Here is a 144,179-nt window from a genome sequence, read left to right as displayed (position 1 = left end):
AGCTCCTCCTTCGATGCCATCTTTATCTCGTCAATTGTAGCCTAACGTCGTCCTTTCATGAGCCTCTTCAGTTTCGGGAACAAGAAAAAGTCAAAGGGGCCAGATCTGGGGAATACGGTGGCTGTGGCATCATTAATGTGTTGTTTTTGGCCAAAAAGTCGCGCACAAGCAAAGATATGTGAGCAGGGGAGTTATCGTGATGCAAGAGCCAATTTTTGTTCTTCCACAAATCCGGCCATTTCTGGCGGATCGTTTCGCGTAAATTGCACATAACTTGCAGGTAATATTCCTTATTGACCGGTTTACCTTGTGGCAAGAACTTATGATGCACAAAGTCCCTGCAATCGAAGAAAACGGTAAGCAAAACGTTTACATTCGACCGAACTTGGTGCGCTTTTTTCAGTATTGGTTTGTGCGGCAGCTTCCATTGAGATGATTGAGTTTTGGTTTCCACGTCATAACCAAAAACCCACGATTCCTCACCAGTTATGACCCTCTGAAGCAAATTTGGGGGGTCGCGGACAGAGTCCAATATCTCATTAGCCATGTTCATGCGATGCTGCTTTTGGTCGAAATTGAGTAGTTTTGGCACGAGTTTTACGGCGACCCCTCTCATGCCCAAATCATTGAAAAAAACGAATGGCACGATTCAATCGATATGATCCTCAGCAACTTCTTTAGTAGTGATTCGACGATTGGCCAATACCATTTTCTTCACTTCATCAATTGTTTCGTCTGTTGTTGAAGTGCTCGGGCGTCCGGCACGCTTTTCGTAATTCACATCTTCTCGGCCTTCTGAGAACATTTTGTGCCACCGATAAACGTTGCTTTGGTCCAAAGTAGCTTCTCCTTATGACACAGTCTACATTCGAAATGCATCCGCTCACTTAATTTCGTTTTTCACCCAAAATTATATACAGGTTATTTGATTCATCTTTTTGAATAGGTAAAAATCGAAGAGGAGCCGAAACTCGTGCAAGCAAAGCAGCTGCCAACAAGTAATTGAACATTCAAAATTGCTGAACTCGTCGTTTTGAATTTAGGCATATGTCTCTACAACATGAACTGCGATCATAATTATTAAGTTATATTTAACCCCTTTATAAACAATTGACGGTTATAAACAAGTTTCAGAATTTTCACATCAACACTTTTAATTTTGTTTTTGTATCATCGGAATCTGTTCCGGTTTTTTTTTCAGTCATCATTCTCTTTACCAATAATTATAATTTTTTATTTACCGTTTCACATACTTTAAACTGGTGATATCATGACAACGATTTTTTTATAGGGGCAATTTCAGGCAGCCAAAACAGCCAAAATTACGATTTAAATAAAAATTAATGAAATTTGTAATAGCTCCTGAGGTCAATATTCTTGTGTAAAAACTTAATTCAGTAAAATAAACTTTAATGTGAAAAAAATGCTTACGAAAAAATAAACACTTTGCTATTACAAGGGATAGCATAGCAGCATACGCCAGGTATTCACTAAATGAAATTAAAAAAAATAGAAATTGAAAACTAAAATTGAAAAATCCGAATCAATTTCGACTGTATATAACTCTTAAGGAAATAACTATTTTGATGCACTTAGTTTGTACTCCACTAATTATTTCAAAGTTCGTTAAAAAAATTTCGATTAACGATTAAACAACTTCAGCGCGATACTAGGCAATGACATTTCCCTTTACTGCAAAGCGTTGAAAAAAAAATTTCTTCACGACGGAAGTAGCTTTATTTAATTACACAGGCCTGCGAAATGTAACTTTTTTCAGTTTCTAGAATGGCTGTACTTGTTTCTTGTAGTTTTTTATGCGCTGAAAACGAATCTGACCTTCAAAATGCTTCATCACGTCAGGATTTTTGGCAAATGAAGCCTAAAAGGTCAAAAAATGGCCATTTTAGCCATTTTTGATAATTTTTTTTGGGATAGCCATTTTTGATAATTTTTTTTCAATTTTCGACGAAAAGGTCGCATAGTACAACTCTTTAGCTTTAAAACCCATTTTTTTAAATTATTGTACGATTTTTTAAAAAAAAGTTATGACATTTTGAAATTAACAGTTTCAGTTACGCCAATAGACGTTATACCCAACGTATACGTAACTGAAACTGTTAATTTCAAAATGTCATAACTTTTTTTTAAAAAATCGTACAATAATTTAAAAAAATGGGTTTTAAAGCTAAAGAGTGGTTTTCTATCCCAAAAAAAATTATCAAAAATGGCTAAAATGGCCATTTTTTGACCTTTTAGGCTTCATTTACCAAAAATCCTGACGTGATGGAGCATTTTGAAGGTCAGATTCGTTTTCAGCGCATAAAAAACTACAAGAAACAAGTACAGCCATTCTAGAAACTCACCCTCGCAGGACTGTGTTATCAATAAGACATTTTAAAAGAAAAATAATGAAAACATTTTATATTTTATTTTTTTCATTACGGAACCATATACGAAAACTAGTTCTAAAGTAAAGCGGAAGAATTATTATCCGTCGAGAAAAATGAGGATATCAACTCCATGAAAAAATATATAATTTGTTTGTAAAAAAATTCTTACAATATACTCTGTTAATGTTTTTTGAAAATGAAGCACTCTGGCACAAGGCTGCGTTTTCCCCATTAGCACAAAAGTGAGGTTATTTCGAAATGTCATAAAGTCGAAGACAATTTTTTTCCGTTTTATTCTTGTTAAATATATATTTGATGAAGAATTATTATCCGTCGAGAAAAATGAGGATATCAACTCCATGAAAAAATATATAATTTGTTTGTAAAAAAGTTCTTACATTTTACTCTGTTAATGTTTTTTGAAAATGAATCACTCAGAACTCAAGGCCCACTGGCACAAAAGTGAAGTTATTTCGAAATTTTATAAAATCGACAAGAATTGTTTTGCGTTTTATTCTTGTTAAATATATCGTCCCCTTAGTATAACAATAGCCTATGTGCTCATAGGCTATTATTTTTTTATTGAATTTTTGGATTCTCCATCGTCGATTTTATATGTGGTCAAAATTTTATCAAATTCTAGTTCCACAAAGTGGGTCAAAACGTCAGTCAAAAAATAGTAAATATTTACAGACATAACGAGATTTGAGTGAGAGTTACTTTCGACAAAAAGTTTGAAATTCATTTTCTCAAAACATCAAAAAATGTATAGGCTATTTTAATACTAAGGGGACGATATATTTGATGGATTAAAATAGTTGATTAAAGTTAAATCAAAACTACAATACCATCTATGGGTCTCTATGCGGTAAAGGGTTAAGAAATTTAAATGTAAAAAGATAATTTTACACAAATAAGCCTAGAAAACTCACAAAACTGTTTGAGCGAAAAATTCTCTGAAGAATAAATTGCGAATTTCATTAATAAAATGCACAAACTAAGATTCCACATTAACAGTTCACATTAACAGTTCACATTCTGTGAGCTCTGTAGTTCATTCTGTAGTTACCACCCAACCTAGTTGTTTTTGCAGCTACTTATCACAGTCAAATGTTATATCGGCGAAATTTCCCGCAACATACCTAAAATTCTTGTTAGTAAAGGGGAAACAACATAAATTCACCGCTCAGCCCACAAACTACCCCGCTTTAGAAAAACTCACCACAACTTAGCAGCTAACAACCACAACAGGGGTAATGCAAAATAAACAAACAGAATGGAGCGTGAGCACCAGACACCCATACCTATACATCTTAATATATACATATATACATATGTATGAATGTATGCATGTGCATGCGTAAATCGCTCGTGTAAAAATAGAGCCAAACGAAAAGCAAACAAAATAAAGAGCAAAGTAGACAAAAACAAAAAAAAATTCAACTCAACTACAACCGACGACTACCAACAGCGCAAAGAAAAAGAAACCAAGTACAAAAACAAAATCACAGTTGTCTGATTCGTCCTGATTCGTCTGCATTGTCGGCGGTTAAGCTGACAGTAACGGCAAAGGCGAAGGCGACCGTTATGCACGTTGTCTTTGTATATACTATGCGAATGTAAATATGTAAATATGTATGTACGTATGTAAGTTTATTTGTTTGGCAATTGTATTTTTGTTTTTGGCGCCCATTCGCGAGCATTCGTTTGCTGCTCGTGTCACTCATACGACATGTTGCGGACACACTTCGCCAATGCTTCCGGCTGACGAAACCGACCTATTGCGAATCAGTTGTTTTTCGACATCGTTTGCGAGCGGTTGTAACGAGCGGATTGTAAGTGGACTCCATTGTGGCGCGCAAACGGAAACGTGTGTTTAACAAATTGTGGGAAATACTTATTTACTTATCTTACTTGCTTGGCGAAATGCGGCCGGTGCAACGTTTGTTGGAAATGTGCGATGATGCCGTGGGTGCGATCGTAATGAGTTCAGTGAAATTTTGATTGTGAAAAATTTAATAAAAATAAATTATTAAAAATTGAAAACAAACTAAAATTTTATGCAAAGTAATTCGTAATAAAAGAATGTAAACTAAAATTCAAACGATAAATAAAAGCTTTGAGGGTTCTTAAAGAAACGTAGTAATTAGGTAACAGAACATAAAGAAAACTATAAAAAAAATCCAGATAAAAGAAATCAGTATTAATTAGTCAATACTATAATGAAAGTCATTCTTATTCAATATCCAGTAAGCAGTTTGTTTTCTATAGGTAATAAAAACCAAAAAAGTGAAAACAAAACACAAAAAAGTACTAAAAATTTACAAATTATAATTGTTTTGTGGAAAAATGTATTTAGTTCATAGAGAACCTGAGCGTTGGGTATCTTATAACGAATAGCTCTCAAAGTAATGCTTTTCCTTTTATGTCTTCTTATTTCCCTATCAACTGTGACTTACTTTAGAATATAAACTAATTCAGCTTGCATTTAGAATTGAATTAATTCCGCGTAAATATTATATTATAATTTTTTTTTTTTTTTTGAAACAGCGCAGCTTGCCATTACCCTCCGTTGGGCAGCCGGGTCTGGCCAGACTTTTCGGCTTTAGACATGAATTTGGTATATTTATCTTATAGCTAACGACTTGAGCTGCCAGGTAGCTTCCTAAAATTTAATTTTCTGTCGATTTATGGTTATAACCTTTTAAAAAGGATCCTCGAACAGGGCGATAAAATGCCAGACCTGGGTGTCCAACCGAAGGTTTTAGAAACAGTGTGCAATGGAGGGCTCAATAGGGATTTCAATTTGGTTGAATTGACTTTCATGGCTGGTTTTGTAATAGTCCTTTCTGTCAACTATAAATTTCAAGACATATCTTCATCTTTCAACTCTTAAATCAACTCTGAACCCGCTTGCCTCAATGATGTTTCCTTTATCTCTGTTTTTGTTGTTGTTGTATTGATACCATATTTTATTCTTGGGTCTCCGCTTCAAGCCGCTATCTTCGCGCAGTGTACAGTTGTCTTAAAAATAATTCGCGTGGTTATCTATAAAAGTACAGTGAGGCCACGCGGGAGTTGACACGAGTCCTTATGGAAGCTTGTGTTCAGAGCCAGAATCAGACACTAATCAGGAGTTGTCTCAACCGAAGCTGTACCATCAACTTAGTGGTGACGTACGAACATACTTGAGCACCTGTCAGAGTTTAAACGAGGCGAAGGCGATTGTAGCATTAGGCTATCAGCCATTTCGGTGAGGTGTCAACTTACTATACTGAGAAGGAAGAATACTACTTTCACCAGCTCTTAGACTGTTTGATCTGAATCATTTTTCCAGTTTACCACAATCACCATCTTACTGGTCTCGATCCTGATGAGCTTTACAGCCCTGCCATAAGAAGTACTCAAGGTAAATGAGGCTTTTTGAGCGAGCTTCTTCTTCTGCAGCCGGATTTTAGTCGCCTTTTAGAACAGGCATGCCTTCTTCGTCTTCTAGATTAGCGCGATAACCGCTTACGCGATTTTGATTCCGGAGGATGGTTCCGTATGTAGAATTCCACGTGGGGGTAAAGTAGCTGATTGCCATTCACTTAGCAGTGACCTGAACGATTCTTATGCATGCGGTCCAAGTAGCTCACAACTTCGCCGAAGTATCGTCTGGATAATTTCTGAACATTCGCTTAAGACCTAGCTAATGTGAGATGGCGAATCTACCCAGGATATCTTCTTTTGCGCTAGGTTGGGCATCCGCCACGTAAAAATCCTTTCTCAGTGAAAAACAGGCATGCCTTACCGCGATTGTATTCTTTTCCCCGACCCGCTGGAGTGATTATCTATGGATGAATGGCAGACAATTTTTCTTTAATGGCACCTCAGAAAAAATAATTGAATGGAGTTATGCCGCAGCTTCCACTCGGCCAATTGACGTCAGAAGTTCGGCTTGGTTTTCAATTTTCATGTTTCTCAACATTTTTCAAGCGAAAAGCGGAACTTTTTTTTACGTTTTCTACCATGAAATGAATTATTGATGGACCTTAGTTCAGCTGTAAGAATAAAAAGAGCGACAATTCAAAGTCAAGCCTTAGATGGGCCACCCTGTAAAGCAAATTGAGCTTACTTTTGTTTCGAATCAGCAACTGCTAGTGCACTAATGTCGTAAAAGGTGTTTCATTTAAATGTTAATGAAGTTTCACATCCAATGCATTAAAAGGCGCTGCTGGGAGCAAAAAAAAATATTGAGATTGATTCTAGAAAGCACTCGCAACTATTCTAAAATCATTAGCAATTTGAATAATTCAGGCGGTTTGAGGTACAGGCGGGTATTTCTTATTCTTCTTCTGCCTGGTCTTGGTTTTCTACTCGAAATTCTTCTTCTTTTCTCCTCATTATATTTATTCTTCTTCTTCATGTTCTTCCTTTTCTTCTTTACCTTCTTGTCCTATTTTCTTCCCTTTTGTTTTCTTCTTCGTTTTCTCTTTCGTTTCTCCTTTGTTTTCTCCTTCATCTTCTCCTTTACCACCTCCACTTGATCTCACCAATTCAAAAGAAAATTTTCCTCCTCCCTTCCCTCTGCATGTATTGCATCGATTTCTTTCAGTATTGAAGATCAGAAATTATTCATACGGCGGTACTTAGCTGGTGAAGCCATTAGATTTCCCTCTTCTTTAAACACAAAAATTTCAGGTGGACATTACAAACTTGGAGGAATGAGTAGAAATAGCAGTGAAATGAAAGGTGTATACTTTTTTTTTAATTTTTGGTGTATTCTATTTTCATCTACTACTCAATTTTTCTTTTCCCTCTTCTTTCTTTGCATGTTCGTTTTGGAGCGTAAATGATCATACAATTCAATTTTCATTAAAGTACAATTACAATTTACAATTTAATATTTCTAAAAAATATTCTTTGTGATTTCGTTAAAACCTTCTCTGTCTTTTGCCACATTTCACAACTCTCTGATGTTTCCTCTGCCTGTTCAGTGTCCAAAATAATGCAACAGTTGTATTTGTTTTCTTCCAATACTTCATCTTTCGTCTATTTCATATTTACAAGGTGAAGTCCAAAATAAACAAGACTGAGCTAAAAAAGAAACGACAGGAGCTTTGTTCTGATAACTTCGAGTTTTTCTATTGAAAATAGTCCCAACTGGCCTCGATGCACTGTTTTGCGCGATCTAAAAGCTTTTCGAAAGAGCGTTTCAGGTCATAACCGAAATGTCCTTCAGGATGTCGGTACCAGCCTTTTGGATGACCTCTACGGACGCAAAATGTTTTACTTTCATAGCAAAATGCAATTTTTCGAATAGGTAGAAGGCATAGGAAGTTATATCAGGTAAAGTGAAGTGAGTGTTTGATGGTTAAAATGCGATTCCAAGTCAAAAAATCAGTCATAAAATCGATGGATGGATCGATGAGATGGTGCACCGTCATGCAATAAGCGCCAGGTTCCTCCTTCGCGATATTCAGGGCGAATTCGACGAATGCGACCAAACAAACGCTTCAAAACTCTAAGATAGAAAATTACATTGAAGGTTTGCCCCATTGTCACGAACTCCTTATGAACAACTCCCTTGGAATCGTAAAAACAAATGAGCATCGACTTGATTTTTGACCTCCCCATTGTTACGAACTCCTTATGAATAACTCCCTTGGAATCGTAAAAACAAATGAGCATCGACTTGATTTTTGACTTCTCCAAACGCGACTTTTTAGATGGTGGCTCGTCTGGAGTTTCGCTTAGTTTCAAGTTCATGGTGGAAACTCCACGTTTCATCACCAGTTACAATGTTGTAAAGGAAGTTCTCGTCTTTTCTCGCCTCTTTAATGAGGTCTTTCGAATATTGAATTCTGAGCTATTTTCGGTCCTCAGTGAACTTGTGCGGAATGAAACGTGCACAGATCTTTCGCTAGCCCAAATGGTCAGTTAAAATGCAATAAATCCATGTTTTGGAGATATTCAATATTCAATTCAATATTTCGATGGAGTTTTCGGTGATTACTGATTTTGGATGGCCCATATGTTCATTGCCACTTATGTCCTCACAACCATCTCTGAAACGTATAAACCAGTCAAAAACTCTGGCACGAGATCGACAATCAGCGCCATACACTTTTTTCATCAATTCACATGTTTTGGTAAACATTTTACCGATGACACAAACATACTAACACTTTCTACGAATGAATTCTGATTAAAAAGTAAAATTTTGATGAAAATTTTTCGAATTTTCTTTTTAATTTTTTATGTATTTGGTACCGGAAAGCTCGATAGAAAATATCTAATACTTCCAACAAATTTTAAATGCATTTTGTACACCAAAAATCAATGGGATATTACTCTGCGTACTCAACATTTTTTAAGGTTCTAATTATCAAGTGTAAAAAAAATTTTTTTTTTTAATTAAAAAAAGTAAATCTTTGATGAAAATTTTGATAAAAATTTTTCGAATTTTTTTTATATATTTGGTGTCGAAAAACTAATAAAAAAATACCCAACACCCTCAGCAAAAAAGCGAAATGCATTTTATACTGTAAAATTCAATGAAATATAAAACTGCATTCTCGAAATTTTGTAAAAATCTAATAAAAAAGTAAAAATTTAATAACAAGTTCCTAACTTTTTTTTTAAATTTTTATAGTGTATACTTTGTGTCGAATAGCACGACAGGCAAGACCAATACCAATACAAAATTAAAAAAAAGAGAATCTGATTAAAAAGTAAAATATTATATTAATGAAAATTTTTCGACCTTTTTTTTACTTTTTTATATTTTATATATTTAGTTAGGAAAGCTGGCTAATTTCTGTTTTTTTGTACGAGGAAAAAACAACCAATAAATATCAAATGCAATTTTTTAGACCAGAATTCATTGGAATAATTGGCATATTCTCGAAATTTGTAAAAAATTTGTTGAAAAAGTAAAATATTCATGAAGACTTTTTGAACTTTTTTTTACTTTTTTATATTTTTAGTGTTGCTCGATTTTAGAAAGCTCGATAATTTCTGTTGTTTTTTTTTTGTATGGAAAAAAAACACCTAATAAAAGTCAAATGCACTTCTTAAGCAAAATTCATTGGAATATGGGATATTCTCGAAATTTTAAAAAAATCTGATTGAAAAGTTAAATGAAAATTTTTCGACCTTTTTTTTAATTTCTTATATATTTGGTATTGAAAGCACGACCATTTGGTTTTTTTGTTGTTATTTTTTTTTTTTTTTTTTATTTTGAAGAAAACATCCAACATTAAACTGTGAAATTTCGATGAAAATTTTTGGAAGTTTTCAATATTGGAAACTTGGAAATACATATGTTTTTTTTGGTTTCATGATTTTTTTGGAAATTTTTTATTTTTAGTTTTTTATATATTTGGTGGGGAAAAGCTCCATAATTTTTGTTTATTCATGTGGAACAAAACACGCAATAACAAAATGTGAAATTTCTGGAATTTTTTCTTAATTTTCACAAACTTTCCAACCTGGATTTCTTTGTTTTATAAAAAGTGGTTAAATTTCAAGGGCCGATGTTGAATGTGAACCACACCTAAACGTTAACGACACCGTTGGACTCATTTCTTTGGGGTTATTTGAAAGAAAAGCTAAAGGATGAGGCAATTCGGCACATTAACGGCATAGAACCTCAATTATGCCTCACCGTCATCGAAAATTTGGACCATCGGATGGAGGTGTGCCGCCGAGGCCGAGGCGGCCATTTGGCCAATATTTTATTCTATACGTAATTGAGCTACGCTAATATTATCATAATGAAGAGAAACGATAATAATTTCGTAAAAAAATTGTATTTTATTCCAAATCAACACCGGCCTTTGAAACTTAGCCACCCTTTAGTTGGTTAATGAACCTTAATTTCATAAACAAAAAATTGTTTAAGCTGTATTAGAAATAAGTAAAATGTACAGTACTTTAATTATGACACGCACTGTATATGCAAACAAATTAAGTTTAGATTTTAAAAAAATATTTTATAGTATTTGTAACCATTCAATTTATTTATAATTTTTCCTGTATTCTGCTCATATTTGCTATAATCAGCTGATTTTTATTTCATAATTAAAATTATCGGCTTGACGGAAACGCCTAAGCCTGTGTGAATTAGCACACACAATAAGTGAAAAGAAATAATAATGAGAAAAATTATGATAAACAAAAAAATGCAGAGAAAATCTAAATAATAAGTAAAGCTGCCAACTTCATGTTAGAAAATCGCGTGTTCCCGGCAAATATGCGCCCAGTAACACAACCAACCATTTCAGCTGTTTCTTGTTTTTTTGTTGCTTGCCGCTAATGTTATTATTACGCCCGTGTGGCTGTTGGTCGCTGCTGCTGTTGTTGTTTGATTGTTTATTCAAAACGACAGTTGTTGGCAAATTATGTTGGGAACTTTAACCCCCAGCACACAGACCTACAAACAGAAAAATACTCATTGGGCGGATAATTGAGCGAGCAGACGGGAGGCTGGCTGCCTGGCTGGCTGTCTGAATGCGACGAGTGGCTAATGGAGAATTCGTGATTTTTGTAATTATGACAAAAATGTGCATTGCAGCCCGAATCCATTCAACTCGTCGAAAAATATGCACACACACACACGCATCCGCACACATGCAAGTGTACGTTGGCGGTGTTTGGCGCCATTACAACCTGGCTAAACCGCTTTAGCTTCATGGCCACATGCCTAAATGGCCTCATAGTCTCGTGACCGGCTCCACTTCAGCTGCACTTCAACTGCCGCGGACAGTAACTGCCAATTTTGCGCCTAACTAATTTCATGTATTCTAATAAGCACATTGTTCGTTCGCTTTTTAAGTATGTATGAACTCGTAACTAACTGTGCATGCATGTGTGTGTGTGTGTGTATGTGTGCGTATGCGTATGTTTGGGCTTTGCGTGTATTTTAACATTTTATTTATGTAAAAATTATGTGAAATGATCCTATAGGCCGATGTTTTCGGTTTTTGTGTTCACTTGTTAATGTTGCATACTTTTAGGTGCTCAAAATATCTGCACATACAGGGATATCCGTGCGTTTATCTCCCCGGTTACATAACTAATAAAGCAAGTAGACTGAGTGCTGGATATTAAATGGGCGGTTAAAATATTTAAAAGAGAAAATAAGAGAGCGGGGAAAATGAGAAAAATTTATGAAATTTTGCAGTGTTAAAAATTTGGAATTATATTAGTATTTGCTGTATCAAACGTTACGCAATTAGAGTTTAAAAGTAGTAAAAGTAACGATATGAAAATTACTTTTTTAGCTATTTTTGAGGTTATGTAACATTACGCAGTACAGTTGTGGTCAACGTATTAAGCCAGCAATATTTGGGCCAGTTTTGGCTATTTTTGTAGGTTTTGCATTTATTATATAGTTTGTATTAAATTTTTTATATTTCACACTTAGTAAAAAAATAACAGGCATTCAAGACATTTTCTCAGAACTATCCGGTCAGTCCATAAGTTCATGCGTTTTTTAAAGATGGTTTTAAAATTAATAAAAAAGATGTTTAATGTATTTATTAATCAATAATATATTTTCCTTCATTATTTACAATGTCTTCCCAACGTTTAGGCAAATTTTTAATTCCCTGCTCAAAAAATTGTTTGACCTTGGATCCAAAATACGCTTCGATATCCCTTTTTTAGCTTCTTTTGAGGAGTAGTTCTTGTTACTCATATGAGATTGCAGTCCACGGAAAAGGTGATAATCACAAGGTGCAATATCCGGAGAGTATGGTGGATGCGGCATTAACTCCGGCATCTCCGTGAACAGTGTTTATTTCTGCAGCAGCAGTTGTGGTATTTTTACCACTTTTATAAAAAAAATACAATATACGCGTTCGAAGATTGCTTGTCATTTTTTAACAGCACGTGCTTCTATCCGCGATTAAAATCACTTGTTGAATCCACAATATATCAAAGAAAATATAAATATGATACTTCCGTTATATTCCGCGAATAATTTTTTGTATGCAAAAATCGTACAGAAGTGAAATTATTGGTAAAATACGCACGAACTTATGGACTGACCTGATATTTAAAAAATATAGTAAGGTTTGAAGCAGCCCAAAATTCTCGTTGAATTATAATAATTTTTCTCCTGGTGCCATTTTTTCCCCTTAAAAAATTATCTGCATTCCATATTTACAGTGGCGCAATAAAGAACTCGGACACCCAAGTGATATGGTTTTAAATCAAAAAATGTAAATATAAAAATGCAAACATAATGCATTTATGTGTCACATTTATTTTCCTTCTTCAAGCGTATTTTTCAAAACTACAAAAAACATAAACAAAGTTCAACTCATTCGCGCATAGAAAATGCAAACATAAAAACTTAGCAAAGTGCATGACAAAAAAGAACTCGGAAATTTATATAAAATAGAGTTAGGCAAATAATATTTAAGAAAAAACGATAGAACTAATATTTAGTTGGGAAGCTTTTACTTTTTCTCACAGCATTCAGTCTTCTTGGCATGGATTCGCCCAGCTTCTTGTATGTTAAGAATATATTTTCCCCCACTCTTCTTTAATGGCATCTTCAAAGTCTTTCTTGTTCCTAATAACATACTTTTTCAGTTGGTTTTCCAAATGAGCCCACAGATGTTCAATTATATTGATGTCTGGAGATTGTGGAGGGGTTTCAAGTACCTTAGGGCAGTTGTAGGGTAGAAGGGGGCACATACGACATTTTTTTTTAACTGCTGTGGAAACTAAAAAATATTTCTCTTTGGTACTGTGGTTATACCAGTTTCATCAAGATTATATATGTCACCAGTATCGAACGATATTTACTATACACAAAATTTGTACATTGTCAAAAAATGCCATTACAGCTGCTTTTGTAAATGACGTAAAACGCGCAAAGCTCGTGATTTCAGGTTTTCTCAAACTTAAGTCTTTGTTTCGCTTCATGAAGCCTTGCATCCAATCAATTTCTGCTGTTTTGGTACTTATCCAAGTTACAGGAACTTTTATGTCATTCACATCGGCATAGTCGTAAATGAACTTCCGCGCAGCGCTGTACGTGAATCCATGTTGAACGTTAGAACACACCTTGAAGTATTCTGCTATTTCATTTTCCTGTTTCTTTGTAAATACTTGGTTGGAGCTGTACTTTGAAGAGAATGGAAATGTTTCGTCGTCTAAAGAATTTCCAGAGTCATCAAGTGCTTGGGTTTTTTCTTTGTTCATTTTTGCCATTCTGCCTCTTAATGTATTGCGACTTAAGCCATATGTTCGCGCGGATTCGCTTACGTTACATTTTTTTGCAAGAACATCCTTAATAGCAAGTTTAATTTTTTCCTCATCCAAATTGCTACGGTTAGTTTTTCTCTTATAGTTCCGAACCATGTTGCTACTAACAACCTAAGCGTAAAATTTTGTATACGTTTATCTGAGTCTAACTCATGGGTAGGTTGCATTTTCCAGTGGCGCATTTACCCCATAGGGCACAGTCGACGGCGAAACTGCCCCACCTGTAGCCTGGCGAATGTGCCCCAGGTGCAGCCACTCTTACAAAAGTTATTTTTTTTGCACTCCACAGCACTTTTGCAAAACTAGTTTTAAACTTTATTTAAGGAAATATAGCCGGTATCACACTTATGAAAAGTTTTTGCCATTTATCAAAATTAACAAAGTTACTGCAAAATATACTTACATCCAAAAGTTTCTACAGCAAATCAAGAAAGTGAATAGACACGACTGTGTACGATCACTTGCAAACTTTAAATGTCAAGGTACGTTAAACGAGAGGTGGTCCACTGAAGTACAATATATCGACCATGAATGTTCGATATCCCTGATAAATTTAGAGAAAACGGGGGGTGGCGAATGTACCCCAGCGGCGAATGTGCCCTCTTCTACCCTACATAGGCCATAGACGGATTTCAATTGTCTTATGCTTGGGATCATTGCCTTGATAGTACTGGAAGCTGTCCTTAATTCACAACTTTTCAGCAGTTGGAACCAAATTTTCGTTCATAATAGTTGGGTATTGTTTGTGGTTCATATTGCACAAATTTCCAGTACCGACAGCGGACACTCAACCCCATACCATTACCGGCCCACCCCCATGTTTAACTGTCGAACATAAGTTTTTTTCCAGCAACTCTTCATTAGGTCTTTCCCACTCATATGATTGCCCATCTGATCTAAATATGTTAAACTTGCTTTCTTCTTCTTCTTCTTAATTGGCGCAATAACCGCTTACGCGATTTTGGCAGAGTTTAACAAAGCGCGCCAGTGGTTTATTTCTCATGCTAACCGGCGCCAATTGGAAACACCAAGTGAAGTCAGGTCCTTTTCCACCTGATCTTTCGAACGCAGAGGTAGCCTTTCTCTTCCTCCGCTACTACCAGCTGGTACCGCATCGAATACTTCCAATCAGTTGGTTGACGGTGGGCTTCAGCCTTTCACACAATACGCTCGCTAGAACCTTATAGGCGATATTTAGAAGACTAATCCCGCGGGTAATTTTTAAGTGGCGGGTCTCAAACCCAGCGCACAGCCAGCTATCCTGGAATGCTTCGCTTTCTCACGTTACTCCCGAACGTTGTGAGCTGCTTGAACCATATGCAGAAGAATCGTCCTGGCCACTCCCAAGTGAATGGCGGTCAGTAACTTTCCCCACTTGCGTGGACTTCTACACATGGAACCATCCTTCGAACTTGCTTTCGTCTGCAAATAAATTTTAGTCCAGTACTTCGTATTTCCGGTTCCGATTACTGGCTTTGGCCCTTGTGGGGAATCGCTGATCCACGGTTGGTCGCTGATCATCGGAAATTTTGCTTCCTTGAACACCATATAAGTAATATACAAGCCTGTTTTATCTTGCGACAGAATTAAGCTTCTTCTTACATTCTTGAACAATCTTTGAGGTTTGCTTCGCGTTCTCCAGGCCTTTCAGTACAGCCTGACTGTCACTGAAAACTCCAATTTGTTTCCCGCTCCATCTCCTCTCGATTATCCATTCGGCTACTTTCAGAATGGCAAAAACTTCCATTTGGAAAACAGTTGCAATTTCCCTCATAGCATAGTGATACATAGTACTATCATTTAAGTACCATCCGGCTCCAGATCTTACTTCATTCTTGGATCCATCGGTAAAGAAAATACTCGTCAAACTACCCTGAATGCATTCTGGATTGCTCCATTGTTCAGGCAATGGAAATCTGACATCGAATTTCCCACCAAATGAAACTGTGGGTATCTGGTCGTCTTTAGGTGCCACACACCAGTGGATACTGCTCAGATAGTAACTTAAGGTACAGGGTTGTCCATATTCGACAGACCCATCTGGGAACTCTGCATCTTTTCACAGAGACGCCATACATTTGATGTCGAAAAATGGCGATTTTGACTGGCACAGCGTTCGCCCGATTTAACGCCACCTGACTTCTTTTTGTGGGGATATTTAAAATCAAAGGTTTATATTAATAAGCTTAAGACCAAAGAAGAGCTCAAGAACAACATCCGTGAGAAAATAGTCGCCATGCCAGCCGAAATGTTAGCTAAAACTATGGAAAATGCTGCGAAACGGGCACAATACGCCGTACAGGCTCAGGGCGGCCATTTGAGAGATGTCATATTCAAAAAGTGATGTCAACAAATCTATTGTACTTGAACTAAATAAAATGATTATTTCCGTCAACATCAAAAAACTTGTGTTTTTCTTTGATTTAAAAAAAAACATGGGTCCGTCGAATATGGGCAACCCAGTAATAGTTTGGTCAAATACTCATTTTTTATTATTCAGGAATTTTTTTCTTAAGAAAATAAAATGCGATCGTTTTGATTTTACAGTATGTTATTATTGACATCAAATACATAGTATACAAAAACAATTTTTTTTTTTTACATTTATTTTGTAGTAGTGTAGCACCAAAGCAAGCGTCTTAAAAAAAAAGATAGGTGGCTTGCCAAACGAAAAAGTTAAATTGATTATTATTCTGTAGGCTTGTCATTCTGGCAGGTGCCACTTTCGTTTCTTTTCAGCCCTAACTTTCCATACTACAGTCTGATTTCCACCCGAAAAACATATCTTTTTTTTCAAAAGTCCGCCATTTTGTTATTTTTCAACAAAAATTTCCCATTGTGGCACCTGCCAGAATGACAAGCCTGCAAAATATAATCAGTTTAACCTTTCAGTTTCAGATGTCCAGCATAAACATACACTTCTCTGCAGCCTGTATAGGTCCCGGAGTGTGGACTTAACCGTGCTGCGTCGCCACCAGACCACAGAGGCGTAAGTGATGATTGGTCTGATAAGTGCCGTGTATATCCATAGGACTACAGCAAGTTTCAGACCCCAGGTTTTACCAAAGGCTCTGCGGCATTGCTGAGAAATCCTCAAATCCCCAAATCTCACGTAACTTAACCTTTTTTCAACTTTTTTTTTTCTCAATATACTCAATCCATCAAATGCACAAACTTTTAGAAAAATTTACGACAGTCTGTAAAATACTTGGATTGCTCGCGAAGCAATAGCTAAGTTCACAAATATTTTTGTTCCGATATGTCAGGAACTTATTACCTCAGCATTCGCTAAACTCAGCTTCTTTGTATTGGTGGTAATAAAATTCGCATGGTAAGCCAGGTCCATTGTTGGGCTACTCGTCCCTGCGTTTTCATTCTCGATTATTGGTTTTAAGTTAATATATACAGGGCCCGCCATCTATCGTTACGGATTTGAACTAGGTAGTATTTGAAGAGTGGTAACACTTAGCTGTCATCTGATTTGACAGAAAATTAGTTTTATTCTTCCGCTGAACGAAAATGGTTGTGTATATGCTTAAAGAACGCTGGGAAATATTGCGACATTACTTTGAAAATCATGGTAATGTTGCAGATTGTGTACGAAAATTACGTACGGCAATGGGAAGAAGAAAAGCACCGAATGAAGCGTATGAAGCGGGTATGTTAACAAGCAAAATTGCCGCATTTGGGGCTCAGAAAACCCGCACGCAATCGAAGAAAAGCCGATGCATGCACAACGAGTAACTGTTCGGTGCGGATTTTGGTGGAGAGGCATCATTGGTCCATTTTTCTTCGAAAATGAGCGAGGAGTGGCCGTAACCGTCAATGGAGAGCGTTACCGGGCCATGTTGAACGAATTTTTGTTCCGAGAAATTGAAGAGGAGGATATTGGTGGCATTTGGTTCCAACAAGGTGGCGCTACTTGCCACACAGCGAATGCTACGATCAATATTTTGCGCACTGTCTTCGAAGATCGCATTATCAGCCGAAATTCTGATATCATTTGGCCGCCTCGGAGCTGCGATTTGACGCCGTTGAATTATTATCTTTAGGGTGCCGTTAAAGACCAGTGTTAAGCCAACAAACCAGCAACATTTGATGCACTGAAGACCAACATACGCGATGTCATAGCTGAAATACAGCCGCATACAATCGAACATGTGTTGAAAAATTGGACCGATCGTATGGCATGGTGCATGGCTAGCCGAGGCAGCCATATGAATGAAGTTGTATTCCATCATTAACCGGAAGGATTGTACTTCAAAATAAAAAAACAGTTTGGAAAAATATTGAGTAGTTTCTTTTTTACAGCATTTTTAATTCCGTAAAGTTATTTGGCAGACCCTATATTGTTTTTAAATAAACTCGGTCAGTTCTGCTTCTTCCCTTGACAATCAATTATGTGCCGGAAGTGGCATATATTTCACTACTTTTCAATAATTGTTAATATTTCGAAAATAATTCATGGACAATGTATCACTTTGACATACGGAATTATTAAGTGCCGGCCACTTAATCATTTACATATGGCTCACAACTGTTCCTTGTGGGAAATATATGTATGTGAGTGCTTTATATATGCATTTATATAATCACCGGCAAACGGTATCCATAACGGCATGCCTTCAGCGGCTAAAAGATAATTATAAAATTGTCTGCGCAATCGGTTTCACCGTGATTACAATCGTTTAATTTTTAATGCCATTTAAAAATAATCGATAGCACTACAATTGCATAAACACACACACACGCACACAGACTATACATGCGCGCTATCATGGACACGGAATTATTTTAAAATTAACTGAACTCATTGAATGCGGTCATACAAGTCCCATATCCAACTGTAAACACGCACTTTATATGTGAGGATATACATACAAGTGTGTTTGTGCGTGTGTGTGCATGTATGAGTAGACGGATGTACTGATGTATGAAATACTGAGAAAATATGAAAATGTCAATCCTGCCAGTCATTGCATATGTCGCACGTACAATGAATGCAATCGTAGCTGGGAAGCATCACAAAACTGTGCAACTGACTAGCCGACAGACAGTTTAACCAATAGGCAAGCTGGTCACTACATACACACCTGCATGTGGACGGTTGGTTGGACGTTTGGTCAATCTAAAAGCCGCTGGTCTGTCTATAGTCGGCTAGCCTGTCGTTTGTTTATTTGTCCGACAGCTTGGCAAATCTGTCAAGCGGTCAGCTAGTCGTTTCACAACTCAACGGTCAGGAAATGCATACATATATGCATACGCAAGTAACAACAAAACCGAAAGCAGCCAGCAGCGTTGACAGGTTAAGTTCTCGTCGCATGCCATCGAAATTCGCATGAAATGTTTATATTTTTGCTGTGGCTGCCTTTATTTCAGGCTCTTCACTGCTGTTGCTTTTGTTTCTGTTGTTGCCACCGTTGTTAATTACAAGCGATAATAATCAACTTCCGATTTTAAGTCGCATTCAACATGCCAGCAGGCGTCGTGCACAGCAACCAGCTGCTAAATACTGGCATCGAGCATGTAGCATACTTCAAGGCGTTCAAACAGCCTACGCTGTTTGGTTTTCGTGCACCCTCAGGTATAAATGCATGTAGTTGTGTGTGGGGTGTGTGCGTATGTATGCGCGAATATTATGTAGCATGGTGTGTATTTACTTTTTGATTTATGCGAATTTCATGAAGTGCAAAAATAGGCAGCGCAGTGAAACGTGAAAAAAATTTGTAGTAAAATAAAAATCAGGACCTTTGTTAAGCCTCAATAAAAGTAAGCGTTTAGTAGTGAGCAAATTGAATGTACTGATATGTTGTAAATGTTGTATCTTGTAACTCATATCTCATATTTCATATCTCATATCTTATACCTTATATCTCAAACTAGGTGGTTCAATAGGTTTTGCTGTTCGTTAACAAAAACACAATTTTATGGTTTTAAATGCTCTTTATTATTCAGTATGGTCTCCCTGAGCATCAATACACTTCTTCCAACGAGATTCCAATTTACGAATTCCATCCTTGAAGTGAGAATCTGGAAGGGCTGCAAAATACGCTTCTACAGCTGTTATGACCTCATCATTTGATGAAAAACGCTTTCCATGCATGCATTTTTTTGGGTCTGGAAATAAACCTGAAAGTCACTGGGGACCAAATTAGGGAATACGGTGCATACTCTAACAATTTAAACTTTAATTCAAGCATTTTAGCCATCGTCAAAATGCTCCTGTGACACGGTGCATTGTCCTGAAATATTATTTTTCTTTCGTAAGCTGGGTCTTTTTTCACAAATTGTTTCCTTTAGCTGGTCTAAAAGGTTACAATAATATTCAGAATTTATTAATTTTATTTTACTAGTTTGCGAGTAATCCGCAAACAAACTTCCTTTCGCATCTCACAAAAATGGTGCTAGCACCTTCTGGGCCGATATCTGGATACGAACTCGTTATTTTTCGAAAATTTATTTTCGAATTTTTTATTTTTTAAAATTTTTTTTTTCGACGATGTATTTTGTCTCAAATAGGAATTGCATTCATTGAGCTGAAGTCCCCAATTCTAATACTTACTTACCCGACTTCGGTACCTACCATCCTTTGGGATAAAAAAATATCTTCTAGAAGCAAAAACATTGATGTTTCTGGCTTTAAGATCCGAGTATAAATTACGAAGATATAACGAAAAATGTGAAAAATCGAGCTCTTAGTTTCATTATTTCGGAGTTTAAAGTATTTTTGCAACGTAACCAATTTTCGAACTTTTGTACGAAATGGTTTTTCGAAACTTTTTTGGATTTTTTTTTCGAAATTGGTGTTCCAAAACTTGTTTTCCAATTTTTGTTTTGCAAGTTTTTCTTCGAATTTTTTTTTCGGAACTTTTTTTCGAAACTGTTTTTTCGAATTTCTCTGCAATTTTTTATTTTTTAATAACTTGGTAACCTAGCAAAAATACTTCAAACGCTGTGTGCGGTGAAGTTATTTTTTCAGTACGTTCTGTTGCACCAATACACTTTGCGACAAAAAAATGTGTTATTTATTATTTAATATTTTATTTTCTTGCACTGTTCTCTTATTTTCCCAACTTATTTCGAAATTTTTGATTTTTAAGTAATTTGTTAACCATGCAAAAATTCTTCAGACTGCAATGTGTACGGTTTTTCCCATTTTTTTAAATTTTTTTTGTCTAATTTTTTTACCAATTTTTTTTTAATTTTTATTTTCGAAAATTTTTTCCGAAATAAATTTTTCCCAAATTTTTTTTCGTATTTCTATAATAAAAATGCAGAAATTCCTGAGTCTCCGCTGTGTACGGTGAATTTATTTTATTTTATTTTTTCAGTACATAGCACGTAAGTGCAGTTCAATATATTTTTTATAACAAAAAATTATTAAATTTTTTATTTTCATGAGCTGTTTCGCATATTCCTTACCCCTTTAAAATACCTACTTTTGTGAATGTTCAATTTTTAACTTTACTTAATTTTACATATCCGTACGTTGACCTTCAAATGGTAACACACACTGACTATCAAAGGACTTATCCTTTAAGCATTTGTAGGCGTCCAACAAGAACCATCTGTTAAGTGCCGAGTGGCAGTTTTATGAAATAAATTCACTTCGTTGCGGGCGCAATGGCACAAATTCCTTCCATATATGGTATTTTTGTATTTACTAGCACGCACACATGCACATGCACATGCACATATGTATTCAAGGTGCTAGCGGCGATTTACAGGTCCACTTGTCTCTTTAGCGTTCCACAAGTTTGCATGTCAAAACGCATAAAAGTAGGCTATGAAAGAAATTATTTAACGAGTGCTTTGTTATTACCCTCATATTTAGTTTTGAGTGTGTGCGTGTGTATAATTATGCGCATGAGGCACAAAATCACAACGTTTAAGCGTCTCATATATGCATGCGAATATATACATATGTACGTCCACACATATAAAACAACAATACGCATGCGTGTGTGCGTGTGCACATTTTTGAATGTATGCATATTTAACTAGTTCATAGCAAAAGCGAAATATTGATTATTTTTTACCCGCCACTTGCGTCTTATTGCGCCACACTTTAAAATATTCACCAAATTGAGTTCGCATTAAAGTGACACTCTAATTGTTGTTGTACGGGTATGTGACTTAAGTATTTGAAAATCACTTGCGGTAGTTAATCTGCTTAATTTTGTAAGCATTTGATTTTGATGTGCGTGTAATTAGTAAATTAGTTTTCTCCAAATTGACAATTGCGAAACAAATTAATAATTCATAACTGTTTATGCATATCTGTATGCAACTTAACACACAAGTCAAAGGCTAATTCGTGCGGTGGTATGCATTTGAGGTTATGCGAGTTGATATGTTTGATATTTAGTTCATTTGCGAAAGGTCATACTTTCGCCTGTGTGACTCTTTGTAGTAGTAACTTAATTAATTTAAAATTTAATTTGCCATTCCCTAAGGCTTCATTCATATGCCTGTATCTGTGTAAACCGATTAACTATTAAAAGCGTTTGTCATTAAACTGCTCTCCCAAAATTTCTATTACTTCCGTTTGATTTCGTCTCTGCTATTATTCCATTCTAATTTAAAATGAATGAAGTCTGTGTCAATTTTTCATTGCGCCTGTCATTAGACTTGTATGCACACATATGTACGCACATAGCACACGGCACAATTCATATATTCCATAAGTACAATTACCACACAATTGTTGGGCAGCTATCGAATGGCTTCCTTTTATAGCCTCACCGTAGCCTACTTACTTACTTACATGAACAGTATTCTTAAAATATTCAATTATTGATTTCAGACTGACTGGTAAGTGCTGTTTTTCAATTCAATGTGAAATTTGTAGCATGCGCACACACATAGAAGAGTACAAGAGTTTAAATGTGTGCATACAATTTTTCAAACGAAAATGAATTTTTATTCAAATAAAATGGGTGTTTGGTCGAGCTACTCCTCCTTTTTGCTGTGTGCCTCTTGATGTTGTTCGACAAATGAACGGACCTACACAAATCATTAAGCCGCCTACGAACGGCAGATTGTCTTTTATAAGACGCTTTTTCATGGCAGAAATAGACTAGGAGGTGTGCCACTGCCTCTGAAGGGCCGACCGCTATTAGAAACAGCATTTTTCATGACTTGGTGTTTCATGCTCGGGGGGTCGAATCGATGCATTCGGCTACTGTGGCCACTGTACCCTGTACTCGGCTAAACTTAAGGGGGGAGCCTGGTTTATGAGGTCTAAAAATTGCATCTCTTTGCGATATTTTTTTTTATTATTTAAAGCAAAAAATTCAAATGGATTTCTAATTATCATGATTGTTTATTCTAGATGAACTAAGAACACTGAGATAAATTCCAAAATTTCAACTTTTTCGAGGTTTTAAAGAAAAAAATATCTTTCTATAAAAAAAAATTCACTTCAACTTGGTATAAAAATCTTGAAAAATTTTTTTTATCTATTTTGTTAGTTCAAATAGAAGAGAATTTAATACTGAAGGGAACAAGCTATGATTCATTTCAAAAGGTTCATTCGTTTTTTTTTTTTCAATCATGTACGCCAATTCTAAAGAAATCATAAAAATGAAAAGTCGAGAAAAGAAGATAAAGTTTGTACTATAGCTGTCCGGTCACAGCGTAACTACCTAACGCTCGCCCTCCTTTGGCTTTGTATCTACGGAAATATTGAGAATTAGGCTCTGTAACTTTGTGTGAATATTCTGAAATATATTAGGTATCGCTTAAAACGAAAAAAAAAATTGATTTTTTTGACCTTATAAACCAGGCTCCCCCCTTAAGTACAGTAAATTTAACTACAGTATCAGATATCGTTCACTTGCCCATCGATCGGTTCTTTGGTGCCGATTTCCTCGATCGATCTTTTTGTTGATCTTCTCAAAGAAATTCTCGGACTTTCAAATGATCAAAAGACTTCACTTTTTGAGATAAGATAATTTTGAAGGGTTTAGGCCAAGAACTGTAGGAAAAAAATCGCACCTACATGAGGTAACATCTCAGGGACATAATTGCATTTTTGGGTAGCTAACACCGTATTTCTCTGAACTTCATACAGATCTCTCCATCCACAAGCTGCAGTTTGGGGGTCGTGCCAGGGCAATCTTCCCAAGTATATTCACGGTTGCTCATAAGCGAAGGACCCATCTGGCAACCCTGTATCTTTTGACAGAGACGTCAGATCGCTTAATGAATACTGCGTTGGAAGCTTCAGTCCAAGCAGATTTACATGGATAAGTACACGCCACGCGAGCGCTCCCAAATTGTTGAAATTACGTTCAACAAAAGAAGTCAATTGTGGAAAGAAGAAGAAGAAGAAAATTGTGATGCCAATTATTCGTCGAAAGCGTATAAGCAGTTCTGGTTTTCAGTTCAACAAGACGGCGCTCCACTACACACAACTCGCACCACAATCGATTCTTAGAAAAATTTTTTCCTCGTCGTTTGATGTCGAAAAATGGCGATTTAAACTGGCCACCGCGTTCACCCGATTTAACGCCACCTGACTTCTTCTTGTGGGGATATTTAAAACCAAAGGTTTATATGAATAAACCAAAGGCCATTGAACAGCTCAAGAACAACATCCGTGAGGAAATAGCCGCTATTCCAATTCCACAATACGCCGTACAGTATCAAGGCGGCCATTTGAGAGATGTCATATTCAAAAAGTGATGTCAACAAATCTATTTAAGCCAAAAAACATTATTATTATGGTCAACGTCAAAAAAATTGTATTCTTCTTTGATTTAGAAAAAACCACATCAGGTCCGTCGAATATGGGCAACCCATATGATTGGAACTAGCGAAAAATCTGCACTCTGTCTTCACGGGAATAGAAGCAGGAGGTTTCTCTAAATCAGCCGATTTATCAATTTCCATAAAATTACCGAATGCTGCTAGTATTTTGCAGGCAGAAGACTTTGAGATCTTCTAGACATATAGAATGCTTATGAATCGCAGGAGCGAAGGAGATATCAAATTTTTTTCTGATAGTCAAGCCGTGATCAAGGCTCTGACGACGCAGATGGTGCAGATCCAAATTGGTCAACTCCTGTAAAGAGGTGATCAAATCTCTTGGATGTGCAGATAACATTTCTCTGATCTAGGTTTCAGAGCATATGAACTTCGCGGGAAATGAAAACGCTGATAAGCTTGCCAGGAAAGGGTGAACTGAATTGGTTACAGAGGTCTTTCACCCGGTCATTGGCTTCCTTCTAACTGTTGTTAAAGCAGAATTGCACACTTGTTTCTCAGAACAACTTGAAGTTTTCATGAAATTATGAATAAAAACAGTCATTTCTCGTAAGAATTCGAAAATGTGTATACATAGTTTCCACAAAAGCAAACCTTGACAAAAAACAAAAATACTTTTTTGCCTCTATTTGTGTTTTTTTTGTCGGAAGAACTAGCAAGTGCAGCAGATCATTAAGTCCATTGTACTGCACTTGGATTCCCTTTCTAGTTTTCTTTAAATCTACCCAATCTGAGTAGATCTTGTGGTGCCAAGGAGCCAAGGTGGTCACTTCTTAACACATCAGTACCAAAGAACTCACGCCTGATTCGAGCGAAGACCGGACAAACGCACAGAAAAGGGTCCGCCGGCTCATCCTCCTCTTTACAAGCTAGGCAAAGTACATTGTCTGAGATGCCTACCTTTTCCATGTGCTTCGCCCATAGAAAGTGGCTCGCCATCAGTCCTAGCAGCTGCCTATAGTCCCTTCCGCTTAATGACAGGAAGATCTGCGACAGCAAACAAACTGAAATTTGGCACTCAGAAGGCACATCTAAATCATATCGGCCGGTGTTGCTGATTATGGAAACTGAATCACTGACGTCTGATGGTAATGCATGAAAAATTTTGGAGAAGAAGCGAGCTGGAGTTTTTCTACTGATATCAAACCCGCGACTGGTACTACAGAACGCAACAAAGAAATATAATATTACTCGCCTGAAATAACAATTTACTCTTATTCCAACTGTTGAAAATCATTTTAATATTTGATTAGATTTATGTGGATTCTGCTCTCTGTGGAGTGGCGGATCCCACCGAATGAGGCTGCTGTACTTTACTCAATGCTCATGAAAAAACTTATCTAATATTTATTTGTTCATAGTTCTCAACAACCAAGTGAAGAGTTATTTTAAAGTAGTCCTACTCTATGCTATGTATTTTCTCTTCAGCTCCCTCATTTCCGCTAACGTAGGTTTAATTTACGAATCTAATGAAATAGTAACTCATTTCCGTTTTCGTAATCAGTTTTCCAACAAAACTTGCAAGCGGCATAAATACTTAGCATGCGAGTATTTTTATGTCAGAGAAATGGTAATGCAAATGGAAAAAGATCATTTTGAAATTTATCCATTCGTTTGTGAGTTTCGTAAGTGAGTAGGTGTCTGAGTTTACAGGCAACACTTTAGCGCGTTCTTTGTGCCCTTTGTAGGCCCTACAGGTATATTCCATTTAAAATGTATTCCCATTACAAAGCCACATTTGCATGCCACATGCATACTTTTAACCTAGATGCTTACATACATACATTTTATCAGTACTTGCATTCATACCCTGTAGTCAAATCTACTGGCTCTCGACAACTTTACAAGTGGTTTACTTTGCAGCTGAGGTAGTTCATCTTAGACTTAAGGACTATCTCCTTCCAATGCTAGCAGCTGGGATTTTCATGGCGATGTCGTACAGAATGTGTGTTACCGGTCTCAGCTTCAGTTTTTTATGTCAGTTAACGAACTGGCCAACTGTGCCACACCAGTTACTGAACTAATTCATAGTGGAGCAGTTAACTGGTTCGTAATGGATTAAAAGGAAAGCTGATATACTTCTTCAACATCTAAATGCGTTGAATATTCATAACGTTTGATAAATTCTTGCCGCTGCATTAGTATTAATGAACTAGTTCTTAGTGGATCAGTTCCGAACTAGTTCGTAATGGTCCACAAAGCTCATTATTTCTTCCATTAATATTTGATATTTAACGAAATTATAAGAGAATATTGAGAATTCAACAATATTCGACAGTGAACGCTTTCTTATTTAATACAAGAGTATTTGATTGATCATTTTGCGCCTGATACAATTCTAGTCACTTTCGAATTAGTGTCATTTCTTCTAATATATCAAATACCAGGTGATCAATATATGACTTGCTGAGTAGTCGGCTTTTTACTGCAGAGTGCATGCACACAGTCATGCACACATATACATATATCCTACGAAATGTCAGTTTCCAGCCGCGGCATCAGATTTTTATACCAATAAACGAACTAGTTTTTAGTGGACCAGTTATGGACTAGTTCGTAAATAATTAAAATAGCAGATGATTGATTCCTTCAAGGAAATAGTAATACACCTCTGATTTGTGCCTAATTCTGATTGGTCACTAATTTTGATTGTGAACTAGTTCATAATGGACCAGTTGCAGCACTAGTTCGTAAATAATTAAAAAAAGCATATGATTGATTCTTTCAATACGCGCCTCATCCTCACAATGTTTAAAGCAAATGGTAATACATTACTGATTGGTAATTTGTTAACTGGTACAATTCTAGTTAGTCTGAGACCAGTTCGCAAGCTAGCATGTTTGCTGAGTTCTTTGGCTATTCACTAGCAAACACACCCACATGTATACATACATGCAGACATATGAGTCAGTGCTGCTCTGATGCATGTTTGTGGGCGTTCTTATGCACGTGTACAGCCACACATGCGCTCACTTTCGCTTACATCGTCGCTTCCACTGTCACTTTGCCTGCTTGTGTGGCGCATATCGATGGCTCACATCTGCCGCCTTTCAACTTTGACGCCGGTTAGGAATTTCCCTTTAACTTTTTTCCTTATTTTTTCACCTCTCTCTTTCTTTTTTGCTTTGCAAAATATATCCGAGAGGTTATTGCTGTTGCTCCAAAGGTAGCGGTAAAATATTTACGCTTGAACCTCCATGTTTTTAGTGGCAACTGCATTGCACTAATAATTTTAACACCACATTTGATGTGGCAATGCAGTGGCATAAAAACCGAAACTACATTAACGAAAGCAAAAAGAAGAAAAAACAGAAACTACGGCAGCAACTCGCACACAAGTTAAGCGCTTTAACCGCTGCTAAGGCGGCTCCTTACAGCCTTGAAGTCTTGAAAGCTTTGCGGGCAAGCAACAACTTAGCGCAACGCGTGTAAGTATAAGCTTGTATATATATACATATATACGTATGTATGTGTGTGTAAGTACACATGAAGAGTTGAGAAATTTACACAACTTAAACACGCAAATTGGCAGCAAAAGCGGGCAACAGTCGAAATGTAATGGAATAAAAGAAAATTAAAAACAAGATAAATAAAAAAGCATTAAGGAATTGCAAAGTAAAATTTACTCGCCTTGCATTGCATGCAGTTGTTTAACAATTTTCTATTTTTCCCCATTTTTTTTTTTAATATTCTTTACTCTCTCCAAACTTTGCTATTGCTTTCCGCGGAAGACTTCGTTTTAAACTTGAAACTTTTTTAATACGTTTCTCCCGCTGGCACGGCATATCGCAAGGCATGCGATTTTCTTCTTTTCAACTCGGAGTCCATATTTGTAATTGTCTGCCAGGCTGTTGAATTGCTTGCTACTCTTTGACGCTCAATTGTCTGCTAACTTTATCTAAACTGGCTGCGCAATTAGTTAAACAATCAGTTTACTCCAAAAGTAAGAAAAAAACAATGCACAAATAATTTATTTGTATGCAAAAATTTTAGGAAGCTGTTTCAAGGTCACAATAATTATGGTATAATTTGGGAATGCAGCAGATAATTATGAATTATTTATCTATATAAAGGGATTTCCATAAAGGCCGAAGTTATATTGACAGGCTGCCGCGGTCGTATCATTTTGAAAGCGTCTGCCTAATCTATTTGTTATCATTCGCTCACTGTTGGCAAATCACCCTGGGCAAGTTACGCGATTGAGCAGCACGTGGAAATGTTGAAACTTTGTTATTTATTTATTCACTGGCAAATACCGGCTTAAACTGCTGCGCCTCAATAATTGAAATAAACACAACTAATTAGAAAAATATGAAATAAACTAATTCCTATTAATTTTTTATAGCAATCCAGCGAATATACAAAATGTTTTACCTTACTATTTCAGGCAAAGATGAACAGCTTAATCGGAATACCAAACCTAGAGTACCCTATAAAAAGTTGGCCACAGAGAACCAACGATTTTTTTAGGTTAAATCCAACTTCAATTTCAATATTGTTCGTGTGCAATATTTTTTTTATTTTTTATTTTTTTGCAGAGAGTTTAATTCTATGTTTCTCTGCTCAGAACTCTGAAGAAAAGTAACAAGGAAAGTGCCTTCCGCATTTCGTTAGCTTTTCTATGATAACCATTAAATTAAAGCACGATAAAATATCTTAACCATTGGTTACTACAAATTAAGGGTAAAATTTAGTAATACTGATCCTAGAATCAATCACCAAAAATCTTCACTTCTAATTATTTTCATAGCTCTCACTTTATAACCTGCTTCCAACGTATAAGATAATTTTACTGCCGTATTTTAAATTTAAAAATGCACAAACGCGCTTACGTAATGAAACAAACCGATGGAGAGGCAGATCTATATGACAGCCCCCAACCACATCAGGGGTAGTCGAGTCCTGTAAATCTGGGCTAAACTATGTTGGTAGACATAACAGCCTGATGCTAACATGGGTCCTGGGACACGTGGGTATCGAGGGAAACGAGACCTCTGACTCCTTAGCTAAGATGGGCTCTGAGGCCTACTTCTTTGGCCCAGAGCCCTTTTTGCCACTCCCTTCTGCGGGCATCAAAGCCACGGTTAGCGAGCTTGGCAGGCTGAGAGAGGCTGCAGATGGACTAAACTGAACTGTCATGTGCGATCGACTGTCTCAAACCCTTCTTTCATTAGGCAGAAGGGAGTGCAGACAGCAGGTTGGACTGACGACGAGAAAGTATTCATTAATACATTCATTTATATGCAAAATAAAGACTGTTGCACCACTTTCATATACTAGTGTGCGAATTAGCTTATTTATCAAATTGTATTGACAATCTTTTCAAACAGGTGGCAACCATCTCCAGAAATATTTTCAAAAATAAGTTCTTTGAATTTAGTTTTTATTTGACACCCATTCTGGATTATTTTAATTATTAATTATTTAACTAATTTTATTTTATTTGTAAAAAGGTGGTAACCATTTCCACAAATATTTTCTAAAATAAGCTCTTTTCACTTTTTTCATTTTGCGACCATACGCAATTATTTAAATAAACTATTTTTAATTATTTAACGTACTAGTTTTAATTTTGAAACCGCTGGCAACTCTATTCAAAAATATTTTCTAAACTACGCTCTCTTATTTTTTTTTTTTTGCATTTGACACTAATTATTATTTTAATTATTTATTTAACTTATTGAATTTAATTTTTAAGCCGCTGGCAACTCTATTCAAAAAGGTTTTCTAAAATAAGTTCTCTTATTGTTTTTTTTGCATTTGACACCCAAGCTAAATTATTTTAATTACTTATTTTCAATTATCCAACTTATTGGTTTTAATTTATAAACCAGTAGCAGCCCTATTGAAAAATATTATGAAAAATATGATAAGTTTTTCCATCTGACAGTCCTGCTGAATTACTTTATTTGCTGTTAATTATTCAACTTATTGAGTTTAAATTTTGAACCGGTAGCAACCCTATTCAAATATATTTAGTAAAATAGACTCTCTAATTTTTTTTTTTTAGCATTTGTCACTAATTATTATTTTAATTATTTATTATTACTTACTTAACTCATTGAATTTAATTTTTCAACCGGTGGCAACGCTAGTCAAAAATATTTTCTATAATTAATTAAAACTTATTATTTATTTAAAAAAAATATTATCAAAACTAAGCCATCTTAACTTCTTTTCATTTGACATCCCTTCTGAATTATTTTAACTATTTATTCTGAATTATTTAACTTATTGAATTTAATTTTTGAACCGATGGCAACCCTATTCAAACAATTTTTAAAATAAATGCTTTTTTATTTCATGTTTTTCATTTGAGTCCCATACTGAATTGTTTTAATTATTTAACTTATCGAAAACCGGCGGCAATCCTATTCAAAAATATATACGAAAATAAGATTTTTCAAACCTCAATCCTTTGTAACCCAAATTGTTATATTTCGGTTATTTTATTATTTAAGTATCTCAATTTCTTTTTCATTTGACATCTGTACTGAATTATTTGACAGAACTTATTTATTAAATTTACTTTAAAATTTTTAACAGCAGCCACTCTATCAGAAAAAGGAGCATATTTTCCAACCCAGCTCATGAAATGCCATTTATCAACAATTATTAAAAATAAAATATTTAAACACAGTCGAACGCCTTAAAGAGTCACCCAAGCAACGGATCAACCTCATAGCAACTCGTTGATAAAGAGGTTAATCCCCACGACCTTGAAACTTCACTTCCAACCACTAAATCAACCTAGATTAATAAATATTTTTTCCGCCTAGGACCTTTTCTGTACAACTAGGTTACATTCAACTCACACATGAGCACTACCTGGGCAGCCACTTGTCCTTCATTCATCTGTAAATTCTGCAACTAAAAGCATACGTCATATCCTGCTACACGCTATAGTACATCAATCTCCAACATACATACAAAAATTTCTAAAAAAGCAAAAAGCACTTACCATTTTTTTCGTTTCTTTTGAATCAAATATAAGAAAATTGTATTTCCTACATTTCCTGAGCTCTAATTATTTTAAACTTCATCGCATCTTAAGTAGTACATTCATACTTATATTTTATTTCTTTATTAATTAAATAATAATAATAATAATAATAATAATAATAATAATCAGAAATCAGCACCCCAAATGATACCAACATACACAGAAAATATGTAGAAAAAATTGAAAAATATAGTGAACTAACGCAAGAAATAAAACGAATATGGAAACAAAAAACTGTAAAAACAATTCCATTTGTGATTTCAGCAACTGGAATACTCCACAAAACATTTATTAAAAACTTAAAAGAACTCAACATCAACCCAATTATACATCATAAGATACAAAATGCAGTCATTTTAAAAACATGCAACATTATTAGAAAAACATTGACATAAATAAATAAACACTGACATAAATATTAATAAAATAATACAAAACATAACACAAAAAAAAAAGTGCCGACACGACTTGCAGCACGAAACTGCCGTCGTGCTCGGTGAAAATGGACTCCGCCTCGCGCGGAATGCGGGGGGGAGAGTGGCGTGGGATAATAATAATAATAATAGCAGCATGGAAACAAAAACAAATACACGGAAAACACCCACATATAGTTAACAATGTCAACATAGATCAGCAAAACACATATACAAGCAGAAAGAGAAGGATTCATCATTGGAATACAAGACCAGATCATAGCCACAAGAAACTACAGAAAATACATAATAAAAGATTCAACCATCACATCCGACAGATGCCGTAAATGTAACATATACACAGAAACTATAGACCACATAACAGCGGGATGCCCAATGCTCGCTGGGACAAAATACACACAAAGACACAATACAGTAGCCAAAATCATCCACAAGGAAATAACCACATTTCTCAACTTAACCAATGACACAGCACCATATTATGAATATACACCTGAAACCATACTAGAAAACGAAGACTTTAAACTATACTGGGACAGAACCATACACACTGACAAGACAATAACATGCAATAGACCAGATATAACAATAATAGATAAGAAAGAAAAAACCACACAGTTCATAGAAATAAGTGTCCCTAATGACGTTAATATACACAGCAAATATACAGAAAAAATTGAAAAATACATAGAGCTTGCGCAAGAAATCAAAAACATATGGAAACAAAATGAAGTGAAAATAGTACCATTTATTATTTCAGCAACAGGAATATTACACAACACTTTCATACAAAACCTAAAATCAATAAATATAAACGAAAAAACACACGCACAAATACAAAAAGCCGTTACACTGAAAACTTGTAATATAGTAAGGTCCTTTCTAAACCAGATCTATTAAAATTTCACACTCTTGCAACACTCTTAACACAAAACAACAGAGCATTGTCCCTTGATACCGATATCCGGGACACATGTTATCTCCGGTAGTTGCGAACCCTACCGAGATGGAGTAACTCTATATAATAATAATAATAATAATAATAATAATAATAGAAACAAAAAACTGTAAAAACAATTCCATTTGTGATTTCAGCAACTGGAATACTCCACAAAACATTTATTAAAAACTTAAAAGAACTCAACATCAACCCAATTATACATCATAAGATACAAAAAGCAGTCATTTTAAAAACATGCCACATTATTAGAAAAACATTGACATAAATAAATAAACACTGACATAAATATTAATAAAATAATACAAAACATAACACAAAAAAAAAGTGCCGACACGACTTGCAGCACGAAACTGCCGTCGTGCTCGGTGAAAATGGACCCCGCCTCGCGCGGTATGCGGGGGGGAGAGTGGCGTGGGAATAATAATATATTAAAAATATAATATACCAGATTTATAGAGCACAAATATCTCTTTGCACTACAAGGATGACAGGTTACCAGGCTTGGCTATCATGTCACACGTATTCACGTATTCATCCAATTAATCGTTGTTCAGACGGCAACGAAGGAACATATTTTTCGTATATCACCAGCATAATCTCAGTTGTTTCATAAGCAAATCGTTGTCATGACCCCGCTTACGTCAGCCAATCCGCTGATTAATTCAAATTTGTAAACTCTAACCTTTACAACCGCCAGGACGGTGGCGAGAGTTGTGCGCCCACAAACCGTGATTTGACTCTATTACACTATTTTTATTATACCAAATTTCAAAAGAATTTAAACATAAAATCGGAAAGTGTCCGGAAAAATTGGGTTGACAGCCTCTGCCTACGCCTTATTTTAAAACAAACTGCGTGCCTATTAATGTCATAATACATACACCAAGTGCCTAGAGGCAGGTGAAATAAAATAAAGCGATTTTTCAAAAATTAGTTTTGTTGTTGTGTACTATTATAATTATTGTTATTCACAAGCAAAATAATTTATTAACTGCGCATATAATTAAAATGTATAATAATAAAATTAATTTCTTTATCTCATTTCAGCAACTATTTTCAACAACTGCGGAGTTTTGCAATAAAGAAGTTGATTGTATATAAAATAAACTGAGCATTTTAATGCAAAAATATGCATTGCATCTGTATGCGAAATTTAAAAATAAATTTTAATCAATGAAAATAATTGTAAACAAATATTCGAGATAAGAATAAATAAAACGCAATGCGACCGATACGAGCAATACATTTTACAAAACTATTGACGCAACCAGCGGCCGGTTTATTATTCGTTTTGATATTTATGTGCCACAAGAATGATTTCAACTTAATTGAGACTGCTGCCGATGTGATAAGTAAGTACGGGGAAAAATAGAATTAAAAGTCGAGTAAATATTTATTTCATTAGAATAATTTAATAAGAAAATAAAACAAGTATAATAAATTGCGTTGCTATGTAAAATGTCTATCAAGTTTTAGGCTTTGATGTTGTTCTTTTTTGTTTAATTCAGGTTAAAACAATAGTTTTTATAGAAATTCATTCGACACTAGCATGCGAAATAATATATCCCGAGTGTCCTCCCCAATCACGCTTCCAAATGTCGATGCCTTAGTGAAATTTTCAATGTTTCAATAGTGTTCTATCTCTCTACCATCCCCCGGGAGACTTCTAGCAAGCAAATTTTTAGCAGATATACTCGCATATTCCTTCATATACATTTTATCAAAAAAATATCTTTTCACAACTATCCCATATAGAGTCGCAGAGTTTTAGCGTGATCTGTCAATTAGCTTGTTTTTGGCATTTAATTATATCAGTCAACCGCAGGTGTGCTCTGCTATTTTTACTATGGATAAAACAAAGAATTTGTCTTAAATTTTGTGTTTTGAGCGTGCTTTATCAAAAACACGTGTCAACGAGTGGTATAAGGCTTCTGCAGAGTGTCGAGAAATCGTGGAAGATTTGCCCCGATCTGATCGCCCATCAACGACTTCAACGGATGAAAACGTCGATAAAGTGAAGGAAATGGTGCTGGGAAACCATCAAACCATCATTTTGTTTGAGAGTATGAGAGAAGTATATCGTGACCTTAGCGTATCTCACAAATCAATTCGCAACATTTTACATCATCAATTGGGCATGAGACGCCAAGGCGCTTTGCTGCTCGACACGTTCAAAGAGAGTTGAATTTCTATCAAAAACTTCATCGAAAGAAGGTGGCTGAAGACATGCTTGAGCAAGTGAATTCGGACCAAACGTTTATCCAGCACATCATAACAGGTTTGTCAGTATATGAGTTTGACATGCAAACCAGTCAACAGGCAGTTGAATGGCGCTGTCCACATGAGCCGAAATCCAAAAAACCACGTCAAAGTCGGTCAAAAGTAAAAGTCGTGCTACTCGTTTGCTTGTCATGGTGTTAAGCACCCGGAATCTCGGAATTCGTTCCAAGTGGTTCTACGGTAAATAAAGAAAATTGTTTCGAAATTATGCGTAAGAAACGACCCAATTCGTGGTAAGAAAACACTGAACACTTTTTTGACCAAAAAGGTCAACAAATATCATCGAATAACAAACTTATTCACCGGATTTAGCCCCTATGACTTTTTCCTTTTCCCAAAACTTAAATTGCCACTCCGCGGACGCCGCTTTGAGTCGATAGAGGCCATTAAGGAGAATTCGCTGAAGGAGCTGAAGAAGATCTGTTGAAACGAGTTTAAAAGGTGTTGTGATGACTGGACTAATAGTTGGAATATGTGAATTGCTTCGAATTGAGCTAATTTTGAAGGAGACAAAATAAATGTTTATGATTAAACAATTATTTTGCGTTTTATTAAACAATTTCCTGTACTTTTTTGATAGAATATAAGTATCATGCGCATAATGAGAGATAGGAAAAATCGCTGACTTTAAATTCATTTTGTAAGTTGTGGTATCGAGAATATTTCTCATAGAATTGATAGGCTGTACATCAATGATTCGAAAGGCCACGACCTACTCATTTATAAGTTCAGAGCCACTTTGTGTCCGAGGAAAGGATATTTTCTCCTCTCTCACTCAGGAAATAGAGGAAAGGCAAAACTCATACTGGGACAATCAACCAGGTTTATTGCAATCTAAATCAATGTTAGGTAGCTTTAACCGAAACCGATTTAAAGATTGTATGGAATCAAAATAGAATAATTTTATAATAATCAGGGGAGTTCTAGCAAGGCAGTGTAGATTGAATTATCATTTTCATTTTCATTTCAGGAATGAACTCTAATGGATTTTGTAAAAGAAAACAGGATGAAAGGTTCTGTAGAGAGGAAGATGAAACCACGAAAGATGTGCTAGCGTCGCACTGATGCATAAGCGAGAAAAGCACCTTTGTAGACATATTTTAGCAGAGGAGGAAATACAGCTCAATAAAATACTAAAATATATTGAGGAAGAATATGGATTCAGAGAAAGGCTTTGAATCCATGAAAGTGGCAGAACCAGATGGCAGTGCTAAGTCCCTTCCTCGTAATAATAGTAACGGTAATCAAAAATTTGAGTTCTAACTACTTTGCTTTTGGATGTATAGCGTCAAACTGATGCTGTTATTAAACTAAATTTATGAAAAACTTGTTAGTTGTCTCACTGTAAAAATATATCTATGCTAGTGGGGCACAGGGCACTTTCTCCTCGGTCGACATGTTCAAAGATTGAATGAACCTTCTCTCTTCAAGCCGCGCTCGGAAAAGTGATCAACTATTGTACACCTTATACCGCTGATTCCACATCACAACAAACTTTTTTGATTTTTTATCACTTTTGCAGTCGTGGCGTAAGATAATTTCGGCTCTTTCAAATGCGTGCATAAAAATACCGCCTCAAAAAGTTTCGCGTACCTCTCACTCATTTTTATTTGATTGCGTTTACGGGAAAGCTTTGAACTACACTAACCTGAGTTAGCACTGGCGTCTTAGCCCTTGAGTGGGACTATTACGCAGCAGGTTATTTTCTTCTTACACAGACTATATATATTTATATATTTTTAAAATATATATATTTCTTTTTTTAATATTTACACATTTGTTTAATTCTTTCCCTTATTCTCTTTCAGCGGATCCCAAATTCAGTTTTCCAATCGTGAATGTAACAGCGTCTGTCGGGCGTGAAGCATTTCTCACGTGTGTTGTGCAAGATTTGGGATCGTATAAGGTGAGTTAATGAATGAAGTCGAAATGAATAAGTAATCAAAAGTATTAAGGTAAATGGAAATAAATATCGTTCATATAGGTTTCTGTCAGGTATAGTTCCTTAAGAATAAATTACTATATCAACCTTTCTAAAAGGTAAACTAACCTCAAAATTGTTGCGACAACTTTTGTGCATTAAAATACTTGTACATAAAATCAAGAGAAGTATTCATCCTTCAAAATGAAAAAAAAGATTGAATTTTGCTTAAAGCCTTAATATACTGAATGAGAATATAAAACCTATACTCGAAAAGGTATGTCGAATTGACTTTTCTCTTGAGAGAATTTCCCAAAAATACGTAAGGAAAATATTTCAGCACTACAGGCTACACTCATTACAAAACCACATCCGGAGATGCCCTGAGAGCCACTTCGTCCATAAAATTAAGGGTTTTTCCTGAAGCGTGATATGGTTCACAGCGATGTTTTACTCACATTTAATGTCGCGTGATTTGTCTTCGTTTGTTTCCCCAACTAGGGAGTTTTTTATGTTTATTTCAAAAGTCAATAAACTACAAAGCTTCTTACAGAATGATAACCGATAACTTAGATCTAAAGTGCAGAAAGTACTTATTTAAATTGTATTCACTAACTTAGAAAACACATTTTTAGGCAAAGAAAAATCAAGCATAATAGAATTCGAAATCACTTTGAGTTCTCCAAGTGAAAGCACTAATGGGGCATTTCTTCCGTAGTTCGTCTTAAAGTAAAAAGGAAAACTAAGATGAGTGTTCTCGCAGGAATAAGAAATTGGATAGCTGGCAGTAACGCAGGGCAATCGGTTACACCACTCACCAAGTCATGCACAAGAGACACGGAAAGAGTAATCCTGCTGCTTTCGAGGGTTTTAAAGTTACTCAAAAAGGGGCGAGATTTATATGGAGGAATGCGAGTGGAGATATTTGAGGAAGGAAGGGCATATTAAAGGAACATTTTTTGAATGAATGAAACAATTTGCTTAGTTTTATAAAAAGCGAAATTATGATGAGGTCTCCAAATAAATGCAGCATTATGCTATTTGGACGAACAAAGCATGTATAGAGTAAATTCCAACTGTAGGGATCTGTGATATGATTGTAGATATGATACAATTGAAATGAAAATTATTTGGCGTACTCCCATTTCCTCATAGACGAAAATCACTATCGGTTTTGATACGAAGAAATCCCACTATTTATTCGCAAGTAACCAATATATTCCCCCAAAATGGTGGTTTGGTGTGTTTTAAGTTAGGTGAAGCTGGTGTTACTATCTTTCTCAATGGAGAGCGGCATAGATCAATGATACCCAGCTTTTCATTACCGAAATCGGAAGAAACATTCGGTTTCAACTAAACGCACGTAAGACAACCGAATTATTGCGAGAAAAGTTTTGCAGTTGGGTCATATCAAGAAATTGGTCTACAAGAAGTTGTGATTTAACAGCCTTACCTAATTCATGTGAGGTTAAAAAAAAGACATTGGACAATGAGAGTAAACTGGGCTCTCTTCATGATTTGAATCTCAATGGCCGATGCGCTAACCATTGCATATGGTCGAATATTGTGGAAAAGTGCTCCAAAATTGGATTCAACAGCCAGGTTTGAGCGATAAAAGTCATGAAGGTTATATGAGTGATTTCTATCGAAAACTTAATTATCTTGTTTGCACTTAATATATATATATATATATATATATATATATATATATATATATAAGTGGCGAGTATACTCTTTTTGGGGGTTTGGCTGAGCTCCTCCTGCTATTTGTGGCGTGCGTCTTGATGTTGTTTCACAAATGGAGGGACCTACAGTTTTAAGCCGATTCCGAACGGCAAATATTTTTTATGAGGAGCCGTTTTAAGGCAGAAATACACTCAGAGGTTTGCCATTGCCTGCCGAGGGGCGACCGCTATTAGAAAAAACTTTTTCTTAATTTTGGTGTTTCACCGAGATTCGAACATGCGCTCTCTCTGTGAATTCCGAATGGTAATCACGCACCAACCCATTCGGCTACAGCGGCCGCCGTAACTTAATATACCATAGAAAAAAATGGTCAACAATTAGAGTTATTTTTCGTAATCATATCATGTTTAAGCTTGAGAGGCTTTTGATTCCTTTTACACCTCGAAAAAGGAACAGTTGTGCGTAATGGAAACTCATTTAAAGGAATTTGCTTATATCATCTGGCATAAACGTCTAATAAAATTGATAATATAAAAATCCTATAGAGCCTAGAGAGATATAAGCCTTCATGACAGAACAAAAAAATTATTCCTTGGAGATCGATCTTTACGTATGCCTCCCTTGTTTGGCGGCTGAAAGCCAATCAAGTAAGCACTAAACAATTAGAACTACTCAGTCGTTTTCAGAAGAGAGCCTGCTTGGTAATAACTGGCGCCATAAACAGCTGCTCAACCGTTGCTATAGAAGCTATAGTAGAACTATCCCCACCGCATATTTTGCTTAAAAATTGTACAACCAGAATTGTATTAAAAATACAAATCTTACTTGGGAAGATCTTCCAGACTTTGGTCATACAAACATCACAACAGATATATTATAGAATATAACTTGTACTATGGTTTGAAATCATAACATCAGACCGCGATGAATGGCAACTGGGAGGACGTTGGATCGATTTCAGAAGTCTCGAATGGTTCACAGACGTCTTCAAAACAAATACTGGTGTCGGTGCTGGAATCTATTTCAAACACCAAAATTTCCGAACCCAAGAGGTAATGGCCTGGCGTCCCTCAGGCTGAAGTTCAAGCAATTTCAATCTTTGCGGGAATAAAGGGCAACAAGGGTGGACATATAGATGTACTCGTATACGCGGACGGTCAAGCTACATTAATAGCACTAACTTCCCATTCTGTGAAATCGAAACTAGTGTACTAATGCCTTAAGCACCTAAGCCAATTTTGTGTAACAAAACTGGATTTCGGGTCATTCTGGAATAAAAGGCAATGAAATTGCTGATGAACTCGCTGCGGCGTGGTCGGTACCAGATTTTCGCAGTCAAGAACCATACCGTAGTATCAACTGGGCTGAAGCCAAATGCAGGGTGAATAATTGGGAAGATACTTAAAGAATTACCCAATGGAAAGTCACACAAGAAGCCAAAAGGATTATAAGACCTTTTACCTACAATGGGAAACTGCAAAACATGCGTTAAGTAGACATTAGGAAAATAGTAGGTTTACTTAGTAGGTTACTATTACATAAATTACCATCTCTCAAAAATTCACATTGGGAATGAGACAGATTGCAGACTGATTATGGAGAATCATGAAACCTCCGAGCGTTTCGTGTGCAACTATATTGCCTTGGCAAAGTCAAGACTACACATCTTTCATCGAGATCAAATGGATCCGAATGAAATCAAGAATACTCCTGTTGCAGATAATCTCAAATTTGTCCGCAAGGTGTAAAATTTACTGAAAGAATTTGGTTTTCAACCTATTCTCAGCCTGAGGCAGGTAACATATAGGATAAATAGAACCTGATGTAATAAATTTAGTGCCAGTTGGAATGCTAGGATGGTTAGAGTATCCGAACAGGTGGCAGTGGGCCGCGCCCAAAGCGTCTGCACAAGGGAGATTTTCTTCTTGAATTCCAGAAACAGACTTTTGCCAGATGGACTAACTCTGATACTTGCAAAATAACTAAACAAATGTGGCCCATTTCCAACAAATCCAGAACTGACGAGTTGCTAAGAAAGCCACGAGCAGACATACTCAGAATTCTTCTTCTTAATTGGCGCGATAACCGCTTACGCGATTTTGGCCGAGATTAACAAAGCGCGCCAGTCGTTTCTTTCTCGTGCTAACCGGCGCCAATTGGACACACCAAGTGAAGCCAAGTCCTTCTCCACCTGATCTTTCCAACGCAGAGGAGGCCTTCCTCTTCCTCTGCTACCACCAGCTGGTACCGCATCGAATACTTTCAAAGCCGGAGCGTTTGTATCCATTCGGACGACATGACCCAGCCAACGAAGCCGCTGGATCTTTATTCGCTGCGCTATGTCTATGTCGTCGTAAAGCTCATACAGCTCATCGTTCCATCGTCTGCGATATTCGCCGTTGCCAACGTGCAAAGGTCCAAAAATCTTACGCAGAATCTTTCTCTCGAACACTCCAAGCGTCGCTTCATCGGATGTTGTCATCGTCCAAGCTTCTGCGCCATACGTTAGGACGGGCATGATGAGAGTCTTGTAGAGTGTTAGTTTTGTTCGTCGAGAGAGGACTTTACTGCTCAATTGCCTACTTAGTCCAAAGTAGCACTTGTTGGCAAGAGAGATTCTACGTTGGATTTCAAGGCTGACATTGTTATTGGTGTTAATGCTGGTTCCTAAATACACGAAGTCTTTTACAACCTCAAAATTATAACTGTCAACAGTGACGTGGGTGCCGATACGCGAGTGCGCCGACTGTTTGTTTGAAGACAGGAGGTACTTCGTTTTGTCCTCGTTCACCACCAAACCCATTCGCTTTGCCTCTTTATCCAGTTTGGAGAAGGCAGAACTAACAGCGCGGTTGTTAAGGCCGATGATGTCAATATCATCGGCATACGCCAGCAATTGTACGCTCTTATAAAAAATTGTGCCTGAGCGATTAAGTTCTGCGGCTCGTACGATGCTCTCCAACATCAGGTTAAAGAAGTCACACGACAGCGAGTCACCCTGTCTGAAACCTCGTTTGGTATCAAACGGCTCGGAGAGGTCCTTCCCAATTCTGACGGCGCTGCTGGTGTTGAGCAACGTCATCTTACATAGCCGTATTAGTTTTGCGGGGATACCAAATTCAGACATGGCGGCATACAGGTAACTCCTTTTCGTACTGTCGAATGCAGCTTTGAAGTCGACGAAAAGATGGTGTGTGTCGATTCTCCTTTCATTGGTCTTTTCCAAGATTTGGCGTATCGTGAATATTTGGTCGATGGTAGACTTTCCAGGTCTGAAGCCACACTGATAAGGTCCAATCAGTTGGTTGACGGTGGGCTTCAGCCTTTCACACAATACGCTCGCTAGAACCTTATAGGCGATATTTAGAAGACTAATCCCGCGGTAATTGGCACAAATTGCAGGATCGCCCTTCTTGTGGATTGGGCAGAGCACACTTAAATTCCAATCGGCAGGCATGCTTTCATCCGACCATATTCTGCATAGGAGCTGATGCATGCACCTTACCAGCTCCTCGCCGCCATGTTTGAATAGCTCAGCCGGCAGTCCGTCGGCGCCCGCGGCTTTGTTGTTCTTTAGCCGTGATATTGCTATTCTCACCTCGTCATGGTCGGGTAACGGAACGACAATTCCGTCGTCAACGATTGGGGTATCGGGATCTTCACATTCTCTATGACATGCGCAGCTGTCACCGTTTAACAGGTTCGAGAAGTGTTCCCTCCATAATTTAAGATTGCTCTGTACGTCAGTCACCAGATCGCCGTCTTTGTTCTTACAGGACAACGCCCCGGTCTTAAAACCTTCTGCAAGCCGCCGAACTTTCTGGTAAAATTTTCGGGCGTTGTTCCTATTGGCCAGCATCTCAAGCTCCTCGCACTCACGTATTTCGGCCTCTCGTTTCTTCTGTCGGATAATACGTCTCTCTTCCTTTTTCAGCTCTCTGTAGCGATCCCACATGGCTCGCGTTGCGCCCGATCGCAGCGTGGCTCTATAGGCGGCATCTTTTCTTTCGGCGGCAGCATGACATTCCTCGTCGTACCAATTGTTTTTTCGGGCTCGCCGGAATCCGATTTCTTCTTCGGCGGCGGTACGTAGGGAACGAGAAATGTTGCTCCATTGCTCGCGCATGCCGGTGTGTTGGGCAGTGCTCTCCGAGAGCAGGAGTGAGAGTCGAGTGGCGAATCTTCTGGCTGTCTGTTGTGATTGCAGCTTTTCGATGTCGAACATTCTTTGCGTAGGTAGATGTACGTTTTTTGCTGCACAGAGGCGTGTGCGCAGTTTGGCTGCAACAAGGTAATGATCCGAGTCGATGTTGGGTCCTCGGATCGTACGTACATCTAATACACTAGAAGCGTGTCTTCCATCTATCACAACATGATCGATCTGGTTTCGCGTTTTTCGATCAGGAGACAGCCAGGTAGCTTGGTGTATCTTTTTATGCTGGAATCTGGTGCTGCAGACTACCATGTTTCGGGCCCCGGCGAAATCGATCAGCCTCTATCCGTTACCGGATGTTTCGTTGTGTAGGCTGAATTTTCCGACTGTGGGACCAAAAATTCCCTCCTTGCCCACCCTGGCGTTGAAGTCGCCAAGCACGATTTTTATGTCGTGGCGGGGGCAGCGCTCATAGGAACGTTCCAAGCGCTCATAGAAAGAATCCTTGGTCGCATCGTCCTTCTCTTCCGTCGGGGCGTGGGCGCAAATTAGCGAGATATTAAAAAATCGCGCTTTGATGCGGATTGTTGCGAGACGCTCGTCCACCGGAGTGAACGACAGTACTTGGCGACGAAGTCTCTCTCCCACAACAAATCCGACACCGAATTTGCGCTCCTTTACATGGCAGCTGTAGTAGACGTCGCAAGGTCCTATGTTTTTCTTACCTTGCCCCGTCCATCGCATCTCTTGGATGGCAGTGATGTCAGCCTTTACTCTCACGAGAACATCAACCAGCCGGGCAGAGGCACCTTCCCCATTAAGGGACCGGACATTCCAGGTGCATGCCCTCAAATCGTATTCCTTATTTCGTTTGCAGGGGTCGTCATCAGTGTTGGAAGTTCTCATCCGAGGCTTTGTTGCTGTTTTCATTGGGGGGGTTTTTTAAGTGGCGGGTCCCAAACCCAGGGCACAACCAGCTATGCTGGGATGCTTCGCCTTCTCACTTTAGCTCACTCCCGAACGGGTGTTCGGAAGCTAACCAGAGGATACGTGGGCTAATCCCGGACGTTGTAAGCTGCTTGAACCATATGTAGAAGAATCGTCCTGGCCACTCCCAAGTGAATGGCGATCAGTAACTTTCCCCACTTGCGTGGACTTCTACACATGGAACCATCCTCCATCAGAATTACGTCAACAATAATTAGTCACTGGCCTTTGGCAGACTATGTTATGTGAAAGGAAGATGAGGTACAACGTACAACGATAGATGTGAACGTTGCAAGATGTTGATTTAACGAAACAGTAATTCACAATTTATGTGAGTGCCCAAGTCTGAGTGCTCTACGACATAGAATGCTGGATGAATTCTCAATGAGAAATATGGTAGGAATTGCAGGAAAGAAAATAGGCGACATAGGCAGATTTGTAGGCAAACCAAGACTATTTGACTAAGTAACGGCAGGGGTTCTACTAATTGAGTCTGGGATGTGTCATTCAGACAGTATCTCTACCAACCAGTGCCAGTCGATAGGACTAGTATTAGCTACTTCTAAAACATGTACTAGGACACAAACGATCGTTTAAGTCGAAGTGTCGGCCATTGGCCACACCTAAGAAACTAAATTATTATTATTATCATCTGGCATTCGGTAATAGTGGGCATGCCGCAAACCATGAAAAATTATATCTAAATATATGTAGCAAAATTGCTTATGGGCTACTGCAGCTGAAAAGGTTGGTACATGTTGCCCATTCGGTAATGCCTGAACACGACACCTCTGTCAGGAAACATCAAATGACAAAAACACCTTTTTTTCTAATAGCTATCACCTCTCGTCAGGCAAAGACAAACTTTCGAGTATATTTTCGCCATTAAAAACCATCGGCCGTTCGGTGGCGGCATAAAAGTATAGTGAAAAGTATATTGTGGAAAAATATTAAGACGCACACCACCAAGGAGCAGGAACTTAGCCAAACTGCTGAAAGAAGTGCACGCATCAATTATTTATTTTTTTTTATTTTAATTCCCTTAAATTCAGTAAAAATTCAACCAGCCTTTTCTTAAAAAAATTATTTATCAAAATGTTTGTAAATAAATAGATTTTGAATATTATTTACTTAGTTCAGAGCGACACACACAAATAATTCGTAAAAGAGAAGGAATTAAATAAATAATCAATAAAAAAAGTGGTAGGCTAATCACCTGCCCTATCAGAAATCAAAATATATTAACGAAAGCAACGCAAGACTGAGTCCTTAATCCCATCAGTCAGTTAGAAACATCGTTTCTTAGTTTTCGCCCCTCGAGCTTTATACAAATTTAATATCAAATTATGTCGACCTGAATCTTTATTACTTTGTTAAAAAGCTTTCTTACTTCCTAAATAATACAAAAAAGGGGGAGGTATTGTACGAATGTTATTGAAGATATAACCTATTTATGTGGAAGCGAAGTTATTGCGTCTAAAGTGTCAGTAGGTTTGTGTCATCGGTACAAACGGTCATCGGTTAAACGTTTGAATTGATGAAAAAAGTTGATGGCGATGATTGTCTATCTCGTGCCAGAGTTCTCGTGCCGTGGCTTACATGTTTCAGAGGTGATTGTGAGGACATAAATGACAATGAACATACGGGCCAAAATCAGTAATCACCGAAAAGTCTATCGAAATTGTTCGTAAATCTTCAAAACTGAACCGAAATCATTGTTGAAATTCATAGCACCGAAGATGAATGTCTCCGAAAAATCGATTTATCGCCTTTTAACTGGTCACTTGAGCTTACGAAAGGTCTGTGCACGTTTCATTCTCCACAAGTTAATTGAGGACCAAAAATTGCTCAGAATTCAACATTCGAAAGACCTCATTAAAGAGACAAGAAAAGACTAGAACTTCCTTTACAACATTGTAAGTGGTGATGAAACGAGGTGTTTCCAAGGAAAACCTAAAACTAAGCGTCAAAGTACCGAATGGAAGGCCCAGACGAGCCAGCATCTAAAAAATTGCGTTTGGAGAAGTCAAAAATCAAGTCGATGCTCATTTTTTTTACGATTACAAGAGAATTGTCCACAAGCAGTTCATGCTAACGGACCAAATCGTTTGGCGTTTTGAAGCGTTTGTTGCAACGCATTCGTCGAATTTACCCTGAATGCCGCGAAGAAGGAAGCTTATTGCATGATAATGCATCATTTCATCAATCCACTCTTATGACTGATTTTTTGACTATAAATAGAATTTTAACCATCAATCACTCACCGCAATCGCCTAATATGTCTCTCAGTGACTTTTACCTATTCGGAAAAGTGTATTTGGCCATAAAAGGAAAATGTTTTGCGTCCGCAAAAACCATCCAAAAGGCTTGTACCGACATCCTGAAGGACATTCCGGTCAGTGACTTGAAAAAAAACTCTTTCGAAAAGTTTTTAGATTCCGCAAAACAGTGTATCGAGGCTGAAGGGAACTATTTTGAATAAATAAACTCGAAGTTATCCGAACAAAGCTCCTGTCATTTATATTTTAGCTCAGACTGGTTTATTTTGGACTTCACCTTGTATATGCCGTATCGTAAAATATCAAGACGCACACCACAAATAGGAGGAGGAGCTCGGCCGTATACCCAGGCAAAAGGGTAGAAATGCAAGCAGTACAAATCACTTAAAAACACATCGTTTTATTACATCAGAAAGCAATAATCATAAAAGTCACAATTTCCACGCAAGTAATAAAAATTAACGCCTATAAAAATAATTGAAATATGAACCAGGTTAAATAAGCCAGAGATTAAACAAAGATTTGAAAACCACAATTGAGGTTTTGGAGTTGGTTGTTCAGTTATTCCTTTCTAAATGTTTGTTTGTGTAATTGGTGAATGTAATAATAAATTCATACATATATCCTCACACAACGTGATAAGTATGCGATAATTTCGTAAATATTTTATGAACGAAGCGTTTACCCCAAATTAAGCTGTTATCCTTTCATCATTTAATATGTGTATGTGTATGCGCAAATCCTTTATGGCTTATCTCACATATCTGCCTATGTGTCAAGTCAAATCAAAATAATTTGTCGGTTTTATTAACTATTCCAAACACCCTATGCAGTATAGCCGTACGTAGCCGTACATTTACGGCACAATGGTAACACTTTAACAGCACATTAGCCATAATCAACTACTTAGGGCGCGCTCAGCACTCATTTCGTTATTCACCATAGAGCAACGATAATGAATTGTGTTCGTGTAGCAGGAGTCTACGCAGTGCTTGTGTGTGCGAGAATGTGCTTGTGTGGTATCATAACTTAAGTGGGCATAAATGTTTCCCAAAATGCTATAAGCGAACACTTAGTGCTTAACAAATACGAAATAACCTGCCAACTCATTCAGCTCGGATATATGTACGCATGTATGATATAATATACACATCCACACGGATACCCACACATGTAGGTACAAGATTCTTGCATACCAATTTTAACAATGGCAGTGAAAGACCCAGTTGGAATGCTATTAGAATACAATCTATAATTTCTAGTGTTATACGCCTATAAGCAGGCAACATTTTCTTTTTATTTTAACTATAGAGTTAAAAGAGGCGCACCGATGTTGTTTTAAAATAACATTTACAAATTAAGACTCCTTCTGGTTTTACTATTGTATTTAAAAAAAATCGGTTCTGAACATTTATATGTAAAAAATTACATCGTTTAAACGGTCACCATGAGCACGTCTATTGATAAAATCCGCCAAACAGTCAATTCATGAATGCCTAATTGTTGAGAATGTCGAGATATCGACATCGATGGTCACTGCAGCAGCAACAATCTCAACAGAACGTCCAGTTGTTGGTCTGCTAGTCCTTTTTCTGTCCTCGACAAAAGCAGTTTCTTGAAATGCTTTCACTAACCTTTAAGTTGTCGACTCATTCGAATGAGGTTAGTTTAGGTAAAGTTGCTGTCTTACGACGCAGCTAGGCAAAATAGGCCAAATTTGGGTTTGACTTCTTCAAAGTGAAATATTTTTGGGTTTTTAATATATTTATATTTTTATTTTTTTTAATGTTAGTATTAAATACATTACTTACGAAAAATTTTGGCAATTTACAACCAGATTCTACAACTGGTTTCAGTCTAGTCTCTTTCGAACTAGTATGACTTTTTCATCACATAGCAGTTCCTTAACTAGAATATCTACTGAGCCGTCAAGCTTTTATTTTGCATCTGGTTATTTAGCAACTGGTGCAAGTCTAGTCTCTTTCTGATTAGTATGACTTTTTCATCAAATAGCAGCTCCTAAACTAGAATATCTACTGAGCCGTCAAGCTTTTATTTTGCAGTTGGTTATTTAGCAACTGGTGCAAGTCTAGTCTCTTTCGCACTACCATAGTATGACTTCATCAAATAACAGTTCCTGAACTAGAATGGTTACTGAGCAGTTGAGCTTTTAGTTTGCAACTTAATATTTATCAACTGGTTCGTGTCTAATGTCTTTCGAATTAGTATGACTTTTTCATCAAATAGCAATTATTGAATTAGAATTCTTACTAAGCTTTTGAGTTTTTGTTTTGCAATTGGTTGTTTTGCCACTGGTGCAAGTCTAGTCTCTTTCTGATTAGTATGACTTTTCCATCAAATATCAGTTATTGAATTAGAATTCTCACTGAGCTTTTGGGATTTTGTTTTGCAACTGGTTATTTAGCAACTGGTGTCAGTCTAGTCTCTTTCGATCGAGTATGACTTTTTCATCAAAAATAAGTTCTTGAACTAAATGTGTATTGAGATTTAAAGAAATGTTTGTAATTTTTTTCAGATTTCGACGTTTTATTTGGTTTTTAATAATAGCTTCTTAGCCTATGCTCAGTACTTATACTTAAAATACTATATTTAAAATAGCGCAATAAACTTTTGAGTTGAAGCTCGAGTTGAAGTTATTGTAAAAACTAATCTGGTAGGTTAGATTCAGTTTTAATGGCTACTCCTCTCCATTGGACGAAAAGAGGTATCAAAACCAAGCGGTTCTCCATGATGATACGTCATCAAATTCTAATTGCGATCCGTTAATTCCTCAGGTGGTGTAAAACAAAGCATTTGTTTTGAGAAGCACAGGAGGTTCTGAATATCAATTAACTTCAAGTCTTGTTATATAGGTAGTATTCATAGCTTAGAGGTAGTATTCACTGATCTCCATGTCCATTTTCACGGCCTTCTCATCTCAAAAACAGGGACAAGAATAATCTGCGGCAAGCCCATTCGCTTGTAGTGCGTTCCCATAATGAAATGTTCACCGCACCACGAAAAAGGAAGAATGGTTGAAAGGGATATGCGATTTAGATCTTCTTCAGCCGATTTTTAGCCAGATCTGTCTTGTCATTCAATGCTTGTTATTATTTACTTACTATTGTCTGCTTGCTTGCTGTTTGTCTGTTCAATGAACACAGATATAATCGGAGCAGATATGGAGATGGAGGAATGCTTACATTGTGTGAAGAGTTTAATATCTGAAGCTTAGTTATCCTTCTTGGCAGCTCGCCTGCGGCACAGCTTGCAAGGATGTTCCTGGATCCGGGGATCCACACTATTTTCATTACATGCTTCGTAGGCAGATCGTTCACTGAGCTCACTGCACTAATCTCCTTAATATCGACGTTCGCGGTGATTCTACTGCATTGTAAGTATTTACTTGAAGGTTGGTTAACAGGGTAAACTGCGATTAACTGCGCTGAAATGGGAACTTCCTTCGCCGAAGCCGAATGGGTTGGTACGTGACTATCATTCGGAATTCACAGAGGGAATGTAGATTCGAGTCTCGGTGAAAGACCAAGAAGACGGTTTTTTCTAATAGCGGTCGCCCCTCGGCAGGCAATGGCGAAACTCCGAGTGTATTTCTGCCATGAAAAAGCTCCTCATAAAAATATCTACCGTTCGGAGTCGGCTTAAAACTGTAGACCCCTCTATTTGTGGAACAACATCAAGACACATACCACAAATAGGATGAGGAGCTCGGCCAAACACCCAGAAAGAATGTATGGGCCAATTATATATACATATATATATATATATGTATAAGTGTCACATTCTTACTCCACTTGGTCCTCTTTAAACCTTCCTGCGGACCTTATAAATCTGGTTCGTCTAGCTAATTTTATATATGCAACATTCACGATTCTGTCCAAAAAAGCGATTCCAAGCAAATTCAACCTTCTCTAGAAGGTGTTCCACTATCTCTTCCTCTTCTGCATCCTGACAGCTTCTGCAAAAGTCAAAATATGGTGCTCCAATTCTACTGACATGGCTTTCTATAAGACAGTGCCCAGATAGGACTCCTACTAATATTCTTAAGTCGTTCCTATTAAATTTAAGTAGACTGTTAGAGCGACCCACATTCCGTTCTGCCTACTAATGCTACACGTATGTAACTGTATCCAGCGATTATTGGCAATACTTAAGGTGTAACTACCTATTCCATCTATTTTGTTGTACGGAGTTCTTGTCTGGTGGAACTGTCTGGATCAGTTAAGAAGCTGGTAAGGGTCCAAAGGTCTGCCCTCATTGGAGTCAGTGAGGCGCTTTCGACCCCTCCCACTCTATCGTTCAATGATGTGCTGAATGTGGCACTCGTGGGCATTGCAGCAAAAATCGCGCCACAATCAGATTGAGGTGTGCGGACCATACGCTGAACTTAAGTTACGGACACTCTAACATTCTTAAAGACTTTGAGTTCATCCCATGGTGCTGGATCATTGTACAACCTCATCAAGGGAAGAGTGGGCGTGGTGTAACATTTGGAGGCAGGGCATGTTTACGGATGGCTCGAAGTTGGATGGAAGAATTGGTGGAGGAGTATTCTGCGAGGAGTTCACCATCAAGCACAAATTTAGGACTCCAGACCATTGTGGTCCTTTCTAAGTGAATATAGTCACAATTAAGGAAGCAGGGGATTGGTTGCTTTCCTCCGCTTTCCTTTACTATAAAGGATGTAAACATCTACTCTGTCACCCAAGCGGCAATTAGGGCTTTGGGCTCGTTGTTTGTGCGTTTGAAATTAGTAGGGCAATGCCTGACTTCTCTCTCGATATCATCCGAATACTTCGATATTAAGCTCGTGTGGATTCTCGATCACAGGGGTATAGAGGAAAACAGCTGGGCTGATCAGCTGGTTACACAGGGGACCCTGGAAACGCTTTCATCGCAAAATGAGTGGAGTGGGGTTCTCTTGAGAACCTGTGATCTACTACTGGAAAGATAAGACTCGTGTCAACTCAGCGAGCGCTGGGCTAGAGCGGAAACAAGTAAAGTAGCGAGATCCTTCTGGTTGTGGGCAGATCGTGGAGCTCGAGGGAACTTTTAACAAAGCCGCAGCTCTCGAATTTGCCTTACCGAACATTGTCCGTTAGGTGTACATGCGGTAAGGCTTGGGATTGCTTCAAGTCTTTTCTGCAGGAGCTGTCTAGAGGACGAGGCAGAATCATCTCAGTTGTCCTGTTCTCGTCGGGCAAATGTTCAAGCATCTTGGCTCTCACTTTTTCGCTACATCTCCGGATATTACGGGTTTAAATATCACGCAACTGGTGAAATTCATCAATAGCTTGAAGCGGTGATTACCACGTAAACCGCCACTGTTTGCCTCTAATCCAAATCACCGTCTTCCTTCTGTCTGGTTTCTTCCGTTCTCCTTTTCCCATCACCTTCACCTGAATGGTATCAAAACGGACCAATTTTGAATTTTTTTCCAAGTGAGCCTCTCACAAGGGCAGCCATTTATTCTAACACAACGTAAGATTTATATCTACGGGTGGACCACCTATTTTTTTGATAATGGTAACACAAATGACATGTCAAATGTGTTCATAATTTACTTAAAGGTTTGACATTTACGAAATGGGACGCTATACGCTTGAACAAAATTGGAAAATATTGAAAACCTATTTCCAAAGTGGTGAGTCTTCTTTTTCTTCCGCTATTACAGTAAATGGCGAGCGTTAGCGTAACATGCTCAACGAGTTTTTGTTTCCAAAAATTGAAGAGGATGACATGGACGACATTTGGTTTCAACATGACGGTGCAACTTGGCACACTGCCAAAGTTACACTCGAACTTTTGGCTACCGTTTTTGAAAACCGAATAATCAGCCGAAATTCCGATATCAATTGGCCGCCTCGGAGCTGGGATTTCAGCCCGTTGGACTATGTTTTGTGGGGAGCCGTTAAGGACAAATGCTATGCGAACCATCCAGAGACGATTGATGCTTTAAAACACAAAATCGAAGTTGCCATTCATGAAATTGGAGCCCAAACAATCGAAAAAGTGCTTAAAAATTGGGTTGGTCGAATGGCCAACTGTAAAGCCAGTCGTGGCAGTCATTTGAACGATATTATTTTTCATTCATAAATGACAAAGTTCAATCTTCAAAATAAAACAAAAAGTTTGAAAAAATATTGATTTTTTTTTTTATAGCCGACTCAAAAAGCAAATTTTACAAGGCCCACCCTATATTTGCAGCTTTCACGTTGCCAAGGGCATAGGGTATATCAATTTTCTCTTGGCTAATTTGAAGCGTAGTGCCCAACCTCACTAACTCATCTGCCTTACAGTCATCCGCAATGTTACTGTAACCCGTCACCCAGAGTAGAGTTATAGCGAAAAACTGCGCGAGTATTCTTAATTGTTCATATCACCATCGTTTTCGAAGAGTATTTCTATGATTGAAACGATTTCACAGCTGCCTTAGTATCGGAATATATGCAGATATTTCTGACTGTAATTGCAGCTTTATTTAGCTTTAAAAGGTCTTCTTTAATCGCCAAAACTTCAGCTTGAAATATGCTCGGAAAGATCTACCTATATATGTCTCCCACTTAATCGTTGAGTTTAGAACCGTCGCTATATTTACTAACTCCATTTTCATAAATACTTAACCATTTTCCCAATCCTCTCTATATAGATAAAAATTTGATCGTATAAGGCACGTCAAGGTATAAATCCACCGAGCCGTAAAAGTCAGTGGTAACCGGAATGCAAAGAAACATTCTGAGAATACGCGAATGCTCTCATTATCGTTACTCGTATTAAGCTTTGATGATTCTCTCAATCTTAGGGTGGTTTTAGCTGCTGATTGTTTACAAAACAGTTCAATCGGCAAAAAATATGCAACATGACTTTTAACGCTGCTGTTGGTATTGTTTTCAGAGCGCACTAATATAATACAAAGGCTAGCTGCTTTTTAAATGCTGTTAAAGTCGAAGTTTTCTTCTCGAAAGTTGACTGCCAGGCCATAACCCTGTAGGTCATATTGATTCGAATGATTATTTCTACCAAAAAATAAAGAGTTTTGTGATATGTTTTTCTGAAGGATCGACCATTTTCATAATAAGTCTCAATAATTTTAACGAGTTCCTGTGTCCTGAAAATTATAAATTCTGTCTACTTGACAAATATCAAGGTTGTGATATAAAAAAGGTAGGAATTATTCACTACTGATATCTAGTCGTCACTTATGAAAGATGTTTTATCAGTGAAAGCAATACGATCATGACAAATTTTTGGTGTTCCCTCCAGTAACGTCTACTGCCTATAAATGATGTTTAATTTCAGTTGAACAAAGTCTGCTTTTTGTTCTGCAGATGTCTCCGATATCCTAGCGACACATTGCTAACAAGGCCGAAGAATTTATGGGAGAATGCCAAATCAGTGTGGCTGTCATAATACGAGGATATTAACAAAAGGCTTCTAAGTTTAACTATGGCGTCGGACCTACGGGACCTTACGTCAAATGTCTGTATCCCGCAATAACACAGTGATACTTTCGCTATCAGTACCGGTATACGGTAGGGAGAGAGCCTATCTACAGTGGATTTTAATTTATGCCTACATTATGCAATAAAGGATTTAATAACGACTGGCAACGTGTTAAATCGATCAGACTTAGGTATGGCATATGCCAACGACATTCTTTTACTGAAACGAAATAAAAGGTGTAATAATCAAAATGGCAGCTAAAAGAGACCTTTGCTGTGAACCAGCAAAAGACCTTGATTCTGTCTAGAAATGAGGAAAGAAGACATGTGCAGTGCTTTGATATATGTGAATATTTTTGTGAAGGCGTAGATAAATATAAATACTTAAGCGTCCTAGTAACAAGCAACAACAGCACAATTAAATGTTCTCAAGAGCGGCTACTCGCAGCAAACAAAACCTATTATGCTCACATGAATCTCTTTAAATCAAAATTTTTAACCAGAGCAAGTAAGATACAGATGTACAGAAAAGTGTATAGAACAGTCCAGCCAATAGCAACATATGCTTTCGAAGTATGGGGTATGACGAATTTAGTGGAAGGGTTACTAAAAGTTTTCGAAAGGAAAATACTGTGAAAAATCTTCGGTCCGAAGCGAAATGAGAGTTGCTGCGAAGCAACTCCCAACTATTCAGTCTATTGAACGAAGAAGATATAGTCAAGTTCATTAAGGTAGAAAGAAGTCTGATCAAATAATCAATACTTTATAAAAAATGAGTATTTGACCAGACTACTTACTACTTTAAATCGCTGAGGCTAAGATGGCTGGAACATGTCATAAGAATGGAAAGCAAAAAAAACGCCCAAAACAGCATTATGACTATTCGCTGATAGTGGAGAGAAAAAAGGGAAGAGCGTGCAAAGGAATGGCTAGACTGCATCGAAGATGATCTGAAAACTGAAACTTGAAGTGAGAAACACTGTCCGGGTTGTAACGCTGACTGATGATGTTTAATTGTATTTTATTGCTTTCGATCATTTAAAACAACTTCCCCTCCTAGCAAATTCAGTTTCTTCATTCAAATTACTTTCCTACAATCGGGTGTTCTTTAGCGGCATGAAAATATTGATATCGATAACTATGGTTAGGCAGCTGAGACAAGCTATCAGTGCAAATTTACTTTGAAAAAAAAATCTGTTCACGAAGTTCAAAGAGTGAAGTGTTGAAGCTGACGCCGAAATATCGACTCGTCGTTATTCTCAACTTCTTGGTATTTATCCTTCGACTACGCGGAAAATTTTTACGTAAGGGCTAACGTGCCTATGAAATACAGCTCGTGTAAGAATTGAAACGAAATGGACATCGCTTGCGTTGGATTCTGCCGATTGAGCTCTTTTAGATTTATTATGCAGATTTATTGGAAAATGTAATCAAAAATTGACCTGATGTAACTCGTAGCCGCGGTGGACACATATCGGATATTATATTCAAAAAATAAATGCCATGAAATTATCTATCAGATTATAGTAAAAAAATTCAGTCCAACAATAATTAAATTTTTGATATAATTTTAAATTCTCATGATCTTAAAAAAACATCCTATTTTATATTTAACATACAAATATTTAGTACTTACTCTTTAGAAAATCCCTGCAGGGTCACTTCCCAATCAGGCATTAACACATGTTTACATACATTCCTATCCAATCTAGTGGCCTGATAGGGCATTCAATTTACCAGCACATTCCATAAACCATTAAATTTCGGTTCGAACAAAAACAAGAAATGGAATGGTGTAATGATGAATAAAAGGAGTAAAAAAAGAGGTATCATTAAACTTGGTAGCAAAGACAGTGCAGTGAGTAGGTTTCGTATTTGTAATTCTTGTTGTTATTTTTGCTATTTTGTTTTCATAAATGATTTTCTCCAATTAAGCCTTAAAATGATAATCGAGCAGGCTCATGGGTGTAATTACTTATTTTATGGTCCTTGTCGGCATACCACAAACGGCGTTCACCCCCACTTATGCTCGCCTTTGGCCGCTTCATAGTTGCCGCGTGTATTTGCTACGAGCATGCTTGTTAAGGATGTCAATCCCGAGATCCCGATATAATTTTTAAGTCCCGGAAATTGTGGGATTTTTAGTATTTGTGATTTCCTACGACGCATATGAAATGAAGACAAAAAATTCCCTTTTTTTAACAAAAAAGCAACACTGAAAAGCACTTTGCGTTTACAACATTTTTGTAGTAGAAATCAGCTGTGTCCTTTGCGTTCAATATCCAACTCTTCAAATCTTATTATTCGTATTTTGTCAAATAATATTCAAATAGTACGAGAGCTAAGCACTATCCACTTCCGCCAAGCACGTAGATAAGTAATAAAAGTGTTGACTTTATCATTTCAATTTGAAACTATTTTTCAGAGGTTTCGTTCCACACACGACAGAATCAGAAGCCTTCCCCTCCGCTCTGAAGTTTTTTGGCATAGAACTTTTTTCGCCATACCTTAAGTTGCTTGGAGCAAAAAAATCTTCAAAAAAAAAATTTAACAAAATAAAAAAAATGATTTTTGGGGGTAGGCTTAATAACGGAAATTAAAAATAAGAACGCTTGAAATCATTTTTAGAGCTGTGATACGAGTATATGAGTACCATAGAAGAAAAGGGAACTATTAGACATCTTCTTTGCGAGTGTAAATGATTAGCTAGAAGAAGACTTTGTACAATTGGTAGTGCATTTTCAACAGATGTAGCGGATATAGCTTAAACTAACGAAGTTAAAATCGTTTATAGAAGCCACAGGATGGCTTAAAAGGGATCGCATAGGTTAAGGAGAACTTCCAGTGGCATCGCAGCGGACCTAAGACAGGTCTAAGCGTGTCTTATTCACAACCGTCAGACCTACCTACCTTCTATTAATTTTTTTGTCAGTGAATTGCCAGTGGAATAAATCAGTCCGCGAAACTAAGTAGAGAAAACTTTTGACCCGCCCTAATGTGCACCCTAAAGTGCTACTAAACGCGTACAATTTTAACTGTTGTCTTTTATTTTGTTACAAAGCAAATATTTTTCATTTTACAACCCTTTTATTTAATACTGTCATATAGTAGGAGAGTTTTTCGAACAGTACTGATGAAATTTTTCTTTTGAGTTAAGTTTAAAAAAAATGTTAAATATCTAAATTTTGGGCCCAATCTCGGAATTCTGGTATGGTATCAACGAAATTCCATAAAATTCCGGGATCTTAAAGATCGAAAATGTTGACATCCCTAATACATATGTATGTATGTGCATATTTATAATGAAAAAACAATATAACACTTCAATAGTTTCATGTCGTTTCAACCGGCGTGGTCTATTTTTCAATATCTGTCATTGCCTAACAAAAAACCATAACCAACCTTATATAAAAATTTAAAAAACTTCCATCCACATTTCAAACAAAATAGGAATTACAAAAAAAATCGGTATGTAATCGTACGACCCAGTAAATTTTAGTATAATCAGTCGAAGTTGCTAGAATATCCCGTTAATTTTTTATAATATTTTACCTTGACGGTGTCTTCTCTCTAAAACAAGTTTAGATATTTTTTTTTTATAGAGAGAAAATAGGCAACACGGTCAGGGAAAAAACTATTAAAAATCGACGAGAACTTTGAGCCACTCAAAGTTGATCTTTATTGCACTAATATTTAATGGGCTAGTATTTAACGAGCATTAAAGAACGAGAACGAGAGGATGGAAGAAGGAGTTAGCTAACCTGCAGCGCGCGAAATAAAGGACGGAACGCTAAGGATATGGCAAGACCGCTGGAGAAAAGGAACACGCGAAAAATCGACGGCTACGCTAGGCGTCACATGGTACAGCAGTTCGGTGAGGTAAATTTTTAACAACCCAAATTCTTTCGGGATACGGAAATACCTGTTCAAAATAAGGAAAAGCGAGCACTCCACATGCATATAAGATGATGCCGCCGGAGATGACGCTTGCGTTAGGAACAAGAACTTCGAACGCTGGAGAATGCAGTCGGCTACATAACTACTGAAAATATATTCGTCAAGATGTTGTGCAGCGAGGAAACGTGGGACATCTTCAATGATTTCGCGGAAAAAATTCTCCGTTTGAAAAAGCGAGACCTGGACGCAGGAACGCAAGCATAGACCTTGTAATGAGGAAGATGGAACGCCGCTCTGAAGTAACGCGAAAGCACTTCTTGGACGGTCGAATGAGTTTCAGGATATACCACAAGTGCGACGGCAGCATTTTAAACCTTTTCATCCGCAAAACAAAAAAAACTTATTATTTTGGAAGATCTCCTCCACAACAATACTGATGGAATTTTTTGAGAATCAATATCAAATTCCCTTGACTAACCACGGGATCCCGAAACTTATGGGATCGCAAAATCGAAAAAATGGGTACTTACGTGTGTATGCAGGCGTACAATTTCTATATACGCATGTACATACATATTGTTGTTGTATGAAATTCAGTGTTGCAGGAAAAGAAGTTTGCTTTCGTGTGCTATGTGTCGCCGGTGGTTTTCATTGTTTATTCAGTGTTTGTTATTGTTGTAGCTGCTTGTTTTTGTAAGCGTCATCATTATTATTTATGCCTTTTCATATTTCATTTATGGCATATAATAACAACAACATCTATTAGTATCCTTGCTGCATAAGCACTTCACCCTTAAGGGCCAACCAATGAAGCTTGAATTCCTCTTTTCCTTTCCTTTTGTGCGCTTGTTGCTTTTGTTGTGACGTGTATTCATTTATTGTGTTAATTATATTTTCTGGTTCTTAATTGTTTATATTTTCCTGCATTGTTATTGTTTTTGTTTCATTTATTTTAGTTACCTTTGCAATTATTTACTTCCTGTTTTCAGTAGCTTCTCCGGAAGCCCGCTGTCACAGCGCTTACGTGTTTTCTTATTCATATAACTGCTTGTGTATATTTTTATTTTTATTTTTTTCATACTCCATTGTTGTAATATTGCTTTTGTTGCTTATTATAGTCATATGCTTCATTTGGTGCGTTAATAAAAGCAAGCTTCACGCTGCTCTTTGTTTGTGGTTCAACTCAGTGGTGCTTATCTCAGCTTATCTTTTACCCAATGCGAGATTCATGCACTCGACATCTACCACCCACACTCTCAACCTCAGTTTATGACTTTTTCTCTTTTCCTGACTTCAGTTCCTTTGAAAATTCCACTTCAATTCATTATCCCACATCTGCTCTCTACATTAACTTGGTAGCGCACATTATCTCGGCTCATCTGGCATTGGCTTGTGCTACCTTGAACAACTCAGCAGTCCAATTCTACTTAAAACAAAATCTCTTTTATCCCATTTATCTGCTTTCTACTACTTACTTGTTTTGCTGCTTCTGCTTCATTTTCGTTTACTTCTTCATTATTATTTTTTATTATTTTCTATTCTGTATTTTTAACTCATCTCCTTTATTTTTTGGTTTTTTTTTCTCATTCAGCCGTGTATGTTGATATTATTGTTCTGCTTGGAACATTTTATGGTAGTTCTTCCTCTTTTATTGTTTACACACATTTCGTCTTTAATGTCAACCTCCTTCTCTCCACTTCATATTTTAAGTAATTGAGTGCATCCTATGGATTTCCGTCTGTTTATTTGTTTTTTCAAAATTTATTCATTACCTGTCCAATTTATTAAAGACTTTTTTCATTTCATTTATTTATTTACATATGAGACAGTCGGACGCCTGTTTGTATGAAAAGCAGTTGAATTGTACTCTAATGATGGGGTATGCAGCGGAGAAAAAAATTGTTTGTGCTTTAATCATAATAAAAGCGTTTAATGCTTACAAAAAGTCCATCACAATTTGCTCTGGCAGACAAGTTGAAATGAAATCCCTCTCTTGCGTAAACACCGCTTCGCAGTTAGCCAATGAGTGCAGGAGCTATTTGAATAAGCTCGCTGTGCCACAAAATTTGTATGGGTCTCGAGGTACAGCCACATCCCTAAGTACAGCATCGTAGACGAGTCGCGAAGGAAGAGTACCATACCAGGTTCAGAAAACTCTACTTATAATGGGGGCTTTCCTCTATTTCATGTATACTAGAGCTTAAATCGACGGTGGAAGGCATAAAGAAGGTAGCGACATCCGCCACCGCTATACTGCTCTCAGTAAATTTAACATAATCAGTTGATTTGCTGACGTAATACAGGGTCCGACACTTGAAGTGCAAACAACGTACAGAGTGTTGTTTGTAAGCGCGTAAGCACTTTGCCGAGAGTAAACGCGAGAAAAGAAAATCAGTAATGGATTTCACACGTAATAGTGTGATTGCATTATATTTGGCTGGAGAATCACAACCAGCAATTGTTCGTGAGCTCGAGCACCTTAAAGTAAATAAAGTTTTCGTTTATCGCACCATTACTCGTTACAATGATACTGATAGCATCGCGAAACGTCATGGAGGCGGTCATCAAAAAACCGGAACGTCACATGAAATGATTCAAAACGTGAAGAAGCGACTTGAGCGAAATCACCGTCGAAGTGCCAATCGAATAGCGACCGTGGCATCCGCCGCATACTGAAAAACGATCTCAAAGTCAAGCCTTACAAGATCCAAAAGGCGCATGATCTCATACCAAAGCAGCAACAAGTTCGACTTGAGAGAGCAAAAGAGTTGCTTCGCTTGGCCGAAAGCAATCAATTTCCGAACATTGTGTTTTCTGACGAGACAGTTTTTCAAGTGGAGCAATTCGTAAACTCCAAAATGATAGGGTTTATTTGACCGACCGTTCATACGAGAATGTAAGTCATCGATTGGCCTCCAGGAGGCAGCACCCGCCACTGGTAATGGTTTGGGCCTCTGTAACCGCAGATGGGCCCACTCCAATCGTTTTCATCGAGCCTGGCGTCAAAGTAAATGCGAAATATTATCGAGAAAGTATTCTGGAGGTTGCTTTGAAGGCGTGGGCCGACAAACATTTCTGTGGCAAACCATAAACGTTTCAAGAGGACTCGACACTGTCTCATAAAGCTTGAGAGAATCAAGAATGGCTAAAAAACGACGTTTCGGTCTTCAAGGGCTCTCAAATTCATCAGACGCGAATCCGATGGATTAATCCCTTTGGGCCATTTTAGAGAGCAGAGTCCGAACTAAAAAATTAACCAGTCTGGAGGCGCCCGCGAGTGGTCACATTCGGGCAGCTTGCGATTCGTTTCTCGACCGTTTGAAGGCCATAGTCGAAGCAAAGGTGGTCGTATGGAGCAAGAGTAAATTGATTCTTAATTTTGTATTATTTTCACAAATTTCTTTCTTTGAATTGAATAAAAGTAATTTTCCAAACTAAATTTATGACCCCCGTGGGCAAATGCAAATCACATAGTCAGTTTTGTGCTGCATTGAAAATATTTCATATGAACAATTTTTGTTCCAATTATTTGATAAAAAAATACTGTATTTTAGCGAAATTAAAATATGAATGCATTAGGCGGTTGTTCTAAAGGACGCAAGGTATTAACTATTGACTACTGATAAAGTGTATCCAATAGTATACAGATTCTTTATCGCAGCATTGTGGACTGTATGTATGAACAAATTTTTATTTCTAGGAATTGTTGTTGGTGTTTTTTCTGTTGCTGTTGTTGAAAACATGTAATAGAAAAACCACGCAGCAAAGGCCATTTTTGTACAATATATACATGTGATCGCTGGGGATCGAATTAGACCAGCTAGAGCGTGGACTTAACGTATACACTACCTCGCCCATAACGGACTTCGCGCATAATAATTTACGTTCGAGTTACTCACTGATTGAAAGATATAATGAGCCTGCGTATTTCTTTCAATGCGTGACGGTCTCGTATGGGAATTATGATGCTTGAAGCCATAGACATTTGCAAAAAAGAGGTCTTTCTAAATGTCTACCAAATTCTTCGGATAATGGCGGTTTTGCCCGTTACCACGGCAGCAAACGAAAGGTCTTTTTCCACGCTGCGACGTTTGAAATTTTACTTGAGGTCTACAAAGAGAGAAGATCGTTTGAATGGACTGGCTTCTATGAATATCCATCGCAACGTGAATGTAGACATTGACATGGTATTGAAAGAATTTTTTTTTTCGTACCTCGAAGAGTCGCAAAGTTATCGACACATTGATCAGCATTGGGAAAAGTGCATGCAGTCATTAGACTTGGAATGAAACCATGTTAAAATGTTTTTAATAAGATTGAAATTAAAATATAATGACCTAAACCACTTCTTGAAGGTATGCGAGCATCAGAAAGATTTGGCGAAGTTACTTTTCATTGCAAAATATTTTTAATGTATATTACTCTAATATACTATATTCATTGTATAAAACAAAACAGAAAAAATATTTTATTTCTTTTTACATGTAATGCCTGCACACGATCCTTAAACACTCAACAAAAAGGAAGTTTTTCTTTACTAACTCTTTTAACGTATATAAAAAGAGACTAATCGCGCTTATCGAATTTTATTTGTGAATGAAATTTCAATCCAGAACCTCCTCCCCGTGGGCTGAGTCCTGCGCTCGGCCCTGCTCTGAATCCATGAAAATAGGAACACAATAGAAATTTTAGTTCTCACTGCTGAATCCCCTCATAATAATACTAATACGAGTACTCTAGGCCGAATGGATTGGGGCGTGACTACCATTCGGAATTCAGAGAGTGAGCGTCGGTTCGAATCTCGGTGAAAGATCAAAAATTAAGAAAAAGTTTTTTCTAATAGCGGTCGCTCCTCAGCAGGCAATGGCAAACCTCCGAGTGTATTTCTGCCATGAAAAAGCTCCTCATAAAAAATAACTGCCATTCGGAGTCGGCTTGAAACTGTAGGTCCCTCCATTTGTGGAACAACATCAAGACGCACGCCACAAAAAAGAGGAGGAGCTCAGCCAAACACCCAAAAAGAGTGAACGCGCCAATTATATATATAGATTTAATATCTGCAATAATATCCGTACAAGGCCGCCACCCTTTTTGGATTATTGACGAAGTAAAGCGGCTTTTAACAAGGTAATAAGGGCTCAGCTTGACATAATTTGATATTACCTGTATTATAAATTTTATTAAGTCGGAGGTTTGAAAAATAGGTGCCAATGTCTCTAACTGACTGATGGCCTTTGTATATGAACCAGTTTCTCTTTTACGAGTCATTTGTGTATGTCGCTCTGAACTAAGTAAATAATATTCGAAATCTATAATAAATACTTTTTTTTTTTTTTTTGATATTTTGTTTTTGTTTTGCTTACTCTTTTCTAACAAAAAGCTCGTTTACATAAAATTATACTGCTATCCCAAGATACCGCTGGTATTGTCATGCCTGATACAGACCAAAATCTAACGACTTAACCAATGACAGTGGTACAGTTCCCGCTTCGTGCACTAAATCTGAAAAGGATTCTTATACGCAGAAGTAAAATATAATATATTTTCGAAAACTAATAGATTGAATTGAACTTTTAATATGATAAATTTATGATTGTTATATCCCGGGAAGAATCTCAAAGTGCTGAGACTTCATCAAAATTATCCCAGGTAATCATTTCCAGTTTTTAGCGAAAGACGAAAGGCTTACAGAATTATTACTGAATTAAGTCAATTCATAACCCGGCAGAAGTACCGATGTAGGTGTACCGCAAATGCCGACTTCTCGTATGAATTATTTTAAATTTTTCTAAAAAAAAGAAGTGTTCGTCCCTAGAAGCATTTAGCTGTAGATATCTCAGTTTTATGAAAAAATGACAACAAAAATTTTATAAAAATCTTATTTATCAGTATTAATATTTTCCGCTTTCAACTAAATATAAAATTTTGGCTATTTGCACTTTCTGCATATCATTTAATTTTTACTTTACTTGTAGGTCGCGTGGCTGCGTGTAGACACCCAAACAATTTTAACTATACAAAATCATGTTATCACAAAAAATCAACGCATCGGCATAACGAATTCCGAACATAAAACGTGGACTATGAAAATCAAAGATATCAAAGAAAGTGACAAAGGCTGGTATATGTGTCAAATTAATACAGATCCGATGAAGAGTCAGATGGGCTATCTGGATGTGGTAGGTAAGTGTTGGAATAATTCGGTATGGGGAAGAAAATGTCATATTAAGTTACATAAATTGTTCAGCAACTTCGTAGGATTGGATTAAAAGTTATAACAATATTGTAGGTCAAATGTGACACAATGTTATGCTAAATTATTTATCCAATTTGTTTTTTAAACCTTTTCTACTAAATAGATTTTTTTCGTTTGTTTTTTTGTTTTTTTTTTTTTCTTTTTGTTTTTTGAGTGTTGGAATCTTTGTTTTGACTTTTGGTCTACTGTCGCCCCTTCGCTTCACCATCATTCTAGATGAGGACAAAAAACAATAGAGGCATCGCATAGAGTTTCAACGGACATCTCCAGGACCTGCAGACCTGTATTTAAAGCTCAGGAATGGGGGCAGATAGTCAAGGAGGGAAGGAGAAAAGTATCAGAGAAAGAGATAGGAAAGAATAGAGACAGAGGTGGAGATAGTTAGTCCTGTGAGAATTTTTCTGATTCTTTGGCAAATCTGTAAAGATCCTCCAGTTCTCGAGAACGAATATTACTCATTCTCAGGACATCGGAACCCAAAACTCATAGCCGTGCTCTAGCAAAGGCAGGAGACTCACAGAGAAAGTGCTCAGTGCTATTCGCCTCTTCCAAGCATGACAGGCACACCGGGTCCTCAATGATTCCAATGGTGGTCATATGCTGACCCCATGGGTTGTGTCCTGTAATGATGCCGACCATCAACCGAATGTCTTTCCTTCTAAGTTTTAGTAGAAAGTTTGACAGTTTTCTGTTCGGACTTGTCACAAAACACTTTGCTGTTCTGCAGCGTTCTAGACCGGACCATCGCTCTTTATGTAGATTGCCTACATAATCGCTAAACCAATTCATGATTCCTGCGGAACTGATTCCGATTATTGGCCCTGGCGCTGATCCACGGTTGACCAATTCGTCGGCAATTTCGTTTCCTTTTTTCATATATTTCGTAAGATATTATGTATCCCGAAACTTTCAGGATTTTCGGGACTTAAAAAATACTGAAATACCATGACACTCAGCTAACGGGATACCGCGATTGACATCTCTAATCGAAACCAATTGTCTTAACTAATTGGGCTTTGAATTATTTGTAGCCGTCTTAAACTAACCTAAATTATCAAGACTTTGCCAGTCCTTAAACTTTTAAAATTATGTACAATTTCTGTATTTAAATTGGTGTTGCTCCCAATACATAAGTGGCTCGAATTCGCCGCTGAATGTTTTATTTTTGAAAAAAAAAAAGCAATTATTAGTTCTTGTTTATCGCGGTTCACTTTCCCCGAGTTCCCTTTGATTGACAAACAAAAGGAAAATCTACATAAAGAAAAACTCTTTTACAAGTCGGTAGCCAACGACAAAATAATCGCCAATTAAAGAAGGGAAAAGTAGCAGAAACGTTGCATACACACATACATCTACGAATAGAAAACGGAAAGGAAAAACGCGCCACAAAAAATAATAACAGAAACTGGCCAGGTGCAATTTCATGCAGAAAATTATCCAACTCGTTACCACTCAGTCAGCGAGTCAAGCCACCAGCCAGCCAACCATGCGAAAAAGCCCTAATATATGAAATTAAAAAGCTATAGCGGTCAACGTGCAGGTAGTCGCCACAAACACATTTGTTGCTGTGTTCGTACATGTATTTGTGTTTATTTGCATGCAAAAATGGTGCTATAAATAAAACAGTAAGTGAAAAACAACAGAGAACACGACCGCAAGAACCACAAATTACCGATTGTTAAAAAAATATATAGCAGAGCGGGCACAAATTATGAAGGGTTACAATGAAGGGGGTGGTTTAAGGTGGTGGTGACGTAGGTAAAATCAGAGAGAGAAAGGAATGAGTGGTACAAAATTTTATGGAATTGATTGTAGCTGTGCAAGTGATTTCGAAACTTACAATGAGCCGGAAAAAACTTGGCTGCCAGAGCGAAAGAAGTGTAAAAGGGTACTTATGGCAATAAAACCATATGGAGGATTTGGTACTAAAATTATGATATTACTGATACCGAATTATACTGATACCGAATTATATGTGTGGCGGTTAAGAATTTTAAAAATAGTCAGTTTCACACTTTACTGGTAGTCGAAAGGTTTCGTGTTGTCGTTCATCTTATGGGCTGAGCAGACCAAATTTTTTAAAAACCAACGTGGAACTATAGTAGTTCCCAAGTCATGCCTTCAGCGATTGATCGAACAGGAGAAATTCGAATGAGGCTGTGAAATGAGACTTGAGATAAGCTGAATTTACGAATTTATGAATTTAGGAATTTATGAGTTTATCAATTTATGAATTTATGAATTTAGGAATTTAGGAATTTAGAAATTTATGAATTTATGAATTTAGGAATTTAGGAATTTAGGAATTTATGAATTTATGATTTTATGAATTTGTGAATTTATGAATTTATGAATTTAGGAATTTATGAGTTTATGATTTTATGAATTTGTGAATTTATGAATTTATGAATTTATGAATTTATGAATTTATGAATTTATGAATTTATGAATTTATGAATTTATGAATTTATGAATTTATGAACTTATGAATTTATGAATTTATGGATTTGTGAATTTATGAATTTATGAATTTATGAATTTATGAATCTATGAATTTAGGAATTTAGGAATTTAGGAATTTAGGAATTTAGGAATTTATAAGTTTATGAATTTATGAATTAATGAATTTATGAATTTATGTATTTATGAATTTATGAATTTATGAATTTATGAATTTATGGATTTGTGAATATATGAACTTATGAATTTATGAATTTAGGAATATATGAGTTTATGATTTTATGAATTTATGAATTTATGAATTTATGAATTTATGAATTTATGAATTTATCAATTTATGAATTTATGAATTTATGAATTTGTGAATTTATGAATTTATGAATTTCTGAATTTATGAATTTATTAATTTAGGAATTTATGAATTTATAAATTTATGAGTTTATAAATTTATGAATTTATGACTTTGTGAATTTGTGAATTTATGAATTTGTGTATTTTTAAATTTATGAATTTATAAATTTATGAATTTAGAAATGTATAAGTTTTTGACTTTGTGAATTTCTGAATTTATGAATTTATCAATTTATGAATTTATGAATTTATGAATTTATGAATTTATGAATTCATGAGTTTATGAATTTATGAATTTCTGAATTTCTGAATTTCTGAATTTATGAATTTATGAATTTATGAATTTATGAATTTATGAATTTATGAATTTATGAATTTATGAATTTATGAATTTATGAATTTATGAATTTATGAATTTATGAATTTATGAATTTATGAATTTATGAATTTATGAATTTATGAATTTCTGAATTTATGAATTTTTGAGTTTATGAATTTATGAATTTGGGAATTTATAAAATTATTAATTTTATGATTTTTACGAACTTTATGAATTTTACGAACTTTCGATTTATGAATTTATGAACTGATTAGCTTTTTAGCTTTTCAACTTTTGAATTTACTAATTTCTGATTTTAGGAATTCACTTTAATAACTTAAGAATTTTCGATCTTTTCAAATTGAGATTTTATAAATTCATAATTTTCTAATTTATTAACTTTAAATGCACTAAAACACTGCTGCATGTGCCCATTTCCAAGGTCAATTACAGCGAATGTTGCTGCTGAGTGGCAGGTGGGTTTGGTGACAGCGCTAACAAAACGTGTATTCTGCACTTATGCACACAAACCAATGTAAACCAATTTCATATGCGCGCATACAAACAAATAACCAACACCATTCGGTCGGTTTAGCCTCAGCCAGTTACTTAAGCTCAGTTGATTTGACCATCCAACCAGCGGTGCATGACGACTTGGCCGGGCAGGAGCTTTTGTTCCCGAAACTCCCCATAAGTAAATATGAGAGCTTTGGCGTGGCTAAGAGTACACACACACACATACATACATACAAATACGAATGCCGCCTATGATGCTCCTCATTTGCTGTGCTTAACGACAAAGTCGCTTCCCACCGTTGTTGACTATTAGCTTTGGTGGCCATTGTACACTGAAGGCCAGCGCGATCAATTTGATTATTATTGTTGTTGTTGTTGATATTGTGAGCCATCATTGAATGTGTTTGCATGAGCATGAATGCGTGTATATGTATGAGTGCATGTGCTTTTGCTTGGCACTCCAACATGTTAACCGCGCACTGAGCCTCAGCGGCGTTGTTGATTTTGCATTAAATATGCCCGCTTAATACGTTAAATGTTCTGCCTCTTGTCATGTCGCACATACGCGCACAGCAGCTGCTACATCCTACTCCCTAACATACCTGCACAGAATTTGGCTTGCAAATATGGAGAAGAATGCTGCAGCAAACGCAAACCGCTGCACTCGCTTAATGGACGCAGAAGCAGCCATGACTGTGCACATATACATGGACATATGTACACTGATACACACACGCAAATTTCTGAAGCGCTGCTTTGTGTGGCATTAAAGTATTTGTGGACAATATGGTTGGAGGTAAGTGAACGTTGCATAGCCAAATTCGTGCACTTGGCTATGCGAAAAATTGGAAATTTAATTAAGGCAATACTTTGCTGGAGCAAATGAGCAGGCGAAATTGACTCACACACCAAAGTGATTATTGGTAATTTGTGCGGTATGCACGGACGAAACTGCAAAGGAGTTTATAATAATCCGTAGTCCTGAATTAACTAAGAGCTCAATATTAGCTGCTTGCTTTTTGTGAATGTATTTTGACTGGACTAGGGGAAAAATTGGACGAAAAGTACAACCAGGTTTTAAATGGAGATTTTTATCTACTAAATTCAACTCCGGATAAAATATTAAGCGCGAAAAACGAATAAAACTGGTGAGGGAATTTATCAACCTTTAAATAACTTTTTGGGTAGCTCTAACTACCAATGGCATCCACTGTTATGGATATGCAGAAATCAGAAAGAGCAGTAATTTTGGAACACTCTCCGTTATAGATCAAAAATAGCTTACCGCTAAGAGCGAAACGATTTGTGCACCTAATTTGGTAAGCGTTTCAAATATAGACTTCTCCATCCGGTCATCCAGCCACTAAAAAGCCTTGCTAGGGATGAAAGCAAAAGTTCTGGATGGATCCACCATATTCGAGTATGTCAAGGTTAGGTTAGGTAGAGCTGGCTGATCAGTAAAAATATGCCACTTAGATCTCTAGGGTCCATTGTGTTGCCAGCGATATGTATTTGTATATTATTTTATATAATTCAAAATGCACGCCTTCACGAGTTTTAATGGACCATTCAGCCTTTTATCAGGAATATCCTCCAAGGATGAAAAATATGTTGATTCTAAGCACATTTGGGGAGTCCTACAGAGAGCAGGGCAATGGCAAAGTAGATAATCCAAAGTATCCCGCACTCACTTCATTACATGTGTTACACGCATCACTGTGGACTAATGCCATCTTGGCTGCGTGATGTAGAGTGAGACAGTATCCCATCAGTATTCCAACAAATATTATACAGTCTTTCCTAGGTTAGGTTAGGGTAGGTACTAATGGTTGTCCAGAGAGTGAGCGCAATCGGACGAAAGATGTTTAGTTCCTCCTTTCTGATAGCATTGCAAGAGGGAAAAAAGAGGTGAAGGGAAACGAAAAACGATAGGACGAAGAGGACGAAAAGGAGAGGCAGTGGAGGGTTGAGTATATATGGTCTATCTGGACCTCTTTATACAGCTGATGAAGTTCATCAGATTTTTGATATAAAGACCTGCAATATCAGCAGGCGCAGAAAAGAAGTGAGAACCAAGATGGTTGAACCTTAGTCCCGCGAGAGCAGGGCAGCTAAAGAGCAGGTGCTGAGATGATTCCACCTCATCCTCCATACAGCTGAAGCAAAGAGGACTCGAAGTGATTCCGAGTCTCACGGCATGTGTACCCCGCGGGCAATGCCCCGTGAGGATGCCCACGAAATTAGAGAGATGGGATTTTGTCATCCTCAGAATATCCCTCGAACGCCGTCTATCCAAACGTGGCCAGAAGGACTTCGGAACCCTACACGTTCGTGTACTTACCCAGCGCTCGCTGAGTTGGTGCAAAGCCCATCCGTCCAGGAGTAGAGCGCAGGTAGTCAAGGGGATCCCGATCCCCTCCTTTCGCGGGCACATTGCCTCACAGGGCCCTTGTTTGGGTAGCTCGTCGGCTTCGAAGTTTCCAGCAATGTCACTGATGCATTCGAGAGAAAGAGAGAGGCCAGGCATTCCCTGCCCAGTTTCGAATTCACCACAATAGAGCCTATGGTCCTGATTGCCGCTTGGCTATCGGAGTAAATATTTAACTTCTTTACAGTTATTACGCAAGTAAGTAGCCAGCCATCTGCTTCTTTGATTGCGGCCACCTCTGCACACTGCAGTTATCCGGTAGCCTAAATTTGCATTTGATGGGGAGCTTCCAACCCAGTCATCCAACTTCGAACCATCCTTGAGTAGGTTAACCAGGCCCTGTCCCCAAGTGTAGCCCCCGGTCCACTCCTCCCTTGATGGAATATGGGTGGAGAAAGTTCCTCTTGGACTACGCGGGGACACACACTGATCCGTTGGTGGGGGGATGAAATCAACGTTTCTGAGTATGCTGAAGTGCCCATATGTGAGATTGAGCTTAAAGCCCAAGCCCCTCAGGGTGATTGCGGTACGTCCAGCGGTAATTCTGCCTGCGATGTCTATAGGTACCACATTTAGCATTACATTAAGCGCGAGGGTTGACGAGGGTCATAGCCAGACCGGACGCAAAGACGGAAGTCATCTCAACCGCACCTATACCGCCAACCCAGTGGCGACGGGTTTGGAACCTACTCCGAGGCCTGTCAGGGCAGATCATTTGACGCTATCCAGGGTGCCCCACGCGGAGGCGATCTGCTCTAGAGAGTGATAAAATAAAGTTGTCAGTTTTGGTATACTAAGTCCTTAGCATAATTTTGGCAGTTCTGTACCAGGTAGAGTGTTCCCATAACTACTGCGTTCCCAGGGTTAGTTTTCCATTTAGTTCCGTTTTCAGAAAGGAGAGTGAAGGGATTATATCCATCGACCACCTGCCTTAGCGAATTCATCAAGTTTCTCACTTCCTTCTATTCACTTGCGTCCTGGTATCCAGTAAATAGTGACCAACCCCTTTCCACAGAATTCATCCATTTTGGATCTGCACACATTTCGAGTTAGTCCAAGGAACCACAATTGCTTTAAGAGTCGCTAATTCCAGAGTTAATTCATCTGCTTTGCTGCGCATAAATTTCAGCTTGAAATATACTACAGTAATTAGGGAGTCTGAAAGACTTTTGGAGATAAAATTGCATCCAAAAAAACAGTCGCTCCTACTTCTTTCGCCATGTTGGACCCATCTGTAAAGAAATTCTATGAATGGTATGTGGATTCTAGACCTTTCTGCCAGCCATTTTGCTCTGTGATGGCGCTAACCTTTTTGCCAAATTTAACTCGCGGAATCACTTGGTCTGACCTTCCGTCTGAATCCAGAATGTTGCTGTGACGAAAAAACCTCTGTGAGATTTGTCCTGACATCTTCAGTCTTAGAGCAGATCTTTGGCTAAGTTTCTTACTATTAGTTTGCTTGGAATTATTTGTATTGCCGCTGTTGGAGTTGTGCTCAAAGCACCGGTTACACATATGCCTGCAATCCTTTGCACAATTTCCAGCCTCCTAAGGTACGTCACTTTATTGCACGCCGCCTACCATTATTGGTCTAATGACCGCCATGTATATCCAATGTGTGAGTCGGGCAGGTAGCCCCAGCATTATTCTGCATGTATATACGGAATTAGAGGCTTTCTTTGCTCTTTCTTCCACTATTTATCTCCATGACAGTTTGCCATTCACAACAATGCTTCGGTATTTAGTCGATGTTTTTGTTATCAACTCAATTTCCCCCAGTCTTCAATTGACCAATTAGGAATCTTGCACTTCCTTGTAAAAAGTACGAAGTCCGTCTTGTCTAGATTTAATTCCAGCCTGACCATTACCGCCCACTTGCAGTTCCCTCTAAGCGTCCTTGTATGTATTTCATTCATCTTTTGTGGACACCTACCTGAGATGATAACAGCCAAGTCGTCAGCATATGCCGTCAGTTTTAGTCCGCTATTCTGAAGTTTGATGAGTATTTGATTTATCACTGGGTTCCATAGAAGATGGGAGAGCACTCCTCTCTGTGGAGTTACTCAGTTTGCCTTCTTCGAGATTGTACTGGAACTCCATTCGCCCATCACTATCTGATCCAGTGTACAGTAGCAGGCTCCTCACCAGTTGAATCCAGGCCCTCTATGAAAACTTCCGTTGATCCTTGTACATTGTTAACGACTCCAGATATGTCAAGAAAGAATCCCATTGCATATTGCCTACAATGTAGCGCTTTCTATATCTGTAGCACCACTCTGTGAAGACCTGGTTCAGTGGACTTCCCCTTCGTGTATGCATTTGCTGATTTGGTGACAGTAGACTAGGTTCAGTTCTTTCCTTAATGTACGAATCTAGCAGCTTTTCGAACGTTTGCTATACGAATGATGTAAGGCTAATTGGCTTATAGTTCTTGGGATACAAATGGTTGCTTTTACCCGGTTTAAGAATAAAAACAACTCTAGCTCATCCTCAGTTTAATTTACTGCATGTGCTGTGCGCTGCAACTCTGGAAAGTGAATATCTATTACAATAGTACTTCTGGTGTTTCTTTGCACTCAAATGACCATTTTTCTGTATCTTTGTAGATTAATAGTGAAATACTAAGAAATTTGGCTTGAATCTTCTGGAGTAGGGATGCTCTAGAAACCTGCTTTATGTCACCACAGAAACTCTACCAAGAGCTTCTCTTATCTGTCCCAATTCCCTTCTTACAGTTAGACTAGTAAAGCTCTGTACTTTCTCAAGCATTCATCGCAATTCATTCATCGTAAATTAATTTAATTATCTTCTTTGTTGCCCAATATTCTTGTTCCACAATGGCGGGAAGTTTCCTAAAGATTCCAATTAACAAATTGAACATTTTGATGGCAATTCCTTGAAATTCGTTAAATTTTTGAATTCTAGTTCCTTGACCAAGAGGGCTGTTCGCGTTCCATTTATCCCAAATATTTGTCAATTTTGCACAAAGGGAACTTTTTTTATAAAATACTAAATTAAAAAAAAGTTTTCGAAAAGTATTTAGCATGAAAAATATTACGCATATCCCAAAAAGATAGAGAGACTTAATAAAGTAAGCACAGGTGAACATATATACTCAGTTCTGATTGCAGCTCGCCACTTACTACAATTAAAAATCCTCATTTTTGACTTTTTTATTTTTTGTTGAAGAAAGTCTGCATTCCTCTCCAACTTCGCTTCACACAAAAATGTGCGAAGTAAAAATTAATTTACCTCAACTGGCAATAAATTAATTTTCACACAACACCTTTTAATTAAGGCCACCACAAACCAAAGCGAGAACACGATCGGAATTTGTGTGGGGAAGTGCTCATATATACAGAAAAGCTCATGTGTATGTGTGGCGCCAAAAGTTTTTGTAATATAATATTAACAACACAATATTTGTAATAAGTCGGATCAGCTTCGAGCTTCTTTTAAGAGATAATTTTGAGCCAACTTTTTACTTTTGTTCAGTAGGTCTTTGTTCCAAATGTTTCTCTTATCTGGGTTTCGGGGCATAGGAAGATATAAGGAAATTAAATTGCCGATTAGCTTACCAGGAAGGTTTCAGTTGCCTCCAAATCAGACATCGTTGTCCCCTTGATCGTGATTAAAGGGAAACTGCACAATTTCTTTCTTAACAAAGAGCGAAACAGATGGAGTTCTATCTTAGCGTTTGCTATCTCGCAAACACTTTGGCCGCAGTGCGACAGTACTGTTTCCGAACCCATGCAATTTCCGAACTCAAAGCGGTGTTCATCGATCACTGAATGATCGAAGCTCTTGCGGAGAAGCTTGGAATTCCGTACAACCTCTATTGCAGAAGCTGTGAGGTTCCTGCATAGAAAGAGACTTGCTGAACATTTTCTTTGCAAATTTCCGCTTCAAATTTCTTAGTGTGAATTTAGGGGATAGCCTGAGGCAGTTCTCCAGCCTAGATCCCGTTTCCCCGCTGCACTACATCAACAGCACTGGATGGCTGTAGATGGTTTTTCTTCCTTTAAATTTTGTAATTTTTCCCAGGTAGTGGTCTACATTATGGTAATAATACGGCCTTTATGCTACTTGTAATGTGCCTGTGGTACTTTTGCCATCTAAACCCTCCTACCTACCTATGGAGTGCCAAGCACATATAAATCTTCCAAGCAATAAATTGAGCATACTTACAGGTATGCATGTACATAGACTCATGACTTGGTTCAATGACTATTATCGAGTCTGTGACTGATCCTTAGAGACACCAATTCATCTAATTATATGGCCAAATACGAGGGGTGCCTTGTATATGTCAGGATTTGGCAACCCTGGTGTTGCAATCTGGCAACTGACAGCTGTATCGCAAAGTTTGACATTTTTTGGCTTTTACGTACTCAGAACGTTTTCAAATACCAGCGCTATTTGTGTTGTTTACAGTAACTTAAAAGATTCATCTCGGTCCAAAAATGGAATTAAATCGTGAACATTTTCGTGCGATTATTTTTTACAACTTTCGACTTTCGATTATTTTTTACAACTCAGCAACGTTGCATGGATGAACTTAATTCATTTTTTGGCGATGAAGCTCCATCAAGGACCAGTGTTTATCGATGGTATGGTGAATTCAATCGTGGTCGTAGTTCACTCCAAGACGAATTTCGTGAAGGTCGTCCAAAATCAGTTGTTGTTCCGAAAGCCATTGATGCTGTGCGCGAACTGATATTGCGAGATCGTCATGTGGCCTATCGTGAGATTGAGACAATCGTAGGCATTAGTGGGACCAGCATACATTCAATATTGCATTAACGTTTGACTGTAAAAAAAATTTGTTCGCGTAGGATCCCACACAATTTGTCAATCTCTCAAAAAAAGGCTCGTGTCGAGTGGTCGAAGGAAATGCTAAAAAAATACGATCGCCAGGCTTCGAAACACGTCTGTGACATCGTAACAGGTGATGTATCATGGATTTATGCATATGAGCCCGAAAGTAAACAGCAGTCGACTGTATGGGTGTTTCAAGATGAGCCAAATCCAACAAAAGTTGTTCGCGCACGAAGCACTTCGCACATGTCGCAACCGTACCACTAGAAAAACGCAGAACAGTAAATTCTGAGTGGTACACAACCATTTATTTGCCAGTTGTCTTCCAAGAAATTAGGAAAAACAATCGGCAAAGACGGATCACTCTTCAACAGGACAATGCGAGTTCTCACACAAGGGCTCAAACAACTGCATTTTTGAGCACCCAAAACATCGAATTAATGGGTCATCCGCCGTATAGTCCTGACTTGGCATCGAATGACTACTTTTTAATCCCGTACGTAAAAAACACACTGAGAGGTCAACGTTTTTCGACACCTGAAGAAGCGGTTGCGGCATTCAGAATGCATGTTTTGGAGGTACCTCATTCAGAGTGGCAAAAGTGCTTCGACAATTGGTTCAAACGCATGCAAAAGTGTATAGATCTTCATGGAGAATATTTTGAAAAACAATAAAGTGATTTTCGATGATTAAAATTTGTTTTTGTTCTGTAATTCCGACATATAAAAGGCACCGCTCGTATATGCAAAGATAGCCTTAGATTTCTCAAGTGAACAAAGACTGTTTGAAGTATTGTGTGGATGGAAGAAGGCTGTATTGTGGAAATGCCCCCCTCCATTTATATCTACTTAAGCCTGTGTTTATTATTCTGTTCGCTGAAAGAACAGCAGCTGTTTTAGCTGTCCTACAAACATTTTCGTATTTTCCAAAGATCTATATTAGATGACACTGTGGAACAATTTAAGATCATTCTCTGCGGCTGAATCGAAATGAATTTAAGATGAAAGTAGACAAATAGAACCATTTAGTAGGACCACAAACAACGTTTTTTCATTCTCAGCTAAAATTTTCCTTTACAACCTTAAAGAAGAAAGTTCTATGCAAGTAGCTAAGAACAAACAAACCATCTTCTAAGGCGCTAAGAAACGCTGATTATATTTACCGGTAGCACCTGTGTGCATTCCTAAAGTAAATGCCTGTGAAAAGCAAAATAAAAAGTGTTGCATATCTTAAGGAGAATTGCGAAACTGTTTACAATTTTGCTCTCTGTTCACTTTCAAATTCTTTTATGGAGGGAAACCGGTTTAGATCGATCAAAAAATCGATTTTTTTTATTGCATAAATCATTAGTGTAACTACTCAAGAATATGTAGTAAAATTTTTAAAGCAAAATTCGTATTATTCCCGATTCTATGAGCACTTAAGTGGGCACAACTGGAACACAACTGATGGGCATTTTAGCTTAAAAAGTTATCGACTAATCGTTCTAACATTTTTCGGAATTTTTTCTTTATTCAACTCTAATTTATATGAACCTAGTGCTGAACCTATTATTTAAAATATGGTTTTTTAAGCAAAATAGGTAAAAAAATATGGTATAAAAAACTACTTTGTGTTCAAGCGCCTCAAAAGCATGCAATTTTCAATATTTTTTTACCTCAATTAGATTCATATTCTTAGGAAATATGTTATTAATAAAAAAACACAATTGCTGTTGATTTCAGAAAAAAATTGCAACTTCAGGAATTCCCACCAGCAAGGCACTCGGATGGCGATCGTCCATGGACCGCACGCTGTAACGCCACTATCTCCCGCGGAAATAGCTCCAAAAAAGTTTAAAAGTGTACCAAAAATATAAATAAAATATCCTCTAAACTTAAAAAATTTCTGATTATTTCTTCTTTGTTCAAAAAACTCTCGAAAAACACCAAAATTTTGGCCTCCTAAACCGGTTTCCCCCCTTAATGCAGATTTTGTCTGAGAAGACCTCTAGTGAAATTTTCGGAAAAAAATGTCTTAGTACATTTCAACCCTCTAACGACCTCAAAAAGGCATTATTTTTAAAACTTTTGCGTATAATGGTCAAAGCCACCCTTTTTTGAGTGATCTAATGACTTAAAATATTTTAAAAAAATATTGATCGTAAAATTCTACTATATGTACACGTCTAAACTTGATATTTTGCATTAATACGCATTTTAACTGTTGTTTCAAATATATTATTGTATATAAATGAAAAATTAAAAACTAATAGGGGTTGAAAGAAACATTTACCGGGAATGCAAAAAGCCTTGAGCTTCTTCTTCATCTTCTTCTTCCCACTCTTCTTCGTATTTTACTAAATGCTTCTTCTATCTCTTTCTTCACGCAAGATAAATTTCATTTCATTGCACGAGTAAACGAAAAATTCAGTAAAACCACAGTTCCAATGTAATACAATTTTCAATTTTCAAAAGCGGTCATAAAAGCCGTATTGCAAATTACTGGCCAATTTCCAAATTATCTGCGGTAACTAAACTTTTTGAATTTATTGTCAAAGACAAGTTATATTTTAGCGTTAAACATCTAATTAGTCCTAGACAGCATGGTTTTGCAATTACGTTATACAGCTTATCCTTTTTTTGGAAGATTGCCACGCAGGCTTCCAGAACGGTTTCCAAACTGACGCGATATATACGGGTTTCTTCAAGCCTTTGATAAAATCTCCCATACGATTTTAGTAACTAAATTGGCATGTCTCGGGTTTCTTTCAACTTTCCTTGATTGGATTCGATCCTATTTAATAAAGAGATACAGTACTGTAGTTATCGATAGAGTTTCTTCGAAACAGTTTATCGCCATCTCTGGTGTATCTCAGCGTAGTATTTCAAGACCTTTGTTGTTTGTTTTGTTTATTGAAGATATTTGTTCGTGTTTTTCCTTTTCTAATTTTCTTCACTATGCTGATGATTTAAAAGTGTATACTGAAATAAGAAATTCTAGTGATTCAACCGTCCCACAGTCCGAGTTGCATAATTTATTTTCCTATCGTCTATTTCTTAATATTAAAAAAATTCATAAAATCACGTTTTCTAAGCTTCAAAACCCCCTTAGTACCTCTTATCATATTAATTATACATATCTTGCTTCATCCGATGTGATAAAAGATTTAGGAGTTTTCTTTGATTCAAAGCTTAATTTTATCACGCATTTAAATTATGCCGTCTGCAATTCACTTGCTTTGTTCGCTCTTGTAGGACGTCACTCATGGCACTTCACTAACCCATATACTCTTAAGATATTATACTCTGCAATTTTTCGCTCCAAATTAAATTATGCTGCTTGCATTTGGATACCTGATCCTGCAGAGGGTTCAAAAAATGTGTATGCGTTTCGCACTACATTCACTCAATTTTTCAGACCCGAAGCCATCAAACGAATCCCGCTGTCGTTTGATTAGTCTCTTTTCATTAAGTGACAGAGGTACTTTTCAGACAGTATCATTTATCTTTGATCTCCTTAATGGCAAAATTGACTGCCCGGTCCTTCGAGAAAGGATACAGTTTAATGTCCCTTCAGAAATTTTCGCCGTTGCAAGATTTTTCGCGTTGGCTTTAGTAGGACAATATAAAGTGCCAATGCGCCATTCGTTAGAACGTTGTCTGACCAAGGGTCAAACAAGTATTCCAAATGCAATTAAGAAATTACTTTCTATGTAAGAGATCAAAATAATGCCTTGTATATATGTGTTAATTTAGTTTTATAATTATTAATTTCGTTAAAATTCAATTGTAACCTGTATATATTTTTAGCAATTTAATGGTTTCATATGTTGATAATCTAATTTTACTACACTCTTTAATTTTAAATATTGCAAATTTGTATTTTAGCTCTGAATTTATATCTTAAATGTCTCTCCTGAATTTTGATAGACATTAATGAATAAATAAATAAATAAAAATAATATATGTGACTTGGTCTATGAAAAGCTACCTTAAGTGTGAAAATATCATTTTTCACTTTTTTGTTGATTCGAATAGTGTGTGAAAGGCTCTTTAAAATGGTGGAAACCAGAAAATCATAATTTGTTTAAAAGTTTGTTAAAAGTAAAAAAAAGAAAAGTACAAATACGAAAAAGACTGATTTTTTTAGAAGTTTAAACTTTAACTGCTGTTTTCTTAAAAGCTTGTTTTCGCAAGTAAGGTACCTTTTCGTAGACCAGGTCACATATAATAAAAAGAATTTTATGTGTCTTCAATTGACGTAGATATCCAGCTCTCTTTCCATAGTTTTGGAGGTCTCTTCGGGGCACGTCTTTCGTTGGGCTTAGAATCTCTAGCAATCCTTATTATTCATTTCAAGCTCGTCTTATATTGCATACAAGTTTAACAATGTGAGTAACTTTCGTTGCCTCCCTTCCGTTGCTTCTTTTCTTACGCAACCTAGACGAGTTTTTCCTGAGATGGATAGTAAAATTTTATTTTCTGTAGTGCACATCACTTGCCTTGTATTTGCATTTTCTGCTCAGGCCTCTACACCCCACGTCAGAATGGGTCTTATCACAGATTTTTATTTTGGGGTTTTACTTTTCGTTCTTTGGTTTTTATTCCTCCATATTATGGCTCTAAAGCTGCCTTATACCTTGCCTCTTTGTGCACATCTTTCTCGCACTTCCTTAACAATGCCGCGATCACTGGAAATCTCCGAAACCACTCCGAGGTATTTCAAATTCAACATTTGTTCAATAACAGTTAGATCTATTCCGGTTTGCAGCTAATTAGATATTTTGACATGACTAGGTTCTTTGTCTTTTCAGTCGATACCTCCAAATAAAATATTTTTGCAGTGGCTACGAATTTGTGGAATAGACATTGTAGGTCATCCGCTTTGAGCGCTTAAACGATATTTTCCTAGGGTTTTCTGAGGGCATCCTGAGTTGTAATCAAAGTGTTTTTGAAATATTTTTTAAAACGACCAGCCTTGATGTACATTACATTCATTCCCATACATGCACATGCACACGTTCACATATGCCTGCGTGCAGACCATAATGAAAATATTACAATATTAATCTCTGCGCATTTGCATACCTTAAACTACTGTGAACAAAAAAATGAAGTGTGGTGTATGACACCCCGCAAGGAAACACCAAACTTATTAGAAAAAAATACAAGTTTAGGACTAGAGGTTTTTGACTCAAATCGAACTGGTCCAAAAAACTATACTTGTACCCATTACAAAATGAATTATTTATGCCTATTTTATTTGAATCAACCTTATAGTTCAGTGTGGCCGTACTTATGTATGACACCCTGTAGTGCAAAACCAAACTAGACAGAATAATACTAGTTTAGGACTAGAATTTCTTGACTCAAATCGAACTCGGCCGAAAAAGACCAGACCTGGGCCCATTACAAAACGATTTATTCTTGCCTATTTTGCTTGACTACACCCTTTCAACTCAATTTTATTTGGATATGTTTTAAGGCATTAAAATTAGCGCATATGCAATATAAAACGGTGGCGCAAAATTAATCATCCTATAGGAAGATGTTTTAATTTTTACAAATGGCATCGTATGTCAATCATATTTTACACTTGAGAACTAAACAGTTGCGGTATAGAAACAGACAAGCAATGGAGTTGGTAAACGTCAAAATAAAGATTTCTATCACACAATATTTTTATTTAGTATTTAAAGTTCTTCTAGTTATTCAAAAACAAATTGGATGACATGTAATGAAACGAATTTTAGTTTAATCTTTCAAATCATACCAATTTTTAGATATTTATGCATTTATTTATCATTTCTGTCAATACTTAGAAAATCTGAGGCTGAAAGGATGCTTAGAAAGGCTGCTAAAAAATGCGTAATATTTTAATTTATGCTTATAAAAAATTTTCTATTGTTTATTTATAAGCTTACTGTATTTTTTGCCATTTTTAAACAAAAATGTGATTTTGGTCAATAATCGGACTAGTATTATTTTTGTCTATTTTGAACTAGTTTTAGACTGGTATATTTCTGATCGAAGTCTCTGAATTCACAACTCGTAGGCCATCCCCTCATTAAAAATACCAGTTCCTTGCATGGAAAAGCGGCAGTTGTCTGACCTGTTGGGTCTGCGACTCATGCAAGCCATGAGGTAGTTCACCACTAGTAAATTTGCCTACAGGGTATGCCTGTTAGTACCGTGGAAACACATCGGCGAACGCTCATACACATTCACGCATTCACACATTCTTCCTTTAGCCATTTTTTGTACGCTTTTGTTGCCATTTACCGCAATTTGGGTTGCACTATTTAACCGCATAATTGCGGCCACTTTCATAAACTCCACTACCACAACTATTGACGCTCAGCGACTAGTGGTTGGGCTGAGCCCCGTCGTTTGCCTGCTGCACAATGGCCACGTGGCAACGTTATTGTGACAGATGCGCAGTAAAATTTTCCAGTTATCCTTGTTGTTGCTTTTGTTGTTTGTCGCCATGATCACATACTTCCGGCACTATGGTCTGCACACCTTCCGTCGTCGCAGCACAAAAAATAACAAACAACCAAAAACATATAAATCGTTTGTTAGTATGCATATGTGTGGATGGATGTGTAGGTGTATGGGTATGTATGTATGTTGTATACATGTAAGTATATTTTGTGGTATCGGTGTACAAAATCCACTGTGTGGTTGCCGTAATGGTGGCGAAAGTCATGGCCGCAGGTGTCAACCAAAAATGTGGAAATATAAGTATTTGCATGAATGAGTATGTGTGTGTGTGTTTAAGTGCAGCTCTATGGATATAGAAATTGAAAAAATAATAAGAATGTCCTGATTTTGTGGCGTTCTCACAAAGTTTTGCTATGAATTATTGAAAAAGTTGCATCACACAGGAAATGGAGCTGGTCGAGCGTGAATTTCATGTTTATTCTCCCATACTTAGAGATGACTATATTTTAAAATCCTTTGTAATAGTACGCGGTTGGTTTCTACTATCAGAGGCGTGTCTATGTAAAAGTGATTAAAAACAGAACACTAAATTTTTAACATATGAAGTTCAGCATGAACTAGGAATTAATTGCGAAGATGTAAAATTTATAATGCGTTGGTATTTACACGTACGAGGTTGACTGAAATTCGTTTGGCTAACTTCCTAAGGCGCTACCTTTTCAGCTACATACATGCGAGTATACCACTTATAGCCACTCTGTATGTTCCTATGGGTAGTTATGCTGCTCCTCGCTCAATTACATTAGTAATTCCTTGAGACAGTTGTCCTGTTCATACGAGAGTTACCTTTGTTATATTTTGCGTCCAATAATGAAAATACAGTAAAAATCTTGATGAAAATGGCTTTATTGTCTTTCAAAATATTCTCCTTGGAAGCTAATACAATTTCAAATTCGTTTGAACCCATTTTTAGAGCACTTTTGCCAGTCAGAAGTGGATATCTCCAAAACGTGCTAACTGCGACATCTGCGAAAAAGCTAATTGGACCATAGCGACCGGTAACTCATGGCAAGTGCAAAACGGCCTTCCAATCGCCGAGCAAAAAACGGCCGGAAAAAGTAGAGGTACTACCTATACAAGTTGACAATCACAGTATCACAACACTGTCAGCAGTAAAATAATGAAAATCATGATCGACAAGAGGCTATCGTTCGAGATACACTTGCGGCATGCGACCGAAAAAGCATCAGATACTGAAGCAGCATTAGCGCGGATAGAGCTTAAGGCGCGCGGGCGTGGTAAAGAACCAAATACTATACAGTAGTCCTGCCAGGCATCTGGCTACGCATTATTTATCTCATCTCCGCTCTATAAAGGCAGCGTATCGTTTATGTGCGCTTCGGGTGTGCTCTGCCTTCAAAACTGTGTCGGAAGAAGCAGCGCTAGTCAGTGGAGATACTGGCAAACGAAGCTGCGATGTTAGCTTGGAGGGAAACGAAAGGCTTTGCAGCACAGAAAACTAGTATCCAAACTTGGCAGCATAGATTAAACAACATAACGCAGCATAGATTTGCTGGAAATAAAGAACCTCATTAACCTCATTCAGTTTTTAACCGGAAACAGATGCTTCAAAGCGTACCTTTATCGGTTCAAACACGAATCGGATCGCAGTTCCGAATACTGTAGCGAAAACACGATAGAAAATGTCTACCACGTATTCTCCGAATGTGGGCAATTGAATGGGCTCGAGATTGGTGCTTCGCAGCATATTTGGCGGAAATTACGACCCTGGGGCATTCGTGCATTCCATGGTACAAAGCAAGGAAAAATGGACGACAGTATGCGACGTCATAGCAGAGACGTTGAAGAAACTCAGAACTGTAGAAAACAAACGGAATAGGAGCGGCGATTAATTCGCATTTCACCCCTACGATGTAATACTTGGCGGCAGTCCTATAGGGTGTAGAGTTCGACAGAACAGCAGGCTTGTCCTGCTTTCAAAAACGCGTTTGTTCTGTTTTCTCCAAAACGCGCTATTTAAATGCTTCTGCAGGCGTTGAAAAACGATGACCTCGTATTTTATATGTGATGTTCGGGAAGAAAAGGAAATCATTAGGTGTCAAATCTGGACTGTCAGACGAATCATCCATTCATTCATTCGGCCTTTTGAATGTTGAAAACTCTCTTGTGTGAGCCATTACGTGAGAGATGGCTTAGTGAAAGATGATTCATGTTCGGCGATTGATTTTCCTTAATTTTCTGTTCTCAGAAACAAATGGTTAAGTACCACTCAGAAATGACTGATTTAAGTTTTTCTGGTGGTACACAATGGTCATAACCAGATTTTCCCAAAAAACAGGCAACAATTTGCTTTGAGGTGCTTCTTATGCTTACAACTTTGGAACACGGCCGCGTTAGAACTCTTTGTGCCAGCGTTTCACAGTGGCTAAACGTGGAGTTTCCACATTGAAAGTCGAAGTAAGTTTGTCAATGCACTCCCATCTCGATAATCACCGTAGGAAATTGAAATAAGCTATCACACGAAACTTTTCACGAGTTAATTCCATCGTTTGGGCGATTTGAATTTTTCAATTCACTGAAAAAAATGCAAATAAAGCTCGTAAGTAAAAACGATGCATGTAATTTTATGCCAAAAAACACCAAACTTTGCGATAAACGTATCGAAGTACAGCTCACCACAAATAGTGTTGGAAAGGCGCAAAATATAAGGGGCAACCCTCGTATTCTTTCAAACTACAATTTTGCTGGCAATGGTATCCCTTCATACATGTTTTTATTATTAGGAGGTTGAATTAGTTTTAAAGGTGACACACAGATGGCGCTATTTATCACTTTATCGCGTTGGTAATACTGAATATATATTCATGACAAAGCCTCATCCCTAGGCTTTGTTTATCAGTATCTGTCATTTCGCTGAAGTATAAACAACGCAGTGTTTTCGTGCTCCGAGTATGTCAACTTTCGTGCCGTCGAAACGCAATTTGCAGGAAGCTTTGCTTTTCTGCTTCAATTTCAAAAAAAATACAGCCCAAGCCCGTGAATTGCTGCAGGAGGCCTACCCAGACCATACTCCATCGATTTCAACATGTGAGTACTGGTTTCGACGATTCAAAAGTGGTGATTTTCACACCGAAGACAAGGAGCGTCTTGGCCAGCCCAAAAAGTTCGAGGACGCGGAATTGGGGGAATTGGTAAACGAGGACTCGTGCCAAACCCAAGAAGAGCTTGCTGAATCATTGGGCGTTGATAAATCAACCGTTTGCAAGCGTCTAAAAGCGATGGAAATGATCCAAAAGCAAGGACATTGGGTCCCGTACGAGTTGAAGCTTCGCGACGTCGAACGGCGATTTTTTACGTGCGAATTGCTGATCGAGCGACAAACCGGAAGGGTTTTTTGCATCGGGTGGTGACTGGCGACGAAAAATGGATCCACTACGATAACCCAAAACGCAAAAAATCATGGGGTTTGCCCGGCCACGCATCAACGTCGACGGCCAAGCAGAATATTCACGGCAAGAAAATCATGTTCTGCATTTGGTGGGATCAGGTCGGCGTCGTATATTTTGAGCTGCTCCAACCGGGCGAAACAATCACGGGGGATCGTTACCGACTGCAATTGATGCATTTAAGCCGGGCATTGAAAGAAAAATGGCCGGAAACGGTAAAAAGGCACGACAAGGTTATTTTGCAACATGACAACGCTCGGCCGCATGTTGCTCAACCTGTCAAAAAATACCTTGGAACGCTTGGCTGGGAAGTGTTACCCCACCCGCCGTATAGTCCAGACATAGCTCCCTCCGATTATCATTTGTTCCGGCATATGAGTCTCGATTTGGCGGACCAGCGGTTCTCCTCGTACGAGGCTACCAAAATATGGGTTGAGTCATGGATAGCCAAGCAGCGGCCAGAATTTTGGAGAAACGGCATCCGGAAATTGCCCGAAAGATGGGCGAAAGTTGTAGCTAGCGATGGCCAATACTTCGAATAAAATATATTATTTTGTACCGTTTTTTCACAATAAAGTCCCAAATCTTCGAAAAAAACCCTTAAAACTAATTCAACCTCCCAATATTTTTCACAATCAGGATAATTATTACTACAATTTATAAAAATTCCTTCTATTGATCCATAAGTTACTCTCGAAGAAGCATTCATAAGCCTAATGGAAATCTTCTTTTTAGTAAGGCTGATTCCGTTCTTGGAAACTGTAAAAAGCTCTCCTATAAAAATATATACTGTACAAAGAAACATAATTTCAAGAACTTCTTTAACAACTCTCTCTCACGTCCTGTTTGACCCGTTTGTGGAAACTGCATACCAGACGCAGGTAAGACTGAGGGCGAACAACGACTGAATACGTTCCGTCGCCGAAAGGATTCCATGCGCAGAACTCAATTAATTAAAAATCCGTCCGTGTACGTAATCATTAGCATTAAATGGAAGCCAAGGAGCTGAAAGGATAAACTCTAAGACTAATCGGGCTTGACGGTTATAATTCCGATTCTGCTAGTGCAAGTTCATTGGAGAAATTTACTCATCTACACTATGCCTCAGAGTCCCAAAATATTACTTTACAGATTATAGAATGAAACTGACTAGAAATAGGCAAAAATTACATAGACCAGGCAAAGACGAAATGAACGGAATGCGACAGCGGCCAGTCAGGGGTCAGATAGAGGTGAGAAGGATGAAATATGACAGAGTCAAGATAATCGTGGTAGATATAAGCGTTCGTTCTTTTTCTTTCTCTCCATATCATCTATTTGTAAAAACCTGTTCAAAACGGCGGAATATTTTGAATAATGTAATCAGTTCCGAAGCTTGGAAATTCAAGGTAAGGTTTTGCTCCTGAAAGAAGTTCGAGAGGTTCCGACTTAGGCAAATGAAACAAATAACAAACAGCTCAAATTGTGGCTAACGAATAAAATAATAGGGTTCGAAACCCCGGGCACGAAACACTAAATGATAGAAGAAAATTAATTTTTATTTCTAATAACGGTCGGTCCTCGGCAGACAATGACACACCTCCGAGTACATTTCTGCCAAGAAAACCCTCTTCATAAAAACCCATTTGCCATTCGAAGTCGGCTTAAAACTGTTGTTTGTCAAGCTATATATAACAAGATATATGTATATAATTACACGACATCATTCGTTAGATATTTGGCCAAGCTCTTCTTCCAATTTGTGGTGGGTGTCTTCATGTTGTTCCAAACATTGAGCGACCTACAGTTTCACGCTGCCTCGTAACGCAAATAGTTATTTTACGAGAACCATTTTAATAGCAGAAATACACTCGAAGTTTTGCCAATGCCTGCTGAGGGGATTCTGATAGTAGGCAAAGCCTTTACAATCCTTTGCCGTTTCATGCCTACTGTAGGTTTCAAACCCCAACGCTACTGAATGGTAGTCGCGCACCAATCATTTCGCCTGCAGTTACCGTTCTGATAATCTGAGTTTATTAAAATACTATACTTACTACACCTGAACTCTCTAATGTAAATGAGGTTTTCCCCCTCTTCTGTTACCACCACGAGGTGTTGCCTTTAAAATGTGTTAAAGCCCCTTCGTTGGTAACTGGACTAACCAGGAAGAAGTAGTACTTATACTCGTAGCTAGGGAAAATTTCGCGATAATGAGAAACCATCGATAGTTTAAGGTCTGTCGGACAACCACTTTAACCAAACGCATGACTTCTATTTTAAATATGTGAAATTCGCAGATACCTCAGCTTTCTCCGAAATTGTCTTCACTGACATGTCTTAAGAAATTCAAATCAAGGGAAAACATGATGGTTCTTTTACTACCGGCCATAATTTGGGGTTTCTCTCTATGTCTCTAAGTGATTTTAGGGTACCAAAATCAATATATGTAGAGTAACTTTATTGCTAATAACTGTATAAATTATAAATATTCTACTAGGGTAATCAACATACTAATGAAATTCGATTTCTTTCTTTCTTTTCAAATTGCTGCTATCCTTCAACAACAACAACAACATCAACAAACAATGAAACTACTATCATACTTGTGAATGCTGTTGGCTTGTATTAATTACCAATTAATGATAACGAACACAAACAAAAACCAAATAAAAACCATCAACTGCAATTGCGAACACAATGAAAATAATAACAATAATAAAATTAATAACGGTATCAACAATCACTGCGTCGCCAAATGCAATAACAATAACAACAATTACGGAAACTAACCAACGCTTAACGACCCACAAACACACGCGCACACCGACACACATAACAATAACAATTATGCTGGCTATGGTGATAATATTGTCGGTGATGGTGTGGTGGTGTTGGTGATAATGTGATGCCTATCCTGATGGCGTGATAATTTTGCTGATGGCTTTTGCTGTGCTGGCAATAATAAAAAAATAACTTTGCTGGGATGAAAAAAATTGAATCAAATTAAAAAAATGAATTATTTAATCAAAATTATAACTACAAAATAATGATAAAAAATTAACAAAAACAATAAATTTACTTTTTTATTTAATAAAATTATTAAAAACTATAAACAATTAAAATCGCACAAAACAACCACTACGACTATAAAACAATTAAATTAAATAAAAAACTATTTATTACCGCCAAATTTTTATTACCCCAAAAATAATTTCGATTCCATTTGGTACTAAATATTTTACAAAACAATTAAAATGCGCGAACCGGTCATTAATACAAAAAATATTTAATATTATATTTACTTTTCATAACTTATATTTATATTTTAAATTATAAATTAACAAAATCGCTTTAATAAAATCCAATTTTCAAAAAAACTCAAATACCTAATAAAACACAAAAATAACTGGAATACCAAAAAATTATTGTACTCAAAAAAATAAAAATAAAATTGGCTCCCATCATATTTTAATAAATGTATTAAAATATAAAAAATCAAAAATCAAAATTTGTATTAACAAAATTATAAAAAACATACTAAAATTACAAAAATATATCAAAATTAAACAAACACATTAAAATTAATTTAAAATATTCCTCACAAAATGTACATTGCCAATATAAATAATAAACAAAAATTGTTGAAAATATGTACACCAACAAAATATTTGTGGCAACCAAAAAAAAAACAAAAAACCAAAAAAATCGTAAAACTTTTTTTTAAATTTTCATTAATTTCTTTTTCAATTTAAAAAAAACTAAAACCCAACAAAACTAAAAAATTTCCCATAAAAAAAAAACCAAAAATTACCACAAGCAATCCCTTTTCAAAAATATTGAATTAAAACAAACCAAAAAATCATAAAATTTTCTTTTAATTTTCATTCATTTCATTTCCAATTAAAAAAAAACTAAAACTTAATTCAAAAATTTGCCATTCAAAAAAAACCAAAAATTACCACAACCAAACATTTTTCTAAAACATTGAAATTACGTTCCCCAACAAAATAATTACACAAAAACAAAAATAAAAATCAATAAAAAATATACAACAATTCAAAACAAAAAAAAAAAAAATGAACCAACGAAAACTAAAAACTCAAATAAACAAAACAACAAATGTAAAACAAACACGAACAATGAACCAAAACAACACAAAATTACGGCAAACATAAAAATTACCAAAACATAAAAATTTCCAAACACAAAAATTTTATATAATTCAAAAACTGCACATATTCACCATAACTAAAAAATTGTCACAAAATTTTAAAACCTCGTGCACGTACAATAAATTGAACTCAATAAAAAAAATTTTAATTATAAAAAATTAAAAAAAAATTTAAATATTTCATAAAAAATTAAAAATTTGCAACAAATTGTGAAAATATCCGCGCGAACAATAATTTAATTTGGATAAAAACTAAAAAATTGGCTCAAACAATTAAAATTAACAAAACCAAAAATTCACCAAAATACCAAATATCAACAAAATTAAATTATAACAAATTTTGAAAATTTTGTCCTCGATCAAAAAATGTATTTCAATAAAAATGAATTTAAAAAAATTATACAAATTAAAAAAAAACCAAATATATTCCCAAAAATATTACCAACAAATTGCGAACAAATGGATACAACCAATTAATTCAAAACAAAAAAAAATACAAACATAAAAAAAAAATCATTCAAAAAAAATAATTACAAAAATTAAAAAAAAAAATCGCCAAATCTTATTATTTATGGGAAATCAAAAAAATGCCCAATATCAACTTAACTAAAAAATTATAAAAAATTTTGAAAACCTCGCCAACAAACAAAAATGTATTTCATTAAAAACAAAAAAAAAATATATGTATGCAAAAAACACCGTACAATGTGCACGAATAATTTATTCGTTTTATTTCAAACAAAAACTAAAACAATTTAAAAATTTCAATCAAACCAAAAAAACTCTGGAACTTGAAAAAATTAAAAACAATTTAAAAATCAAACAAAAAATCCCAATAAAAAACCAATCACCAATCTAAAAATTTACAAAAACTCAAAAACTAAAAAATTATAACAAATTTCGGAAATTCGGTGCACGAACAAAAAATTTATTTCAATAAACAAACTAATATAATTCCTAAATCTCAAAAATTTAAAATAATAAAACAAATATATAAAAATCCTTAAAACTCGACATTTAATTGAAATTAAATCAACTTAAATTCATTAATTCAAAACATATGCACGAACATAAACAAAAAAACAAAAAATAAAAATTAACCAAATTTGTGCAAGAAATGCTCCTTCAAAAAAAAATTTATTTCCAACGGCCAACATTCGAACATAAATAAAATTACCCGCAACAAATGAAAATTACCGCCAATCATAATCTCTGCATATGCAATAACAAACAACAACACACGCCGTAATCGACGCCACAACAACAAATACCACACCCTGTCCCCCTGCGCTACGTACTCTGGATATCATGCCAACCACCATCAATGGCGCTGATGTCTATCGCCACAATCGCTTTGCTAAAAATAATCAACAAAAAACCAACTATAAAAACAACAAATGCAACGCGTGTTGGTCAACATGCAATAACAACATTACCCACCGCAACTAAACAATTTCGCTACGCTCGCTGCTCCCCAATAAAATAAAAAAAAACAACGGAACTGAAAAAAAAATTAATAAAATGAAATAAATAAAAACGAAACTCTGAAATTGCAAAAAAACAACGAAAATCACCCTAAAAATTTTATGCGCCACAAACTATGCAATGAAATGGGAACATGTTGAAACAATTTTTATGATTCACTCGACTTGCCGCATGCACACATCGAAACGAAATACACACACACATGCAAACAACGCATACAAAACCGTTACAAAATAACCGAACTATTTAAATTTTTTCCAATGCATTTTTTTGTGAATATTTGTTCACTTTTCGACATTTGAATAACGGCAACAACTAATACAAATAAAATGCAAAAAAAAAAAAAAAAACAACAAATACAAACTGAAAATGTCTACACAAATGTGAAACACCTGCCGAGTCATGCTATCGTTTCGAAAAACACAAATAAACACACACGCCCACACACACACAAAAACGAAATATCATCACAATTACCAAACATCACAAAAACAACGAACTGGCTGCAATCGACGTGCATCCCGGCAACCGGAACTCAACTGCACTTCCATGCATCCACCACTTATCTGCTACGCCTCATCTTATGCTTCATTGTCTCTACATTTGCTGTATACCTGTGTGTGTGTGCTCTCTGCCACTCACACACACTGTTCCTGTTCGACGTATCTACCTCCTGTTATGCCATACTTCGCACTCCATCCTCCGCTCATATCGCTCATTCGCGCACCGCTCGCACACCACAGTCCCGCCGGACATCCTCGATTATCCCACCAGCACGGATATGGTTGTGCGCGAGGGTAGTAATGTGACGCTCAAATGCGCGGCTACGGGCTCACCAGAGCCGACAATTACATGGCGACGTGAAAACGGAGTAGCCATTGAATTGGCCAACGGTACCGAGGGTAAGTACCTCCACCTTACATGCATGCGCACATACATACATACTTTCATAGTTATGTACTTATGGGCGCATACTCATCTACTTACGAACCTATGACGAGTTTTGGCAGCGGGTGAGTGGCTAAATGACTGAGTGGGTTGCCTTTTCGTTGAAATATTGTACGGTTCATGCGGTTTCGATAGCCCACATGTAGATGAATGCAGTAAAGTATACTTCAGTTGCATAAAAGGTGTTGCATTTTGTGCGATGGATTAAAGAAAATGTTTCTCTCACAATAAGTTTATTTGGGTTATTATTCCAAAGATATGTCTTTAATTCATCAACACATCATTCAGTGCATCATTCAAAGTATTGTCCAAAGAAATGATTGACCCTTTTCCATCTTTCTTGTAACATATGGATACTTTGTGAAAAAATAGTTTCTCCTTTGAGACACTGAAGCAATCAAGCCATTTTTGGTGCATTCAGTTGAAGTGAACCACGTTTCTGAAAATTCACTCTGAATTTTTTGGAACAAGTGACTAGGTCTGCTGAATACGATGGGTGGGACGAGACCTCCGCTCAAAAGTTTCCCAAATACTTTTCAATTAATTTAGCATCACGACAGCCGTTCGACAGAGCTGTGTCTTGGCAACATGCGCTGGAACTGAATGGACGCCTCGAAGATCAAGAATATTTCGATGATATAATATGAAATAGTGACACACACCTAGACTGATTTGTCGAAAAAACTAACACTAGTAAAAGAAAGAGTAGCAAAAGTGGGCCTCGTAATAAAAGTCGAGTCGACGAAACCAAAATAGTGCAATTAAACTAGAACTGTAAACAAATAATTTAAATCGACGGTACTGAGCTTGAAGAAGTCAGCTGTTTTGCTACTTGGGTCGGTAGGTAAGTGGGTATGGTGATTGCGGATATGACACACATAGACCTATAGGGAGTACATTGTGACACCACTGTAACTTTTTACTTATACTAAGGGATCCCCCTTGTAAGTCATGCTGCCGCTTTTATAAACGAGCTTAACTTCGTTAACGCTATATCCGCTCCATCTATTAAAAATACAATACGAAGCGCGTAAAGTCTTCTTCTAGCTAATCTTTCACACTCACGAAGGAGGTGTCTTATAGTTTTTTCCTCTTCTGTATAATAGCAGCGGCCGCCGTAGCCGAATGGGTTGGTGCGTGATTACCATTCGGAATTCACAGAGAGATCGTTGGTTCGAATCTCGGTGAAAGCAAAATTAATAAAAACATTTTTCTAATAGCGCTCGCCTCTCGGCAGGCAATGGCAAACCTCCGAGTGTATTTCTGCCATGAAAAGGCTCCTCATACAAATATCTGCTGTTCGGAGTCGGCTTGAAATTGTAGGTCCCTCCATTTGTAGAACAACATCAAGACGCACACCACAAATAGGAGGAGGAGCTCGGCCAAACACCTAACAGAAGTGTACGCGCCCATTATTTATTTTTTTTATTTTTATAATAGCAGCTTCTACAATAATCGCAGTGTGGAACTGCCAGCCTTCTTCTATGGTTATCAGGCAATGACCGGTTAATACTTCTATCAAAGTTCTTGCATCCTCTCTGTAGAGTCTTAGCAGGCATTTTGAACGGCCACTCTTGAGTTTCGGCTTAGGTTTCTCCATTTTGAATTCACTATTCTATAGTTTCCTTATCTATCAAACAAGTTACTATGGACATGCCTATCAACGCTTTATCCGATTGAATAATTAGGGTTGTACCTTCTGTCATGCAGTTTCGTGCTATATTTCTAAGACATGGTACCCAAATGAGGTTTACATTAAAATACTGGGATAAGTCCATTAAGAGTTCAAAAGATTCTAAGACTTTGTTTGACGACATCACGAACGACATCACCCGCAATTGAATCCATTGAATCCCACAAAGAAGCCAAACGCGTAAGCATCTTTTGTGTAGCAGCATATGAAACGATTCCCCGTGGGCAGATGTCTTTCCACCCCTTTTTCCCTTTCCCCAGGGCTTTCTGATTCCTCCATAGAGTTTTCAAAATAGCACACAAAGAAGTAGATCTCCATCTGTTCTACGCTTTTCCGAGAAATACGTTGCACGTTTCCTCTTTATCAACAGTCAAGAAGATACCGATGGCCGTATAGGATACCTCTGAAACCAATTCAGTCAACTCCTTCCTGGTAAGCTCATTAGCAATTTCATTCCCTCTATATTGCCATATCCTGGAACCCAGATCCAGAGATAAGAGAAATGTTACTTGCACATCCAAAAGATTTGATCTCCTCCTTGCAAGAGTTGACCAGTTTGAATCTGCACCCTAACGTCGTCAGAGCCTTGATCCTGGCATGGCTATCGGAAAAAATATTAATATTTCTTTCATCCCCACGTTCCCTACGCATTTTGCATGCCGGCAGAATCGCAAAGACTTCTACCTAGAAAACACCAGACGTATTCGGCAGTTTTAATTAAATAGATAAACTGTCTGATATAGAGAAAACTCCTACTCTGACTACCGATTCCATCTAGGAACCGTTAGTGAAGACAGTGTTAACAGCATCGATGCAGATTTTCCTTTCGTTCCAATCCTGCCTACTTTGAAAAATTGCCCTGGCACGATCCTCGAACTCCAGTTTGTGGATAAAGAGATCTGTTCGAAGTTCAGAGAAATGTCGTGGTAACTGCCTAAAAATATTGTCCCTCGAGAGATTGCCTCCAGAGGTCAACCTTTTTTATCCTCATTGCACATTGAGCAGCGATGGAAATAACGTGAAGCTCGATAGGAAGTAAATGCAAAATGACATTCAGGGCAGCACTGAGACAATTTCTACACGCTCCGGTGATACGAATACAAGCAACCCTCCCCAGTTGAGTGATATTATAGCCCTTTCGAAGAGCGTCCCCCCAGCATCCATACGTGAATATTGGCAGAACCACTACGTTATACATCCACCGAACGACCTGTGACTTGAGTTCCCACTTTTTCCGAACATATATTTGCAGGAGTAGAAAGCTATGCTGACCTTCTTTACCCGATTTTGAATGTATAGCTTCTAATAGAGTTTGGATAACTAGGATAACTAACTTTCGTTGAAAGAGGGGGAACTTTGTTATTTAATCTGGGAAGTTTAAAGTGTTGAGGTTTTTATTTTCTGGTTAATAGCATCAGCTCTGTTTTATCAGAGTTGACTCTGAGGCCACAACTGGCAGTCCAGCGACTGAGATTTCAGCCATGACTTAGCGAAACGGTCCCGATAGCATTAGAGCTGAGTAATCATCCTTATTTAACTTAGTCTGAATGTCAATATCAACTATCGAAAGGAGCGTCAAAGAAACACTACCAAAATACAGCACTAACTTGTTTCCAACACTATTAAGCCAATATTTCCAGCACCACCACCCAGAGTACCAGAGTAAGAGCAATTAGCCAATCAGTACCAAGAACTCGAAAACCTTCTTTATTATGTTTTTTGGTAATAATTTTTAGAGTGAACAACTGCAAGACGCAGTGCCTTGGACACTTTTGTACGCCGATGATGTGGCACTACTATCTGGGAATTCTGGTGCTTTACAAAAAAAATTGTCAAAGTGGGCTGCCGTTTTAGAAACTAAGGCATTACGCATAAGCAGACAGATAGAGGCTTTTAATGATAGTGACCAGATTCCGAAATTCAATATCGATGTTGAAACGATATCCACTTCTCACAGTTTCAAATATCTTGCCTCCGTTCTAAGCCGTGACCGTGACACTATACCGCAACGTAACGAACCGCATACAAGCCGGGTGGCAAAGTTAGCGCGCAGTGTCAGGAGTCTTGGGTGACAAAAAGATATCACTAAAGTTAAAAGCCAAAATTTATAAAGCTGTGTTTAGACCTGGAATGGCGAATGCCTCAGAATGCTGACCGCTGTCTGCTAAACAGGAGCAAAGAATCCATGTGGCGGAAATGAGAATGCTACGATGCGCATCGGGCGTCACAAACTGGATAAGATACGCAATAAACACATCAGAGGTAGCTATAACAGAGAAATTGAGAGGAAATTGCATGCGCTGGTATGATCACTTTATGAGAAGAGTGGAATAGCAAGCAACAAAAAAAATTGTTAACACAACCGCTACCATCAGTGGGACGTGGCCGGCGCTTTAAGTCCTAGGTAAACACTATTAAAAACGATATGCAGCGAAGCGAAGTCGATGAAGGGACAACCCAGGAGCGAATAATCTGGAGATTGAGTACGTGGAGAGCAGACACCAACTTAGGGACCTTGGCGAGGATGAAGAAGAGGAGGAGAAGAAAGAGTGAATGAAAACTCAAGTACTACAAAATGTGTATATGGGTAAAAATTAAAAAAAATTGTGAAATTATTTTATTAATAGAGGAGTCGAACAACGGCAAAAAAATCGATGTCAGCTGTTTCTAAATCAAAACCTTATATTGTCACAACGTCTAAAATGGATGAAAAATCAGCCGAAGACTTGATGAATGTTCAAAATCCAATACAGTATCTGTTCTGGTAATATTCACGACGAAGATGAGCCGCGCTTTAGTAGACCAATCCACAAAGAGGTCGTTAAAATCATGAAAATCTTGGAGTGGAAACGGCTTTTGGGCACTAATGGCATGCGAAGGAACTAATGATGAGCTGGAAAACACATTTTATCTAACTAACCATATTAATTTGAGCGGCCGCCGTAGCTGAATGGGTTGATGCGTGACTACCATTCGGAATTCAGAGAGAGAACGTCGGTTCGAATCTCAGTGAAACACCAAATTAAGAAAAACATTTTTCTAATAGCGGTCGCCCCTCGGCAGGCAATGGCAAGCCTCCGAGTGTATCTCTGTCATGAAAAAGCTCCTCATAAAAACTAACTGCCGTTCGGAGTCGGCTTGAAACTGTTGGTCCCTTCATTTGTGGAACAACATCAAGACGCACACCTCAAATAGGAGGAGGAGCTCGGCCAAACACCCAAAAAGGGTGTACGCGCCAATTATATATATATATATTACCATATTAATTTCACTGTCGAAGTAGGACAAAGGACCCAATTTTTTTTTTTTTTGTTTTACTATACGAAATAAATTTTTTTTCAATTCACTTGACCGAACTTTTTTCTAAACCCAAAACATAATGCCCTGTCCTTTTAGACCAAAGTATTTTTCTAAACTCAACTTGTTTTTCATAAACGCTACACCCATCACACACACACACGCACACCCACACACACCCATTACATCTGTTGGCAACGTTTCAAAAGGACCACAGTTGTACTCGCATTTGGCGCGCATAGCAGTGTGGACTTTCACCGCGCACTCTGCCGGAACAGGAGTAGGCAACGTGGCAGTGCAATCAAAAAGCTTGGCACTTTTTCGACCATTTCCAGAGTAGCTAACGTGTTATTGGCATTTGGCAGGGAACTTTTGTGAAAAGGCGTACAAAAAAGCAGGTCGAATAAAGTGAACATAGAAGGCTGTAATCTTTTGTGCTACGAGGGGCGACGGGTGCCGGATAGTTGCGGTACCACTACTGAGTCAATGCAGAAGCAGAATCAGAACCGCAACACGTAACGCTGTAAATCGAATGTGAAAAATTCACCGGAATACTTAAGTATTACGAGTAAAGTGCACAGTAGACGTTGGCGATGGCGACGACGACGACGACGATGATGGCAGCTTGGACGGTGAAGCAGCCAACAACCGCTTACAAGCAAGGCAGCGGCAGTAAAGGGAAATTCTTGAGGGGCGTACAAAAGTGGTTTCGACTGGCAGTGGTCTTGCATACACATACATACATACTTGCAATTCATAGCTGTTGTTGTTTTTTTAAAGTACTACGTGTATGTGGGTGTGTGTGTGATTGTGGTTTTTGTATGCGCAGCGAGTGGGGGAATGTGGAAAATGACCCTTCTCGTGGCTTAAAAATGTCTGCAAAACTCGTTTAGTTGTGATTACGAGTATTGCTGCTGTTATTATTGTTATTATTATGTTTTTTTTTGTGTGTTTTTAAGTATTCGTTTTTGTGCCAACTTTTTCATTCGAATTGGTTATTTTATTATTAGATCTCTTTCAAACTTTTGCTGGTATATTCAGCTGATGTTGTTTAGTGGAGTTGTGGATTACGCGGTTTAGTTTAAATTTGGTATTACAAAAGTTGTTAAAACAGTTCAAATTTGTGTATTTAAATGTGGTGGTCTAGCGATGATTAGCCGATTGCGAGAGGCGTCATTAAAAATACACTCAAATGGAGGATCGTTGCACGTTTACTCTACTCAGCTTCTGCAATTATAGTGAAAGCTGTTTGCTGGCTAGTAGGCGAAACTTCTTAGGCACTCGAATGAATGTTCACTGCTTAGCGAAAGATAAACTCCCTGTATTGGACAATGCGATAATATTTAGGCTAGAAATAGGCCAACCAATTTGTTGCATCAAAGAGATTTTTAGCTTGCATGTATCAGATGTTTTTGTAAGAGCTTGAGAACTTAAAAAGATAATACAAAACAGAAATTTTGTAGGAAAAAGTTTCTGTAATTATAGTCTGGTAGATAATGTCTTTTCCGAATATGACATCCGACAAATGTCTGCCGCAGCTACGAGTTACAAGGTCCATTCGATCACTCCAATTTTTGACAACTTTTTCCAATAAATCTGGTCGTATGGCGTTAATGGTGGCTTGATTATTGCAATAAATTGATTGTTAAGCACGCTGTATAGCAAGTTGCCCCGTCTTATTGAAACCAAATGTCGTCAATGTTTAGCTAATTAATGTTAGGAAACAAAAATTCAGTCAGCATAGCTCGATGGCGCTCAGAATTCAGCGTAACGGCTGCTACTTCCTCATTTCGCAAGAAATAAGAACCGATGTGTCGTCAGCGCGTAGGTTAGGTGAGGTTGGAGCGGCTGTCCAGTTGTCCATTGTGATGACACGTGGGGAACTTGTTCCTATCCCTCCTAAAACCAGTGTGTACTTTTCAAAAACTTTGTACAGGTAAGATCCTTAATTCCGACAGAGCCGAGATCTTCCAATTCATAAAAAACTTGTCTACCTAGAATAGTAAGCCTACGTTTGGATAGGGCAGGACAAATGTACAGAAGGTGCGAAATTGTCTCTTCCTCCTCCTTATCTAGACAACTTATAGAAAATTCATGTGTTTGCACTCCCATCCATTAGGCGTGCTTACCTATTAGGCAGTGCCGTGTTATGACTGAAATCAATGTGCTAAGACTATGCTTTTTTTGGCTTAGCAGAGATTCTGTGCATTCTTAACATTGTGAGTCGACTACAATTGTTGGGCGATTCTGCTGGTGGTTTCCTTACGCCATCTCTCGTTCGCTGTTCTTACGATTTCTTCATTATTGCCATCAGCTCAGCCTGATTGACACTACTGTTGTACTTTTACACCAAAGTGATAGTCTGTAGAGAGATTTTTGTTGAAGATCCCATAATGTTGCAATGTGTTTACGCGAGATTGCTATTATAATATTATAGGCATACAAATTATCTTCCCTCCTATTTTTTTAAGTTCTTGAAGAAGATTATTGACCATCAGGTCCCACAGAAGTGGATGTGTCATCCGAATTTGCGCTTCTCGTTGGCCTAGTTAGCATTCATTGCTTCCTGATATGTATTATCCCTCGATGTCTAGAAAGGCACTTCGTCATAGTGAAGTGATTTTTCAACTGTGTGAGCTGGCGCATGGAGCGCTACTTCCACTGATTTGCCTTTGCTGTATGCATCCGCTCGTCAAAAGGACAAAGAGCTATATGAACGCCAAGAATAGATTTTTTTTAAGGTAAATTTTCATAACTTGGAAGCGTTGTTCTAGCGATTCTAGGCAATTCATGATGATTCACCAAATTTTGTTGAACAGAAATGTCACGCAATTTGCTATTCTCAGCTGTCAAACCATAGTTGTCGATATCGAAACACCCTTAAATAGCTAAAAACACACCCGGTATAGATAATGCAGGTGGTCAATCAGAAGATTGCAAAGTCACGTGAATTGGTTGAAAATTGAATAAGCGACTTGAGCGGAAATCCAGACGAAGTGCCAATCGAATGTCGAAAGAACTGAAAATATATAACCGCAGCATCTGCCGCATACTGAAAAATGATCTCAAAGTCAAGCCTTACAAGCTCCAAAAGGCGATTGATCTCACACCAAATCAGCAACAAGTCAGACTTGGAAGAGCGAAGGAGTTACTCCGCTTGGCCGAAAGTGGTCAATTTCCGAACATTGTGTTTTTCTGACGAGAAAATTTTTCAAATTGAGCAATTCGTAAACTCCCAAAACAATAGGAATTATTTGATCGACCGTTCATACGAGAATTTGAGTCATCGATTGGCCTCCAGGAGCCAGCACCAGCCACTGGTAATGGTTTGGGCCGCTGTAACCGCAGATGGGCGCTCTCAAATCGTTTTCATCGAGCCTGGCGTCAAAGTAAATGCGAAATATTATCGATAAAGTATTCTGGAGATTGCTTTGAAGCTGTGGGCTGACAAACATTTCGGTGGCAGGTCATGGACGTTTCAACAGGACTCGGCACCATCTCACAAAGCTCGAGTGAACCAAGAATAGCTAAAAAACAACGTTTCGAACTTCATAACGTCCACACAATGGCTCTGAATTTCACCAGACACGAATCCGATGGATTATTCTCTTTCGGCCATTTTGGATAGTAAGGACCGAACTTGAAGATTCACCAGTCTCGAGGCGCAGAAAACAGCCATCGTCTGCGAGTGGGCCAAAATACCTGCAAGTCACATTCGGGTAGCTTTCAATTCGTTTCTGGGCCGTCCCAAGGCCGTAGCCAAGGCAAAAGGTGTTCATTTACGACCTTTTTAATTCGTTACACTTCGAGTTCCGGACTCTGTATATTTCTGGCATGAAAAAGCTCCTCATAAAAAGAAAAAAACCATCAAGACACACACCACAAAGAGTAAATCATTTTTATCTAGTGAGTACAGACAAACATGGAAGCCTTCTTAGATTTCTTACAGTAAAAATATATACATATATATATATATATATATATATATATATATAGGGTCCGCCATATAACTAACGGAATTAAAAATGCTATAAAAAAGAAACTACTCAATATTTTTCCAAACTGTTTTTATTATTTTGAAGTACAATTCTTCCGGTTATTGATGGAACACAACTTCATTCATATGGCTTCAGCTGCCGAACAAATTGGACTTTGTACGGCGTCATACCAAGGTCCTTACGCAAAATTCGTCTCAATGATGTCTCCGAAATGTCCAATTGTTGAGACCGACGGTGAACTGATGTTCCTGGTGATTCACGAACACTCTCGGCCGCAGCGGCAATATTTTCGGGTGTACGCACGGTTTTTGGTCGGTCACACGTTGGTTTGTCAATAAGCAACCCAGTTTCTCTTACCTTTTTCGCAAAGTAACGCACATACGCTTCATTCGGTGCTTTTCTTCTTCCCATTGCCACATTCTGCAACATTACCATGATTTTAAAAGTAATGTCGCAATATTTCCCAGCGTTCTTTGAGCGTATACACAACTATTTTCGTTCAACGGAAGAATAAAACTAATTTTCTGTCAAATCAGATGACGGCTAAGTGTTACCATTCTTCAAATAATACCTAGTTTAAATCCGTAACGATAGATGGCGGGCAGTGTATATGTATATATAAATATATATAGTTGGCGGGTACACCCTTTTTGGATGTTTGGCCGAGTTCCTCCTATTTGTGCTGTGCGTCTTGATGTTGTTCCACAAATGAAGAGACTTACAGTTTCAAGCCGACTCCGAACGGCAGATATTTTTATGAGGAGCTTTTTCATAGCAGAAATACAGTCGGAGGTTTGCCATTGCCTGCCGATGTTCCCAACGCGTTTGCCAAGGCCATAATTCAGCCAAACACCTATGTACCGCGCCTCAAACGGGGTACACCTATTCGAACCATATAAAACATATAAAAATAAAAACAAATTATAAAGTCTAATGACACGACTTTCACTTCATTGCTTAAATAAAGCATTTCTGATAACTGCTGAACACTTTGTTCTATTGCTTAATTATAATAGACCGATTGAGTCACCTCAAGAGATGCCCGGTTTCCAGATATTTTTGCGTTCTTTAGAATTTATGTACTAAAGTAATGTAACGAAATAATTTGGAAAGTCCTGCAAGAAGTTAAAAAGTGCAAATAACTAGAATATTTTAGTATGTCATGCAATTTTTTTGACAAACTGTATACACATGTAACATAAGTCTTAGCACCTGCAATAGCTTGCATACAAAAAAATGTATATTTTAAATTTTTTTAGCTCAAACAATTTGTTTAGTTCACTATGTTTCACTTTTTTTACCTTTCAAAGTTGACGACTCACATTCCGTTGGATTTAGGAAATTTGCATACGAATTTGTCTCCTTCAAAGCACTCAACCACAAAGCAGCACAAAGTTCGATGGCATTAGCCGGAATAAAACTCGCAACACACGCACACACACTTGTAAACAAATATCAGCAAATGAATGCTAAATACCCAAATGTTTACGTATGTGTGCATACTAAAGTTTATGGGCATGTGTGTGTGTGCATGTGGAAAGGTATACGTGTACAAGCTTGTTAGCAAGCCATAATCCACTCATTCATTGCACTCATTCAAATGGCTTTCACTGTTTTGTTTGTGGATGTATGTATTTAGGCGCTTATATGTGTACACACATACATACATACATACAAATATAATTATATAGGTGCATTTTATTGTTTGGCTAAAACTGTGCCAACTGTTATTATAGCCATTATGCACTTGTTGTTAGTTTTTGTTTTTGCTTTTCTCTGCTGGCATGCGAACAATTTCTAATATTTTCTAAATTCGTCGGACAACAACAACAACATAGTAGTAAGGCTATTAAGTGGTGCTTAACTAATAACTATTTGCGTGCATTTGTGTGTGTGCACAATGAGTCATACATACCTACATTAATATCACAACTATGTATAGTTCATTTTATTGGGTTGTCGAAAATTTTCATAAAAGCTTAACAGGCAAAAGAGTAATGGTTGGTTTTCGCATGCGAATTTCATAGCAACTTCACAGCTGACAACATCAACCTCAATTCTAGTCAATTTGGGCTTTTCTATTAAGTTACATATAAACATTTTTAATTCGAGTTGCCATACAGGGATATGCGAATGCATACATATGAACGTACTTACAGATATGAGTCGCTATACTAAGCACATTAACAAGGTTTATTACTTCCCTAGATATATAATTGCTGAGCCTTGACTCAGAGTCTATATTATTATTATTATTATTATTATAAAGTTACTCGGTAGGGTTCGCAACTACCGGAGATAACATGTGTCCCGGATGTCGGTATCAAGGGACTCTGCTCTGTTGTTTTGTGTTACGATGTAGTAATGTTGTAAGAATGTAAAATTTTGATAGATCTGGTTTAGAAAGGACCTTACTGTATTACAAGTTTTCAGTATAACAGCTTTTTGTATTTATGCGTGTGTTTTTTCGTTTACATTTATTGATTTTAGGTTTTGTATGAAAATGTTGTGCAGTATTCCTGTTGCTGAGATAATAATTGGGACTATTTTCACTTCATTTTGTTTCCATATGTTTTTGATTTCTTGCGCAAGCTCTATGTATTTTTCAATTTTTTCTGTATATTTGCTGTGTATGTTAACGCCATTAGGGACATTTATTTCAATTAACTGTGTGTTTTTTTCTTTCTTATCTATTATTGTTATGTCTGGTCTATTGCATATTATTGTCTTATCAGTGTATATGGTTCTGTCCCAGTATAGTTTAAAGCCTTCGTTTTCTAGTATGGTTTCAGGTGTATATTCATAATATGGTGCTGTGTCATTGGTTAAGTTGAGAAATGTGGCTATTTCCTTGTGGATGATTTTGGCTACTGTATTGTGTCTTTGTGTGCATTTTGTCCCAGCGAGCATTGGACATCCTGCTGTTATATGGTCTATAGTTTCTATGTGTATGTTACATTTACGGCATCTGTCGGATGTGATGGTTGAATCTTTTATTATGTATTTTCTGTAGTTTTTTTTGGCTATGATTTGGTCCTGTATTCCAATGATGAATCCTTCTGTTTCTGCTTGTAGATCTCCTTTTCTTAGCCACGTGTATGTGTTTTGCTGACCTATGTTGACATTGTTGACTATATGTGGATGTTTTCCGTGCATTTGTTTTTGTTTCCATGCTGCTAGGGTTTCTTCTATTGTATGTTTTGGTAGAATAAGGCTTTGGTTGCGGAGGTTAAGGGGCGTTAGTTCTTTTTCTGCTAGTACAATTGCTTTATGAAGGGATGTGTCTTGGTTGTAAAAGTATGTTCTTCAGTTATTTATTTGGTTGTTTTGCAGCTGATGGATATCAATAAGTCCCCTTCCTCCATTTTTTCTGGGTATTGTTGTACGTTCTTTACATGAATGTGGGTGATGTTTATTATGTTTTGTTAATTTCGTTCTTGTGGCTATCTTTAGATTTTCGATATCTGTATTACTCCACTTGATTACTCCAAAAGAATATGTTAACAACGGTATCGCATATGTATTCATGGCTTTAAAAAGGTTTTTCGAGCTCAAGTAGCTTTTCAGGATCTTATTTATACGCGCTAGATACGCAGCAGTTAATTCTTTTTTAGTTGTTGTATGGTCTATTTTTATATTTTGTTTAAAACCTAGGTATTTATAAAACTCATTTTCTTCCATATTTAGGAGAGTTTCATTATTTAGTGTTTCTATTGTGCTTCTGTTCGTCCACTGTCCGCGTTCTATATGTTCGGTTTTGCATTTATCTATTCGAAATTCCATTTTTATGTCTATAGTAAATTTCTCAGATATTTTTATTAATCTTTTTAGTTCTTGTTGATTTTTCGCATATAACTTTGTATCGTCCATGTACCACGTATAATAATATAAGTGATTTATTTTGTGAATATTTTGTTTTTGACTTTTTATATCAAATCCATATTTTGTTTTATTGAGTATGTTTGAGAGTGGATTCAGATATATGCAAAACCATAGCGCACTTGGTGCATCTCCTTGAAATATTCCGCTTTTTATTTTAATTACATCTATTGTTATATTTATGGATGGTGTTTGTAAAAGTATTTTTGTTGTCCACTTTTCCATATTTATTTTAAGGAATTGTATATATTTTGGGTGTATTTTATATATTTTTAGAACTTGTAACAGCCAGCTATGTGGTATTTTGTCGAACGCTTTTTTGTAGTCAATATAACATGTATGTAGATTTCATTGTTCTTTAATGGCTTGTTGTGTGATTGCTTGGTCTATTATTATTTGTTCTTTACAGCCTTGACTTTGTTTCCTACATCCTTTTTGTTCATTTGTTAGAATGTTATTGTTTATTAGGTGCGTGTATATTTTTTGGGACATTAATGATGTGATAATTTTGTAAAGAGTGGGTAAGCATGTGATTGGTCTGTAATTTGCTGGATTATTGGTTTGATCATTCTTTGGTTTAATAAAAGTTATTCCTTGAGTAAGAAAAGCTGGTAAAGTGTTTGATTGGTTTATTGTATCGTTTATTAATTTTAGTAATATATTGTGTGTCGATGTTATTGTTTTGTACCAATAGTTGTGGATGTGGTCTATTCCGGGATATTTCCAATTGTGTGTGTTTTTGATAGTTGTCATAAGTTCTGGTAGGGTTATTGTGATGTTTTCTTGTGCTGGGATAGTACTGTGTGTTTCTTCTTCCTGTTTTATCCATGTGTTATTGTTATTATGTTCTTCATATTTTGACCATATGTCTTGCCTGTATGTCATTGCCTATGTACTCGTCGGTCAATTTGTTACCGATTTTCGCTAGTTCATCGGCTCTGCAGTTCCCCTCAATGTCACAATGGCCAGGAACCCATGTTATAATTAGGTGAAATGACTCAGCCATCTCGTTAAGAGATGCGCGGTATCTCATGGCTATCTTGGCGGTTGTCGAGTGATGTGTGAGGGATTTTATCGCAGCGTGGCTATCAGTGGAAATGCAGATATCATATCCAGTTATCGCATCATACTCATATGAGCCCCCAATTTAGCTTCCTATGCAGTACAAATCCTAGATATTTAGCCGTTTCTGTTACTTTAAAGTATTTTCCCCCTAAAAATATTTGTTGACGAGCAGTTGTTTTATATTTACTGCTGAACAGTATCAGTTCCGTTTTTCCGGATCTACTTCTAGTCCCCCACTTTTGCACCACAGTGATAGTCTGTTGAGAGCTCTTTGTTGAAGATCACACAGCATTGGAATGTGTTTGCCCGAGATTGCTATTACAATATCATCGACATAAGAAATTATCCTACCTCCTATTTTTTCAAGTTACTGAGGAAGATTATTGACGGTCAGGTTCCACAGAAGTGGAGAGATTACCCCACCCTGTTGTGTACCCTGATCGCAAAGTTCTTAATGGATGTTTCACCCAAATCTGCGCGTATCTTCCGCTCGATTAGCATTCGTTCTATAAACGAGACTGTTTACTCCCATTTGCGATAGAGATTTGGTAATTGCTTTCGGATGTTTTTTGTTGAAAGCAACCTCGATGTGCAGAAAGACAGCGAGGGAGTGTTCCTTATAGTGAAGTGGTTTCTCAATCGTGTCACCTAGCGAGTGAAATACTGTCTCTACTGATTTGCCTTTGCTGTATGGATGTTGAGAACCTGATATTTTTTTCCTGATCTTTCCTTTGATGTGCACATCTAGCAATCGCTCTAATGTTTTCAACAGGAGGGATGATAGACTAATCGACCGGTAGTCCTTCGGTTTCGTATGTGTGATTTTTCCTGCCACTTTTACTTCAGCCCATTTCTTTGGCATATAATTAAGTCGTATCACTGTTTAAAAAATTGAGGCGAGTCTAGGTGCAATCATACCTACTCTATGTTGCAGATCAGCGGGGATAATTCCATCTGGTCCCGGTTATTTGTAAGGTTTGAAACTGCCGATGGCAAATTTTATGTTGTTCTCCAATATAAAATCTATTAGGGGACCTCCATTGTGAACTAAGGATGAGTTCTACCATCTTCATTGCAGAGACAACCTGGAAAGTGTGACTGCATTAATAATTCTAGTGTTTCTTCACCAATAGTTGTCCAATTGCCGTCCTCTTTCATAAGGTAACTACAGTTGTTGGGGCTCATTGATACAATTTTTAGGAGTCTACTGGTCTCGGAAGTGCGGCCTACCTAGCTGGCTAAAAAAGTAGATACGCTTCGACGTTGTTTCTCTTCGAAGAAATTCTCTGCATACATTTTTGTGCTATAGTTCGCCGCTTGGAAGATTGAGGGATAACAACCCATCGGTATCGATCTTTTAAAGTTCGATTGAAAGGCATTCTCACCAGTTGAACTATTTATAAAGTGTTACCCATTTGTTTGCTATATTTAAGAGATTAGAGCATTATTTCTCGTTGATCGTACTTGAATACTCTAGTCTAAAAACCGACTCAGCAAATTTCCATAGGAGTTTGACAAGTAACTTGAATGTAGATTAGAGCAAGAGCCTACCTTACTTTATAAAATTCGTTAAATCGTTCACAAATCAGTCGTTAACTCATTTAGTAAAATTACCTAATAATATTTCAAAATGAACAAAAATTTTAGTGATATATAAAAAAATAGAATTTTTCCTTCTAGTTATGTAAAATTATATGACCTTTTATAAACCTCTAGTTTAAGTTAAATTATGTTGAGGTTGCTGCTCCAGAAGTTGGTGCATTGAGACGTGACTTCAATTCATCATTTTACAAACACATTAAATAACAACTGATTTTAAATAATCCCTCAATTATTTGTTACTTTTTATTTTCATCTGTTTCAGTGCTAAGCATCGAAGGTGTCAATTTGGTTTTGCCACGAGTGAAGCGCCAGCATATGGGCGCATACCTTTGCATAGCATCGAATGGTGTGCCGCCATCGGTGAGCAAACGAATAACGCTGATTGTGCATTGTAAGTATAATTTTATTCCAATACGCATAAGAATTTTTATATTTTAGAATATTTTAATATGATTACTTTTGCAGCAGCATATATTTATTTATTAAAATTACTTATTATATTTTATAATTATATATTTATTTATTAATTACTAAAATTAGTTCCCGATTTAGCTTTCCTATCAATAACACGTATTTCTTTGCCTCTTCTTTCAGTTCCGCCAATGATAACTGTACAAAATCAGTTAATCGGCGCAGTGGAGAGTAAAGGTGTTACTTTGGAATGCCAATCGGAAGCCTTTCCCAAGTCAATTAACTACTGGACGCGGGAGCGTGGTGACATAGTGCCACCAGGTGAGTCAAAATATGAATAGAAAAAACATTCAATGTATAGTACAACCGTGTGCATAATGACTTTTTTTAAAGATTTATAACTTTTTTTGGGTCGGGAAAAAATATTAAAATAAAAAAACATTGAATGTGCATAGTAATGACCACAACCGAGAGCATAATCATTATTATTATTATTATTCTTTTAATATTTATAATATAATTTTTATCGAGTGGAATATTTTTTATTTATTTATTAATTTATTTATTTATGTTTTTCTAATTTTGCTAATCCTTTAGCCAAATACACATAATTTAAATCAAAGAAATTGGAAAACCTGAACAAATTTTAATCTAAATCGTGAGAAAATTTTCGGGTGGCTCATCAAATTTTGATAATATAAGAGCAAATTTGCAAACTAACTAAAAAGAAATCAGCTCCAGTTGTTATAAATTGCACACATTAAGAAAAAAATGCAGAGGTCACAAAAAAAATTTTTGTTTTTGAATCTGAATCTTTCGAAAATTTTCAGACACGCAGTAACACGGCTCATGAAACTGTAATGAAAAATTAATCGAATTTTTAATGCCTTAATTCTGAGCAATTTTTAAACTTCAATCTCTTGAAAAATAAATTTCTTATGGAAAAAATGCGCGAAACAGTATCCAAAAAATTAAGAAGAGTAACTTCAGTTTTTAAAAATTGCACTCGCACTTGAAAAAAGCTGCAGAAGTCGACAACAAAAACAGTACAAAATTTTTAATCAACGCGATTCTTCCGTGACTTAAAACTTGCGTTTTATACCAAAATTCAATGGGCTATAACACTCAATACTCACAAAGTGTCTAAAAATACAAAATAAAATTAAATTTTAATTTTAATTAAACAAAATTTGAAGAAATTAACAAACTTTCATCTAAATTTTGAATTTTTTAATCTGAGTCTTCAGAAAATTTTCAGACATGTCGTAATTTGGCTTAGAAATTTGAGTAAAATAAGTGCAAATTCTAAGCGTCTAAGAAATTCCTTAGATTTTTAATATTTTTCTTTTATAATATTATTATTATTATTTTTTTTCTTTGTGGCCGTTTTTGCACTTTATTCTATATAAAAATAAATTTCTTATGGGAAAAACTCGCGACACATTTTGCAAAATAAAAACAGTACGCGAATTTTCATAAATTCGTTAATGAAAAAGCCACAAGTGCCGTCACCAAAAAATTTTTTTTTAATCAACGCGATTTTTTAGCCACTTAAGGGGGGACCCTCATTTAGACGGTCGAAAAATGCATCATTTTTGGGAATTTTTTTCTCAGGTAAAATAACTTCAAACGTTTTGTAATTCATAAAGTACTTTAATAAATGTCTTGACTGTCTACAAAAATTTTCGGAGAAGAAAAAAAAACATTTTAAGTATGGAAATATACACCTCGTCCATGGCACCTCATTCTATCTGTGTACATTCTTGCGCTCTGAATTTTTTTCTGAAATAAAAAAAACAAATTTTTTTTAAAACTTTAAGATAATACCTTTGATGTGACATTTTGATTTAAAAAAAAAATGTCGAAATTGATATTTTTTACCCAGTTTTATGTTAAAAGTGATTTTTAAAATTACAAAAAAATATGAAAATCTTTTTTTTTTTAAAAACACTTAATGTCACATTGAAAACAATTTAATTATCTTTAAAATGAGCTATTGTAAAGCCTGATTGGTTCAATACAGCGTTCTCAATTGTGTACACAAAATCGAAAAATGATGTTTCGAGAAAAACGCGTTTAAAGTTTTGGATACAGGCGATCAGGCCACCCGTCGCGTCCTGTTAAAAATTTTGTCACTCCTTCAAAAATACAGATATCGACTTGAAATTTTGAAAGTATATTCTTAAATAGTTGTAGAATAGATTAAAATTATTTCCAAAAAATCGATTTTTTTGACCCGATAAATGAGGGTCCCCCCTTAAGACTTGATCTTTATTGTATCAAAATTCAATGGACTATAAAACTGAATACTCTAAATTTTTCTAAAAATGCAAAAAAAGAATTAAATTAAATTAAATTAAATTGCGAAACCGTTTCCAAAAACATAAGAAGAATAACGCTAGCTTTTATAAATGGCATTAGTTAATGAAAAAACCCGCGACTGACGACATTAAAAGTAAAAAAAAAATGTTTAAATCAAATTTAAAGCGGCTAAGAAATTTATTGTACTTTTAATATTTTGTTTCTGAGGGATTTTTGCACTTCATTCTAATAAAAATAAATCTCTTATAAAAAAAATCCGCAAAACAATTTCCAAAAAATTAAGAAGAATAACTATAGTTTTTATAAATTATATTCTTTAACGAAAAAGCAGGAGCGGCAGACAACGACAACAAAAAAAAAATTTTTTTTTAACAATTTTTAGCCACTTAAAATTTATACTATATACCAAACTGCAGTGGGTCGTAAAACTGCCCACACGAAAATGTTCGAAAAATGCAGATTAAAAAGCGTACAATTTAGATGAAATTTTTTTGAAAACTTCTAACATCAACATTTTAAAATTAAGATGAAATTTTTTTGGAAAATTTCTAAATTTTTTAAAAAGTTTAAAACTTGGTTTCGGTTTCAAAAAGTTTAAAAATGAATTTGGTTAAAGCATAACAAACAAAAAAGCTTTTCGCTCGGCAAAAATTGTATTAAATTGCATTAAACAAAAAAATCAGATTGCACTCAGCTGCGCTCCTTCTTATTAATTGGCGCGATAACCGCTTACGCGATTTTGGCCGAGTTTAACAAAGCGCGCCAGTCGTTTCTTTCTTGTGCTAACCGGCGCCAATTGGACACACCAAGTGAAGCCAAGTCCTTCTCCGCCTGATATTTCCAATTTCCTGAAAGTAAAACATTTTAAGTTAAACAGTTTGGGGCATAAAGACTGGTCTTATTCCATTCTGGTTCTTCTTCCATTATTTCTACGATCGGTCGAGAAGTCTCTAATATTATTATTATATTTTTTTCCTTGTTCACTCCTCGCTGATTTCTGATACGGTAAGTCATTAACCCGTCGCTATCAGTCCTAAGTAGTGGGAATGCCCACCAGGCGTTGCTTAGGAACAACGCCTTCTTACTGCTTGGAGCGCCATCTGTGTGTCACATTTTTCTACCAGAAGGATCGCACAGATGGTTCAGGACTTCGCTAAAGTGGGGGGTGTGTGCGCCACTGGTGTAATGTGTGTTTGCAATATTTATTATTCACCAAGATTCAAATTCCACAACATGGAATTCCGTAAAAATTGCAACATTTTGACAACAGGAATTTTTTTCTGTTTTCGCGACTCGTTTATTAGCGCAAACTTTTCTCTGCCAATTAACTATGCCACAGCTCAGTTGTAAACTTAATTAAAACCATAAATTAACGCACGCTCGACGAGTTGATGGAACGTATTTGTATACATACATATGTATATATATACGCATATTATATATGTGTGGGTCAGCGATGATTTAACTAATTAAAATCACTGTCAGACAATGTGGGGAAAAGTTCATGCATAACTGCCATTCTGCAAATGTCCACACGTTGACACCTCAACAAAACAGGTAACAGTGCAGCCAGCACACACAAACACACACCTGTATATATTAGTAGAACGACATAAATAAATATAGTGGGAACAAATAATTAAAAATGCACAAAAAATTTGAACATTTGCAAAAAATGTCACCACCGCAGCCGCACAACCTTAACCACAACTCAGAAGTTTGTCACATTCCATAGAATGTAAAATGTAAACAAATACATAGATATATACACTATTTACACTATATGTGAATGTATATGTAACAGCCGGCATGCAATTTCATTTCATATGCATGAAAGCCGCAGATGAAATTTCTAATTAATTACGGTACACTGTGGCAAGCGGCAAAGGATGAGAAATATATTTTTTTCATATTTCACATGCATCAGAGGAGAAAGGAATCGCTATGGAGATGGGATGGTTACAGCCCATAAAAGTTTCCTTGCAGAACCTTTGTTAATAGCAGAATTTTGATGGGAAATTGTTCCTTTGTTTTCAATTAAAAAAGAACAAATATATTTGATGCTAAGTAACCCTAGATACTATTATTCATAAGTAGCCTAGGCAAGTTTAAAATACGCGCCTAGATTTTGTTTTAAAATAAAAAATATGTAAATATTCAGATTCTTTTAAGTTTCACTCTTTTTATTCAAAATAGGGTTGTTAATAATTATAGCTAAAATCCGTCAAACAGTTGATTCATTAATGTATGAAACAAAATATCGGCCAAATGGCTGCCGCGGCCTCTGCGGCACACTTCCATCCGATGGTACAAATTTTCAAAGACGCTGAGGCTCTATTGAGGTTCTATACCATTAATGTGCTGAATTATCTCATCCTTTAGCTCTTGAATTGTTGCTGGCTTATCGACGTACACCTTTTCTTTCGAATAACCCCAAAGAAAGAAGTCTAACGGCCCTTGAAATTTACCCACCCTTTCAAAAAAATTCTCTAAGTTCTTGAATGGAACTCAGTAGATCTTGGGATAGATCGCTGTGCTCTATCATCCGATGTTTCGGATTGTTGTCCTCTTGAAGGATCCCGCTTTCATTTTTCTTGATATACCATTGTTTAGCAGATGGTAACAAAGTCTTTTGATGTATTTTATTAATTTTTTCGGCATTTAAGTTCTCGGTAAATAAGAGCAAAGTACCGAAACCTTTGATACTATCAGCAACTTTTCTAAAAATCCAGAAACATATCGTCAACTCAAACAAAGCGGTAGATCAACTAACATCGACAGCGGATGAAAACGAGAAATTCGTCGTCTGGCTGCTCAAAAAGAAATATCTTGCAAGGAAATCAAACCCCATTTAAGTCTTAACGTCACCGATAGACAAATATATCAAATTTTGGTCGAGGACGGAATACTTAAATTTTGTTTGCGGGAGCAGCTACCAATACTATTAGCACGCCACATTAAGGCTCGTTTAGCATTTGCCGGAAAATATAAATTTTGGACTAACGAATTCCGAAACGTTGTATTTTCGGACGAAACAAAGTTCAACTTAGATGGTCCAGATGGTTGCCAGAAATATTGGCGGGACCGTAGGCAATCACGGCAAACGCGCCATAAGCGGAACCACGGTGGCGGGTCTTTGATGATTTGCGCCACTTTCGGGCAGGGTGGAAAATCTCCAATTTGTTTTCTTCTAACAAGCACTAACGCAGAATTCTATGTCGAAATATTAGAGGATCTTCTCGTTGAGTTTTCGGGAAACATATACGGAGAGGACTGAGCTTTCCAGCAATCCATACGTCTCGTTTAACTAAAGCCTTCCTATCGTCAAGAAAAATTTCAGTTCTGGATTGGCCTGCACTAAATTTCGATTTAAACCCAATGGTCGGTAGTTTGAGATAATCAAAGACGTGAAGAGTGGGATTAGATAGGTGATCCACTCTTCAAAACTTGACAGACTCTATGCCTAAACTTATAAATGATGTCCTTTCTCAAAATGGAAAACATATTAATTAGTAGAAAATCGAAAGTTATAGAGACGTTGAAAAAAAGTGTCAAGAAAGGTCAACACACATTTTCTTTATAGTTTTTCTTTTGAAAATACCCTCACACATATACTTATTTCGGTGAGGTACAATAACAACTTGTAGTATACTGAAGTAACTACCGAAAAAAGTATCAAAAATGTAAATTATTTCATACGTCTGACTACCTTTAACCCCTTAAATGCCTTAAATTTCCATCTCGTTGGCCACTTCTCCTTTATCCTTTTAAAGCTTACACTCCTAATTGATGCGTCGTCGTAAATAACTAGCCGACTAACATAGACAAACAATTTTTCTCCCAACGCATCGCTGAATATGCATCAACATAACTTTTTAATTAACTGATTTAACCGAAAAGTTTTTTTAAACTGCAACAAACATAAATACAAAACCGAAATACAAAAAAATAAAAAAAATAAAACGAAATAGCCCTACTAAAGTTTTGGGAATTTGCACCAACTATCTTACGCTGGCTGCACTTTAGTGGCTGCATCAAAAGCCGCTCTCTGTGCAAGTATGTACCCAGCAGTCAAACCTACTTCGTCTCCTCTACTTTTTGTAGGATAACAACCGCCGACAGCATTTTTAACATGGCGGTGTCCCACCTATTAAATGTAAATTTTCAATGCAAATTTTTTGGGCCCATCCATCAGTGTTATGCCAGTAAGCGAACCATTTCATATGTAACTAGTTACGAACTAGTATCTGGCGGTCCAGTTTATTATTAGGTTATAATAGGCAATTAGCGAAGTAGGTCATAATTGAAATTGAGGAACTAGTTTGTAACGGCCTAGTTAAGGAACTAGTTACTAAATGATAAAAAAACGTATGAGGAACTGTATTCGTCTAATCTTAATTTTTTTGCATCTTCAACATAAAAACGAATACTTATTTCACAAACACCTCTAACTGGTCAGTTTGCAACTAGCACAATTCTGGTCGCTTTCGAACTAATATAACTTCATCCATTTAGAAACCGTTCTTAAACATCATAAAATGTTTGCTGAGCTGGACTGCTTAGTTTTTCACTGCAGGCTAATAAGTATAAATGCATGTATGCATACCCATTTAAGCGGTCTGACCTTTTACGCAAGCACTGCAGTGCCACTTCTATATTTTTGCCAAGGTTTCTGTGGTTACTTTGGTTGAGGAAAATAAGGATGTTCACATAAGAATGTTCAACTTCATATAATATATTCAAACACACACGCATATGAAGTCGCTAAATGCAAAAATCAATTAACTCAATAATATTTTTTGGCAATTTTTCACAGCTAAAATTGAAAATAAAAGTAAACGGGGTGCGTTGTAGCAAAAATATGAAAATATATGCGAATTTATAGTTGAAATAAGTTTCCGTTTCCTGTTCTAAGAAAATGTGACTTAGTTAAGCACAAAAATTTAAAAAAAAATTAACAGTAGTTAAGCCATTTTTATTGTAAACACCACATATTGTACACTGGCCAGCGTTAACAGTCAACAGTGTCATAAATAAGTACATGTGTTGGTAAACGGAAGAAAAATGGGTGAGCGAGGTTAAAAGGAGTAAAGAGTAAAGAGCAAAGAGTGGAAAAAGCTCTGCTTAAATGCTAATAATTTAATTTGCATTTTTGTAGCGACTTTTAATTGGTGCTAATGTTCTTACATGCAAATGTATGCAGACAGACATATGGATGACATTGTGTGTATGTATTTTTGTATGGCATACGCCACTACACACAGTGATACTCACGGCAAATCTTGCTAGGCAAAGGGCGGAAAAAATAAAATTTAGAAATGTGACTAATTTCAAGTGACCAAGAATGACTATGAAACAAGTCACATTACACTAAATCATCAAAATAATTTATGAAAAAGTGGACAAAAAGTTACGAAATATGGAAGACAATTTGGAATAAGAGTTTGGAAGAAATGTATGAAATTAAAAGATAGTAGAGCTATTTATCTAACAACCCATAAACTTGTGTTTAAAGCACACCAAGGTAAAATTATTAGCACGTGGAGCAGCTGTGTTGAGGTAAAATCAAGGAAAAAACTGAAACTACTTATAAGAAAATAAAAAAAACATTTGATTTAAAAATCGCTCATTGCTCTGTGAAAATCGTATTCTAGGGATCAAAATAAGACACTTTGCCGAAGGAACCATACCTCTAAAACGAATTCTGATGTCCCCCAATTTGGGTTGAACGAAAAATCCCACTTTGACCCATTTGGACTGCTCCAATCGACTCCAAATGAATGACCGACCCCCACTAACTTTGGACGGCCGATCCACCCATGCCAGTGGCACACCCCCCGGAACTCCCCTGGGGGTTTCCCAATACAATCATTTCAAAATATCACTATTTTTGGCCTTTGGTTCCTTCGGCAAAGTTTCTTATTTTGATCCCTAGAATATGATTTTCACAGAGCAATGGACGATTTTTTTGCCTCCCCACAAATTGACCCGTCCTAACATACATACATACACATACATAGATGTACGTAACTAAAACAAATAACTTTACAGTTCAAACGCACTTTTTATCAAAAAGGCAGTGGATACAGCTGAGAATTCGCTCCAATCCAAAATCTGCAAACCTTGGGCTTGTCTTTGGTACCCTTCATTTTAATTGAGTGAATTGTTTAACAGCCATCAAATAGTTCATGTCCGTGATAGTTCTCAGGAAATGGTTTTGGAAAACTCATTGCTTTTACGAAATATCTCAATTTGTCATGACAAAATCATGGTGAGAATTTACCAGATTAATTTACTAAAGTATGCAAGAGTATAATAACTCTAAACTCCAAAGACTCTATTGAGCATAAAAGATAATTGTATGCCCATGTAGTTCAAATACAATGAAATCAAATGAAATTCTATCAATAACTACAGCGCCTGTTGATGAAAAGATAATTGAATCGATTGTAAAAGGACGGTTCGAATAACGTGTCGTGAAAATGGTTGGATGTACTGATATCTTAAGAAGATTACCACTCAATATACATACCTGTCAGGAACTTACACCATTTTGACATCTTTCATGATCAATTGCACAAATTCAATTATGGTATGAATGCACCCATTGCGAGAATTTTAAGTGAACTCAATAATTTCAAAGATATCGAATTCTCATTTAGTAGGAGCGGCATTGAAAAACTTAGTTCTAAGACATATAAGGGGTGATCAGATTAGGGGAACTGTTTCCTATAGGGTTTTTTGGCAGATCAAGCATGACTACGTAAATACAGGGTGTGCCAAATAAGACCTACTAATGACTAAAGACTACAGCCTAGCAGTATGCGCAGTTGTTCCATCTTGTTGAAACCACAAATTAGGATACTGCTCCGCCATTGGCCGCAAAAAGTTTTCAATCAATGTTCTGTAAGAAGCTCCTGAAATCGATTCCGGCGTTTCATCCTCATTTTCGAAGAAATATGGACCGATAACTCAAGTGGCCATAACACCACAGCAAACAGTACATTTAGATGTAACTGACGTTGGTGTGTGGCCCTTGGATTTTCAGAGCCCCACAATCTACAGTTTTGTTTGTTGACATAACCATTTAAATGGAAATGCGCTTCATCCGATATTTACGCTGCGTTAAAACAATTAATCGTTGACAAGAATAGAAAAACTCGATAATTTTAAGGCGTTGTGTTGTACTGTAGGATTTCATAATAAATTTCAAACAATTCAATTATAACCTACAAAAAGAGAAAAATAAATATGTCAAAAAATAAAAAAGTTATTTGTGCTTAACATTAGTAGGACTTATTTGGCCCACCCTGTACATAATTTTTGTCAGTATTCATTGAAATTGCATCATCGAAACAGGCCTATTACGACACTCTATAAAAAGTGTTCATCGCGCGCTCAGGTCAACTTATTGTGTACATGACCGTTCAGCGATGTAACCCAATTTTGGCCTACTGGTTACATCAATAAGCAAAACTCCCCTATTTGGGCAGAAAAGTAACCCGAAGCCATTCAGAAACAGTCAAAAATATTTATTGAATATAACCTTTTGGTGCGGCAAAGGAGTTGGAGGAATCCTGGGCACACATTTCTTCAAAGACGAGGCTGACGTCAATGTAACATTGAATGGCGAACGCTATCGTGCCATGATAAACGACTTTTTGATGCCGGAAATTGAAGCCCGGGATCTCCATCTCTACATTTGGTTCTAACAAGACGACAGCAAAGCACTACATGAAATACAGCCCGTGAAACAATGGATTTACTGCATCGTAGTTTCGGTGAGCAATTTATCTCTTGTCTCCGAACAGTGGATTGGCCACCAAAATCGTGTGATATCACACCTTCTGACTTGTATTTATGAGGGTATGTAAAGTGTAAATGCTTTGTGAATAATTCAGCTTTGATGGACGCAGTGTACGCCAACATTACTGAAGTTATTCACGAGATACCGACCGAAGTCCTCCAGCGAGTCATTCAAAATTGGTGTTGACGGATGAACGAATTACGGCGCACTTAATTAATTATTTTGTTCTCTTTGCTCAAATACTGGCAAACAACTTTTTTAGGCGTAATGTTGCTAAATTAGACACACAGTGTATTCATCTTGACATTGGACTCTCTAAAAGCATATACAGCAAAATAACCAGATTTTTTTACTTCACTTAATCATCAACCTCATCATAGCATCATAGTTCTGGGTGAACCATTGCTTCCGTTACAATTCGCCTCGACGTTCCGTTTGATATCAGATATGCTAGAAGTCGCCTTCAGTGCCATCTCACTATCGTTTCCTCGGCCGCGTCTTCTTCTGCCTCCTTGTAGAAGATTTTTTTACAGCTCTGTCTTTGCTCATTCGGAAAACATGACCGTACCATCAAATCCTTTGCGCTTCGATGTACCCGATTACATTTGCACCCCTGTTAAAAGTGTCTAACTCGTCGTTGTACAGAATACGGCAAGTACCGGCTTTACGTCGTACAGGTCTAAATGTTTTTCTTAGAATCTTGCTTTCGCTGTTTTTTTTCTAGCAGCGACCGCCACACAGCAAGCAATAACAAACCTCCGAGTGTATTTTTGCCATGAGAAAGCTCGTCATAAGAAACTTTCTGCTGTTCGAAGGCGGCATAGAATTGTGAGTACCTCTATTGGAGGAACAACAGTAGGACGCACTCTACAAATAGAAGGAAGTGTATGCACTAGGGCGGGTCGATTTAAAAATCGCTCATTGCTCTGTGAAAATCGTATTCTAGGGATCCAAATAAGAAACTTTGCCGAAGGAACCATACCTCTAAAATGAATTCTGATGTCCCCCAATTTGGGTCGAACTTTTGGATAGCTAAAACCAGCTAAATGGCTATATTTTTTTTTATTATTTTTGTTTATTTATAATAATATTTATTATTTATTTATAATAATATCTATTTTTTCTCTTAAGAAATTTATTTAGTCAGAACATATGTAAATGAAAAAATTAATTTAAGTGAGTTATAGGAAAGAAACTAAAAAGTTCGACCCAAATTGGGGAACATCAGAATTCGTTTTAGAGGTATGGTTCCTTCGGCAAAGTTTCTTATTTTGATCCCTAGAATATGATTTTCGCAGAGCAATGGGTGATTTTTTTGCCTCCCCACAAATCGACCCGGCCTAGTATGCACCCTATAGTCTAGGAAGGCATGGTTGAAACATTATAAATATTTATGTTGTGTTTTTAATAAATAAAAGCTTTTGACTGATTCGATTTTCCATTAAGCCTAAGGTAGGCAATACTTCTATGTAATTTTAACAACAACAAAAAATTACAAAATTGTACGAGAATTCATTTGCTCAAATTTTTTAACAGTTCTTGACCATGCCATGCGTGGCTTATTGCCAACCAGGCTAACCTAACCTGACCATGCCATGAAAAGTCTCCCTATTCCCTAAACTTAAAGTCAGTGGGAGTAATTTAAGTCTTTTTCCCAGCACGATTGATTACCGGCCCCACCATGCGACATATCTAAAGCGTTTTTCAGTAAGAGCGCTTCAACTTTTTTTTTGAATAAAACACAAACGGTTTGACTTTTTTAACTAATTTTTTTTTATTATCGAGTTTGAACATATACATTTAAGTATGAAGTTCGAATTCTTTTGCATGACCACCGCGTGCACGTTTTACGAAGTCCAATCGTTGAACGCAATTTTCGACCACTCTTTTGCATAAATCGGCCGAAATTCCAGCAATTTTGCATTCAATGTTGGCTCTGAGCTCACAAATCGTCGCCGTCTTGTTACTGTAGACCAATGACTTCACACAACCCCACAGAAAATAGTCTAGAGGCGTCAAATCACACGAGCGCGGCGGCCATTCGACCGGTCCATTTCTGGAAATAATGCGCTCATCGAACTTACTCTCCAACAAATCAATTGTAGCGTGTGCTGTGTGGCTTGTGGCCCCGTCCTGTTGAAACCACATGTCGTCTAAGACCATACCATTCAATTGCGGCCAAAAATAATCGTTTATCATGTCGCGGTATCGATTTCCATTCACAGTAACGTAGCGATCGTTCTCGTCAACGAAAAAATATGGGCCAATTACGCCGCCGGCATGTAAACCGCACCAAACAGTGATTTTTTCGGGATGCAACGGTGCCTCATGAATCACGTGTGGATTGTTTTCTGCCCAATAACGCATATTTTGCTTATTGACAAAGCCATTGAGCCAAAAGTGAGCTTCATCACTGAAGATGATTTTTCGACTTTAAACTTTCTTAACAGAACACTCATTTTTATAATAAAATTCAATAATTTGCAATCGTTGCTCAAGTGTGTAGCGTTCCATGATGAAATGTATACTAATGAAGTTTATAAATGATAAGCGAAAAATTAAAAATATTGCGTCGTTCGCCCTCCCTATCGGAAAAAAGTTGAAGCGCACCTATTGAAAAACGCTTTATATGTAGACCTCCATGGGCCAGTTAAATGCTAATTCAAAGCTTATAGATGTGTAATTCCAATAAAACTTGAAAACAACAAGTTTTTTCTGCAGAAATTATGTGTCAACTTTATTTTGCACTCCCTATAATATTTCGCTACCCAATTTCAAATAAAAATGTAATCTTGCGCATAATGAATTTTAATAAAAAAATGTTTTCTCTCTCTTCCAGGTGGCAAATATACATCGAATGTAACTGAAATTGGCGAATATCGCAGCTCAATGAAATTGCACATAAATCCCTTGACGCAAGCAGAATTTGGCGCTTACCGCTGTGTGGCAAAAAATTCGCTGGGCGACACCGATGGCACCATAAAGTTATATCGTAAGTTAATTGATGCAATTAATTAATATATAACGAGCTTAAATGGTGTTTTTATGAAAAATTATTGCTTAGAAAAAAACCAGTTTAAACCAAAGAAATAAGTTGTTAAAATTTTCTGCATATGCACACCCTATTCCAAAAATGCCAGGATTTTATTTGGTGATAAATAATTTTTACCTACAATTTTGCATGATTTTTCAAATTATTAATCGAGCTGTGGATGTGGGAATATTTTAGGAATATTGTTTAGGATGGTTGTCGCAGCGACTCAAATGGCTTAAATTAATTCAAGAAGCTTTTCTTCCATCACCAAAAGCTATTTAGGGACTAGTTACTAGATAATAGAAATAGAATGAAGCAAGTATGACTCTTGGATCTTACGACAATACAATATCTCACCCAAACTCCGTTACCTCCAGTAAAACTCGGATGTAGCCAGATTGGGCTAAGTGGATGTGCCTTTTTTCTGGCCGTACCATGCCGAGGTAGTAGATAGTTATATTCATGCAAAACGTCTGAATGCGGATTAGGCTGATTTACTGTGACTGTCGCTGTCCAAGAAGTGCAAAGAGGTACATTTACGCCATATAGTCCCATTGTAATGCAACGTAATTGGGTTCTAATTCTATCTATTTAAGACTCCACGTGGTATAACTAAATAATTAGTGTTTTCAGATTTTATAGGTATTCAAGGAGATACTTACTAAAAAAGAAATGTCCCGTCTTAGCCAAAGCGATGCAGTGGTAAGGCTCATATACAGTGCTCTTCATCTTATTTTCAAAACTGCAATTGGCACAAAATACATGTCTGAGGAAGCCGTTTCGCTTGCTATGCTTTTCCACAACACATAAATGCCTTAGAACTGCTTTCGTAGAACTTAGGTCAGTTTTGTTTTGACACCCAGCTCGTAAATTTTCTAACTCATCTGTTATTTGTCTGTTTAATACAGAATAATTTAAGCCAGAGCTTACACGAAGATAAGTAACATCTGCATTATAGGCTGTGCTTGTTGACTGTTCTATCGCTTCTACCCTTGCCAGTTCAGCCGTTACACATTTCTGATGTCCGAGGGTCAAAGCAACTTAAGTATCATACTTCTCAGCCGTACTGTTCAAGGAGTTTCTACACTTAATGGTTACCTTCGAGGATGTGATTTTACAATGAAGTGATTTTATTCAGCCTCGCTTGCAGAGAGAAATTGGAAAAGACTGTGTTGTGATGGTAAAACTGCCCAGCAAAGGATCCTATCTCTCCAACTATCTCTCTTTCTCTTACTCTATCTCCCTCTCTCACAACTGCTAAGTCAGCCTTAACTCAGCTAACGACTTGAGCGTCCAGGTAGCTTCCTTAAATTTAATTTTCTATCGATTTATGGTTATATCCTTTTAAAAAGGATCCTCGAACAGGACGAAAAAATGCCAAACCTGGGTGCCCAACCGAAGGTTTTAAAAAAGGTGTCCAATGAAAGGTTAAGAAACCTCGAGGAGACCTTACGATCGAGGAAAAGTAGTGTGAGCTTCACTGAGAACTCTTCTGAGTTGATATCACGCCCGCAGTCATAGTGTAGCTTTGAGTTATCGGTATGTGTGACCGTAGATCTTGAACCCAGATCCTTAAAGTTTTCCCATTCCTTTCGGAGATTCATACAGATGTCTAGCTTTCATGAGGTAACGTTGGAACTTTCCGGTTTGAGCGTTTGAGTAAAATTCCGTGCAGCATTTTTCCAACTAACCGATGCCTGTAAAATAATCAATTCCTTAATGCTGGGGTTGATTTAACACAATTAAAATAATATGTGTTTTTCAGGAAGAGACTCCAAACTACAGTTTAAGCTACTAAACCGCCTTCCAATAGCGTCACAGTCATTAAAAGCAGAAGACCTTGTAAAATAAAAAAAGGAGATTTTCGTGCGTTCATTAAGCATTGTTTTTTCTTAACAAAATTCATCACCAAAAGCTAGAAAAATCTTGATAGGTATACTAGAGGCTCTACATCTCCAATTTCATTGGGTCGAAAGTGATTTACTTAATTCCATTGTGGTCGTACCAGTCCGAGTAACGTCGAAGATAAACGGATTCGCCCGTGAGGCGAAAGAGAAAGGTAAGGTGAAAGAGAAAACCGATGGGATGAAAGGAGAGACCGGAGAGAGGAGGTGGTGGGATGGTGAGGAGGATGAGTTAAGAGTGTGTGGATTATGAATGATGACTGTGCTGCATTTGCGTCAACCGCTTTGTGCTGCTGATGGAATTCATCAGATTTTTAATGTCAACGCCAGCTATATCAGCAGGCGTAGCAAAGAAGTAAGAGCCAAGATGCCTACATCTTAGCCCCGCGAGAGCAAGGCAGCTAAGGAGAAGGTGCTAAGATGATTCCACCTCATCTTCAATACATCCGACGCAAAAAGGACACGAGTTAATTCCAACTTCCACAGCATGCATTCCTCGCGCAAAGTGTCCTGTGAGAAAACCCATGAGATTCGAGAGCTGATATTTTCTCGACCCGAGAAACTTGCTCGAGCGCTCGTGATCCACACGTGGGCAGAAGGATTTCGCGACGCTACAAGTTTGTGTGGTTACCCAACGCTCGCTGAGTTGACGCGAAGCCCATCTTTCCAGGAGCAGACTGGAGATAGTCAGGGGGATCTCAGTTCTCTTCCTTTGCGGCAAAATCTCCTCACATGTCCCTTGTCTGGCCAACTCATCCGCCTCAAAGGTTACCGCAATGTCACTGTGACCAGGAACCTAGATGAGGATTATGTCAAAGAATTCGGACCCAGTCGAAAGAAAACCTGAGTTTGTGTCTGATGGGGAGCTCCTTGCAAAAAACTCCTCCGCCAATCTTTCCTTCCAACTTCAATCCATTCATGAACAAGTTTACCAGGCCCTGACTCCAAGTGTACCGCCCGTCCACTCTTCGCTTGATATGAGTGGAGAAGTTCCAATTGGACTAAACGAGGGTATACATTGATCCGTTGGCAGGGGGATGAACTCAAAGTTTCTAAGGATGATTTGGTGCTTATAAATGAGGAGTAGGAGTCGTTCGAACAGAAATGAGGTTATCGAGCTAGAAACCGTCAATAAAATTGATAAAACGGTACTGGTCTATAGAAGTACCAAAGTGCACTAGTCAGCTGAGATTGTTCTCATATCAACTGAGTATATGCAGAACATTAACATTTGGTCGTGAAGAAACTGTCCGCGAGATGGGTGCTGCGATTGCTCACACTCGACTATAAGTTTAACCGCGTGACTACTTGTAAGCAGGATTTCGCGATATTGAAACTTAACCAACAAATTTCAGGCAAAAGAACTACCGCATTTTGTAAAGTGCTGTCCGAAGAACTACAAGAGGCTTATTCGGGAATCGATAAAAGCCTCATATAGGGAATTCTGCAGCGGTATTGAATCTCTGAGTGACACGGCGAAGCTGGTTAGGATCCTGAAAAGGGACCCAACGGCAAAGCTGGGGTCACTTAGGAAATCTGATGGCTCCTTCACGGAGCGGAAAAGTGAGACACTCAGCTTGCTGATGGAGTCTCACTTTCCTGGTAATCAGATAAGCATCAGCCGGCAACAGCCCTTATTGACAGAGGCAGTTGTCAGAGCTGCTACACCTTCTCGGCATGACTGGTTCGTTGCCAGATCTGTGGTGAATGTGGCCGCCATTCGATTTGCTATCAAATCTTTTGGCGACTACAAGTCCCCCGGACCAGATGGCATATTTCCTGCCATGCTGAAGGAGGGAGCAGAGTTCGTGACAGCAGCCCTGAAGAAAATCTTCTCGGCATGCCTGGCACTGGCTTACATACCACGCTCTTGGAGAATGGTGAGGGTCGCTTTCATCCCAAAGGTTGGAAAAGACGACTACACCAGCCCCAAAAGCTTTAGACCAATCAGCATGACCTCATTCATGCTGAAAAGTCTCGAACGACTAGTGGAACTGCGCATACGTCAGAAGTCGCTGAAGGCTCACCCTCTGTCTCTATTTCAGCATGCCTATCAGAGTGGAAAATCCTGCGAGTCGGCACTGCAAAATCTTGTTGCTAGGATAGAGCTGGCCATCGACAGGAGGGACTATGCTATGGGTATCTTTTTAGACATAGAGGGGGCGTTTGATAATGCCACTTTTGATAGTATGTGTAACTCTGCTAGTAGACACGGCGTAGACCGGGTGCTAGTAAATTGGATTCGTTCGATGCTGGCCCAAAGAATCGTTTCGGTGCGAGCAGAGGAAGATCTGCTGGTGTCATCTGGGGTTAACAGAGGCTGCCCCCAAGGCGGTGTGCTGTCTCCGTTGCTCTGGTGCATGGTAATCGATCCTCTACTCACCACCTTAAACGATTCGGGAGTCTACGCACAAGCATATGCGGACGACGTTGCTTGTTTGGTAACAGGCTCTTCGCTTATGAACATCTGCAGGAAAGTGCAGAAAACTCTGGATCGGATTGACACTTGGTGCTGTGCGAACGGGCTGTCGGCAAATCCCGCCAAGACTGGTATTGTCCTCTTTACCAGAAGGAGGAAGCTTGACGGAATCGTTCTGCCAAAGCTAAAAGGAGTCACAATCCAGCTATCCAAGGAAATTAAATATCTAGGAGTAATTCTCGATAGTAAGCTCCTATGGAAATCACACGTTGACACAAAGGCATCCAAAGCGCTGACAGCTTTCTGGCAGTGCAAAGGTGTGTTTGGGAAAACGTGGGGTCTCTCTCCTAGCAAGGTCCTATGGATCTACACAGCTATGATAAGACCCATTATCACCTATGCATCAGTGATCTGGATGAGTAGACTATCCCTAGTGGGAGTCAGGAGGACCTTATCGAGACTACAACGCACTGTGGCCATCTGTTGCACCGGAGCTTTTCCGACCACTTCAGGCCCGGCACTAGATGCTCTGATTGGTTTACCACCACTTGATGCTTTCATCCGAGGAGAGGCCCTGAAGGCCATCTGCAGACTGAAACACAGTGGGAACTGGTACGGCCCTTGTCCGGCATTGGAACACAGAGAAGGTATGGACATCGATCCAACGATTCTCTCCATGCCCCTTGACTCAATGCCATCAAGAGTCGTACTTGAAAAGAGATACAGTGTAGTGCTACCAGAGGCTCAGTTGTGGGGAGACTCAGAAAATGAGCCCGGCAAACACTGTTTTCGCATTTTTACGGATGGCTCCAGGACCGAGCATGGCTCCGGCTCTGGGGTCTACGTGGAATCCAGCGGGACAAAACTGCACTTTGCTCTTGGAATGCATGCATCTGTGTTTCAAGCGGAGGTGTATGCAGTTCAAGAAGCGATGAACTTTGTTGTGGAAAAACGATGGAGAGGCAGATCTATATGTGTCTGCAGCGACAGCCAAGCTGCGCTTATGGCCTTAGATAGCCCTCAAACCACATCAGGGGTAGTGAAGTCCTGTAAATCCAGGCTGAACTATGTCGGCAGACATAACAGCCTGATGCTAACATGGGTCCCGGGACACGTGGGTATCGCGGGTAACGAGACCTCTGACTCCTTAGCTAAGATGGGCTCTGAAGCCAATTTCTTTGGCCCAGAGCCCGCTTTGCCACTCCCCTCTGCGGCCATCACGGCCACGGTTAGCAAATGGGTAACTACTACCCACAAGCGAGCTTGGCAGGCTGAGAGAGGCTGCAGATGGACAAAACTGATGTTACCTGTCATGTCCGATCGACTGTCGCAAACCCTTCTGTCATTAGGCAGAGGGGAGTGCAGACGGCTGGTTGGACTAATGACGGGCCACTTTCTGTGGGCAAAGCACATGGAAAGGTTGGGCATCTCAGACAGTGTACTCTGCCCAGCTTGTGAAGAGGAGGATGAGACGGCGGATCACTTCCTGTGTGTCTGCCCCGCCTTCGCCCGAATCAGGTTTGAGGTCTTTGGCACTGATGTGTTAAGAAGCGACCATCTTGGCTCCTTGGCACCACAAGATCTACTCAGATTTCTTCGGAGATCGGGTAGATTTAAAGAAAATTAAAAGGGAATCCAAGTGTAGTACAATGGACTCAATTAATGTCTGAGTGCTGCACTTGCTAGTTGTCCCGACAAAAAAAAAAAAAAAAAAAAAAAAAAAGTGCTGTCCCAAGAGGATAATGCCAGTGTGCCATAACAAAATCCATAAATGAGGTTACGACTTGCTGCGCCATCTAGCACATTCTCCACATTTAGTCATCTGCGACTATTTTTTTTTTTCCAAATCTAAAAAAATGGCTGGATGGTAAGAGGTTTAGGTCAAGTGATGTGCTCTTCGTCACTGAAATAAACGCCAATTTTGCAGACCTTAAGAAAACCTGTTATTTGAAAAAGATGCAAGAAGTACGAAAAACGCTGCATTAAATGTAGAGAAAGAGGAGATTTCATTGAGCGTCAAAACATTTTTCATCTAAAAAGATATTTTTTGTTCGCAAAGTCACTGAATTATCAAACGTTCCTCGTATGTTACACCCCACCCAGCCCTCTTTAAATTAACTTCAGCCCCGTGTATTAATAGGAATAGTAAAAATTTCAAGTGAATAGATATAATTGTTGAATAAGCAAATAGGGCAAAACTTTTGCGCATTTGTATTCAAGATCAAATCAGCTTAAAAATAATCCGCGAAATTGCGGCAATGAATGCGACCTCTAAACTGTATAGCTTAGACAGGCTGGCTGACTCGTTCATACTCGAATTTTCTTCAGCAAAAATTACGCTGAAAAAAACTTTTAACTGCTTCACTCGCTGCAAATGCGCAGACACCTACACTTGGACGTAATTGAATTTAAATATTTTCCCCACCAACTGCCTATGGAAGTAATGCAAAGGGGGCTTGCATTTTAATGAACTCCATTCACTCATTGACGTTGGAGTTAAAAAAGAAAAAGTGGCGTAATTCTTGCTTGCATTTTAATTTTTCTCTGTTTTTTTTCTGCACTTTTTCATTTCGCATAATTTGTATGATTCGTTATAAGCGCACACCTGCAACGATTGCTTTCCTAATCCAAAATTTTTTCATTCTTTGCAATTATTTTCGCAGGAATACCACCGAATGCTGTGAATTATGTGGAGAACTCCGAAGGACGTTACAAAGGTGAATATCAGCCCTGACCAATGGCTGGCAGTAGTATTTATGACGTGCATTTGCATTATGTATGTGTATGTGTAGGCGAGCGAGTATGAGTATGTGTTTGTGTAACCGCGGCAAGGCTATGCAAATGCAAATCGACATACTTCAATGTCCTTTCAGCGTAGGAGACTAAATACTGCGCGCGTTGTGTCGTGTTGTTGTGAGTGTAATAGCCACTCCGCATAATTTTTTCTCCCTCTTTTTCTCTCTTTTTTTTTGTTTTTTTTGAATATGAATGTGGCATAAACATAAGATCTAAAGGTTGGTGTACTCGTATTTGAATTGGTGGCAATGCCACGACGGGCCAGACACCACGGTGCACGCCCTTTCGTTTCCGTTGCCTTTTGTGACATTGCGGGCGGGTGTACATGTGTGTGCGTAGATGTGTGTGTGAGAATAGATTTTTTCATTGCCTTAAAAAGTGCTAGGCAAATAAATTATTTATTTTCGGTTTCAAACAAATCCCCGGGCGAACAAATTTAATCGCCAACAGGCAGGCGTACACAGAATTGCAGGCAAACAGGCGATTCAGCTGTCAATGCGAAGTTTGATGAAAGGTCAGAGGTAAATAAAGTATGAAATATAGTTTGACAGTTGGCATAGTAGGCCGAAGGAGAATCGTGATTAAAAAATCTGGGTTCAAGAAACTTTAAGAAAAACGAATGTGATTTATTCCATTAAGAGGTGGTTCCATGCACAAAAATATATAGGAAAGTGGGGAAAGTCCCTGATCGCCATGCACCTAAGAGTGGCAAGAACGATTCTTCTGCATACGGTTCAAGCAGAGCACAACTTCCGAGGTTCATACAAGCATCCTCTAGGTAGCTTTCGAACACCCGCTTGAGAGCGAGCGAACATAAGAAACAAAACAGACCAAAATATCTCATTGTGCGCTGGGTTTGGCCACGTTAAAAATTCTTCCCTAATAAAAATGCAAGCAAGATCTCAAAGAAGCGAACTCCCTAATCTGATAACAACCATTTCAAGCGAACTATAGACTATGATTTGAGAGCATGCAACTGGAATATCCGGTCTCTTAATAGGGAATGTGCCGCTGCCCGACTGGTTGATGTCCTCGTAAGCGTAAAACCTGGCATCTCTAACATCATTGCATTTAAGAGATGCAATGAACTAGGCAAGGTAAAAATACCATTGGTTCTTTGAACGTCTACCAAGTAAAAGAGCCCAAATTCCGTATTGGATTTGTTGTGGGAGAGAGACTTTACCGGGAATGAGATTTTGTTCATAGTCGCGTCGCGCAATAATCCCCAGTAATCTTCAATATCTCGCTCATTTGCACTTGCCCGACGGAAGAGAAAGAAGGACCATACAATCAAAGACTGCTTAAAACGTTCCTATAAAAATTACTTCGTTAGGTGCAAAAATAGTCAGAAATTATTATTATTCCAAAATTTTCTTTTTTAATTAAAAAACAAAAGAGAGAGTATGAACTAAGTTGTCTTATTAGGTATTGTCATCAGTTTCTTAAAAATTCGTTTGTTTGTACGCTTGAGTATAATCTGACTCTAATCGGTCTGCAAAATGTTTGAAAAAAATTAGTAATTTTGAGATTGATTCAAAACTGAAAGAGTTTTTTAAGTGAAATATCCTCGGTACACTTTCAAAAAGACAAATTTTGAAAAAAAAATACCTATTTTGAAAATCCCCTGCCCTTAGATTCGAAGGTTCGCTTTACGTATTTGAATATAACTCCAAAAATTATGGAGATCCAATTATGAAACTTGCAATTAGTTAAAAATATTTTTTTTTTTAAATATTAAAAAAAATGTTTACCAAAAAATATTAACAAATAACATATAACAAAATATATTGTACAAACAAATAATTTTTTTTCAGAGTTTTGTTTCCAACACATACTATTGTGAGCAAAAAGTAAGGTGAATTTATTTGTCAAACTTCGTGGGATTAAAATTTCGCTCTAGTTATTTTTTTCATGAGTTAGCAGCACTGTTAATAACATCTGGGCCAACTTTCATGTGAATGTCATTATCAGTAATATATGTATGTACGCTTGTGATTTTTACAATGTCTGATTTGATTGAGCAGAGAAGTGCCATCAAATTTTGTTTTCGGAATGAAATTTCGGCTGCGGAAACGTTTAGCATGTTGCAGAAGACATTTGGTGATTCGACCATGTCGCAGAAAAATGTTTGTAAGTGGTACAAAGACTTCAAAGAGGGTCGAGAATGTGTTGATGACTTGGAGCGCTCCGGACGACCATCGATGTCAACAGATGACCAACACGTCAATAAAGTGAAGGAGTTAGTGCTCAAAAATCTTCGGTTGATTGTTAAAGACCTTACTGATATGATCGGAATATCAGAAGGATCTGTAAAAACCATTTTGAAACACCATTTGGGGCTACGAAAAGTCAAATCTCGTTTGGTACCGAAAACTCTCAATTTCTTGGAAAAAAGTCGTCGCGTTGATGTGTGTGAAACAATGCTTTCAGACTATCAGGACAAGCTCAAATGCATCATTGCGGGAGATGAAACTTGGATTTATGCTCACGATCCTAAAACAACCGACCAATCAAGCAAATATCGTGCTAAAGGCGAGGCGAGACCGAAAAGAGCACGTCAAAGTCGTTCAAAAATAAAGTTCATGATGACAGTTTTTTTCGATTTTCGTGGTGTGGTGCACTATGAGTTCCTTCCACCTGGCCAAACTGTTAATAAGGAATATTATTTGAGCGTTATGCGTCGTTTACGTGAAGCAATTCGTCTAAAAAGACCAGAATTATGGGCCAACAACTCTTGGTTTTTGCATCACGATAGTGCACCATCTCACACTGCACTCGTTCTTCGTGACTATTTCGCCAAAAACTCCACGCATATCGCTCCGCAACCACCGTATTCGCCTGATTTGGCTCCGTGTGACTTCTGACTATTCCCAAAACTCAGGAGACCACTCCGGGGAACGCGTTTCGAGTCGATTGAGGAGATAAAAGCTGAATCGAAGAAGGTGCTGATGGCTATACCGGAAATGGACTATTTGGCATGTTTCGGGGATTGGAAAAATCGTTGGCATAAGTGTATTTCATCGAGAGGGGATTATTTTGAAGGGGATGGAATTGATTTACAAGAATAAATAAAGATTTTTCATTTTACAACCAAATTAACCTTACTTTTTGCCCACAGTAGTATAAAATTGTATACAAAAAAAATATTTTTTTTTTCAGAATTTTGTTTCCAAAATTCGAACATACATATATAAAACTTTTCCATAAATATTTTTAACAAAAATATCTTTTTATTTTTTATTTTATAATATTTTTTCCAAATTTCGTCGAAATATAAAATTTTTCCCCAAAAATTTTTAACAAAAATATTTTTTTCCAAAATACATATATTCTGTTTTAAATATTTTTTTGCAAAATTTTTTTCCAAAATTTATTCTTTTCTTAAATTGTTTTTGTTTTTCAAATTTTTTTCCAATTTTTCTTTTTAAATTGTTTTTTTCAAAATATTTTTTTTTGTTTAAATTTTTTTGCTCAAAATTTTTGAAGACAAAGTTTTTATTTGGGTATTTTATCTTAAAAAAATTGTTTAATAATATTATGTAAATGAGCCGAAGATATTTCATTTTGAAAATATTTCTATATAATATTTTTCAAAAAAAAAATTAGTTAAAAATCAAATAAATCATCAATAAAAATTGTATACAACAAAAGAATTTCTTTTTTCACAATTTTGTTTCCAAATTTCGAGCAAATATAAAATTTTAACAAAAATATTTTTTTTTCTAATTTTTTTCAAAATTTTTGTCCAAAATAAATTTTTTGCTCAAAATTTTTGGAGACAAAGTTTTCATTTGTGTATTTTATCCCAAAAAAAATGTTTAAGTATATTGTATAAATGAACCGAAGATATTTCACTTTGAAAATACATATTTCTATATTATTTTTTTTTCAAAAAAAAAATTGTTAAAAATCATTTTTTTTTTAAATATCAAAAAAAAAATGTTAACCAAAAAAATTTAAACGAATATAAAATTGTTCCCCAAAAATTGTATACAAAAAAAAATAATTGTTTTTTTCAAAATTATTTTTTCCAAATTTCGCACATATATAAAGTTTTTCCCCAAAAATTTTTAACAAAAACATTTCAAATTTAAAATTTTTTTTTCCAAAATATATATATTCTTTTTTTTTAATTTTTTTTTCAAATTTTTTTTTTCAAAATACATTCTTTTTTAAATAGTTTTTTCAAATTTTTTTTTCCAAAATAAATTTTTTGTTCAAAGTTTTTGGAGACAAAGTTTTTATTTGTGTATTTTATCCCAAAAGATTTGTTTAAGTATTATATTGTATAAAAAAATTGTATAACTGTATTTTTTATGGTAAAATGAACCAAAGATATTTCACTTTGAAAATATTTCTCATTTATTTTATTCAGTAAATCTCTTATTATATGTAATCAAGCCTTCAAATAAACGAGTTTTTATAAAAAGTGACGGCAATGTCCAAAATACTTAGATCACTTGACATGGAATCGATGAGAAGTAAATGTCCAATGCTTTGATAAAATACGAGAAATGGAGTATAACCTTCGTGCGTGTCTATTTTCGTATTTCCTTTACATTTTTAGTATGGAATACAATAAATGGTATGGAATTTAAGTATACCAAATAAAAATTCTCCTCGCTGTTGAAAATCAACAAAATGTACATTACTTATTTTATTTTTATTTTTTTTCATGTTCTGCACACAATATTTCATAAGATGTTTATTGCTACCTAAACTATAAGCCCACTGTGCGAGCAAACTATGCACGATATAAAATGCATAATTTATGCTTTGAAAGCATTCCTTACCCAACCGAACGAGCAATTTATTTCACTATTTTTTATGCAACTTCATTTCTTTTTTCGCCTTCTCTTCCCCCTTCCATCTGACGTCGCGTTTAGGAGGTGGCAAAAAACGCATCAAGAGCTCAGAGCTTTATCATCAGTCAAAAGCGGGCGATGGCGGCAGTGAGGAGTCGGAAAATCCGGGCAAACGAAAAGGTGAGCAGATTAAGATTATTTACTTACTTACTTACTTTGGCTACACTTCGCAAACAGCTGAAGAGTTGAACTCAACACACCTTATTTTTCTTCACGACTAATTCGTTCAGTGGCTTCATTCGCTGAACAGTGCAGATACGAATTTTTTACTGTTTGTGTGAATAGGATTCGTTATGCCGAAAATTATCGGTCACTTGAGATTGTAACTACACGTAGATACTTGCTCGCTTACTTACTTATTTACTTACTTACTTATGCTGACGAAAAGACATTTCAGGTCAGCACCGCAAACAAAAATTTGCTGTTTCTTCCAATCTTAGCTACAAAAAGGTGGCATTTCGCTCTTCTCTAGCCACTGCTTGGATTGTCTAAGCAAGCAAAAGTGCTGTAAGCAACAGGAAAAATGCCTATACATACATATACACATACATGCAAATAAAGCTACCAAACTTGAAGGATCGCTTACCCAGTTTTCTTGTTCAGCGCAAACTGCATAATTATATATCAATAAAGGTTTTTTTTTACTATCATACTTAACTTCTTCCCATTTTATGCCTACTATGCCAACCTTTTGTGGCAATTTAATGATTTGTAAACAATCCGCGCGGGCGTTTTGAATTGAGTACGCACATCCATTTTTTTGCTCATTTTCAGTGTTCAGAGGTGTTTAATTTAATTTCATGGACCTGTTCTTGTTGTATTTGAAGTGAGCAAAAACATATTTCGGCTTTGGTGAAAGTAATTAAGGCTGCTCAAAAGCAATCTAAGTGGCAGGTCACAAAAGTAAAAGTTGGAAATAAATTTTCTGAACTTGCCCTTGTACAGGGTGGGCCATATAGCGGTTGCTTTTTGAACCACCTACTTTTTTGAGAACGGTAACACAAATGACATGTCAAATGTGTTCCTAATTTACTTTAAGGTTTGACATTTACGAAATGGGACCCTATACGCTTGAACAAAATTGGGAAATATTGAAAACCTATTTCCAAAGTGGTGAGTCTTCTTCTGCTTTTCTGATTTTCACATCGGTGGCTACGTCAATAAGCAAAATTGTCGGATTTGGGGCTCAGAAAATTCACACGTTACTGTAGAGAAGCAAATGCATCCACAACGAGTCACTGTTTGGTCCGGTTTTTGGTCTGGCGGCATCATCGGGCCATTTTTTTCGAAAATGAGCGAGGAGCCGCGGTTACATTAAATGGCGAGCGTTAGCGTGACATGCTCAACGAGTTGTTGCCAAAAATTGAAGAGGATGACATGGACGACATTTGGTTTCAACAGGACGGAGCAACTTGTCACACTGCCAAAGTTACACTCGAACTTTTGGCTACAGTTTTTGAAAACCGAATAATCAGCCGAAATTCCGATATCAATTAGCCGCCTCGGAGCTGTGATTTAAGCCCGTCGGACTATTTTTTGTGGGGAGCCGTTAAGGAGAAATGCTATACGAACCATCCAGAGACGATTTTGTCTAACTTTACTTACTCTACTTGGAAATGTTTACGTAAGGATCTTGGCCTACGTGCCTATAAATCACAGCTCGTCCAAGAATTGAAACCAAATGACCATCGTTCGTGTCGCATTTTTGCTGATTGGGCTTAGTTAGATGTACTATATTATTCAGATTAATTGGAAAATGCGGTTAAAAATTGGTGTGATCGACTAGACTACGTAACTCGTAGTCGCGGCGAACATATGCATCCCGCATATATTCAAACAATAAATTCCATCAAATTTACTAGGTTATAGCAAAAAAACTCATTCCGTAATATTTATGTATTGTATTATCATTTCAGTGGCTGCCGTAGCCGAACGGGTTAATGCGTGATTACCATTCGGAATTCACAGAGAAAACGTTGGTTCGAATCTCGGTGAAACCAAAATGAATAAAAAAAATTTTCTAATAGCGGTCGCCCCTCGGCAGGCAATGGCAAACCTCCGAGTGTATTTCTGCCATGAAAAAGCTCCTCATAAAAATATCTGCCGTTCGGAGTCGGCTTGAAACTGTAGGTCCCTCCATTTGTGGAACAACATCAAGACGCACACCACAAATAGGAGGAGGAGCTCGGCCAAACACCTAACTGAAGTGTTCGCGCCAATTATTTATTTATTTTTTTTTTATTATCATTTCAAGTTCTCATGCTCCTAAAAACACACCCTTCATATATATACCATATAGATTCATTTAGCTCCTATCACGCCTATTAGTAGGACGTCAACCACTCCTCTTCGCCAACGAAGACTGTTATTTGCTAGGGATCGCAAATCGTTCCATGCTAGACTGAGATATTTCATTTCTGCATCTGTAGATTATCACCAGGTGGTACAAAGTCTGTCAATTCCTCGACCGGCTTGCTGAAATGGATTCCAGCGCAGCACCTCTTTAACAGCATTGCATTAGCATTGGTTATTGTTCGCGGCCAGACAATTCGTTTGATATGCCGCAGACAGCAATTAATATATGTTTGCAGTCGTTTCGTGATCGAGACTGCAACGAGATGGTGTAGCCATACAGAAGCACTGGCTTAATGCTGGAGGTGAATATGCGCAGTTTTATGCGAATACCGATGCTACTGTTTTACCACATGGGAGCAGAGATGCCGAGCGAAGGCCGACTTTTCTCTGCTAATTCTTTATTCACCATCCACTTCAGAACCACCGTCCCCAGTGACCATGCAGTTGAGGTACGAAAGTAAACGTTTTGAAACGGCGCACCCTCTACGCTTCGAATCTTCTTACTATAATGGTCGTAAACTGTCCAGGTCTTCGCGTAAACTTCAATATCTCGTCTGTAAGTATCAATATCTCCTCAGTCACTTCTGTTGCAAGAGTGAATGCTGAAGTAGTAGCAAAAGTCAATCACCTTGATCTGATGTTCACAGCTTCTATTTTTGCCACACTACTTTTTAATTTTCCAAATTATGTACCTATGTATCAATCATAAAGGCCATATTAATCCACATTTCAAACTATGAATATATAAATATATATAATTGGCGCGTACACCCTTTTTGGGTGTTTGGCCGAGCTCCTCCTCCTATTTGTGGCAAGCGTCTTGATGTTGTTCCACAAATGGAGGGACCTACAATTTCAAGCCGACTCCGAATGGCAGATATTTTTATGAGGAGCTTTTTCATGGCAGAAGTACACTCGGAGGTTTGCCATTGCCTGCCGAGGGGCGACCACTATTAGAAAAATGTTTTTCTTAATTTCGGTGTTTTCACCGAGATTCGAACCGACGTTCTCTCTGTGAATTCCGAATGGTAGTCACGCATCAACCCATTCGGCTACCGCGGCTGGTAAATTGGTAAAATACTCAAAATTTTTAGTCAGAATTAAAAAGTAAGACTTAAAATTGAGAAATCTGTGCCTCTCCCTAATGCTTGCAGTGTCTTTCAGGTGGAATTACTGGCAATTGGGGAAGCTTGTAGGCTACTAATTGCAGCTCCCTCTTTTAAGGGCAATATCGCTATTCTTTCGGATAGCCAAGCTGCAATCCAGGCACTCGGTTCAGCTACAACAACCTCTAAAGTGGTGGAGCAAAGCAGGACTAGCATCACCACCTTGAGCGAAAACCATAAGGTTACCTTAATCTGGGTCCCGGGACATCGAAGCATCGAAGGTAATGAAAAAGCGGATGAACTGGCAAGAAGGCGATCTGCCATGAATAATGCTCTTGCAGAATCGGTATTCAAAATTAAATAACTCCGAATCGCAGATTGTAGATGGAGGGACCAGACGAAATTTTGCATTTCAGCAGAACGTTATGGCCTACCTCCAACATTAAGCAATCGTCAACATTGGTAAACATAAAACGACGGGACGCCTGTAGACTAACGGCAGTCATAACTGGTTTTGGTCTATCGGAGAACAATCCGCCAAATTGGGCATCCCTCACAACACATATTGTCATAGTTGTAAACAACCGGAGAAACAGGAAACAATCTTCCATTTCCTCTGTGAATGCCCTGCCCTATGGAAGGACAGAATGTTAATCCTGGGTAAACCGCTGTTCGAGAGTCTGGAACAGCTGTCTAGGTTAGATGTCAATAGCCTGATAAGGTTCATAAACCACACAGGCGGGATATTGTCATGCTCTAAGTAACCGTTAAACAAGTAGGAAACGAGGATGTGGCAACATAATGGTGCGGAATCGCTAGTTGGATTCTGGAAGAAAACAAAATAATTTTGATAAACAAACAAACAAAAACAAATAATTTTGATAAGCAGCCTTATAGTCTATTAAATTGTATAGTCCAAATTGGAAGTTGCAAAAGATTCCCGTTGATTTTTTTTTTAATTTCTTTGCGACAGTGTCGCGCATTGTATTTCGTCGAAACTGGTTTTTTATATGGAGAAAATAGGCAACATCATTAGGAAAAAAAAAATGAAAATTCAGCAAGAACACTTAATACTTGCAGTTTGTTATATTTACTTAAATTTAATGGACTACAAAGCTACATACCCATTTTTTTTTAGTTCTGATTAAAAATGTTGAACTTTGATGGAAACTCCTGGAAATTTTATAAATGTTTTATAAAATTTGAAAATTGACCTAGCTGGCTAAAAGCCATCACATAGACCTATTAGTCCTCAGTGGTAACAGATGGAGATTGGCCCTTACGTTTCCTTATAGTAAGCCTATTGTAATAAGCTTGCGTCTTTTGCGAATCTAAATAAACTCTGAAGCTTAACCCCGAGAGACATTCTAACCTCTCATATTGTAGAGCTCCTAGGCATTTCATTCGGGTTCTAGCTAATGCAGGGCAAGAACATAGAAAGTGTTCAAGAATCGGACGTATTTATCTGCACTCTGTGTACACATGATTTTCCCGGTTTTGCAAGTGGCTAGTCTGTCCATGTTTTCATGTCCACAGCGATGTCATTATATACCGTATTTCAAGGTTTCAGTATGTCGTTTTCTTGTTCGAATTTTATGTAAACAGCGTTTTTGGCAATCTCATCTACAATTGCGATTTCTGCAATGCCCTCATGTGCGGATACCCAATAGATGCGTAACCGTATATCTGCAGCTGGTCTTTTTATGGCTTCCCTGGACCTAAGAACGTTTTTAGATGAAATTTCACATGAGTTTATTGCCGCTTGGCTGTCAACGTATATATTTAAATTGGAGTAGGTCGATGTCCTTGCTAGTGCTATTTCTGCAGCCTTTCCTACCGCAAAGACTTCTGCTTGAAAAATACTGCAATGTTCGGGGAGCTGAAATGGCTGCCTGATGTCCAGCTCTGCGTAATAAGTCCCTGCACTTACTCCGTCAATCATTTTAGAGCTGTCACTAAATATATTAAGCGTATTGGGGGCAGGCTTCTTACCTTTTTCCACCCCTCTTCTTCTGTTGTTGTTCGGAATCTCTTCGCCCAATTGTATTTCGGAGTCATATAGTCCGTATTGGCCCAATAACTCATACCTTTTGAGCTATGTCCGAATATTTTACAGGTAAATTCATCCGTTGCGTTAAGTCTTGCGGCAGATCTAGAGACCTTCTGCCGCAATGTCTATTGGTGGTAGGTTAAGTATTATTTCAAGTATTGTTAGATCAATATAGTCTTTATTATATAACGAACTCTATTTTTATAAAAAAAATATATAAATAACTAATATGAAATAAACAAAATCAAAGTGGTCAAAACTGCTCAAAATGTTGCTTTGCTATATTTTTTTGTTTTTTTTGCGGCCGATACGTACCATTAATTTTTTTGCAAATTGTGTCTACACAAAAATATATACAAACATCTACATACATTAATATTTTTCACATTTTCCATTCAATAACTAAGGTAAATGTACATCTGTATGTGTTACTAACCCCCTATTTGATATTTCACTACTTCCAGATATGATACTTGGCAATGAACTGGAGGACGGGTTCTACGACTCAGCTGCTGCTACAACGCATTGTCAACAAAATAAATTGACACTGACAACATTGCTGCTGTTCACGACATTGTTACTGCTTAGAAAAGTTGCAGTGCTGATAGACGCCTGACAGCTCCTGGCTGCTGAGCTATTGATACACTGATGACATTGTGGTTGCGGTGTTAGAGTAACTGTTAAGGCTAAAAGGATTTACTGTTGCCTGGTATGATTAGTATATATAGCTGCTATGAGTTTGTGTATGTGTGCCCGTTCTGCGTCATATTACTTAAGTGGTGTATTGCGTGATGGTGATTGTGAGGTATCATACATAATTATTTATATAAAGTTACAATGTATGAAGATATCAACACAATGGCATATAAAGATTTGAAAAAAAAAACAGAAGAAATATATAAGTCTACTATGTAGCGCATGGAAAATGGAAAATATAAAATACATAAATGAAAAGTAACAAAAAAAAGGCAGAAAAATAAAAGTAGTAAAACAAAGAATCAGCAAAATCAAAGTTATAGGAAATCTTATATAAAAATTCTTATATAATTTATTTTTATTTAATTGTAATTTGTGTGTAAATATATATTTATAGTAGATAAACAATAAATGGAGCCACATATACGAAATTAACTATGTATGTATGTAAAAATTATTAACAATAATAAAATAAGATAATGGTATTGATAAATGTAAATATGAAATAAATGAATGCTTCCCTTTATAGAGCTAAGAGTATAGAGATATAAAGCAACTACTTTTGGTTCTATATTACTTTCATTGAGCCTGAATTTAAGTTTGTTTTTTTTTTGGTTCATATTATATGGTTTGTATTTCGAGCTGATTTTACTTAACTTGGTTAGGCTGTAGGCTATAGCAATTGCCCGCTCTCGGACACACCCAGGCGCCTAGCCCATTTCGATGCCGCGTAGTGAACTTGTCCTTATTACCCCTACAACCAGTATGAGGCGTTCAGACATTTTTAAATATTCCTGATCTCAAATGAGCTGAGATATTATAACTTATTGAAAAATTCTCCAAATAAAATGGTAAATCTGCCGCTGTATAGAGGAGCACAGTAGCGTGGAGATGCAAACTCGTCTCTTTCCCATTTACACAACTTCTGCGGAAGTCTTGTATCTGCACACCCATTCCCTGGATGTATCTACGTACTAGGCCCGTTATAACGAAAATCAATAGGCTAAAATTATGCCTATTTCGACTAAGTAAAGATTCTGGGCGGCCGCCGTAGCCGAATGGATTGGTGCGTGACTACCATTCGGAATTCACAGAGAGAATGCAAGTTCGAATCTCGGTGAAACACCAAAATTAAGAAAAACATTTTTCTAATAGTGGTCGCACCTCGGCAGGCAATGGCAAACCTCCGAGTGTATTTCTGCCATGAAAAAGCTCCCCATAAAAATATCTGCCGTTCGGAGTCGGCTTGAAACTGTAGACCCCTCCATTTGTGGAACAACATCAAGACGTACATCACCAATAGGAGTAGGAGCTCGGCCAAACACCCAAAATTGGTGTACGCGCCAATTATATATATAAAGATTCTGTGCGTTAAGCATTTAGAGTCAGCCACAATTGTCGAGCGATTCTTCAGATGCGTTCGTTACGCCATCTTTCATTATCTGCTCTTACAACTTCCTCAAAAGTACATAAGCAACTTAGAAGTCTAAAATGTAGACAACAGCTCCTGGTATCGCATCTCACTGTACAAGTGTCACGTCTTTTAAATTCAATGGCATTCTTCGTTTTGTCAGATTGGCTAAGGGTATTTGAAAATGGAACCTCATTTAGAGGCAACCTTCGATCCCAATGATGTTCGGACATAACTAAGGCTATATTAAGAAATAGTTGTGTACAAAATTGTATCACATCAACTCTAAACCTAAGGAAGTTATCCACAAGAAAGTCCACAAATAAGTATGTTAAGCGTTTTTTTTTTGTTTTTTTTTCATAAAAAACACCTTTCAATATCTTGCATTTTTTACACTTAAATTTAAATGGTTTTTTATTTGAAAATTTATGACGTAAGTTTGTTTTTAAGTGAGCTCTTACCAATCTTGAATGTGTACTGATCTATAAGTAGATTTGAATTTCGTTTTTAATGAAATGTTAAGTGCTACTAGGAATAGTAAATCTTTCTTTCGATTAGAAATCGATTTTCAGCAAAAAACTGGTTTAGCCCCTTAACCTACAATTACGGGCATAGCCCGCGTACGGCAATCGGGCCAGAAGTGAATACTACGTGTGCCATGGTGTGGGTTAAAACTGTATATACATACAAGTATATATAATTTGCGCGTACGCCCTTTTTGGGTGTTTGGCTGGGCTCCTCCTCTTCTTTGTGGCGTGCGTCTTGATGTTGTTCCACAAGTGGAGGAACCTACAGTTTTAAGCCGACTCCGAAGGGCAGATATTTTTATGAGGAGCTTTTTCATGGCAGAAATACACTCGAAGGTTTGCCATTGACTGCCGAGGGCCGACCGCTATTAGAAAAAACTTTTTCTTCATTTTGGTGTTTCACCGAAATTCGAACCTACGGTTAAAACTAGATGATTTAAAAAAACTACGCGAACTTGTATACGATTTCAGCCTAACAGCCTCGAATCTAAACCGTTGATTTAGAGGTTAAATAAACTCTGTTTACGAAGAAAGTTTTGAGTATGTTACAAAAGAAAATACCAAGGTATTCACGACGGTGTAGGAGATAACATAAGAGAACACAACCTCATAGCGCAACATAATAAAGCGTAAAATGATAAAAATTAACAGACAAAAATATAGAGGTTGAGTGGATAACCGCAGATAACCTCTTAAACCTAACCTAGCCTATGCTATGAAATAAGAAAGCGCGTCATGACATATGTAACATAACATAACATAACATAACATAACATAACATAACATAACATTACATAACATAACATAACATAACATAACATAACATAACATAACATAACATAACATAACATAACATAACATAACATAACATAACATAACATAACATAACATAACATAACATAACATAACATAACATAACATAACATAACATAACATAACATAATATAACATAACATAACATAACATAACATAACATAACATAACATAACATAACATAACATAACATAACATAACGACATTATTTTTTCAAAGTTCTGCGAACGTTTACAAATGTAAAAATTTAAATTTAAAATTTAATTCTTAATTAAATGCGTTTTAAAAAATGACTATAAAGTTTATTTAATAAATTATTTAGGTTTTGATGATCTTGGTGCGTTTACTGTATTTAAATAGTATAGATTTACGAGTATATACAATACTGCAAAATTTAATAAATAAACATCACACAAAAATTAATAAATAAATGATGTAATGGAAAAGCGCTGCTTGTATGATATAAAAGACTGTATGCACACAATTGAATGAAAAACAATACAAGGCGGAGAATATACATATATGTATTTATAGTGGGTAAATAAAGTCATAGAAACACTGTAAATACATGAAAGTTACATCTACATACATTTACCTATGCATACATGCAGCCCGTAACAGAGTTATAGTAATATACATAACCAATTTTTGGATATTTTTGTATATATGTATTTGGTATTGAATGCTTGTTATTTTTAATATTTTATTTTTATCCATCAAACATATTTCTTTAAAAAAGCTTCAGAGAAGAAAGAAAAGAAAAAATTTTAAAATGGTCAAAATATTGAGTTTTTATCATTTTGTCGAACGGTGTAGTTTGCAAAATATAAAAAAATAATAAAAAATTCATAAATAAAATATAAGTGATTGTAAGGGGTATGATACCAATAAATAAAAAAATATTGAATGCCTATATATGTCTTATAGTGATTTCAGTTTTTAGTTAAAAGCTGAAATTCAAAAGCAAATTACAGATTAGAATATATGAATATGTACACAGTACATAAACCTCTATTAAGCGGACACTTTTTCAGTACATACCACAAGTCCTTAAGAATTTAAACTTTTTTTTTTCTTTCGAGTGGGCATCAATTCCATAACATATTATTCACTTGTTCACCCTTTCTCATAAGCAGACACTGGTTACATGGGTTTCGTCAGGTAAAAACAGGCCTATTTTAAAAATTTGTTTTCCTATGTAAAAAATTAATTCAAACTTTTTTCTGTCTTATAGATACATATTCAAAGAATAATTTCTGAAATTTCCAAAAAAGAAAAATTAAAACTCCTCCATTGTGGCGTCATTTCCGGTGATCCCTCGTAAAAAAGGTGCGTCCGCGTTGTTAGCATAACTCCTGATAGGATCATCAAAAAAAACCAAAATAAGTGTTTTAGTTGAACCATAAACTCGTGCTTGAACGAGTGAAAGAACAAAAAGTAAAAATTCTAATTTTGGCAGAAATTTTCCCAAAAAAATGAAAATTTCGGTCAAATTTGCTTGACCCTTTGTTTTTTTTTTAAATAGTTGTAATTGAAAAAAAAACAAAGTCCTTCGTTCAAGCACGAGTAAATTGTATCTCGAATACCTGTACAAAATTTCATCAAGATCGGTGGAGTAGTTTTCGAGAACCGACTTTGAAAACACGGTTCCGAGAAAAACGCGTTTTAAGTTTTGGGTAACAATAAAAGTGACTTGGAGCGCACACCTTCCAAGGGCTGTATCTCCGGAACTATTATTCAGATGATGTTGAAAATTTAGAACTTCTTGAGATTTTGTAGAAATTAAGAAGCCAAAAAAAATCTATTTTTTGAACCCACGAAACCCATGTAACCCCGTAAGCGGACAAATCTTTTAGTCCCTTAGATGTCCGCTTATGAAGGAGTACACTGTATATACCTACTTCCGTGGATTTAACACTTATGTGTTACTCCTGAACAACCTTTTTAAATGTTTCTCTTGAATTTTTGGAAATTTCAAAATATATTGAATTCAATGTAAAAAAATGATGGTTTTAGTTAATTACCTTTTTGTTTTGTTTTTTGAGAGTACTAATATACAGACTTATAACGCACGATGGAGAGAATAATAAGGCGCCGCCGATTGTGACACCGCTACCTTGCTTTCAGCGAATTGGACAATATCAGCTGATTTTCAAGACGTCACATTAGTGTAATTGGTGATCAGTGTGACAAGACTACCATTTTCGTAGCTTTCTGTTCTCTACCCTCGCAGTTTCAGTTTTTTCTTCTCAACATGCCTAACCTAACCTAACTTTCTCTGAAAGGTCCCCACAGCTTTGCAAGGGAGGTTAAATGGTAAACCTAACTTTTCCGCGTGTATGCTGATCGTGCAGTGGGTGGTAAACACAGCTACTAGTTGGGAAATTTAATAGCGTGGACTTTCTGAGTTTTGTGTCTATTGTACTGAGGCCAAAGAGTCTTGATTCAATAAATTCAAAGGCTATTTAAAATTTATAAAAAGGTTTTAAAGTTAAGAGGAGTTGACAAGAAGAAGCGTCCATACTCTTGCATAACCACCAAGAAATTAGATTTGCACTGTCAGCACATCAAATTTTATAGGAATTAATAAATTTTCAATATCACTTATGTTAAATCTCCTAAGCATAAGCTTTAAATGCAAGAGAGATCTTTTCTAGTATATTTTTGTAATTATACAAATTTTTTTAGCTTACAGTTTTGGTAGCTTTCTTAAAGGGTTTTGTTTTTTTTTCTTGTTTTTTTTTTTTGCCAAAGCGTAGTTTTAGTAGAGCGTTGCCAATTATTTATTACTTGTCTTTGTAGCTTTAATTAAAAAAAAAAACACCAATTACAAAAAATTTCGCATTTCGGGTATAAAAAAGCACACAATTTATTGCGAAAAGCGAAGGGTTGGCCTTCTCTGAGTTGCAAAATCGGGTGGAGAAGAACTTGACTTCACTTAAATTCGGCTTCTTCCAATCAAAAAGAAGAAAGGGTTGACAACACTGCACAACTACACCAATGGGGCGTCACGCACTCTC

The 144,179-nt window shown here is 37.0% G+C and overlaps 1 protein-coding gene across 4 annotated transcripts; it reads left to right on the top strand.

Moving 5' to 3' along the window:
• The first annotated feature begins 33,876 nt into the window (after positions 1-33,876).
• LOC129248448 (limbic system-associated membrane protein) lies at positions 33,877-138,433 on the top strand. Of its 4 annotated transcripts, XM_054887998.1 has the most exons (10): positions 33,877-34,175; positions 36,912-37,009; positions 63,462-63,669; positions 90,905-91,063; positions 106,906-107,034; positions 107,238-107,375; positions 120,023-120,175; positions 127,204-127,257; positions 132,223-132,321; positions 138,177-138,433. In XM_054887998.1, exons 1-10 carry the CDS (start codon positions 34,046-34,048, stop codon positions 138,326-138,328), a joined length of 1,320 nt encoding a protein of 439 aa, XP_054743973.1. In that variant the 5' UTR covers positions 33,877-34,045; the 3' UTR covers positions 138,329-138,433. The 4 variants fall into 4 exon arrangements, with proteins under 4 accessions (XP_054743973.1, XP_054743974.1, XP_054743975.1 ...); XM_054887999.1 differs by lacking the exon at positions 127,204-127,257; XM_054888000.1 differs by lacking the exon at positions 132,223-132,321.
• Positions 138,434-144,179: the final 5,746 nt, after the last annotated feature.

The sequence above is a fragment of the Anastrepha obliqua genome, chromosome 5 (assembly GCF_027943255.1).
Source record: "Anastrepha obliqua isolate idAnaObli1 chromosome 5, idAnaObli1_1.0, whole genome shotgun sequence".
Lineage (NCBI taxonomy): Eukaryota > Metazoa > Arthropoda > Insecta > Diptera > Tephritidae > Anastrepha > Anastrepha obliqua.
Note: the sequence above shows the minus strand (reverse complement) of the source record. Positions and strands in the feature narration are given on the sequence as shown.

What these genes read in the sequence shown, in the direction of transcription:
- LOC129248448 (XM_054887998.1), top strand. Translation starts at nt 34,046, where the DNA reads ATGCGACCGATACGAGCAATACATTTTACAAAACTATTGACGCAACCA. An exon ending in GGGCTATCTGGATGTGGTAG is followed by an intron (nt 63,670 to 90,904) that starts GTAAGTGTTGGA and finishes CGCACACCACAG; the next exon opens with TCCCGCCGGACATCCTCGAT. An exon ending in ATTGGCCAACGGTACCGAGG is followed by an intron (nt 91,064 to 106,905) that starts GTAAGTACCTCC and finishes CATCTGTTTCAG; the next exon opens with TGCTAAGCATCGAAGGTGTC.